This window comes from Pipistrellus kuhlii, unplaced genomic scaffold, assembly GCF_014108245.1.
Source record: "Pipistrellus kuhlii isolate mPipKuh1 unplaced genomic scaffold, mPipKuh1.p scaffold_m20_p_1, whole genome shotgun sequence".
NCBI classification, from domain to species: domain Eukaryota; kingdom Metazoa; phylum Chordata; class Mammalia; order Chiroptera; family Vespertilionidae; genus Pipistrellus; species Pipistrellus kuhlii.
In genome coordinates this window covers 174,657,014-174,801,192 of record NW_023425404.1, presented here as the reverse complement: position 1 = coordinate 174,801,192, position 144,179 = coordinate 174,657,014, and the positions used below count along the sequence as shown (strand labels likewise).

General features: G+C 38.9%; 1 protein-coding gene across 2 annotated transcripts; it reads left to right on the top strand.

Moving 5' to 3' along the window:
• The first annotated feature begins 44,082 nt into the window (after nt 1–44,082).
• On the top strand, nt 44,083–117,726 carry GRXCR1 (glutaredoxin and cysteine rich domain containing 1). Of its 2 annotated transcripts, XM_036424201.2 has the most exons (4): nt 44,083–44,504; nt 77,938–78,180; nt 109,697–109,762; nt 117,429–117,726. In XM_036424201.2, exons 1-4 carry the CDS (start codon nt 44,121–44,123, stop codon nt 117,606–117,608), a joined length of 873 nt encoding a protein of 290 aa, XP_036280094.1. In that variant the 5' UTR covers nt 44,083–44,120; the 3' UTR covers nt 117,609–117,726. The 2 variants fall into 2 exon arrangements, with proteins under 2 accessions (XP_036280094.1, XP_045428954.1); XM_045572998.1 differs by lacking the exon at nt 109,697–109,762.
• Nucleotides 117,727–144,179: the final 26,453 nt, after the last annotated feature.

Here is a 144,179-nt window from a genome sequence, read left to right as displayed (position 1 = left end):
AAGTTCAAGAGTCTTTTATTTTTTGTCTCAACAAAATAAAACCCTTGCAAGCCAACATCTTTGACTTTCAAAATGAGTGCTTCTAATGAGGATTTCGAGAGACTATTTTTGAACTTCAATTCCTACCCTTAAAAACACACATACAAAACAACCCCAAACCTGAATATTGATTGCTTCTTTCTCTTTGCTTCTCACTTACCGTTTTAACTCTCCTCAAAGCAGTAAATATTCCTTTCACTGTCTCTGTAAAGATTCACATGCAAAGTGCTTTCTGAAAAGAAAAGTATAGACATTAACATTTCATGATAGATTATTACAAAGAGAAAGCAATAGAACTGTTTTTGTGTACTTGGACACACCATAGTGATATTGTTCTAAAGATGCCCATTACTGTGATAGGAAAGTGAAGCTAAGGCTCCTTAAAATAGAGATGGAGCCGAAACCTGTTTGGCTCAGTGGATAGAGCGTCGATCTGTGGACTGAAAGGTCCTAGGTTCAATTCCGGTCAAGGGCATGTACCTTGGTTTCAGGAACATCCCCAGTAGGGGGTGTGCAAGAGGCAGCTGATTGATGTTTCTCTCTCATTGATGTTTTTAGTTCTTTATCCCTTTCTCTTCCTCTCTGTAAAAAAACAATAAAATATATTTTTAAAAATAGAGATGGAAAGAGGTCAGATATACCCCTTGAACCCGCACTGTCACAGGTCACTGGAATTTGTGCCACTTGCCCATGCTGAAACTTAGGAACTCATTGAAAACAGCATGGACCCTGAACAAAAGTGGGAAGATTGCTTTAATCCCTCCACCCTCTGGTTGAACTACTCAGACCACATGTTCTTGGTGCCTAGAATTTTTACAGCGCCTCTCCTCCTCCTGCTTCTTGGCCTCAAAGCACATGCAGACTATTTGGGGAGACAGACACTAACTAATAAAGACACAAAAATATAATTAATATGGTCTCAGTGTGATGAATGGAAAGAAGGAATGCTATCAGAGAGAGTCAGTAAACGTGGAGCTTTCACTGTGCAGTGATATTTACATGAGCATGTGAAGGCTGAGTAGGGCTTGGGCAGGCAGAGAGCGGGAGGAAGAAAATGCCAGGCAAAGGCCCCGAGGAGGCAGAGGACCTGGTGTGCTGAGGAAGGAAAGGAGGCATGGTTTGCTTCAGACAGACGCCCTGAGGGGACAGTGATGTGAGAGAAGGAGTTGGGAGGGTGGGCAAGGGCCCATGACTTGATTAGAAGTGGAGCTGTTATCCCAGGGGCAGTGGGGAAACCATGGGAAGGTGTTGTGGTGGTAGGGATTTAATAGGGCTCAGATCCACATTTTACACATTTTACTCTACTGCTTTGTGGAGGAAAAGATGAGCGGGTGGGGCAAGAGGGCATGACAAGTTATTTTTGTAGACAGCTTATAACCTTGAGTACGTATCTAGATAGACACCTGAAACCTTGGATGAACAAACAGTTGGCATGAGGATATGGGAATTATTATCAGTATCAGTGTATCAGCCCCTTTCGATGGCAAGCTTGCAAGGTCGGACAGTTAAGCTTATCTTTTCTATTATTCAAGCTAAAAAACAAAGTTATTTTACAGTCTAAAAATAACAGAGTTGTCCTACAGAATAGGAGACTAAGAATAACAGAGTAGTTCAAACAGCAGTTTCAAACAGCAGTTTTTCCAAAGGAGGGATACTGAGCTTCAGTGTGAATGAGTACTTGTGATTCAAGTATCTAACCCGGTCTGAAGGAGCTCAGCTTTGGAGTACCCTGGACAACATAAATGTAGCCATGGACTTCCAGAGGTGAGGCCTTCCTCTGTTTTGAGCTCCCTGGAGTCCATTCTAGTTTCTGGATCAGAAGGGCAACATGAGAGAAGTATTTGAAACCTCTGGGGTAGGAGGAACATGGGGGAGTTTCTCATGTCCTGCCAAGAGAAGGGCTCCTACTGACAGACAGAACTATACAATTACCCAGCCCTTAAGCTTTGCTGTTACATTTCTAGATTTGTTTTAATTTAGCATTTTAAAATATTTTAATTGAGGCATAATTGACATTACATATTAGTTTGGGATGAACAACATAATGATTATATTTGTACCCATTGCAAAGTGATCACCACAATGAGTCCAGTCAACATCCATCACCATATATGATTACAAAATTTTTTTTCTTGTGGTGAGAACTTTCACAATCCACTCTCTTAGCAACTTCCAAATAAGCAATACAGTATTATTAACTATTGTCACCAGGCTGTACATTCTTGTATCTGTTTCTTCTCAATAGCCTTTAACTCAAAATAATCCTTATCTCAAAGTGGCATATTTGGGGGTGGCAAATTCTGCCACTCTTCATTTAATTTTCCAAAAGGGATGAGTTTTTAAATTAGAGATATCTGAGTTACCTTAAAGGGGCAGGATAAACTGTTGAATTTGTAGAAATGACAGATTGTTTCTATTTTTTATTGACAAATAAAAAACAAACAAACTTACATTTGCCCAGCTGGCATGGCTCAGTGCTTGAGCATTGACCTCAAACCAAGAGTCTTATCAAATCAAACCACAGTTTGATTCCAGAATCAGGGCACATACCAGGTTGGGAGCTTGATCCTCAGTGTGGGGTGTGCAGGAGGCAGCTGATCAATGATTCTCTCTCATAATTGATGTTTCTCTCTCTCCCCCCCCTCTCTTCCTCTCTGAAATCAATAAAAGTATATTTAAAACAACACAAACTTACATTTCCATCTCAACCTAATCTTTATCTTTCCCTCTGTTCTTAAAATTTTTTTTCTTTATTGATTAAAGTATTATATATGTGTCCTTATCACCCCATTTTCTTCCCCCTTCTTCTCACCTCCCTGACCCCCCCATGTCCTCACCCTCCTGGTGTCTGTGTCCATTGGTTAGGCTTATAAACATGCATACAAGTCCTTTGGTTGATCTCTTCCCCTTACCTCCACCCTCCCCTACCTTCCTTCTGAGGTTTGATAGTCTGATTGATGCTTCTCTGTCTCTATATCTGTTTTTCAGAGAGAAGGTACATGATCTAATCAGGCTTTGCTTTCAAAAGCAGTCAATGGACCCAGGCACAATGGCTTGTCCCTCAAGTGGCCTTTTGTGAGAACTGCAGCTAACATTCCACAAAGGCACAGGGCATGATTGCTTCTTGTCTCAGGAGAAAGCATTTTTCTTTTAAATATTATATATAAGATCAATACTAGTTTTTTTTCTGTGTTGGGAATTACACTTAATTTTTATCCTCTTTAATATACCACCATTTTTTAAAGAAAAACTTCTAAGTGATATTTAAAAAAAAACCCTCAGGCTTCTTTTTTGAGTCTACAGACCTGGAGGCCAGATGCTGGGCAGCAGATGGATTTATCAAGGGAATATAGGATCACGTTGCCACCTGGCCCTTTGGGCCATTCATTGTCCCTTTCCTGTTGTCTTCCATTCTCGCTTCAGTTGTAGGTCTAGGGGAGGAGATCTCTCCTGCCCCTCCTCTGTTTGTTCACTAAGCCCCCACAGGGCTTCTTTCTACACAGAGTGTCTTCTTTCCATCTCTGTGGGCAAGACCCAGTCCTCAGAGCTTTCATGTCTTTGCCTCTCTGCTCCTAAAAACGTCCTAAAGACAAACAGAAACCAATTGCCCAACTATTTATTTTGGGTCGGACGGATTGGAACATTAAATAAGTGAACAACAGTATTTTTTTTTTTTTCACCCTTTGTTGATTAAACAGGCATGCGTGTGGAGTTGTTGGAGTTCCTTTTCAGGCTAATGCTCATACTCAAACACAGAGCCTTGATGATTGCTGAGCAAATAACCCCCTCACCTCTTCAGTTTCTGTTTGTACAGCAAACAAATCCTTGATAAGATTCAGGTTGATTGCAAAATGGATTGCCGACAATTTTTTTTTTTCTCCTGGCAGCCTCGTGACATGTTGCAGGCTTATATGCCTTTAAAAATTTGCGTTCTGCCACCTTCCTATAAAACATTGAAAGATGTTTACAAAATGCTGCTAGTAATATTATAAAACACAGGTGGCTGAGTTGGAACTAACAAGTCTCTGCAAAAGATTGAAGAGAAAATATTATACCTTAATTAGTATTTCAGCCAGGAAAGGACAATCCTTCTTGTGATAAATGCTGAAATACTGTCAAATTCAAGCGATGGTGTTATAAGGAGACATTAATTCTCCATGATGTGACCTGAACTCTGCGATACAAAGTGGATGTTTATGAATGACACTGTCCTATATGACCATCTGTCTTTCAAGTTTACTTTGTTTTTATTAAATCCTCAAGCACATGCATTTCTTAAAAGGTAAATCAATGGTTGGCAAACTGCGGCTCTTGAGCCACATGCGGCTCTTTGGCCCCTTGAGTGTAGCTCTTCCATAAAACACCACGACCTGGATGAGTCTATTTTGAAGAAGTGGCATTAGAAGAAGTCTAAGTTTAAAAAATTTGGCTCTCAAAAGAAATTTCAATCATTGCCCTGTTGATATTTGGCTCTGTTGACTAATGAGCTTGCCTACCACTGCACTAATACATTTCCTCCTTTTACTTATTCTTGTAATGCCACTTTTGGTCATTACACTGCTCTTTCCCCCTTTGTGGTTTGTAGGGCAAACCAAACTGCTTCCCAAACTATGTGAGGAAGTGGGCTCTCCTCTATCTCTCCCAGAATTTATGCCTAAATCATTCCCAAGGTGAAATGGTTATCAGAGGGATTTAAAAGTTGGATTTGTCTAAAATGCCTGATTGGCCTGCCTCCCTCAAATGGGATGACCTGATTCTTCATCCCTTCAGTGAAGAAGGGGAATGAATGCCTGCACATCATCTGTCCTACAAGATAGAACTAAGCCCATGTGTGTGGTGGGAAGTCTCAGAGAGTTTAGCTCAAAGGATTATGTAAATCACTTTTAACTTGTAGGTAGAGAAACCAGCTCTTGATTCTATGCACTCATTTTGCAGTATCAAGAATATTGGTAGACCTGTGGAAGAGAAAAGGAAACATTTGCTTATCTGTATTACACCCCAATGAATTTCTAGAATTTAAAAGTTTTGGCGCATTTTCTTTTAAATATTTTGGTGTATATAAATGCACAAACATATCTATGTATGGAACTGAAAATTTACTCTGGGTAATTTTTTTTTTTTTTTTTTTTGCATGTTGTAGAGGGCCACCTGGGGAGGCACATGGACCTTCTTTAAATTGTCAGCTGAGCTCAAGGTTATTGGCAGAGCTGAGTCTCCGCTACACCCCCGCACCCCCAAGAAGGCGGGTGGGGGGTGTTATTCAGTTCTGACTTCTTACCTTTGTTCAGGTGTTGGCAGGGGCGGGTCTAGATATGTAAATCCAGTAATGCACCGGGCCTATGTAAGAATGCAAATACGCTCCTTTGATCCTAAGTTTTGGTGTTACTTCTTGGTATTTTGGGACATAAAAATAAACACACTGTGTGGGGTTAGGCTCGCTGCCTCTCCATCAGAGAGAATGGCATTCCCCCTAGCTCCCAGCTTTTTAAATCTATTTCTGCGTCTTCTTTCTATTTTTCTTTATTTAATTTCTTTATCCCCAGCTCCTCCACTCAGCAACCAGACCCTTTCTTTTTCCGTGCTGGACACAAAAAAGAGAGAAACACCTCTACAGCATGTAACACTACTTTATAAACATCTCCTTACTTTATCAGTAAATACAACTATTTTAAATGGCTGTATAGTACTCCATTGCATAGAATATAACATTTAAAAATGAACTAGTGTGTTTCACTATTTATACATTTTTGGTACTTAAGTGCTCACCTACACTTTTTTCAATGTATACCTGGGTTCCTTATAGTTAGCATTTATATAGCACTGACCATGTGCCAGATACTTCTCTGACCACTTTACATGTATTAGTGATGTAAAAGTTCCCAACAGGCCTTAGAGTTGGGTGCTATCATGATATTCATTTTACAGTTGAGGAAATTGTGGCACAGAGAAGCTGGCTAAGTCTCTAGGACCCCACACCTGCCAGTCGGTAGACCTAAAATGCTATCTAAGCATCTGGTTCCAGGCCCCTCCAGAATCACCAGAGATTTTCATCTCTTAAAATTTTCTCAGGGCTCAATTTCTAGAAGCATAATGTATGAATTAAAGGGTATAACCTTATTGAGGCTTTTAATTAGTTTATAAAGCTGATGTGCCAAGCTGCATTTTCATATCACTTTATGGGGAAGTTTGTTTTGCATGTTTTTATTAATCTTGAGAAATGTCATAAGCAAAAATGTTTGATCTGTCTGATAGATGCAAATTATATTCCATGTTGCTTTATTTGCATTTCCTGTGAGTGCAGTGTTTTTACACTACAGCATGGTCCCTAGTTGACTGTTTGAATCCCGCTGGTACCTATTTTTAGGGTAGTTGTGAGCATTAAGTGAATCAATATTCGCAAGTCTTCTGGAACAGAACTATTCAAGCAAGCACTGGCTACATGGTGGTCATATTATTATTATTTTTTTGGTAGTGACAGGGTTCAGTACACTACCCCAAAATATAGCATCTTGAATAGTTAAGTTGAAGGAATGTGAGAAAATGGCAGGTTCTGGAAGGACTGTCTGGCTCCCTGCTTCTAGCCTGAGCAAGTTTTAAGATCTTGTTATGAGAGGTTCCATCCCTATTCCAGAGAAAGTGAGCATCCTTATCTCCAAGGACAAGGGGCCCTGGGAGGGATCAGAACGTCAGCCTTGCTGAGTTTCCCCCAGTTTATTACCTTAGTTCATACCCCTTTGCCTGTCACATTTCTCCACAACTTCCTTCACCAAACCTAGTATAAAAGCCAGGTTAACCATTTCTTTGGGTCTTTATTTCCTTATAAAGGGTCCCTTGTCACACAAAAAAAGTATCTTAAATACGCGTGTATGCTCTTCTATTAACCTATCTCTGTTGGTCCAATATAGACCCTGGCGGGAGAACCTGGGGGGTGGTAGGAAAAGGATCTTTCCTCCCCGAGGGGAGGAAAGGTGAACATCGTCTCCTGTATCTTTCTTTCTTGCATTTTTCTTTTGTAGATTTTCTCTTCATGTATTTACTTTCAGAAAATTCTTAGACAAGTTTTTCTGCAGTGTTCCTTTAAGAGAGCATTGTAGCATTTTTCTTGATGACAGAAGGAAAAGAGACTGGGCATTGATTGAACCAGATGTAACATTTGAACGAAACTCATAAAATCTATAGAGTGTATTTAAGAAATACAATACTCTGAGAGAATACCTCCCTTTGCTCCAGCAATCAATATGTAGACCAGAACATGCACTGCTTTGTGATTGAAAAGAAGAGATAAGGGCCCTGGCTGGTGTGGCTCATTTGGTTGCACCAAAAGGTCCCTGGCTCAATTCCCAGTCAGGGTACATGCCCAGGTTGCAGGCTGTAGTGAAGGAAACAACCAATGGATCTTTTTCTCTTACAATGATCTCTCTCTCTCTCTCTCTCTCTCTCTCTCTCTCTCTCTCTCTCTCTCTTCCTATCTCTAAATCAATAAAAACATATTTAAAAAATAAAATACATTTGTTCAAAAGAAAGATAATGGAAAAGTCAAGTTTATTGTAATAAGAAATACAACAAATGCATTTAATTACACAGTTCAGAGGACTAAGCAACCATTTCTTTGAATTGCAGAATCACTGGTGACTAACATTTTGTGACAAAGAAAAAAAAATGCTGCAGCTGGTTCCTAGTTTTTTGGGAAATGTACTTAGTGTTTAATTAATAGAGATAAGCCATCACAGAGAACAAAAAATAATATTAAACCAAATAAGCATACACACGAGCTGCTGGGGGAGGTGGAAAAATATGAATCCTTCCATTTGGATGAAAATAGCAATCTCTGATCATTGTCCTGTGAGGCTTTCTACCCACTCTGTCGTGGCACTAAGCATCCTAACGAGGTTAAAGAAACACTAGCTGTGACATTAAAACAATCAACAGATTTAGCATGAGCCTAGAACCACAGCCTTTAAAGCAGTGGTGGGGAAGAGTCAGATTTGTAGATCTGCAGCTAACAGGTTCCCAAACCTCTATTCTAATTGGCTGTTTGCACTGAAACCTAAGGTATGGGAAAGGGTCCCCTAAACCTAAGGTATGGGAAAGGGTCCCCTAACCCAGATTATTAACAAAGCTATCAAGCCTGTGCTGGAGTATGTATACTGTGCATGCACTGTGCGGGGCGCTGTACGGTACTTCATGTAATCACAGCAGCAACAACCCATTAAGGGCACTGTAGTCTTCATAGCAGCCCACAGCTATGGAGAGATGCAGTAACCGTCAAAGGCATGTCTCTTTCCAAAGCCCGTGCTTTTATCCACTTGGAAATGCTGCCTCAGCCTTCTCTAGCCCATCATCCCCACTTTTTAAAAAATATATTTTATTGATTTTTTACAGAGAGAAAAAGAGAGGGACAGAGAGCTAGAAACATCGAAGAGAGAATCATCGATCAGCTGCCTCCTGCACACCCGCCACTGGGGATGTGCCTGCAATCAAGGTACATGCCCTTGACCAGAATCAAACCTGAGTCTCTTCAGTCTGCAAGCCGACACTGTATCCACTAAGCCAAACCAGTTTCGGCATAGCCCCATCACCTTTTGCTGTTGTCCATGTCTGTCCTAATTATTCACTCATGCATGCATGCATTATAACGATATCCAAATATTTACGGAGCTCTTAATGTGTGCTATGCCTTGGTCTAGATTAGGGGTGTCGAACTCAATCAGAGAAGGGGCCAAAATCTAAAATCCAGCCTAAATCGCGGGCCGAATGGTTTACTGAACAGTCATAAACTGTCATTGTGATGGAAACGCAGCGGGAGTGCAGTGATGACAGCGCGGTGCGGGCCATATTGCAAGGCCTGGCGGGACGGATTTGGCCCGCGGGCCTTGTGTTTGACACATGTGGTCTAGATGCTCTTAATACAACTCCTGTTGACTTTGATATGCATGTTTCTAACATACATGGAACAGACAGTTGATCAGAGGAGGCAGAGAATGACAATATCCTGATCATCGTAATCCTCAGACAGCATTTACTATATAGAAGGCACCAAGCCAAATTCTACGCATCTTTGCACAGCTTGTAATTTTTGCAGCAGCACTTTACTATGGTGTGATGTCCTCCATTTGCATATAAGGAAACTAGGGCTTTGATACATTTGGCATTTGTTTTAAATTTCCATCAGCAGAGAAGAGTGTGATCTGGGATTCCAGCATCAGCCTGCAGGATGTTCTGCTGCCTCATTACCAATCTCAGGGCCTCATTACTGTGCTCCTCAATTATTCAATTGATTTCTCATTGCGCATTGAAGTCCCAGTGCCACTATCTTCTGCAGGTTTTTTTTTTTTTTTCCCACTGCAATATTGCTTTTCTCCAGCTAAGTCACTTCCATTTCGAGAATTCCACACAGATGAGATCATTTTTGTACAAAGTAATGTGTTCAACATAACGTGCTAATACTGTTTCTAACAACCCTTATCTTCACCTCTCACCAGAAACACACACACACACACACACACACACACACACTTTGGGCCATAGGGGGATACATTAAGTGAACTAACAGTCAACATGTCAACGAAACAGTTTCTGGAAATGTTAATACTGTAGTTGTCTTTTGCTTTTCAAGGCGCATATATGCAAATTCAAAGCAATTTTCAACTGCAACTGCATTAGCCATCCTGCATTTAAACCAGTCTTCTTTTCGGGGGCCTCATAATCTCTGGTGATGTGACACAGCATAGACACATCTTTCCAAATCGTAGCAACCTCTCCCATAAATGTGTCATAACATATGCCAGCTCTGGCAAAGGGATCCATCTTCCCCTCTCCGGCAAGCTAGCTGCTCACACTTGTGGGACTGTCTGTCTCAGGAACACATGAGCCACAGGAAGCAGCTATTTCTGTATACACAGCAAGTTCTTTGAAGAGAGTTAAAGTATTTCAATGTAGGATATCTTAATTAAACAAGTAATTCAGATACTCAGGGTTCCTGTCTTAGAGTGGAATTAGTGGACAACCTCTCCATGTGTCCATTCAGTTACCCTGATGTTGACATAGGGAAAGTTACTCAATCCCTCTGTTAGTCCGAGTTTATGTCATTTTAGAGTATGGTAATATCTGTCTTGGCTTTAAAACTTGGCCACATTTCTGACATACCTACTATCACATGCTGGGTCTGGGTCTCCTCTCCTTGAAAGAGGGGAGGCCCTCCTCTGCCAGCCATCTTGTGACAACATGGGGGTGGCCATTTTGTGGCAGCCATCTTGTGATGACACGAGAGTGGCCATCTTGTGGCAGCCATTTTGTGACAATGCAGGGGCCTCTGATCTTTATTAGCTACTGAGTGAAATCTTTTTATATGTCACCCTAAGATGTGGTGTCTATGAGGAAAGTCTCCTCACAGACAATAGACTACAATAGGTGACTATGTGACTTTCCAGGCAAGGTTTCAGAGGTCATAAAGCTGTCCTCCTGCTCATAGGAACACTAGCTCCAGAAGCCCTGTGCCTCCATATAAGAAGACCTTGAGTGCACCCAGTTCCGTAGTTGATGGTCTCAGATGAGCTCAGCCTTCATGCCACCTCAACCAACGCACTAGATATGAAAGTGAGGCCACCATGGGCCCTCCTGGCCAGTTTATCTGCCAGCCATGCACCACTGAGTGACCTTCATCTATATCATTTAGAAATTTTACCCAGCCGAGTCCTGCCTGAATTTCTGACCCACAAAACATGAGACAGTAAAAATTGTCGTTGCTTTCAGCCACCATGTTTGGGTAAGTAAAACACTGTCTCATACATCATGGTGGCAACTGTAAGACTCTTAGCTCTGGGCCTGACTCAGTAAATGGTAGCTATTATTTTTACCTATCAAGAGTCTACTTTGGTCAAAAAACTGCGTACAGTGTTAAGTTGGACAATGCCAGGAAAGATGGATACATATGAAAAAATAATGTCCCTGTTGTTAGAGTCATAAGCAGTATAAAAAAGAAAGTTCACATCATTTTTTTTAAAAGCTTACTTCTCATTTAATTACTATTGTTGTATTGTATTTTAGTAAGCTACTGCTGCAAACAAAGCTAAGATTTTAGTGCTGTATTTTCAATTGCTAGAGCAGCCTTGAATTTCAATTAGTTTGTCACAAAATAATTTGAATTTATGATCCAATTTGAAAATTAGAGCCAGTAATTTGGACCTGACTCACTTGAGATATATTTATTTACACCTTCATACTGTCTAGGACATATTGTTCAATTCCTCATTTTAGAAGCTCTCTCAACAGCATTTACCATTGTTTGGGAACTTCTGAATTCAGCTTGTTTCACCAATCTGGGCCTACTTTGCAACATACAAGGTAACTTTATTTTCTATAGATAACATGTAGTGAATAAAAAGCAAACATGATTTAACACTTTTGGTCTGGGGTTAGAAATTACTTCAGAATGTAAGAGTCTTTTTTTTTAATGTCTAATTATAATGATGTCCTAAGATATAAAAGCAATTGTTCTAACAAATTGTAATTTTGGTTGGAAGAGGTAGCATGTAAAAGCAAAACATAAAATTACTATATATATATATATATATATATATATATATATATATATATATATATTCCATAACTCTACAGATTATATTAACATCAGAATTTCTACATAAAAAAATAATAATAGTATTATTTTGGACTTAGGTCTTACCCACTAAGTAACAGGAAGCTCTTACCTAAATTTTTTCAATTTAGACTGGAGGTTATGTAAGTTTTTCTCATGTGCTCTATAAACTCTCTTTCTAGACAGAATAGCATAGGAATGCCCCTTTGAGGGGAAGGGGAAAGGGTAGAATATATTTCTAGAAATGGGAGAACTTAGTAAACATAGTTGACATTACTATTCTCTAGTAAATATGCAGTGTCTTAGTACTACTATTACTATTACTATTACTATTACTATTACTATTATATTACTATTACTATTACTACATATCTTACTTCTCTCTTCATAGTAATCCACGCTTCACTTTTTGACTTTCTTTAAAAGGACATTATCTTACTTTATATTTGGGGTCAGGCAGGAGTGGGTGAAGCTGGTGAAAGGCCGAATTAGGCAGGGACTAGGAGCAGGCATAGAGGGAGCCAGGTTGCAAGAGGCCAGGTATAAACTAGTGGAGAACAGTCAAGGTTAAGGGAAGGCCCAAGGCTTCACACCGGAAATAAGTTATCCTGGATACACAGAGGCAGGGCCTGTCCCAGGTGACACCAAGAACGTAGGAGGAGGGTGTGATGGCCTATCCTTCTGGCCCTTGTCTCCTGCCCTCTGGCACCATCCTTCTGTGGCTCTTCTCAGAGTTCACATTATCTTGCTAAGCTTGGGTTGTTCTGATCCCTTCTTCCCTTAGAGATTGTTCCTGCCCAGAGTCCTAAACCTTGACTCAGTAGATACCAAGGGTTCAGCTATAATGAAATGTCACCCTTTTCACATTCAGTCCATGAAACTTATATGGACTCATCTGGAAGAAAGGGGAATTTCAGGCAGATCATAAAGAGACAGATTGGTCCCTGATGCATGCAAAATCCCATTTCTTAAGTCTTTTTCAAGTGTTTCTCATTCACCGCAGAGGTTTATTTGAGAATCATAGGGTTTCATAACTGAGGAGAGATTCTCTTTGCCATTATTCCCTCACCTCTTAATGGTTCCCAGTACGTGGTGTCCACAAGAGGTGCTCACACAGTGCTTGTTAATAAACAGCATTAACGGAGAAATAGCATTTCTGTCCTATGACACCTGCTGTCATTGTTGGTGACATGCACAAAATACAGTTGATGAAATCTGTAGATGGAATACAAAAGCAACATTTGATCGATGTTGTGGGACTGAATTGCTCTCTGATACTGGCACTTCAGATGGTTGGTTTAATCCTCTTTTGATTGCTGTAGGGGAGACATTTTTAGAGCATCTATGAATGGGAGATGTAGGCTGAGAGTCTAAGGTTGTGGGAAAACCGCTATGCCATCTGGTCCCTAAAGTAACTCCCTTGCTTTCTGTGACCTGAAATTCCACAAACAGATTTTCCTTTTGTTTAATTTCCCATGAGAATAAAATAGATTCACCTGGGGAGATATTAGAAAAATCCTCAGGCTTAGGCCCAACACCCAGAACATCTGTTTTTATTAGTCTGGATATGGCCCAGATTTTAGTATTCTTAAAAAGCCCCCGCGTAATTTTAATGTGCAGCCAGTGTTGATAAACACTGTGTTAATGGGACACCAAGATACAATCATTTGCATCAGAGCTCTCGGAGCGTAGGCATTTTGCTTTTGTTTTCCTTCAAATCAGGTATCTTCTTGAAAAACAGCTAATTACATAAAAGGGAGAAAGACAATAAAGAAAGAGCACTCTGGACTCTAAAGAAAACAGAGTGGTCAAACCATTTCACAAAGATCCAAGGCTGAGCTGGCTAGTATTAAGGACAAACAACAAGGAAATCAAGCAGTAACACGCCTTGCCCCTTTCCCTTCCCTTGGGCCTTTAAGGGGCCATGCACACGTAGGTCAGGGGCCAGCGAAATGTGCACACACTGTTCTGTAGGCAGCGCAGGTTGTTTTAAGATACTGCCAGCTGCTCTGCAAATCCATTAGGGAGATGATCGGTCCCTCCTTTGATGTGAAGTTCCAGATTAACGGGCCTGAAAATTGAAGGAGCTCAGGGACTGCTTAAAGATCCATGGCGAAATGAAAACAAGTCAGAATACAAACAAACCTGTGGCTCCTTGCTGCAGAGGCTTTTCCATTTGTATTGTTTTCAGGCTTAAAGGAAACCTGAAATGTCAGGCCACGTGGGAAAATCAGAGGCAGGGGTATAGCTAAAATGTTAAAAAAAAAATATTTCTAAATAATGTCATACAATGAACAACCATTACATAGGCATTTCTTCCCCCCCCCCCCCCCCCAATTCATAAATCCTTTGCTTTTCTTTTTCCTAAATGCTCTTCATTTTTCAAAGCAACAGGATTGGTCAGAGAAAATAACTAAATTAAAAGGAGGGTAAAAGTAGTCTTTATAAGGAATGAATATATCCCTTTTTTTTTTTCTTCAATTTTTATTGTTTGAAGGATTACAAATAGTAGTCCATATGCCTCCCTTTTTTTTTGGAACATATCCTTTTAAATTGCTTCAGAATCCCAAAATGTTTTCTTCCCTACAGAGAAAAATGGAGGCATCGATTAAATTGGCTCCCTACCATTGCTTTGGGATGAGTCTCTCCCCAACTGGATTTCCTATGATGCTGACCAAGCTGACACCTTGTAACAAGTACAAATGATCTTATGTTTCATAAAATTTGAAAAAAATATGAGATACTTTGACAGCAATCAGTGAAGACCACTTTCACCGCTCCAGATTTTCCTTTGTCATACTTCCTCTTGTGGTGTGTGGTGATGGAGGGACTGCATGCACTTTTGGAGTCTGGCTAAGGGATTTATGAGCTAACTTGTGTATCAATAGCTTGTAGTCTCTTCAGTATATACCTAAGTTATTGCTAGTTATTCTAATGTATATATAGCTTACAGGAACACACCTTTCTTTGCTCACTATATGCTTACCCAGAATCTTCATCCAAAGGTCCAGAATCATGATCTTGTAGGGGAGAAAATTTGCCACCTCAAGACATGTTACTTTGGCATATTGACTATTTTGGATTAAAGTTACTTGAGAAATAGCCTATACGAGAAGGGTACTGTAGCCCTCCTCCCTGTCTCCCTCAAAGCAGGAGATAAATCTCTCATGAGAAAGGAACCCTCCCTGCACAGGAGGTAGAGAGACATCCTTATCACCAGAGATAGAAAATTCAGGGCCCAGAAGGCTGGGTAAACAAACTCGACTTCGCTTCTTCACTAATTAGACCCAAGGCTAAGTTCCTTTGTCTTGTGAGTTCTTCACAAATTTATTGTTTGTTTGTCTAAAAAGTATAAGAGGTCCCATCTCTATGCAACCTCTTTATGTAGATATTAATTTTTTTTCTTTTCCTGTTAATCTGTCTCGTGTCAATTGAATTATTAGACCAGCCAAAAGAACCTAGAAGGTTAGAGAAAAATATTTTTCTCCCCAGCAATATAAACCAGCTCCAGAATGTTGGTAGGAAAAGGGATGAAACAAAGCTTGGAATGTAAGGAGCCAGAAACTTGTGGAAAATTCTCCCAATGGCAGACATGTAAAATTTTAAGTGGAAGATTCAGTTCATATTGATACCTATGGAAACTAGTCAGCAACACTGCATAGAGAATTACATAAAATAGAATTTATCAGAATTCCTGTGTACATAGGCCACAAGTCTAGAGAATTGGTTAAGTTGGTGAAGTACAGAGGATGGCACCTTCGAGTATCTATTATAGTATGCCCTGCCTTGCTGACGTGTGGCAGCTCCAAACCAACTGACAGGTAAAATTGCCTTCAATAAAGTGAAGCAATCAACTATGCTAAAGACTTATTCTGCCAGTGTCTGTATTTGGAAAATATTTCAGAATTATTATTGGAAGAGGTAATAAAAATGTAATGGAAAAGTATTATAGAGATTTTTTATCTAGTTGATCCATATATATTATATAATTTTTCTGGATTTTGTAATGTCTTCATTTTTAGTCCACTTTTTAAAAAGTTATAACTGGTGATTTCTCTCATTCTAAATAAGTAGCACTGTTATATCTAATCTTATGTTTTCAACTTGGTATTATTTTCTTAAAGAGGGAACTTTCAAATTGTGCAAGTGTCAGGCTTCCCCAAACTCGAATCTGCCTCTATGTCTGTGTGGGAGAAATTTTTACATTATGGCAAAAACACAAAAGATTAAGGATGGAGGGGAATTGTGGCCGCTGAACAGACACTTTTCCACCTGGCTAGGTTAGGAAATTGGGTTCTCTTCTGAACTCTGCCATTTATTGGCTGAGTGGTCAGAATAAGATCTCTGAGAGAGAGGGAAAAGATATATAAATGGTATTTGTTTGAGATCTACAATAGTAGTAAAATGCCTGAATCATACCAGCGATTTTTTTTTTAATATACATTATCTCATTTAATCCTCATATCTGATTTTGGAGACTGGAGGAAGAACCTACATCAAGTGACCTTAAGGACTATGACTTTTTCTATGACTTACAAATTTAAGATTCTAAGATTTTTTTCAGCTGTAAAAATGAAGATAATTATGTTTTATTTGTCTGCTTTACAGGATTTTGTCAACCATCAAATGAGGGAGCCTGTGAGAAAGGATTTTAAATCTTCTTCTGTAAATATGAAATAACGTTTATGATGTATAACTCTAGGCAGCCATGTGATTTGGGGGAATTAAATTATTTAACCGTAACAGCTCTGAGATCTTGCCTCACATGGAGCTACTTAAATATATTTCATAGAGAGTGACATTGCAAATTTTTTTTTTTTTTTGGTGTGCGTGTGTGTGTGTGTGTGCTCATGGGGGTGAGTTGTTTCCTGCTTGAACAACTAATCCTTATGTCTCTTCTTGTCCTTGACTCCATTCGGAACAGAGCCCAGGGGTGTGGAAGGATAATCACAATGGTAAAAGGAGACAAAGAGCTTAGAGCTGCATTTGGAGAAAGAAATGACTCTTAATATACAATATATTGGGAAAAGTCAGCATCTGCCAAAGGAAGTTAATATAGATTTGGTCATTTCCATGAACCTTATGCTTTTGTGGAGTCTCAGAATAATATGTTAAAAGTATCGCAGGCTCAAATAACAAGGCTCCTGGCAAAACTTGAAAGAAGATAAATCAAAACTGAACCAAAACAGAGTGTATTCTCTTTGCCAGGTGAGGTAAGGAAGATTCATTTTTTTGTTGAGAATTAACTTTTGGTTAATATCAGAATGAAATTGGAGAATTATCTAGAGAAAGTTATTTATGTTAAAGTTCAAGTTAACTGTATATTAATATGTAATAGATCTTTTATTTCACCTATGTGATTAATAAATCTCAAATCAAGTTTTTTCTTTAAATTACATGAATTTACAAGATGGTTATAGATGTTTTCATAGCTAGGTACTTGAACTAGGTGCATCATACATAATTATTATAGTCAGGATCTGGCTTTTGGGTAAGGTAAAAGTGGGTTACAAGAAGTGCTTTAACAGGGCTTATTACTGAACTAGAGGCCTGGTCATGAAATTCATGCACTGGGGTGGGGGGAGGGGGTCCCTCAGCCTGGCCTGCTTCCTCTTGCAGTCTGGGACCCCTCAGGGGATGTCCGACTGCCGAGAGTGGGCCTAAGCTGGCAGTTGGACAATTGGACATCCTTAGTATTGCCATGGAGGCATGAGAGGATCACATACAACGAGCCCTGCTTTTGCATTGAGTGTCTGTCCCCTGATGGTCAGTGTGCATCATAGCGACCACTCGTTCTGATATTTGGTCGATTTGCATATTATGGTTTTATTATATAGGATGTGTTACATGTAAGGCCAGACTGAGATATAGAACTTGATAGGCAGGTTAAATAACTTGGTGCTTTTTCAGATGGAAATTTTAAAAATAGATTTTAAAACTTCTGTAAAGTGGAGGTGGGAGATACATTTTTCTAAGAAGTTAGAAGTTATAGCAGACAAAATCACATCCATTCATTAATAATATCCTAAATATTTGTCAAATGTTTTCCTGTTTTAGCTAGTTCTCATCTTTCTGTGTTTCTTTTATAACTTTCTAACTTATAGACATTATAGAGGAATCCCAAGACAACTTCTTTGAAGACATAGAAGCAGGTTTAAAATTTAGTTAACGATATTACTCATGCTTCATAAGTTGACCTATTTCTGACTTAATTTAGTTTTAGAACCTCAGCTCACTTTACTGACACTTCACTAAATTTACATATGAATGGGGGAATACTCAAAAGATAAAGTAGTACAGTAAGGGTTTTTTAAATTTTGACTTCATTTTACTTACTTCATTGGGAAAGAGACCAAATTACATTGTGTGACTGTCCCCTAATGATGCTTTATTATTCACTAGAAACCAGTGTCCCAGGCAGCTGCCCATTAATCCAGCTCTAGATAAAAGTAACTTATTTTTTTTTCTTGTCAGAATCTTCTCTCCTGAATTATGTTTTGTTTGGTTCTTAGTTTGTAATCTCTGTTTACATTTTGCTGTTTTATTGCATGTGCTCTGCTGTAAGTCACATTAAATCTTTTGTGGATAGTGATAAGGCATAAAACAAATAATACGTTTTAATCTGTCTTGCCTGGTTCCTTTGCTTTTATCTTTGCCATCTGCCTCCACGTTAGCAGAATTCTGATGAGACGGTGGCCTGACATGTCCCCACTGCCCTGACATCTCCCCACTCTCATCCAACCAGCAGCTGTTTTTCCATAGACATGCTCTGGCTAGAGGGTGTATGTGAGGACTCCGACTCTGCCCCGGGCAGGGGTTTAGGATGACTCTCAGTTCTCGGACTGGCAGTTAATCTGTGCTCAGAATGGAACGTACCTCTGGGATCTGTGCAAACCCAAGAGGGAAAAAGACTTGTCATTTCTTGCAGCTTGTTCCAAGAGCACCTGCTAACTGTGAAGGCTTTGAAGGGTCACTGTGATCCCCTTTGTGGCCCCCCCCCCCCCCCCCCCCCCCCGTTATTTGAACTGCTTTAGCATCCTCTATATATTTTCTCTTTCTTTTTTAAATTAAATCTTTATTGTTGGAAGTATTACATATGTCTCCCCCTGCCCCCCATTGACCTCTTTTAGCCCGCCCCAGGCCTTTGCCACCCTATTGTCTGTGTCCATGGATCTTGTATATATGCATACAAGTTTTTGGTTGATATCCTCCCACCCACCCATCCTCCCCCAGCTTCTCTCTGAGATTTGACAGTCTGTTCCATGCCCTTATGTCTCTGGATGTGATCATCCTTTTATCTAAGAGAACATCCATCAATATTTTTCCTGTTGTTTGCAGAAGGGACTGAAATGTTTCCAGTTTTCACATCTTGTCTGTGAACAGCAGTCCTTCCTGCCACTTGTAGGTTTCTGTCACTTCCAGATATGCTTTTAGTTTGGTATGGGAATAAACTCATGAGTATGCAGAAAGAATAATTACAATCTAAGGGGACCCAATAGTCATCTTGAAATAGAACAAGAAGAGAGTGAGAGAGGGAGGGAGGGGAAAAGAGAATTACAGAGAAAGAGAGGGAGAGGGAAAGAGAGAGAATAGCAAAGCTTCTAGTGTAGTAATACCAGTAAAACTGTTATGGAGACAGATGGCTATTAGAGTAACCATTGAAAAACATTAAAAAAATAATAAAAGAAGTTCTATTACCCTATCTAATAAAAGAGTAATATGGAAATTGACCATCATCCAACACACAAAATGGCTGCCCCCATGTGGTCAAAAATGGTTGCCCCTATCTAGACACAAGATGGCCAGCCAGGGAGGGCATTTGGGAGAGCTCAGGCCTGTAGGGGAGGGCAGTTGGGGGTGACCAGGCCAGTAGAGGAGGGAGGTTAGGGGAGACCAGGTCTGCAGGGAAGGACCAGGCCGGCAGGGGAGGGCAGTTAGGGGCAATCAGGTTGGCAAGGGAGTAGTTAGGCATCAATCAGGATGGCAGGGGAATGGTTAGGGGGTGATCAGGCTGGGAGGCCAAAGTGGTTAGGGGCAATCAGGAAGGCAGGCAGGTAAGCAGTTGGGAGCCAGCAGTCCTGGATTGTGAGAGGGATGCCCAACTTCCCAATTAGGCCCTATCCTACTGGAATCGGGCCTAAAGGGGCAGATAGACATTCCTCCAGGGGTCCTAGATTGAAGAGGGTGCAGGCTGGGCTGAGGGGACCCCCCTTCCCCCCATGCACAAACATTGTGCCCTGGGCCTCTAGTAGATTTATAAATACTTCCTGAAACTTGAAATCTTACACATTATAAATTTAAAAACTGAGTAAATGAATTAAGGAGACGTTAGTAGCCTGGAGGGTCAAGTGGAAGACACATTTCAAAACACAGAGAGAATGAAATCATAAGGAAAAAGAGAAGAAACTTGAAGGGTTAGCAGCAGGTGTTCTAAGAAGTGAAGAATAGGGATATTCCAAAAGGATTAGCTAAAAGGAAACATAATAATAAAAATAACAATAGGGAAAAATAGCATTGGATTAAAATTAAGACTCATGTAATCTGATCAAAAGTACCAAGTAGGATTGATTTCCATATTTGAAGATTGGTACTGGCTTTTCATTCCAAGCCTAGCAATACCCCTTTGGGAAGTTTGTAGTGCCTTTGTGAGTGAAGATAATTCCATATGGTCACACCTTAAACTTCTTATGTGATATCTCAGCCCTTGTTTTACTGGCTTTCATACCAACTATTATTATCTAATGGATGAAACATCTTGCATAAGAGCATCATTCTTGTTACGTGAATTATTTTGAACTGCTCTGCACCCTGGTGGATTTGGATACACAAAATTGGCCTGAGTACTAGGCCCATGGTTGGGAAATGAGGAAAGTGAATTTCTGTGCAATTTAGGGGGAATTTGGTAAGTCAGAAACAATCTTGAAAGTAGGGATAGAATTGCATGTAGCTGGGATTACTGTGGTGTAAAGTATCTGGTGAAAACTCTCAAGAGAAATTCATCTAAAGACAATAATAAAGGCGTCTAAGATCCCATGCTCAGTTTGAAATTGTGTTTCTGTGCCATAAATTCTTCATGGTTCTGTTGTGCTCCTCCCTCGTATTATGTTAAGTCTGCTATGAATAATACTGTACGTATTTGAGGCAGAAAAGAGGTTTAACCACAGGGAGATAGATGTTGAGAAGATAATTGTAGAAGCTGAAGGAAGAGGTCTAGGTTGGATTTCCTGAAACACCTTTAGGAAGAATGCATCACTGCCCCGCTAGATGAGCCATTGTCTCTGAGGCTTTCCTTGGAAGCAAGAAGCTTCCTTTTATCAAGCCCAAGGAACTGAAGATAAATTCTGGAATACTGATGGAGAAAGATATTGTTATAAGCTTTCTTAATAGCAGCCACAGCCAAGAGTGGCAGGAATATAGAATTCACTCTATTAGGCCTTTATGAAATGTATCTGATTAGCAGAACCTAATTTGCATCCAGATGATAGGATCTAAAAAATACTTGTTGTAAAAGTCGAGTGGCAATCCAGTCTAGGGCTGACTTTTCACAGAGCCAATGAAAAGGGGCAGAGAGATAACTAGTATCCATGATACATTAGATAGTGTAGGGGCATGGAGATAATTCTTAAAACAAAGAATCATGGGGAAGCAGGATCTTAGAGACACAGTGTGATCATGTTGCCTCAATTTAGGTTAAAATTGTCTTTGGGTGACTTGGATTGTTTTAAGGTGGCTTAAGATGACCTCAGGCTAGGATGGTGAGTCTTGGAATGACTAAACCACCTCCCAAACTAATGGCAAACATTGAGAATGTACATTGACCTGCTATTCCTTAGGCCTTAGAATCTTCAATAAGCTCTTCAGAAATTCAATTTACCAATTGACCAGAGGTGACATGAAGAGAGAAAAGAAATCTATTTGCTACCCTGCTTATCAATACTTTTGTAACAAACTTACCACAGTACCTCAGAATTATTATTGTTTAAAACTTGACCAAAATCCTGTGGGCTGCATACAGAGGTACAGGCCACAAATGCTATTTTCTATGATTAAGAGGCAGTAGCTATTTATGTATTGTTATAGTTAGAAAACAACAAACATAGGCCAAAACTGGTTTGGCTCAATGGATAGAGCGTTGGCCTGCGGACTGAAAGGTTTCGGGTTCGATTCCGGTCAAAGGCATATACCTTGGTTGCGGGTACATCCCCAGTAGGGGGTGTGCAAGAGGCAGCTGATCGATGTGTCTCTCTCATCAATGTTTCTGACTCTCTATCCCTCTCTCTTCCTCTCTGTAAAAAAATCAATAAAATATATTTTAAACAAAGAAAACAACAACAAACATAACAAAAGGCAATAGGAAGGGAGGGTGTATGTAAACTTCCCATGTTTCATAGTGGTTAGGCAGTCTAGTCCAATAGGCAGATGCTCCATAAAAATGAGTAGAACCATTAGCCCCATTGATGTAACCTAAGCTTAGCAATTCTATCTCATGATTATATTGTTTCATATTATTGATGGTCTTAAGAAACTTATTTTCATCTTAAGAAAAAAAGCATGAAGAAAGCTACTATAAGTCTCCTGACGATTTGCTAAACATTTCCCATATAGTATTATGTATGTGTAAATGTATGGTATGGGTCAAATTGTTTCCCTCCAAAATTCATATCATTTACCTCCAGTAGCTGAGAATGTGACTTTATTTGGAAACAGGGTCATGGAAGATGTAATTACTTAAGATGAGGCATCAGGGTGGTTGTTAACTTAATATGCCTGATGTCCTTATAAAGGGGAAATGTGGACACAGATGTACACACAGGGAAGAACATCATGTAATGATAAAGGCAGAGAGTGGGGTGGTTCTTATACATGTCAATGATGCTCCAAGATCACTAGCAAATCAGCAGAAGCTAGAGGAGAGGCATAGGACAAGCTGTCCTTCACAGCCCCAACCTGCCGACTTCTTGATTTGGACTTCCAGCTTCCCGGACTGTGTGGCAATAAATTTCTGTGGTTTATGCCACCTCATTTGTGGTACTTTGTTAACACAGCCTTAGCAAAGAAATGCAAAGTATAATAATTTTTAAAAAGCATATGAAGAATATGATCAATTAAAAATTAAGAAAAATGATCCTGATATTATGTATATTATTCATACACAATCAGATATCACCTTTCCAGAAGATGAACTTTGGCTACACATTTACATGTAAGTGAAGCAGCTATAAGAGAACTCTACACTATTATATATCCACTAGAGGCCTGTTTTACGATATTCATGCAAGAATAGGCCTTGCTTCCCCTGGCTTCACTCCCAGACTCCTGGGAGCTGGCACGTCTCAGCTCCCTGGCCCCTGGGAGCCAGTACCTTCTCACTCCCAGGCAGCTCGTAGCCGACAAGTCCTTACTTCTGTCTGGAGCACCGCTCTAATAGCTCCCTCCTCTGACCCCCTTCCCCTCATAATAGGCTTCACACCTGCATACGCAAATCAACCTCCATATTTGGTGGGTTAATTTGCATACTCACTCTGATTGGCTGTTGATGTAGTGAAGTGATGTTTAATTTGCATGTTTCTCTCTTATTAGGTAAGATGGAGAACTAAAAAATAGATTTAGCCTCTTAAGAGTTATCTGAAAAATTCTGATTACAAATGGAACCTTTGGAAGCAACCTTTACCAAAAGAATTGGAGGCACTAACTAAAGGAATATGAATCAGAAGTAGGAGGTTAGTGTCATTTTAAAACTTAGGTCATTTCTCGTCTAAAATGTCCCATGTGGTGTTATCATAAAAATGATTGACAACTTTAGTGGAGTGGCTAGAATGAAAATTACCTGGACTTTTGATATATTTTTATGGGAAATCGGGCCTGATGTCAAACGCAGGCTGGTCAATAGATGAGCTGGTGGATGTTATCCCATCCCTTGGTGTCTGCCAGAGATGATAGAAACAGGCCACACCCCTAATTCCTCCCCAGGGGAACACAGAGCAGCCCTGTCTCTTTCCATCCATATCCAAATCTCCCAGGCAGCCCTGACAGCATGTTGTAGCAAATCTCAGGGATTTGATCCCCCAAACAGGGGAAGCATTTCTTATTAATCTAGAAACCTCTAACAGTTTTATTGACAAGTTAATTTTTTTTTTCCTTCTGGACTCCCCACATTTCTGAGTACTTTCTGTGTATCCCTTTTTCTACCAGTGTGAATACATTTTGAGAAACAGCCCATTTCAGAAATGAGAAGCTATTTCAACCTTTCTTATTGCATAGGAAAATCATGATTATATTTTTACCCTCTTGGGAGACTTTACAAAAATGACCATTTCAGTGCAGTCAATAAAGACTTCTAAGTAGGACAGTATTTATATGCAGGACAATCAGGATTATTTTGCTGTAAGTCCAAAAAAGAAATCAAAACTTCTTGTTGTTAACTTGAACTAGGATGTTAAAAAAGATCTTTGGAAAAGTTATTTAAATGTTTGTATAAAAGTAGCTCATGGTAGCTATCACTTATCAAATGTTTACCATGGGCCAACCCTGTATTAATACCTATTCACTTATTATATATACAAGGTTTTTGCAAGGACCACGTCCTATATGTGAAAAACTTTGGGCACTTGAAAGTTACTGAGCTGGATGGAGCGCAGGGTAAAGTCCCTGATACACCGAAACACATACCACAGTCTGTGCTCACATATTTGAATGTTATTAAGAAAGCCCCAAAGGCTTTTATCTATTAAAATTAAGTAATGATAGCAAACAATGACAATTGGAATGTCCTGCTTCTTTGGGATATCCATGAGTTTAATATATGGTTATTACTGACACTGAGGCAGGTGGGGTCCTCAGCTCAGTGATGCCATAATTATGACTTAATCATCCTGCAGCATATTTACTCAGATGTGCTGCTGCAAAATCTCAGGAGCTTTCCTGTGTGAAATCTGAAACCGATCCCAGTACACAGAGGACAATGAGAGGCCAAAGAAAGAGGCAGACAGCTCCAGACTGGGATGTGGCCGTTTCAATAAGCAAGGGAACTTTCGTGTGAGGCTTGTCTTGGGTAGCTGCCAGACAGTAGATCTTTGCACTCACCCTCCAGAATCTTAAAAAGGTTAGATACCTTTACGAGGCTCAGTCATGTTTACCTTCCAGATGCTCTTAAGTCCACATAATTATCTTGAGATTCAGCCAAGTTGTTGTCTGTATCAGTAGTCCATCCCTTTGCTATTGCTGAGTAGTATATCATATGGGTGAACCACAGTCTCTATACCCATAGACCTGCAGATGGGCATTTGATTTGTTTCCAGTTTGGGGCTACTACAAATCATGCTGCTGTAAGCACGCACATATGTGTATTTTTATGTACATATGCTTTTCTTTCTTTGGGGTAAATGCCTAGGATTGGAATGGCCTGGTTAGGTAGTAGGTGTGTGTTTAAGAAACTGTTGGTTTTTCAGAGCAGGGATGCCATTTGTTTCTATCCCTGTGAGCAGCATATGAGAGTTCCAGCTGCTCCATGTCCCCCAAATACTTGGTATGGCCCATCCTTTTAACTTTAGACATTCTAGCAGGTGAGTATTAGTATCACATTATGGTTTAATTTCCCTAATTATGGGTGATGTAGAGCTACTGCCATTAGTAAATCTTTAGCCAGTTGTTGAAATCACTTACCTTTTTTATTGCTTTTTTTTTTCCTTCTTATCATGCACTAATAGTTCTTTATGTATTTGGATAAAAGTCCTTTATCAGATATGAGATTTTCAAATATTTTCTCCCAGCCTGTGGTTTGTCTCTTTAACAGAACTTTTTTTGGAGAGCAGAATTTCTTCATTTCGCTGTAGTTCAATTTTTTATTTATGGATTGTGTATTTGATATATTACTTAAGAAATCTTGGCCTAACACAAGGCACAGAGATTTTCTCATGTTTCATTTTAGAAATTATATAGTTTTAGATTTTACATTTATATCTATGATTCATTTCTGAGTTAATATTTGTAATTTGTATTTGGGAAAAGGTATAGATTGAAGTTCATTATATGTATATTAAAAAGACTATCCACTAAATTGTATTTAAAACTTTGTGGAAAATCAATTGACTATATATATATATATATATAGTAGTTTATTTCTATTCTATTTCATGGATTAATTTTTTAAAATCTTGGAGCTGATACTGTGTTTTAATTATAGTAGTTTTAAGATAAAGTTTGAAGTAAGGTAGAAGAACTTTTTCATTCTTTTATAATGTTATTTTGGCTATCTTAGCTCCTTTGCATTTCCAAATGAATTTTAGAATCGTTTGTCAACTTCTAAAATAAATGCTGCTGGGATTTTTATTGCAAGTGTTTTGAATTTATACATCCCTTTTGGAAAAATTCCACCTTGCTAACTAAATTGTCTTCTAATCCATGAACATTTAGTTAGAGTCTTTAATTTCTCTTTTTAGTATTAGGTCTTGCACATATTTTAATAGGTTTATCTGAAAGTAGTTCATATTTTTATGCTATTATAAATTACATTTTTAACTTTTAAATTCCAATTGTTGCTAATATATAGACATACTGTTGATTTTTAGACATTGATCTTTTATCCTGAAACTTTGAAAACCCACTTATTAATCTTAGTAGCTACATAGATTTTCTGCAAAAATAGATCATCAGGACATCTGTGACTAGATATGTGTATGAGTGGTAGGATACTGAGGGGTCTTTAGGATGGCCATCATGTGTCTGACTTGGATATCATTAATAAAACAAAAATATGTAATAATAATATGTTATACAAGAATAACTATGATAAGTTTAATGTTGGATATGGTGAGTATTAGGTTCCCATGAATATTCAAATGGAAATGTTTAGCAGGCAATCATATCCATGCTTAGGGGAGCTATCAGGAATGAAACTATCAGGAATGAAATACATTTGGGAGTCATCGTTATAGATGGTGCTCTGCTTTATAGAAATATATAATGCGAAAGAAAAAGAAGAATGTCAATGATATAATTATGGGGAGCATCATGGGTAAGTTAGAATGGAAAGACTGGGAAATTTTCATGGGCTGAGGTCAGAGAGAAGAAATTAGTTCTTCTTTTTTCCCTCCCCCCCTCTCTCCTCTCCTCTCCTAAGTTGGTGCTGCTAATTGTTAGAGTCTCCCTGAATTAAGACATTTTTTGGACTTTACCTTTTCCTGGCCTCTATCAGGCTCCACTTTCATTCTTGTTCCAATAAAAGCACGTAAAAAGCTTTGCATTGACATTTGAGAGGGGAGGAAGACAAATGCCGAGGTAAATTTGTGAAGCCAGTTGCTATGGAACCCAACAGGTGTTGAATAGAAGAGAAAATAATGGAGAAGCAGGTGACCAGCATTTATCGGGAGAAACTAATAGGAAAGAGGATCCATAACAATACGTATAGCCTCAGGTGGCTGTATGGTCAACAATGTCCAGAGCTCAGCAGTGAACAATTGAACTTAAAGCTTTACCTAATAGGGTGAATATAATCTTTTAGGCATTATGGAGACTTGGTAGCATGGAACAGAGTAATGGATCAATGTCACCACTGGAAGCCAATCTCTGAGTGATGTCCCTAGCTATCTATCCATGCCTCTAGTGAACTCAGTTTTACTTTTCGGTTTCTTTCTAGTTCTGACATTTCATGAACATCACCCATGGGTCATCCTCACAACTGGGCTTGTATATGATGGGTTTATGCAATCATTGTTTTCAGGATTTTTAGAGTAACACATATTCCAGAAATGGGAGAACAATTCTAGTTGTTGGGAGATGATGGTATATGAAACCAGCTACATCAATGATGAAACATTTGTCACTGTGCAGTATTTATTTCTAATTTCATAAAAATCACTACATTTTGACATCTAGTCAATTGAATTTTCCAGCTCCCCTCTAAGCAATCTATTTTTCCCCACATGATGCTTCCAAAGGGTGTTTGAGAGCTTTTTGGGTAAAAGCTTTTGAATGCACAGAGGTTATGGGGAGCACAGGTCATAGAATTAGGAAGCATTAAGGATAAGGAGCCTTTTGCATTTCTTGGAGATGCAGAAATGTGAGAGAAAGGAACTTCAATGAGCTGGCCTTTCAGTTCAGATACCAGGATGTCTATAATCCAGAATGCAAGATTCAGCCAGATTTGCATTTGCATTCTCACTCTGCATTAATGTTTTTGAGTAATGTATTTAGTGTCCCTGAACCTCAGTTTTCTCATATGTAAAATGGAAAAATATTACATATTTCATAGGCTTATTTTAAGGACAAAAAGAAGTAACATAGGGAGCGTTTTTTTTTGGCACATAGGACAAAATAAGTATTCTTTTTTAATAATTATTACAGGAGATATTGACAGTTCAGTTCCAACCATCACAATAAAGTGAGTATCTCAATAAAGTGAGTCATAATCTCCTAGTTGGCAAAGGGTCTTACCTTTAATTTGTAAAAAATATATGGCATCTGTGAAGTGCAATAAAGTGAGATGTAATAAAACAAGACATGCCTGAATTTACTGTTTAGAAAGCATTCAAAATGGAGACTATTTAGTAGGAAGTATACCAAAAGAGGCTAAAGTGAATTTCTCACCCCAAATTTCACTCTCTAAGTATCTAAGTTCTTATCTAAAATTAGACTTCATAATTTAAAATTACAAATTTTGACTTCTAAAAAATTAAGAAAAATGTAATTTAGAAATATGGTGAAAATGCAAGAATATTCAAAACAGCAGTCTAAATTCTCTAAATAGACTACAAAATTGGAATATGCTTTATATCTTTCCAGTATGAAAGGCAGCCTCTCAGTTTCATCTTGCTCTTATGATAACATTAGAGGCTTGGCCTGCACCCTCTTTCAATCCGGGACCCCTCAGGAAATGTTGAACTGCCAGTTTTGGCCCAATCTCCGCATGCCAGGCAGAGGAACCACACTGGTGCACTAATGTACGCACTGGGCCTCTAGTACACATATAAAATCTTTGGCTAATCTCTTCCTACCCTCCAGCCTCTCCCCTTCCCTCTGAGATTCATCACTCTGTTCCATGTTTCCATGACTATGTGTTGAGTGTCTTCCCCCTGGTGGTCAGTACATGTCATAGATACCAGTCGAATGGTTGAATGGTCAGACAGTCACTTAGGCTTGTGTGTGTGTGTGTGTGTGTGTGTGTGTGTGTGTGTGTGTGTGTATATATACATATATTTGTAAAATAGCAAAAACATTTTTTACAGGATCATTTTTATTTAAAGAATTAGTTATATTTATTGGACAGTAAGTGACCACCACTGGCTTTTTATTTGCCCTCTGTTTTATTTATAAACTAAGTAGACAGTGAGTAGAAGTGGTAAAAATATGCCTTTGGACAAATCATACTTTTGGATATGCATGCTCTGAACTGTAGCTATAAAAATATTTATCCTTTTTATAAAGAAAGTGATGGGAACCAATGCAGCATCTTCAGAATATTAAGAATTCTTGAGAAGAAATACTTGAGTAGATTTTCTAACCTACAGTCTACCTTGGGAAAAAATAATGATAATAGAGACATAATGATATGGTATTTTCAAGTACTTACAGGAGTTCAATAAACCTGTACTTACACTAGTAGGTATTCTGAAACCATGTTTTTGAATGAATGGACTATTGTTTAGTTTTCCTTCCACTGAGGACGAAACTCAGAAAAAAAGTAAGATGTTTTTCTTTACATGTGCTAGCAAAATCTTTATTTCTGCTTGACTTTATAGGATAAAGTATTTTCTTCAACATTCTTAGGAATTATAATAGCAGCAATTGTTATTATTTTTTTCATGGAAGCTCTCTCTCTCTCTCATTTTTATGTCTGAGCCTAAGTAGCACTTCTACTTACCTTCATAACCCTTTATATTCACTTCTATTATGGCTTGTCAAACTATACTGCGAGTATTTGCGGGTGGGAGCTTAATGAGTTTTGAATCCCTGTTGTTTAACATGACATGTGCTCAATCAAATAGGCCTAATGAACAGTTGGAAAATGAATGAAATGTGTCTTGTGGAAGGAATAAAGGTGATATGTATGCCCACAGATGGAATATGGGTAGCAGCCACAAAAATCAGGCCTCCTGTTCAATCAGACTTACTGGGAATGCAGGTATCTGAGAATTTTAGAGTGGCCTCAGTTAGGATTCAGTCCATATTGAGTCCAATTTCCAAATCCCCCTAAGGCTAGTGTGGGCTGGGAAGAAACGGAACAGAAATTAGTTCAGTGGTTCTTAGGATGGGAAGTATGCCCCTAAGAGCATTCTGGAAATTGTGTGTATGTGTGTTTTTTTTTTAATTGTTGTTGTTGTTAAACATCTATTAAAGTTGGACCCAGGGACACTAGATGCCTTGCCATCTGTAAGAGCCTCCTGCACAACAAATGTAGATGTAGTCTGTGTACATTGCATGTTATCTTATCCTAGAGATGAGCTCTGCCTGACATATGAATACAATGTGCTTTTTATAGAGTTTTATTTTATTTTCATTTTTAATTGCATTTATTGTACTGACATTGGTTCACAAAACCATACAGGTTTCAAGTGTGTATCTGATAAGGGGTTAATTTCCAAAATATATAAAGAACTTATACAACTTAACACCAGGAAGATAAACAAACCAATTAAAAAATAGACAAAGGACCCGAGTAGACACTTCTCCAAAGAGGGTATACAGATGGCTAATGGGGGGAAAATACTCAATGTCACTAAACATCAGCTAGATGCAAATTAAAACCACAATGAGATATATAATTTTAATACAGTTTATTTTCCAGGAAATGCTACTGATGTCTAAATAGCAAGGAATCTAGTATTTTATTATTTTTTTTTTGTGTGTGTGTGTGTGGAGTCTAGTATTTTTGTTTGTTTGTTTATAAATCTATCAAAAGTTATTTCAGACAATTATGTCACTATATCGATCACAGTTAACAGCCTTGTCAATTTGCAAGGGTGCCTGTGATACCCATTGATGGATGGTTCTATGTCTTGCTTCAAGTAGCAAACCACTACAGTACTTCTACTCTGTCAAGTTCAAGGTTTATATCATGAAATATCCAGTTTCTCATGAAATATCTAGTTTTTAAATTTTTTTTCTTCATGCCTGGGATAGGCTGTTACACTGAGTGTTTTTATGTGAAGGTATGTTACATAGTTCCACAAGCCCTTTTCTGAATCTCTTAGCTCGAAGTGTTTTCAGTCTTGTTGAGATTTTAAGAAAGCCAATGATATGTAAAATATAACAATCTCAGTGGAATACAGAAGGCCCCCCCCCCCCCCCAGTAACCAGACTTATTGATCTTGCTACAGCAGATACTCATAATAGATGGGATAAATAGAATAAATCACTTCTATCAGTTCAGATTAGGGGATGTTAACATGTGAGGTTTGGTGCCAAACTTAAAAGTTGTCAGATTTCAGTTTATTGGGCTTTATGTTATCTCTGCATAGATGGACTATAGTTTGTATGTTTTCCATTTCAAGGTAATAAGAGGGGGTATTAAAATATTTGGAGATCTGAGGTATGTTACAGTTAGAGACCATTGATATCGTTGAAAAAATTCAGACTTTTACCAGTAAGTAACTATATGCAGTGAAATCATTGACTGAGTTATGACCCAGATTCAAAGTCTGAAATAGTTCCCTGAGGCTAGAGTCCATTCATAAAATATGGAGATGTACAAGCCAGGTTATTTATCGCCATCTGCTTCACAACAAGAGATTGCACTCAGGGCCATAGGTGTTTTGTTGATCTGAGAATGTTATTTAGTCATCCACAAAAATGAAACATATAAGCAACAGTCAAAAAAGCCAGATGAACTCTTCGGGTTGTTAAAAAGAGGTTTTGTCCATTTCCATTTCCCATAAATTCTCAGATGTATCATGTTCTAAAATTGGAACTTATTTATGGGCTCACCAACTATCAAGGCTTAAAAATCAAAAGTGGAGAAAGCTGAAACAAAATATTTTGAAAACAGGAAGCAGGAATAGGGATAGATGTAAATGAAAAGGTAGAATAGCAAGGAAAAATAGCCATATGGAAACACTTTGGTGGGATAAAGTGCACAGAGAATTTTATTAGACAGAGTGAATTGAATGGGGAAGAAATGACCATTAATCCACCTAATTGTTTTAGTTGGATTGGCTGCTACTAGTTCATCCGTTCAAATTCTCTGGCTACATTTTTACATTTAAAAAAAGAGGGGGATAAATGGTAATGGAAAAAAATTAAATTAAAATATTTTTAAAAACCTCACACACAACTAGGACCCAAAAGCCAGTTCATAGGAGAGTTTGGAATAAACTCAGCCTACTAATTCTGAGTGCAGTTTCCTTTTCACACAGAGTACTTGGGCTTCAGTGGAGACCCTGAGAATGAGGACAAAGGACATACCTGAGACATGGTTAGAAGGGAGAACCACAAATACTTGTGGATTTAGTTACCATGGAGAGGGAGACATAGGAAGGGGTTGGAGAGCCAAACTTTTACATCTGTTCAAAAGAAGAGTGCTATTGCCAATGTGGAGATGATTAGGAAGAGGAGAATGAGGACTAATGGGGTCCTATTTCAGATATATGCTTATGCACCAGATCACACCTTGTTGGCAGAGGGATGTGTAGAGCCTATGAAATGCCCTGATCCTGTAGACACTGACCCAGTGCAGGGACACTTGGACCAGAGGGTGAGATCCTATAATCCTGCGAACACTAAGAAGGTACTGCAGGGTTGAAAATTAAAATGGAAATGGGCAAAACAATCAACTCACATGGGGTCCAGATAAGAGGGCCTGAGAGGACATTGCGGTGGTCCAGATGTGAAACAGGTCCTTCCTGCCAGAAGCAGGAAGCTGGCACCATTTCCCAATAGGGTTCCTTAAATCCCAAGTCCCCCAAGAGATGTCTGCAGCCAAAGAGGCTAAAAAACTGCATTCTCCCGAATCAAGACCAGAACCAGAGATAGGAAGGAGCCAGGAACCAAGGAAGATCGCCATGTCTCTCCATTCTGAGGTGCCCCTCCCACCCCAAAACTCTGCTTCTGTTTCCTTTGGGATATCTGTATCTCCTCTGCCCCTCTCTTCACAGTTTCTTAATTTCTCTGTGAATGGAGTGAAACACTATCACTGAGAATGCTCCTGAATGCTAAGCCTTACAAAATCTAATGAGAATCACTACATCTGGTTATCAATTGCCCAAGACAAGCTGATTGATTGATCACGGTTGGGGTAGAGGTCCCATGGACCCAGGGGTGGGTTCTGTGCATGCTCTTTAAGGAGGGGACAGTGTACTTGGCTGTAATTAAATTGAGCAGCCAAAGAAGTTTGTTTTCATGCCCCTCCCCCTCATGTGTTTGTGCTCACTCAGGAATCCCTTCATAGTCTCTCCCAATAGTGAGGTCTGCCTTCACTCCTCTCAAGCTGTCCCCTCCACCAGAGGCTGTGATGTCTTGTTTCCACACTCCTCTGGGCTCCGGTAGGAAATAAATCCAACAAATGGTGGTGTTGGTTCCAGAATAAGACTTGTTCTGATCTTTGGTAACTGTCCTCATTTTTGTCCTGAAAGCCCCCTTCTGGTAAACTGGAACTATTGGTCCCTAAAAATCCAATGAACACCTTGTTTATTTCTCTGGAGTAGTTACAGAGGGTAACGAAACCTATTTCTCTTCTCATTGGGCTAACGCATGTTGTTTATCCCTGCTAATCTATACTAGTTTTTTAAAAAATGTGTACTTCTTTGAGCTGAAGTTCAATAAACATCCAAGTTTGGCAGGTATACATGTATTATACCATGCATACTAGTAGCTATAAGGAATATCCCACATAAATATTTTTAAAATCCTGTCTTACTTGTTTTAACGAGCACTTCCCAAACTTTGATGTTCGCAGGAATCCCTGGGGATCTTGTTAAAAGTCAGATTCTGACTCACTAGTTCTGGGGTCTGAGGGTCTGCATTTCTGACACTCTCCCAAGTGGCACGACACCTAATGGTCTGAGGATTGCATGTTCTCTGGAAAGATTCTAAATCGGGTAGAATACTATTTGGGGGTATGCCTCTCTATAATCGCAGTTTCACAATGCTGTGAGAGCCAGACGGGTTGATATCTTTATATAATTTCTGCAATACAAATAGATCTTTTGGGCCGTCCTCTAGATTACAGAACATCCCTTGGTGATCTTTGCACATCAAATTTTAAACCTGTTCACTTGTTTTAATTTTTAAAGCTTGGATGTGCTTTGCTGTGCAATACATACACAGAACCAGCTATGCTTCACTTAATACATGTCTGAGTTCACAAATAATTCCTGATTGAATATTCAACCTGTTTGGCTGCCGGCATCATCATCTGATGGAATATGAAAATTTCCTCTCACTAAGAAGCTATTTGCATGATCATTTTGCAAAGCCAGCTTCTTCAGATCCCATTTTCATGACTTGATGGGAGAAGCACTGGAAACCAAAGCCCTGAGAAAAAGGCAGAATCCTATCACAACATCATGAGTTGAGTGCCACCTGGACATCTTAGCAAATACATCTCAAGAGTCTAGACTCGATCTCACTCGTTTGTGGATAATAAAGAACATTATAAACTGTTGAACAAAAAGATAGATACAACAGAGACAGTAAAGTATCAGACTGTCAAATTACAGTGGGAAGGTTAGGGAGAGGTAGGGGAGATATTGATAAGAGATCAACCGAAGGACTTATTGCATGCATATAAGCATAACCAATTGATGCAAAATACTGGGGGGGGGGGCGGTCGGGGGGGCGCAGAGGTTGAGGGCATGTATGGGAGTGGGGTGGGGGTGGGCAATGGTAAGATATATACACATATAATACCTTAATAATAATTTTAAAAAAAAAGGCGGAGGGGGGCAGGAAGAGTCTAGTCTCAGCTGCCTTGATGTCCTCTAGATCAGTGTTTCCCAACCTTCTCTCATGATGAGAATCACCTGGTGGAGTTGTTAAAACACAGACTCCTGAATCCCAACTAAGAAGTGCTAAACTAGAATTTTTGGGAACATATAGGTAAAATTGTATACTTAACTAGTGCTCTAAGACAGATTTTATATACAGAGCACTAAGTTAGGTATGCAATTTTACCTATATGTTCTCAAAAATTCTAGTTTAGCACTTCTTAGTTGGGATTCAGGAATCTGTGTTTTAACAACTCCACCAGGTGATTCTCATCATGAGAGAAGGTTGGGAAACACTGCTCTAGATTATAGAACATCCCTTGGTGATCTTTGCACATTTCTATTTGAAATAAGAACCTGAAGAAGAGATACACTTAAAGGTGCTGGCCCATTTTCTGTGTCCCCCTCATTGATACCCCTTTGGCGTGTGTGTACTGTGCTGGCTGAGCCTGCTTAGACTTTGATCTTTTGAACAGATGCCCATGACAAAAGGTTAGATGGGCTTTAGGGCCGACTAATGTCTCTGTGGGCTGCAGACGGTTATTAAGGCTTGATTGCAATCTCCTGACATGATAAAACGGAATGAAAGAGCAGGAACAGCCTGCTTGGCAGGGCCAAGTGCAGTTGGAAAGCTCAGAGAAGGCACAGGCATGAGGAAGAAATAATGTTGACAGAAGCTGGGCAGGCAGACAGGGTTATTTAATTCAGAGGGGAGGTATTAATTAATTGATTTGGGGTGAGGGAGATCTGATTTCTAAGCTAGACTACAAGCTGTTGCCAGCATTGGGGGACAATGCCCTGACAGCTGTAGGAATATCATCCGTCGTCTGGGTGGCTGACCTCATATCATATCCATCTTCCTGGGTCCAGACTCGCCAAGTTGTGCCATTTGGATACCAGCAGCTCATTCTTCTTACCCTTCAGTGAGTCTCTCAATGTACCTGCCTGTCTAGTTGCTTGTCTCTGCTCCTCATTCTCCTCCGACTCCCCTGGAAATCGGACAATTCAGGCAGGTGGAAAAGAGGAAACTGGGAGTGAATTGGAAACGATAGCTCCTTAAATTATTGCTTAATTTTAAATATATTATATGAAGTCTTGGCTTTCTGTGTTTTTAAGATAGGTCAAATGCTATCCACACAAACACATACCAAAAAAAAAATCTAGTCATTAACATTTACTGAAGCAAATGTCAGGCTCACAGTGTCCTGACTTCCTGTCTAGTCTCTGCTTTTTTTTTCACTGCCCAAAATTATTTTCACTCAATTCCATTGTTTCACAGCACAAAGGATATGCCTAATAATGTCCTCCCACATGTAGTTCTGGGGAAGCTTTTATTGTAGTAATTCATGTTTCAAGGCAAACAAATGCCATGATGTATTCTGAAATACAAGGCAAAATGAATGAGCTCTGAGGTAACTTTTAAAAGTACTTTTTAAAAGTATTTTGGTGGAGTGGAAAAAGCATTGGATTTTGGCACAGAGATCTGGTTTAAGGAAGTGACTTCAAAATTTAAGGATTCCTGTACATATTTGTAAAAGCTCATCCATCTATAGCATTAAAACAGTATTTTTTGTGTGTTTAAATTAAACCCACATAAATATAACTAAAAAATGTGAGCAATACTATGCTTTATTTATTAAATATGATAAATATTTATCTAAAACTACATAAAAGCATAGAATAATTAAAAAAACACACCTAGCCATAACATTTCAACTATCAGATAATCACATATCCATTATCTGGTTACAGTGGAATGAATTAGTCATAAGCTGTTGATCTTGGTGCTCTATCACCATTGATCCATGCAAATCACCTCTTTCCCCCATAATCCCCTATTCCCACTCCCATTCCCCTTCTCTGTGTTACATATGAGCTTTATGTAGCTTTTATGTAGAGAATAAGGAAAACTTCTGAAAAAGAGAAATAGCTTTTCATGAAAATGCTCTCTTTTGATATTACTTGCTCTGCACTCTGCTTTGTACCAGAACAATAAAAAATTGAAGTTATTTATGAAGGGCAAATACATTCCTTAATAAGGGAGCTCAAAGCAGACTGTACACTAGGAAATGTCTAATGTTCTTCTTGTGTACTTGCTTGAAACAAAGTGACTTCCCCCCTCCCCACCACAAATACCACTATTTTTAGAGTACTACTATTTTAAAAATGAGAGATTACTTGGGAACTTCTGGAGGTTAAAATGTTCGTGTTCTAATTGTTCTCTCTTGGCTAATGACTGGAAGAGAAAGCAGAGCAGACCACTTTCTATGTGGGTGAGGATTAGCTTTGTGCATCTATGTGTGGGCAGGGCCAAGGGCAATGCTGAGCACCTGAGAAGTACTAAGGAGTACTTGCTGAGTAAATGAATGGGTTGGAAAATTAAGCAATTGGATATTTGAGGAAAAAAGTGAAAGTGTAAAAATGAGTGTTGATTTTCTGACTTTCTGAAAGATTACTGGCATTCAACTTGGATGCAAATGTTTCATTTATATAGTACATTAAATGGGGATAAGCAATGAACTTGGAATAATTTTATCTCATTGTGCCTCACTTTCTTAAATCTTCAGATTGGACAGATTTAAGAAAGTGATTTTGCTTCCTTTTTATTTTTTTTCTATGCCTCCCTTTTTCTAATTGCTTTAAATTTATGTTGCTATATGGTTTGTATTTTTGTAAACTTCTTATACTTCCTATAAGAATTGGGTGGAGTAAACATAAATTGAAATAATGATAGCTGTTTAAATCAAGTTACACCCTCTGTAACCAAGCCTTCAATAAATTTTCCATAAATAAACGTTTGTAAACATATATGAAAAGTCATTATTAACACACACTTTGCTTATTACTATTGTAATTAAATAAAAATATTATTTTCTCCCAATGTTAACTCACAGCTAATGTGCTGGTCTACCTGCTCAATCTGTTGGTCCATTTTAGAGTTCATCTGTGGCTCACCATTTAGTCTCACTTTTTCTACCTGTCAAATGGCTCTTTCATATCCCCTAGTCTCAGGAATGTTCTAAGATTCAATAAGGTAACAGGGAGTGTTCTTTGCTGATTTCTCCCTGCTCATTCCTTCCCATTTTCACCTTGCCAGAAGGTACACCCACTCCCCAACCACCGCGGCAGCATTAACATATTGCATTTTGTGCCACAAGATGCGATCAATACTGATGAGAGAACATGGTTTCAGAGGGGCTCCATTCTGAAAGCCCTGAGCCTGTTCCCACAGTGGGGTGAGAAGAGCCAGATTCAGTGGCTGATACCACATGGAGAAACAAATACTTGGAGTACTGGGAACCTGGGAAGAGAACAGAGAGGAAGAAAAGAAAGAGGGTAGCGGGGAAGATGTACATGGGGAGAGAAAACCTTGGAAGACCTTCTGAGGCTGACTTTATTAGATAGGAAGGTGACTCTGTGGAGATAGCAGATAGGTGAATGGCCTGTCCACTGGATCCAGAGTTTTCCTGACTAGTACAGATGCCTCTTTCCTGGGAATGAAGGCCTTGTCTTGGGATCTTACACAGCTTTAAATAAAGGTTAAAGGTTACATGTATGTGAATATTGTGGCATATGCTCATATTTTAATGAAACTAAGATGCTATCAGCTGGAAGATATATCCTTATTTTATGAACCATTGAGAATGGACGAAGAAGCCCCTCTAATGAAATCATGGCACAACATTTTAATGTCATGAACTTCATATTTAAACATATCAAAAAAGCTCCTTTAGATATATTTACACATAGCATGCTCTTTTACATCACTCTTGAGTGTACATATAAAGGCAAATAAGTATAAAATAAATTGATTAGGGTATTCCTAACTGTGTTCTCAGAGTTTATTCTTGTTATATTGTTTTCCACCAGCCTCTCCGATGTGTGTGCTTTTTCACACAGTGCAGTCGGCCCTTCCTGCAGTCAAGACCACTGATGTAGCATTATTTAAATGTGTGCTTTGCTATCGCTCTGATTTTCCTCCAAGCCAATGACACTGGTCTGCAGGTATTAATAGGCAGGTGAGGACAGTTATGTCATGACTGTCACTGAGTGATCTGCACTCCAATTTCAGAGATGTAAAAAAACATGTCCTAGAATTTATGAAATATGGTAGAAAACACCCAAAAGTGCTAAGTTCCCCGTGTCCCCCTTTAACTACCTGAACAGTTGAGTCTTTCACATTTATCCATTGGCGAATACATATTGCAGGCTTCCGCAGCCCGAAAGATCAACTGATTCCTGAATTACTGTGGCTCTGAATCTTTAACCGATGGCTGGCTGGACTTAGGGTCCCCAATTCTAAAGCCTCCAGAATTATTACTGGGAAAGGGGGTTCTGTGAGACTCACGTGGAAAACGACCCAGCCCTGTGTGGAGTGCTTTCCCCCCTCTGCTTGTGCTTATCAATACCCACTGCCCCTGGTGAAGCCACAATGTCCGCAATAAGGTGTGATCTTCTAATGCTCCCAGTGACTGCTCCCCTCCAGGGAGCCAGAGATGTAGGAGTTTTCATGCAGAAGTGGGTTTGATGATATTCCCCTCAATTCATCATCTCATTTTATCCCCCAGTTCCATAGTAGCAAGGTTCACCCCTTGAGTCAATTGCATCTAACAAAAGACTCCCAGCTCCTACATACAGAGAACACTTTGATGGTTACCAGATTGGGAGGGGGGGGGGGTTGGAAGAATAAGAGAAAAAGGTGTAGAAATTAAGAAGTACAAATTGGTTGTTACAGAATAGTCATGGGAATGTAAAATACAGTATAGGGAATATCTAAAATATTGTAATAAATGGGTGATATACTAATTAGACCAGACATTATTCCAGATGTCTTTCCAGACATCTTTCTGGACAGAGGGAAGCCGCAGCCAGAGGGAAGCCCAGGTCCCAGGTGCCAAACAGAAGCCGGTGCCAGCACCCAGGGGAAGGAAGACCTACTCTTGCACAAATTTTATGCATTGGGCCTCTAGTAGTCAATAATCTTATATAATAAAAGCCTAATATACTGTCAGGTTGACTGGTTGGCTGTTCAACCAATCAAAGCATAATATGCTAATGATTTGCTAAGGCCACTCAACTGCTCACTATGGCAGGCACTGACCACCAGGGGGCAGACACTCCGACCAGTAGGTTAGCTTGCTGCTGGAGTCCTGCCAATAGGGATTGAGAGAGATGGGCTAGACATGCCCTGAGCCCTCCAGCAGTCCATCTTTGGCTGACCAACCTCTTGCGTCTCTCCCCAGTCCCAATTGTGCACTGGTGGGGTCTTTTAGTCTTGGCTGAAAACTCTTTCAATCTGGGACCCCCTGAGGGATGTTGGAGAGCCAGGTTTTGGCTTGATCCCACAGGCCAGACTGAGGGATCCCACTGGTGTATGAATTTATGCACCGGGCCTCTAGTGTTCTAATAATTATGTATGTGTGAGATAAGTATGAGATTTATCAGGATAATCACCTAATAAGTTATATTTCTAATCACTGGGGTGTTCACCTGAAACAAATATTGTATGTCAACTGTAATGAATTTAATTTTTATCATAGTTTGTTTCCCTAAAGATGACAAACTTCTTGAGAGCAACTGTTATCTCAAATATCCTTTGTGCAAGTCTTCTAATGGTGGACAGTTAATATAAGTGATTAAGGAATTTTATTTAGCTTCTAATAATGACTTCTATAGTCATACAGAAAAAAAAAAAAATTCTATTTGCAAACAGAGCTGATCCAAGCCAAATCACTCAAATTACCACAGAGTTCCAAATGCTCTGGAAACTGCATTAACTCACTATGCAAAGAAAGATGCAAACATTATATATCTGCAAAAACCCTCTCTACAATGTATAATTGGACTTTGGGAGAGGTGGCTGAGCTTCTAGGGTGATTTTCTTTTTCAGCCACAGAGCTCATAATTCATATTCTATCATGCCTTCTCTTTAGGGGAAATTTGGCCTCTTCAGGGTATTCCTCAAATGCTCTTAAATAATTTTCTAGTTTATTTGTGGACTCAGGACTACAATCCCACCAGAAATCCAAAAACATCTCCAGATCTCTAAATTAACAGTTGTTTTTTTTTTCGTGTGTTGTCATCTCCCCATTTTTCCTCTCTCTGCTAGCTCTAGCCTTCATCTCAGAAAATTAGAATCAACAGTCCTCTGTAACCTTGGCAACGATGATGATAGGATAATAGAATTAGAATTTCCCAGGGGTCTGTTCTATCATCATGCTCTTAGAAGAAAAAAATACAACACAATTTGAATTATAATTTGTGATACTTTAAAGTGGCAGTGTCCAATCATTTTAAAGTTATGGCATTTATTGATAAAACTTAATGTGTATTAAAATTTCATTGATTTAAAAAAGTTCAACCACAAGAATAAGACAGGAAATCTGTCTCATTTCTTTTCTTGTTTATTTTATATATACTATATATATAAATATATATATATATATATATATATATATATATATATTTCAGCCAGACATATGTTTCTCTTGACATTCAGCTTTTTCATTAATTTAAAATGAATAAGAAAAATTTATTAGCATGGTAATCTCTGAGAGGATTGTCACTTTATTTCAATAGATTTGAAATTCTGAAGGATCTTTCTTACAGTTTCCATCAGAACATTCTCACTATGGAAAAATAAATTGCCCCTCTAGGGATTTACACTCCCAGATTGCCACATGATGCACTGACATTCTATTGTGCTGCTGATTTGAAGATCTGCATTTATGTTCTAATCTAGGCTGATGTTTCTAAGACTGTGGCTTACCATCTCTGTTCTCTTATTTCTGTCCTGATTCTGGAAAAATCTCAAGGATAAACACTGGTCTTTTTTATATTTAGTGGCTATCTTGAGTATCTTTGGGTCTGAGTTTAGTAATTTTGATGGTTTATTCATCAATCTTTATTCTCGAGTGCCATGTTCATTCAGACCTTTTCCCCACCCCACAGCAGTTGAATTGGCTTTGGGTATGGTTCCAAGCAGAAATTCAAGAAGTAAACTCCCCATGTATAGGAGAAGAATAGACATAATGCCATTCATTGATTACCTCATTTTTTAGGAATTAAAATATATCAAATCCATATATCAATATCTTAGAGTAATAATAAAATTAGTTTTAAATTTTTTTTTTCTTTTTTTTTGCCACAAAGATATTTATAAGTATTCTACAGACAGAGACAATCTGAAGAAGGACATAAAAGTGATTTTTGTTTTGTATTATAGTTTGAAGATTCTTAGCCACATGATACAAAAGAAACTCATTATTCAAGAGGAAATAGAAAAATCCTTGTTTCCTGTTTGAGAATGAAGCTTAAGCTCATTAAGTGTGAAGTGGACTGGATGGGTGAGCCAACTGGATTTTGTAAGTTGAAGGCAGCTAAGTTAAGTTTTTAACACCATTTGGCTGGTAAACTTGATTCGTGATTCTTTCATTTCCTCTGGGACTTGGATTGTGTAGGTAGCGGATATTATTTGTTGTCCAGCATTCAATAATTTCTTAGGTAGTATAGATGGTCCTTTTTATGATACCAATAGCATTGACAGATATTTTTGCCTAAAACGTCAATAAACATTATTTCTTACCTTGCATATGTACTGGAAGCAGGACAAAAAAGAGATGGAAGTAATCATTACTTTCTCCCAATTTCACTTTGTTTTGACATTAACATCTAACTTAGCTAATTTTAATCCAGCAAACACTTATCTAGCATTGTTTATACACAAAACTTTTTATAAGATCCATTGGGGAATCAAAGATGAAACTTGAACTGTAAACTTTGTTTTGGGAAGCTGTTGCTCTGTGGACTCTATTTATCCCCCTCGTGTTAGTTTTAGAGAGTTTGGGTATAAGAATAAAACGGAAGTGCTAGGTATGTGTTGGTTCCACAGCTGAGCAGCCCCAGGAGTCTGAGACAGCTATGCTCCCTCAGGATCCACAGTGACAGGACGTAAGCCCGCACCGAGGCCCCCTGCCCCGGCACAGCACTTAGACACACTAACCTCTCAGTCCAGAGATGTGCACATGAACAAGGCTGCTGGAAACCGGAGCCCTTCCACAGGATCTTCCCTGGTGGCAGGCTGGTTTAATCAGGAAGCCCCAGAATCAGACCCGAAACAGAACAGGTTGCCTTTATCCCCTGTCAGTTACTTATGCTTTTCCAGTTCCATCCTTCTCCCTGTCCTCCAAATAGTATGTACCTTTAGCTCCTTTAAGGAACCGAATAAGAACTCATAGCTATCGTTTATTGAGCAGCGTGTTAACCGTTTCATATACGTCACTCTATCTAATCTTTGAGAACACTCTGTGGAATAGAAACTATTAGGCAGATGAGGAAACGACATGATGACCATCTCCTGTGAGATTATTTGAGATTTTCCAGCTTTGTGCTATTATTTCCCGAAGTTTCTAAAATAGGTATACATGTAGGTCACCACCAGTTAACACTACTATAAACATGGAAAAACATGAGGGGCAGCAGGAGGGCCAGCTGCTTGTTTTCTCTCTGGAGATGCAGACCGGCCGGGGCCCTGGCCGCAGTGTGAGTTTCAGTATGGCTCTCTACCGCCAGCGGTTCCTGCCAACGTGACAGAAAACACACTGAGCGCAGCAGGAGGAGGGAGGCCTCTGCTCTATGCATGGGCGATTTGGGTATAATATTTATCAATGCCGATCGCCTGGATTGCTTTGGCTGATCTGGCTGGCTTGGGGGATTTTTCCATTCTTCCTTCATTTGCTCCATACGTTTCCTTTCCAAAACCTCTGCTCCCCTCTGTCCAAGAGAACGTGTTTCCACTAGCAGAAGTGGGGCAAGATCTCTCTCTTCTGTTAAAAAGTTATTCTTTAGAAAAGCCCCTTGTGCGTCCCGATGTAGGTTGCGAATTCACTGTACACAAAGCTGGTGGATCTGATCAATGATTTAAGAGCCAGTAATGAGAGCTCCAGGCAGACACAGAGCACGTCCACTGCTCTTTTTAAAGGCTGCTGGTTGAGAGTGGAATGCAGAGGAAATGAGCGCTGTGAGAAGACTAGGACATCTCTGAAGCTATGTATTTGGTTCCCTATTTTCTCTCTGGCCTGGACTCTGGATAGTGAACTGCATTCATACTTCTGTCACTAAGATCCTTTCCAGCGCTCCCTATTGGCTTTGAAGTTCAAGTCTTTCATTCTCTCGCCCACCCTTATTTTCTGTCCCGTTGCATGCCGCTTTTTTGCACTTGTCCTGCTCAAGAGCCCACCATAGCTGTTGAATATTTAACGGCTGGGATCGTTTTGCAGGTTTTAGTTTAAAGGTAACCATAGCGGGCGCGCGCACACACACACACACACACACTCACACACACTCTCTCTTACACACACACACACACACACACACACACACTCACATTCATTATTCATAGCAGAGATGCGCTGTGAGTTCTTGGGAATCTTCTTTCCTCTCGATGTTCGTCTCCTATGCGTGCTGCTGCCCCAGGAATGCCTTCCCGATGAGGCCACGGGGCAGGGGGCCTCCTGCTGTGACTGACAGGACGATGTGACCCGCCGTGCGGGGTGGCCGTGACCGTGACCATGCTCAAGCGGGAGACGAAGCCGGAGGGCGACCGGCCGCGCAGAGTGCGGTTCCGGATCGCGTCCTCGCACAGCGGGCGGGTGCTGCGGGAGGTGTACGAGGACGGGCAGCCGGCCGGCTCCCTGGACTCCGAGTGCGCCAGCGTCTGCGGCATCGACGGCCTGAGCGAGCCCGACGGGCAGCAGAACGGCCACCTGGGCTCCGAGGGCGACGAGCAGGAGAGCGACCAGGACAGCCTGCTGGCGCTGGCCAGGGCGGCCAGCGAGAAGGGCTTTGGCACCAGGAGGGTCAACATCCTAAGCAAAAACGGGACCGTCCGGGGCGTCAAATACAAAGTGAGTGCTGGCCAGGCTCTGTTTGACAATCTGACCAAAGTGTTGCAGGTAAGTCTTTGTTGCTCTTCGCTGCTCCTCCGCTCCTCCTGACCTTGAACCCGACTCGCCACCTCCACTCCGCGCTGTGCTCCAGTTTTAAAGCGAGCCTGTCTTACCCACGGCTCCTGCATACTTCATGAGCCACTTTCCCATCTGAGGCATCGTCCCCAGCGCCACTGATAAGAAAGCAGGTTATGCTGCTTAGCCAACTAGGTGGACTTTTCAAAGCCGAATTTCTACCAGGGAAGGGGTCTTTTCTTCCAGTGTGCCATGACTACAACAACATGTGTATTTCTTAACCAAGAAAAACAAACAAACCAACCAAACAAACACAAAACACTATAGTGTTCAAAGCATCTGAGCAAAACTTAGAAGTTAATGTCTGGCTTATCCTCCTGAAGACACCGGGTTGGTGTTTATCATTACTTGAGCATGTGTTTAAAGCAGAGAGAGATTGAGTGCTGCAGTCGGTGGGGGTGGACTCAGTTGGCTGTTGTAAAGAGAGAGAGGCTAGCTCTACCTCTCTCACTCATTCCTGAGGTGGCTGCAGGCTCATCTGAATTGCATTTCTCCATTAATTTGCTCTTTGGAACTCTGAGAGTAGTACTTACAAAATTTATTCTTCTATAAACGTACAGACGGAGACCCAGATTTTATAGTAAAAAATATCGCTCTTAAAATGTGATAGATTCTGCTCAGTAATGTAGGAATGTATTATTCAGGGCTTGGGCCCTTGGCGATGAATTAATGTTAAGATAGCTTTTGGAATTGTCTGGAAACATTAGTAAGATGATTTTTTTTGGTTAAAAATAGGGATCAGATTCAGGAATGAAATTCATTGCCACTATCATTAAGGTAGCAAACCAGTATTTTTTCATTGTAATACCATTTTATGTTATTCTCAGTATTTAAATAAAATTATATCTTGTGAATTATTCAATGCCTTGACATTATGTAAAGCTGCTGGAGAAAGGGTTTTTTAAAAGGTACTTGACTATTTTTTTTTATTTTAAAGGAAGTATTTGGAAAGATCATGCTATGAGAACTTCATAAAAGAAAATAAAGTGTAAAGACAGACAGCTAAATTTTAGACAGTAATTAAATTTCAGGTTATTTTCATATATAAAACCTGTGAAGGATTTCATAGTTTAACAGTGGAAGTTGGGAACCAAAAAATCAGAAATGGATGACTACATTTTACTAGGTTGGAAAAAATCTTGTATAGATTTCTAGATATGAGACTATTAAGTTGAAATCATCTTAGTGGCCTTTATGTTTCCCTAAATGCAGATATTATTTTTGCCAAGGTGTAGACCAAGACTATACAACAATTAAATTAAAAAAATTATTGCATTTATTGTAGTTCATTTAGTGTGTCATGATTCTAAAGGCTTTATGTTTTGGAACATTATTTATAAAACTGCTGTACACATTTTAGTACTTTGACTTGAATTTGTTCAAATCTCTCCCTCTCAAAAAAAACACACAAAACTCTCTTTTTTGAATAAGTACCCTAAATCTTTAAAACCTACAAGAATTTTTTTTTCCTCCTATGGCTTTATTCTGATGGTGCTATAAATTTGCAAATAGAAAATGGGGGAAAAATTCCAAGTCAAAATTTTAGTACTAGATTAGCTTATAATATTTACTTGCATATTTTTTCTATGCATAATCCCATTGCTCATTTTGGGAAAGAAATAAAACTGTCATTTTATAATACTTTAACCCCATTCCAATATACTTTAAGAGGAAAATAGTGGTTACTAGCAGAGGTCTCTCAAAGTCTTTGATATTGAATCAGTCCCTCTTTCCTACCCCAAACCTAGTCCTTCTTCCTTTATAATGTGGGTAATCAGCATATTGCAGATATTCACTAATTTTGGCCATCAGCATCAGTTCATCATCACCACCATCATCATCATCTTTCTGATCTGAATGTTTTCTGATCTCTCCAGGACAACACAAAAGTTAAAGGCACTCCTACCTTGAATCAAGGCTGCCAGTTGCACGATTTCAAGGGCTCCATTCACCTAATTGCCTGGGTGAACAGCACTCCCTGCAGTTGTGCAATAGAACCTACACAGCATTAGGTAGAGAGCTGACTTGGATAATTGCTGCTGCTAAGGGATGTGTCGTAAGTGGTGATAAGTGTCTTAGGCATATGTCTTAGAATGATTGAGTTTCCACGTGCATTCCCCAATGCGATAGCAGAGGAGTTCTAGGGGCTAAAAGCAGAAGTTAATTTCAATTCTTTACGTACTAGGTTATGGGGTCACATGTGACTCTTCCTTGGATCTCTTTATGTTTTCCATATCCCATGGAAAGGAAGCAGCAAACTTAGCTACATGCAACTATAACAGCAATTTCTCTTAGCAAAGGAAAAGCGAGGACTTGTGTCTTGGATATTTGATTAAGGTTCCAGTGCACAGACAGTCTTACTGAAGCAAGGAAGTGTGATTGGAGAAATAGTCAGGTCTTTCTTCCTGTTTTCAGTCATAAAATCTTGAAGCACTCAACTTGAAACTTGAGAGGAAACTCTAAATATAACTAAAATCTTTCAAAGACTCCATCAGTTACTTTACTTCCTCTCTATTAGTTTACCATTCTGTTATTCCTATCTCATTAAATACTTGGCATGGGCTGTGTAAAAATTTTAACTGTGCAGAGAATAGTCTTTGAAATCATTTGCTTAACACAATTTTACTTCTTAGCAGCACTTATTTAAAAAGTCGTCTATGAAAGAGCTACTAGAACAAATTTTCACTTGATTTATCAATTACTATTCCTTGTAGAATTCTGAGCAATTGAGGATGTACAATATTAAAAAAGGTTGCTATGGGTAGTGATGAGTCAGAAGGCGTAGAGAGAAAGGATACCTAGATTCTCAGAGAAGTCTTGTAGCAGGTGGATTGTTGGATCCTTGGTGAATTGCTCAAGGACCTCCAGCCAGTCTAGATTGTAGCTCTTCAGATTCAGATGTCTGACTTTTCTAGCTCCCATAGAGATGCCAAAAATTTAATAGTCAGGAGAGACTGGTTTGAAAATCTGAAAACCTAGAATCTAGTAGAGGCCTGGAAATATGCATTTATTGGAAGCTCTCCAGGTTGTTCTTACATACATTAATGCTTGAGAATCACTGACCTAGAGTGTAAAAGGGAAACTCATCCAGTTTCCTAAAGTTAAACATATTCCATAATTTTTTTATGTCTTCAATATTTAATGAGGAGAACAAAGAAGATATAGATTGATCTATGATTTGTTAGATCATAAGGAGGGTTTTTCCTGAGCCAAGGAGAATAAAGATATCCTGACAGCCACATATTATAATTTGGTGGCTCCTTCTAAGAACTCAGTTACATATATATTATACATGAGAGTTCTTTTAAAAATATATATATTTTATTGATTTTTTTATAGAGAAAAAAGGAGAGGGATAGAGAGTTAAAAACAGCAATGAGAGGGAAATATCAATCAGCTGCCTTCTGCACACATCCTACTGAGAATGTGTACACAACCAATGTATAATACATGCCCTTGACTGGAATCAAACCTGGGACCCTTCAGTCTGCAGGCTGACTCTTTATCCACTGAGCCAAACTGATTAGGGCTCCTGTGAGTATTCTAACATATCAATTAGTTAGCTCAGGAGCAGACCCAGATATCTTACCAGTACACTCTGATATAGGTGTAATGTTTTGGTTATTTTTAAGACATTTAGCTGTAAGAACATTTCTACCTAGATAAATGATTTTATCCCTCATTAATGGAATATTTTAGAAATAAATTATTTTTAATTTTTAAAAGAAGTCACTGTGTTACCCTATGCAACACAAATTACAGAGCCACTGTGTAGCTCATAGCTCTCATCACCCAGTTTGCATGATTGGATTTGAGCTATACCTTGTTCTTAGAAGCAACATACTTCCAAAGTCTCTTAGGGTGGGTCAGTGATTCAGGTAATTAAGGTAATTAATTTTTCTAATTTATTCTTTCAGGATTAAATTTCAGATAGTAATTAAATTTCAGACAGTAAGCTTATCTTGACCTTGTCCTCAAGCTTGTATATTCTGTTAGAATCTTCTATTGTAATTTTCATAATATCATTTCTCTATTTTTCTACAAATTTAAAGTTGTTGTATAGAGAAAAATAGATTCAAAGAAGGAAAATAATTACACCACATATTATAATTTGGTGGCTCCTTCTAAGAACTCAACTATATATATATAGTAGTTAGTGTGCTTATATTTATGAGTATTCTAATATTTTAAGACAAAATAAAAGTACTATTGAATTTGCAAAATGAGTTGCATTTTGCAGGTTTCCACATACATAATTTTGCTTCAGTGTACCCAAAATTTTGTGAAATGAGCAAGAAAATTATTATTATAATACAGTTTTTAGATTATTGAGTATCAGAGAAATCAAGCATCCGGCCCAGAGCTAGTAACATAAGAACTATGCTTTTCTCTGTTTTAGCTATGTACATCTTACAAAATATAATGCCATATGCAAAAACTCTCAACTTTACCTTTTGAAGTATTATAATTACTAATATGAAGATTTATAAGGCTAACTAAGTCATGTTGTGGTTTAATCTGATCTTTTGAAAGGTCAACATTTGGTTAGAAGATTTTAAAATCTATTATTTAGTGAATATTTCATCTTCAGCTAGGGAAGGTATTTCTGTAGAGTTAAATCACCTCCATTCATTTTAAAATTGTATTTTTTAAATGTATCCAAACTTATCATGTCTATCACATCATTTGATTAAATTACCATGAAGTTACAAGGGTTACCTTTGGAACAGGATGCCTTAATAATTTCAATAAAGACTGTGCTCAGTGTTGTTCACTGACTTTAAGATGGATATTAACAGACATTTCCAGTCATAGTTATTATCTGTCTCTGGCTCACTGAACCCAGCTTTGTTAATAGAATATTACTCCAGTGAAAACAAGGTGATGTTCTTCATGGCTCCTTGGTCTCAGTATTTTATCTGGACCACTTTGGAAAAGCAACAACAACAAAATTAACATTGATTAAGTGTTTACCGAAGCCAGGCACCATTCTTATTATTTATGAGCACTGACATCTTTATTTTTCAGAATGTTATAACATAATATTATCATTAATCCATTAATAATAAGTTTTCTTCTCTGTGTGTGAAACATTAAATTATAGGATTAAAATATTATTTTTTAAAATTAGAATACAATAAATAAGCACCCACTATCAAAATAAGCACCCACTAATGGGAATATTGCCTTATTAGTTATCAGGGAGTAGACAAGAAACTCTAGAACTTTTAGTATAATTCCAAACAATGCAAGAAACTATTGTACATTAAGCAATTAGGTGACTTATAATTCAAGAAACAGGAAAAAAGAAGCCCTCAAAATGAGTTGGTACTACTGATATATTTTTATGTGCAATTAAAGACTTGCAAGTCAATATTCTTTAAAATCCCGTGACCAGTTGGTCCGAAGGTTGTGGGTTATTGTTAAGCTGATTAAAATCCCGTGACCATCTTCCACATACTCTTAGTCCCAACATTTGACACTGATACTGATTAGCACCTCAATAAATTCTTTGAATTATGAATTAAGTGAAATTCTCTGAGACAGTGGTTATTTTGTTCTTTTCCATTTCTTTTGGGTTTGGAAACTTCCCATCTTGGATAAAAATAGAGTTTGTATCATGAAGCATTAGTAGCTTGTTCCATTCAATCCTTTCTGCTTCAATATTATTTCAGTCATTCATTTAATAGCCATTTATTGCCGATCTATTATGGAGCAAGCACTATGCTACATAATTTGAGGGATGAGAATCAATTCTTGCCTTCATGGAGTATTCAGTAGTGTATTGTGAGTGAGTGTGTAAAGCGATTCAGGGAAGAATTCAGGTATGAAACTCACTTTTGTTTCTTATTGCCATAGGACTCTCCTCTGTTTTCTCTGTGTTGGCTTAACATAACCTCTGCATTTTTCCAATGCTTATATTTTTCTCCTTCTTAGCCTTTCTCTGATTACACTATAGCTTTATTGTATTCCTTTCTTCAGCTTCTCTTGCTTTCTAATCTAGTTCTATCTCCAGGCCCAATAACTGTAATTAATGACTCTTATCTTGATCCTAAAAGTCTCCAGAAGTTTGTAATGATGACTGTCCAGGAGCACTGACTTATCCATGGTCTATGAATCTTACTAAAACTCTCTTTAGTTCATTGAATATCTTGTTGGAATATCTCTTATTCTCCTCTGTTCATGAGAACACTTGTGTCATCGTGACATTTTAATTTGTGGGAGCTTGGTTTTAATTGTTTGACGTTTAATCCCATGAATCTATCTGAATTCTGTCTTTAGAATAACATGCTGAGCAAAACCACAGGTTCCACAAATGACTTGGAACTGCTTAATGAACTCATGCTGGCAACCCGTGGGTACCACATGATTAGGGAATTATCTTTAAAAGCCATATAACTGCAGAACTAAACAGACATCCTTTGGGTAGCCTGGTCATGCTTGCAGAGTTTCTGGTATTTTCTCTAAAATTCAGTATTGTGAATGTTATATAAGAACAATATAAACATTTAATAGTTGATTAATTGACACACTATGTATCTATCAGTCTCTCAACCATTATTGCCTGGGAATAATTTAAAAATTATAAACAGAATAAAATATCAAAGAAAATTTTGGTTATGAAATTATATTTATGATCTCTTTGCTCAATTTCATTTTTCTAACAATTTATTATCTCACCTAATTGCTGGCAAATTATTTGTGTCTTAGAATCTAGGAGGGAAGAAATAGATGTACATTTGTTCATATAACTCTCTCATGCAGTTAATATATTAAATTATGGGAGTAGTCCTTATTTTATTGATTCCTAAACAATAAAATTAGGTCATGAAAGAACTTGCTCCTTTTCTGAATCTTTTATGTAACTAGTGGTATGGAATTAAAGATCTCTCTTTTTCACTATTATTATTTCTTGCTTGTAGCTAGAGAGCAGGCTGACAGCTGGGTGGGGGTGAGGAGGGCAGACATTGGGAATGGAGGTATTGAGCAAAAAAGAAAAAAGAGTGAGCAAAAAAGAAAAAAAGAGAAAGAACTCAGGAAACAGACAAAATCATGGTGATTGCTGGAGGGAGATGGGGCAGGTGGAGATGGAGAAGGGTAGGGGAGGATAAATGGTGATGGATGGTGAGCACACAATACAGTGTACAGATGAAGTGTTATGGAATTGTACACCTGAAACCTGGTGGATCCATTGTCGTTGCTGCCTCTTCAGCCCTCTGATTGCTGCAGGCAGCCCCAGGTGGCCTGTTACATAAGTCCTTTCCCATGATGCCCAACTTCTACTTCTTCTGACTCTTGGAATTACCCAACCTCATTGCTTTATGCCCAGCTCTTTAAAGCAGAGCTATATTGATTACTCCCAGGGGCAAAAGAAGACCCATGTTTCTAGGAACCAAAGCCCACTTTCTATGTGAGAGAAAGAAGAGACCAGTGTCATAATCCTCTAGTAGTCTCTTAAATGATTCTGGTGCTTATTGTCTTTCCACTAATGGGTCAAGGTACTGTTCTCTGGGGGCACATGGCCTGGTTTCAGGAGCAGAGTCTGCCACATCCTAGTTGGGCATTCTGGGAAAATTTACTTCTATAATGCCAGTTTTCTTCATCAGTAAAGTGGGAATAATGATAGTGACTATTTCCTATGAAATATTAATAAATGAGCCATCACGAATGAAGCATTTTGCACAGTGCCTGAAATATTGTAAGGGCTCAGTGAATACTGTTACTATTTTTATTACCCATCCTTCAAACAAATTTTGGATTAATTCTTGCTAACTCTGCTAGGCAATGAGTATGAAAATATGAATAAGGCATCATTCCTGTCCTCAGAGAAACTAAATTCTTTCTTAGGAGAGAAACAAACACATAGTTAATGTAAAATATAAGTATTCAGTATTCAGGAGCTTCCTGGGGCACAGAGGCAGGACTCATGACCCAGTTTGGTAAATCTTATTGAGATTCTACCCCCCCCCCCCCAAATCTTACATCTTTTAAAACCAGGGCTGCGTGAAGTAATTCCTGGCCCACTCCTGAAAAGGCATCCTGGTGCTTCACACTTTTATTGGTGGAGCTCACTCCCCTTTGGGAAATCCTAGCTGCTGCCTCTAAACTTGGCCTACCCCCTGCGTTCCCAAGGCTAATTCCTCTGTCCAAGATCCTGTCTTGGTGGCAGCTCCTATCTGGTTTGCTTTGTCTTGGATTCTGAGTTATAACCTCCCGTGGCTGTTTGGCCATGTTGGTTAGCCTGGGTCTGCTACACTTGGCTCTATACCTGTGAGCTCTGCCAGCTGGGCATCCATGCGCCCTGTATGTGAGTGTTCCTCTGCAATGCCTGTCATCCTGAAAGCCTAGCCAGCTCTTTCTGCATAGACCTGGACTCTTTCTCTTCTTTAGCAATAGTCTGAGTTGATTTATGATGTCTTTCAACACTAATCTGGGTAATTGTTTGTACCTTAAATGGGATGTGCTCTGCTACAAGCCACATTGTGTAAGAAGCTCAGAAGAGGTCTCTGAGGTGGTTTGCTGACTTCAGAATGTTCCTGCTCTACTCTCTCCTCTTTAGCTTATTTGTGATGTTTCCTCACAGATTCCAGATGGCTTCTATAGCGTGAAGCCAGGCCAGAATCAAAAACAGAAAGGGAGAAGTGACAAAAGAGAATATCCTTTGTAGGTGTGCCTTTTCTAGTAGAAAAGAAAATTCCAGGAACTTCCTAGACGCTTTCGTGTATAGTTCATTGGCAGAATAGAGAGTTATGGCCACCCCCTGTTATAGCATAAGGCTGAGCATGTGAAGTTGTTTATGGCCGTGCCTCTATGGCAGAAAAGAGCATAGGGCATGGGGCATGGGATTGGGAACTTACTTATCCATGAGCTCTGTAAATAAGTAAGCAATGGTGCCTGCCCATCATCATCCAAGAACTTTGATGAGACAATTTTAATTTTATGCAATTTAACTCACATTGGGTTATGCGGCTTGAATTACAAAACCATTTTACTAGTGATCTTATTTCACAACCTGTCTACATTTATTTTGCTTGTTCTTATGTTTTGTTTTTCTCTCTTTCCAGATTGTTTTTTTTTTAATGATTTTTAGTATAGATTCCTTTTGATTTCTTCTGACTGTTATCTTTTTTCCTTAGGTCTAGAGCTTTTCATTTTTATTTTTATTTTTTTTTCTTGATGGCTTCAATTATTCTAAGACTTCAGAATCTCAAAGTGACCTTAGGGGTGCTAAACCATTTATTTTCAACTAACAGCAGTTAAAGTCTTAAATATATTAGTTATTTATTTTGTCTGTCATGGGGTGCTAATTGTGCAATTTTAAAGATGTGCATGCCACATTAGACCTAAGCTGAGCAATCCAAAAACAGTAAGGAACTTCCCCAAAATGGTACATATTGCTTTATTTTTCCCCCCTCCCTATTTTTTTTTTTTTTTGCCTCCTTTAAATCAAAACCAAAATACAAAACAAAAACACAATGACTGCAGAGTCACAGCAATCATTCCCACAGTTCCTTCACTCCCTCCTCATGTCCTAAGCCAGGCACCTGGGGGCTCAGAAGTCAGTGGGCTGGAACTCATTTCGCATTGGAGAACAATGATAGAAAAGCCCTCTGCATGCAGAGCAGGGCAGACTCTCTTTCAGAAAGCCTTTCCACCATGCTGCTCCAGCTCTCCTGCTTCTGCTAGTCATAAACAAGCTTTCACAAAATTAAAAAACAAAACACAAAACCCTGAAGAGTATCATGCTAAGCGAAACAAGCCAACCAGCCATAGAAAGACAAGTATTGCATGATTTCACTCAGACGTGGAATCTAATGAATAAAATAAACTGATGAACAAAACAGATCCAGGGACACTGAAGCATGGAACAGAGTGGTGAATTTCAGAGGGAATGTGGGGTTGGGTGGGTGGATGGGGAGAAGTTAACCTGGGGAACTTGTATGCATATATGCACAGCCCATGGACACACACAATAGTGTGGTGAAGGCTTGGGAGAAGCAGGTATCATGTGGAGGGAGTCAGTGGGGGAAAAACAAAGGAAATATCTGTAATACTTTCAATAATAAAGATAAAAATTAAAAATATATATTTAAAATAATACTGTTAGTAATAAGAACAACTCTTTATTGAGTGCCTACATGTGACAAATTATTTTAGGTCTCTTTCTTATAATAGTTTCTTTAATTTTCAGGGAAATTTGCAAAGTTGATATTAACTTGTTTTACTTGCTAAAAGCTGACAACACCCCAATATGATTTAAAGGACCATGAGAAAAATCCCCAAATAGTTTGGCCTTAAGTGTTGATCTGCTATTTGAAATTGTTTCTGCTGTTTTTCCTACTTCCCTACTCTTGAGATATACTTTGTCCGAAGTTGAGTTTCCTAGAAACAGAACCTGAAATTGGCTTCCTGTGGATAGTGATTTATTAAGAGAGTATTCTTTAAAGGAAGGGGGAGAAGGAAGCAGATTAGAATAGGGGAAGAAAGCTAAGCCAGGCAGTGATCTTGGCTAGAAACCAGTTTCAGCCTGGACATTACAATAGTAATTGTTCCATAGATTTGGTCCTCCTTACAGCAAAGAGCTGGCATTTTGCATGCCTGTATCAGTCTGTCATTGGCCATTGGCTTTGCGTATATGAGCATACGTGTGTGTGTGTGTGTGTGTGTGTGTGTGCCTCATAAATTCTGCTGAGACATTTTGAAACATTTATCCAGAGAAGGGGGAATTTTATCTTTTAGCAGCCAGTATTTACAGTAGCTGAGGGATGGATCAACCAGCATTGTGAAAGAAATCTGGAAGCATCCACTATAGCCTGCCTTTTGCACCATTCAGAATTAGTTGCTTCTTCCATTCAGTTTATTCCATCTGTACACAGCCTTGCTACAGTAAATGAAAGAATTAGGGGCATAAATTATAGCCCCAACATTGTTGTTGGTCTTAAAGTAACAACTAATATTTATGTTTCCTCTTTTATTATCCATTTTATACACCCCTCCTCTTACCTAGCACTTCTGCTCATCAAGGCAACTTGCAAAGTTGGGTTAATTCCTGTGAAACCTGAGCCTCTGCTCACTATGTCCTTCCTAGGACATGGTTACTGTCCTTGCCTATTTACATTGAAAACCAAGAGAGGTACCCGAGGACCAGGCATATTTTTACCTGCCCTTAATATGTAGGCAGCAGTTCTTCCTCCTAGAGATAATCAAGCTCTATTACCCCTGCTGGTTATGTAACTCCTTTTTATGCCAGCTGGATTACTGTCATGATGAGTCCAAGGTTACCAGGTGTCAAGTGTAGCATTTAAGTTTAGTGGGCCTCTTCTGCATTGCTTGGTGGAAGTGCTCCCTTCTGGGACCAAGGACAAAGACTAATAATGCCTAAAGTTGCAGGGATGGAAAGCACAGTTGTCCAGGTGGGTGGCTGGGAGTGATGGTGAATGGGATCATTCCTACATCTACCCGCTGGTTCCCAGACCCATGAATTCTAGCTATTTGGCAATATAGCTCCATAATGACCACTGGTTAGTGTTGACTTTAAACTAGGGGTGTCGAACTCAATCAGAGAAGGGGCCAAAATCTAAAATCCAGCCTAAATCGCGGGCCGAATGGTTTACTGAACAGTCATAAACTGTCATTGTGATGGAAACGCAGCGGAGTGAAGTGATGACAGCGCGGTGCGGGCCACATTGCAAGGCCTGGTGGGACGGATTTGGCCCGCGGGCCTTGTGTTTGACACATGTGCTTTAAACAAACAGCCAGATATTTCTTAAAAAAATGGGTTTATTCAGGAACAACAAAGAACTGCAATTTGGGACCTGCAGTGTAATGACACACCACTCTGTGCAAGTACAGAGAACAAAGGAGACAATGTTCTTCTGAAGAGGAAAGGGTTATTATATATTCAGAAAGTTTGCGAGATGTTATGAAACCCTTGGCGGTTTGAAATTGGCCATGGTATGAGTATTCCCAGAAAATACTACAAAGTAGTATTTGTGCTTTTTTCTTCCCCTTGAAAGTAATTTACCAGCATACCACTGCTACTACAATAAAAAGAGGCCAAAAGAACATGAAAAAAGGAAAAGGTGAAGACTCCTTAATAATTTATCCTGTAGCCAGAGCTAGTCCCTGCACATGTTTCTTTTCCTAAAATGCACTCAGAACGTGCCATCTGATTAGTTATTTTCTCATTAAAAAATTGATCTACCTCCTGGGGTGTAGTCAATAAGTCTGTGTTGTTGTAGACATGAAGAAATTCTGATTATTTAATTTTCCAGCCTTTAGGCTTGTCTTTGGCGATCTTTTCCTCCAGCAACTAAAGAGCTAATCATATTGCTCTCCTGCTAAAAAGCAACCGATGGCTCTCTGTAGCATTTACATATAAAACCAGAACTTTTTAGTCTGGTAGATGAGCCTGAGTTCCTCTCAAAGACCGAGTGTGGAATAGCACGTGGGCGGTACAGGTAGTGTATTGGGGAGGTCATCTCAGGGCAGGAGGGAGATGGAGGAATGAAGAGGAAAGGGATAAACCAATGCAAAGGTGCACTGGTTACTGCCTTGGGCAACTGGGGTTCCTTCTATCCTGGATTCTGCCGGGGTCTTCTGAGGACGGTCTAGACTGCCTTTCAGAACCCATAGCACCTGAGTACCACAGGAAGAAGCATTTATGGACCCTTGGTGAGGGTGGTCCCAAGAGGTCTATACCCCCCACCCTACAATCTTCTGAGCGCCTTATACTGAAGAGCTGAGGACCTGGAGAAAATCAGAACAGGAAGCAAAACATTACACAAGCTCACGGTGAGCTTCTACCACTGAAAAGGACTTGAAGCTCAGAGAGCTTTTCTTGAAATGGGACTGTGAAGCAGAACAAGAGGCAGCTGATCCAAGGGCCTATGACGCTCTCCGATGCTTTCCATTTTCTCTTCCAGTCTCTCCCTGACAGCCTACACATACCAATGCAGTTATCCTAACCACACTCTGCCATTTTATATAACCCTTTTTGGGGGGTATATGTTCACCTGCTGATCTCTCTTCTCAAAATGCAGCCACTTGCTTCTCTTAGTTTACTAACCTCAGATGTGACCCTTTCCTGGAAGCTTCCATGTTTCCCCTGTCAGTGTTCAATGTGCAATTGCTCTTCCATCATCCTTATTGTAGCTCTACGAAAGCCCTCATTGCAGCATGCTGTAACTCAAACATCAGCATCTATGTATACTCTACACAGGGCTGTGAGGATCTGAATTCTAAATGCCCATGATCTGAGGGCCTAACAATCCATAAGTACATAGCTACATAATAAATGTTCTAGAAATACCATGGACTGAATGAATGAGTACATTTTGATTTTGCTCTGGATTTATTTTTCAAAAAAATTTAAAAATCCAATCTAAGACTATTCCAAAGCAATTGAAGCATGGATCTATTCTGAAAAAAGTCTACTAGGTGTCCAAGTATGCCACTCATTCATTATAGGTATAAGAAGTAAATAGCACTATATAACTTTATGTATAACTAACAAAGCAATAACAATGAAACTGTAAGGAAATCAAGCAATAAATCAATAACATTGAGTGTGTGACTTCTGCTTAGAAGAATTAGGTGAGTATGACACAAACATATAACAAGACGAGTAATGATAAAAGAGGGGGAAGTAACACTCTGAACTATGAAATAGTATGATGTGATAGGGGGAACAGGGAAATGAGCAGCAGGAAAAATATTTGCTATGGTATCAGAGGACGCTGAGACCCTGTGGGGACAGAGGACAGGGAGGTTTCTAAGTAGCAGATTGGATTTGAAGTAGGCAGCATGTGCAGTGATTAGCAGTAGTGACTCTGGGGAACTCTGAGGTTCGAACTCCTAGGTCAACATATCACCCAAGAGCTGTGTAATCTTGGGCAGATTTCGACTGCCTCATCTGTAAATGGCAGTTTATATTGTAATTCTGCTTAGTTCCTGTGGTTATTGTAAGGATTAACATAATTAATGTATTTAAAGACATTAAAACAATACCTGGTATATAACACACCTATTAAATATGACATACATTACTTACTCTAAAACATGGGGAGGTCAGTCTCTCAGCAGAGACATAGGATATGTTTAGAAGCTAGTAAAGGCACTAGTTTACTTGTAGCAAAGAGTTTATGTGGGAAATGGCAAGGGATAAAACTGGAAAGCTGCTTTGGATTCTTAGTGAGGACCTCAAAAATCAGCTAGAGCCAGTAAGGACAGCCAATAGATGATTTTCATTCATCATTGAAGTTTCTATTTCTCTCTCCCTTTCCCTTCCTCTCTGAAATCAATAAAAATATATTAAAATAATATTTATTTCCTTTAGAATCATAAAAGCTCAGTACTGGAAGGACCTAGAGATAATCTGGTATACTTCATTCTTCATTTTTTATATCAGCACATTGTGATTTGGTGTTTCCTCATGATTAGATTCAGGTTATATATTTTTGGCAGGGACATTATATAACTGACCTATCTTCTCTTTTTGGGGGCATTAGATCTGAAGTCATATTATGTCCATTAGCCCCCTATTAGTGATCTTAATTTGATCACTTTATTATGTATGGCCTAATTTCTTCACTGTATAGTCATTTCCCCCATAAAAATTAATAAATAATGTGATGGGAAATATTTTGAGGCTGTGTGATTATCTTGTTACTCATCAAACTTCTACATCCAAGATTTAAGCACCCATTGATGTTTGCATGGATCAATGTTTAGCATCACGTTTACAAAATGATTATTTTTTTCTATAGTTAGTAGGTAGCATTTTTCTGTAAGGATGATTCTTTGTATGTAGATTTATTTACCTATCTATTTACAATCGGTATGTAGACTCACAGATTAAAAAAAATATGTTTTTACTTATTTCAGAAAGAGGAAGGGAGAGGGAGGGAGAGATAGAAACATGAATGATGAGAGAGAATCATTCATCAGCTGCCTCCTGCATGCCTCAGTTGGGGACTAAACCCACCTTGACTGTTGCACTGTGATCTCCTGGGTCATGGGTCAACACTCAACCACTGAGCCATACTGGGTGGGCTAGACTCACAGATTCTTACTCACTGGGTTCTAATCCATCACTGTGCTTATTTATTTTAATTCTCAAAATGTTCCAGTCTTGGCCAGTGGGAGCCCCTTAAAACTGGCACTGGTGTCTTTTTGTCATTTTTTTAAGCACCTCCATTCTTTTGGCACAAGGTGTTCCAGGCTCATCTTAAACCTTTCCTGCCCATACCAGGAATGAACCACTTCTTCAAAGAGCCTTGCCACCCTTTGGTGCAGAATGACATTAGGAAACAAAAATCTGGGTGGTGAGTTTGGTCCCTCCTGCTGGCATGCTGTTCCCCATTGGTCCTCTTGGTGGACGAAGCTGCTGCTGATGGCGGAGGGGGCTCTGTTGTAATTCGGCATTTATTTCTCTAGTTTATTTGAAGCTTGTGCTATTCTTTCCCTCCTACTGATTCTGAAAGCATGAGACATGCGCAATTTTATTTCTGTTTCTTATTGATCCTGTTTTGGGTGGGGAGGGGGGAGGCATGGAGTGATTTGGCTTCAGGAAGCCAGTGGTGTCTGAGGGCTGACCAGACCTCTGAGATCTGGTCTTTTGGTGTCTTCCTTATCTATGGCACTCTCAGTCCTCAGGATAATCAACATTTAAATGAAGATTTCCGATGAACTCATGTATGTGTTGATAAAAACGTTGAGAATAGAAATGCATGCTCTATTTCCCCACAACCGTTCATTTAACAGTGTGTGGTTGCTTTTGTGTCAAAGCTGGAGAGGAACAAAGCCAAGAATTACTCCCTTCAAAAGGATACTAATAGGAGGGCGGCTTCTGAAATTTGTTTGTACACATTGCTTTCAGAGGCTGCTGTTGTTTACCCAATACACTTGGTATTTTTTTTTTTTTTCTTTCTTTAGATAGGCATCCATATAGCCCAAAGTGCAATCCTTGGCTTTATGAAAATCTAATGTGATTTTATTGCTGAAAGCAGAAATTTATGTAGGAGGAAAAAAGTGTCCCATTTCCTCCAGTATTGACAGCACAAATGAGAGTTTAGTGTTTCATTCCAATGAGACTATGGCTTTCATTAATCTCACACTCAGAGCTGATGAATGAAAATGGCTTTGTCGTGCTAGGCAGACTGCTCCCGCCGAGTAATTAATCCCCAATGAAGGGCTGGAACAACTGCTGCATGTTTGCAGCTCAGCTGAGCCTCACCAGTGAGGGCTTTACTGCACGGACTCATGACTTTACATTTCCTCTCTCTCCAACATGGGAGAGGGACAGATGGAGCCACTGACCCTGAAACAGGTGGCCAGGCAGGGTGAAGGAGGTGCAGAGGGCTCTTTAGGTAAGAGCTTCTGAGGGTGAATGTATTCAATGCAAAGGTGCTGCCCTGGGCAGAAAGGCTCCTTAGTGCATCTGTGTGGAACTGGAATGATTGGGATTGTGAAGCACAAACCTTGAATAGGAAAACAAGATAGGAATCAGACCCAGGGCTGGGAAGGAAGGACATCCATGAAACATTCACTGTAATATATACTCCAATAGCTTTTCAATATTAGGAGGTCCGAAAGGAACCTAACTCGTGAGTATACGTTTTAGGATTCCAGCACAGCCAGCACTTACGTATATCTGAGTATGGAGGGGTTTGAAATCAGTTTTATATGCCCATAATGTTTCTCCAAAACTCATCCTGGTGAGTGGCTCCCTTGCCACACCAGCCTCACCTTCATGAAGGCATAAAACTAGGCTCACAGTTAAAAAGTAAAAGTAAAAGAATTATTAAGTCAAAGACAGGGTATGGCAAGAGGAGTACACGAAACACAGTTTTATTTTTGTATTATTATTTATTAGAGACCTGGTGCACTGGTGGCATTCCTCAGCCTGGCCTGCAGCCTCTCACAATCTGGGACCCCTTGGGGGATGTCAGACTGCTGTTTCAGCCAGATTCCTGCAGGCCAGGCCGAGGGACCCCACCGGTAAAACAAATCTGTGCACCAGGCCTCTAGTACGCTTGTAAGATCTTTGGTTAAACTCTTCCAGCCCTTCCCCCTCCTCCCTTCCCTCAGAGATTCATCAGTCTGTTCTATGTTTTCATGGTAGTCAGTGCATGTCATAGCTACCAAACAGTTGGCTGGTCACTTAGGCTTTTATATACATAGGTTAGTCATTGTACTTTTCCCCCCCATATGAATAGCTGTGGGCCTACTTTTGTCCGATCTTGTATATACTGTGATCTTTGCTTTTTGTGTATAGAAACTTTCTTTCACTTCACAGTTATATAAATAGTATAATTGTAATTTGGCTTAAAAATGTGTTCTGGCAACTTACAAATTTCCAATTTTATCCATTCTCATCTTAGCCTTGCCCATGCTTCTGCATTCCTATCTGTCACCAGGCTAGGAGATGCACATGCACACTATTCCCACAAATGCCAATTACTTTAAAATTTCCAAAGATACTCCAACATTTTCCCCCTTAAGAAACATAAATAACAGATATTGTTTACTAACCAGACACCATTTTGTGGGCAGCAGAGAGGGTGACACACAGCTTCTTATATGGTAACTTCACTCCACTCTTTCTTTCAGAGGAACATTTCAGAATGTAAGTAAGTGAGCATGAAGTTATTTTGGGGATAATAATAATTTATTCTATATTAAAAGTTAGATAAATTACAGTCCAGCTGCTGTGGCTCAGTGGTTGAGCATCAAATTATGAGTCAGGAGGTCATGGTTTGATTCCTGGTCAGGGCAAATGCCTGGGTTGTGGGCTTGATCCCCAGTAGGGGGCATGTAGGAAGCAGCTGATCAATGATTCTCTCTCATTATTGATCTCTCTCTCTCTCTCTCTCTCTCTCTCTCTCTCTCTCTCTCTTTATCCCTCTCTCTGAAATAATATAAAAAAACCTTGTTAAAAAAGTAAATCACTTACAAACAACATTGCTATTACCAGTAATAAATTACCTGACACAAATTGCACAACTGATAATGATACTAAATTTGACAAGTAGTTCCCTAGATTAAGTAGAAAAAGCAATAGAGAATAAGGTGTTTGAACAAAGATAGAGGATCTGATTCCGGAGAGGGGCTCCAATTTTGGAAAGCCTTAGACAAATAGATCAGGTTCTATAATTCATTTTCAAATTCAAAAAGCACTCATTAGCAACTGATATGCTCTTCTTAACAGTTACTGTACTTTTAGAAAAAGATGTACAATAAGCTTATGTGTATGTGTAATGTACCATAATGATTAATGGATTTATTATTTTAGGTATATTATCACATTTCATATTTAAAATCATTCTATGGGAGAGATGAAGTTGATTTCATTCATAGGCAAGGAAACAGAGGCTTAGAGAACTTCCATAATCTGCCCAAACTCATTCATTTAAGATAGAATGAACTAGCACAGTCACTATGGAAAACATTATGGTGATTTCTTAAGAAATTAAAAATAGAACTACCATATCATCCAGCAAACCCATTTTTGGATATTTATCCAGGAAACTGAATCACTATCTAAAAGAGATATCTGTTCTTCCTAGTTCATAGAAGCATTATTCATAATAGCCAAAGCAGGAAACAACCTGTGTCCATTGACAGGTGAATGAATAAAGAAATTGTAGTTTATATAATGCATAATATCACTTTTATGTGGAATTTAAAAAAAAAATAGGCGAACTTCTAGAAAGAGAGAGTAGAAATGTGTCTGCCTGGGGCTGGGGCAGGGGAAATAGAGTGAGGGAGGTAAGTGGGTACAAACTTTCAGTTATAAGATGAGTGAGTTGATATAGTTAATTCTGTAGGGTATTATCAATTTTGCTAAGAGAGTAGAACTTAGATGTTCTCACCAAAAAGAAAAAGAAATCTCAATATGTGAGGTGACAGACTGGGTTAAGTAATTTAATAAGAGGAATCCTTTTACATATATACGTACATCAAATCATCACCTTATACACTTAAAATATCTTACAATTTATCTGTCAATTATACCTCAATATTTCTGGAAACAACAGCAGAAGCAACAACAAAAGAAGTAATGAAACAGGGCCTTCTGACTCTAAAACCAATTTTCCTTACTAGTGTTTCTTTCTCATCCTTTAGTTTTTCCTTTATTTAACAGAAATCTACAGAGTATGTGAAGGGTTTTGCAAACCCATCCATCAGCTCAAGATCTACATTCTTAGCACATTTTAGGTATACTATGTAAAATTAATAGTCACCATGCTATACATTAAAGCTTCAGAACTTATTTATCTTACTAAAGGCCTGGTGCATAAAATTCATGCACTGAAGGGGGGTCCCTCAGCCTGGCTTGTGCCCTTTCATAGTCTGGGAGTCTCATGATCGATTGCCCCACAGAGGGAGGCCCCGCCCACCTGCTGCAGCCTGCTGATCAGTGGCCTGGGCCTCCCTGTGCAGGGTGATCATGGGGCAATGGCAGGGCCTCCTACCAATCACATTGCACCCGCCTTGGCTGGCCTGGTACCAGTGCGTGTCATAGTGTGGTCATCCAGATGGTTGTTCTGCTGTTCAGCCATTTGGTTGATTTGCATATTATGCTTTTATTATTGTAGATAATTGCAAGTTTGTACCCTTTACCAACATCTTCCCATTTCCCTCATCCCCCAGCCCCTAGCAGCCACCAATCTACTCTCTATTTCTATGAATTTGACTTTTTTTAGATTCCACATATAATTGATACTCTACAGTATTTGTCTTTGTCTATTTTACTTAGCAAGATGTACTTCAGTTTCATACATGTTGTCACAAATAACAGTATTTCCTTTTTTTATTTGGTAATGTATCGTTGTGTCTATCTATCTATCTATCCATCTATATATATATATATATATATATAAAGAAAATGTGTGTTTTCTTTACTGACTTATTCATCAATGAACACTTAGATAATTTTCATAACTCAGTTATTATGAATAATGCTGCAATATTCATGGGAGTGTATATATCACTTTCAGATAACATAGCTATATATGTTATGGTGATAGTTTTATACGTTTTGCCAGTGGGAGCTTTCTCACATTTACCATTTGTAAAGGACCTATTATTTATTTGATAATCCTAGATGTTGACAAGGATCTTATTGATATTCATATAAGAGGTCACTGTGTGAAATAATAGATTTCTACTTGATCATTAACATCACATATATTAAATTTAAATTCTGTATTTATCCATTATAATTTCTTAATAAGCAATGAACCAAAATAGAATTATAAATCATCACCAATAGAGCAAACCAGGCTTAAGTAATTGACTAAATATTCAACTTATAAACTTTAATAAAGAGAATTAATGAATGATAAAAGTAATATTTAAAAGTTAGGAAATATTTTATATGGCAACATTAGTTAATGTTCCACTTCGTTACAAGTAATAAATTATCAGTTATTTTTATGTCTCTATATCACTGCAACAGCATTGTGTGCTTAGTGGACTAGTGGTTATCCGAGGCTAGAGAGTAAGAGAGATATACATTTTTATTAACAGTTAATTGTTTAAAATATTGGTAATTTTTAAAATCAAAGAAAAATTATTTTGTTAATGTCATTGAAAGGTAATATAGTCATATAATTGAAATAATACTGGTAAACTAAAAGATATTGAGATTTGAAAGACTAAGCCTTAGGAAATACTAGTAATTAACAGCAGTAAGTTACTCAAAGTATAGGCATGTCATTCATTTTATTTAATCCTTTTAAGAGCTCGGTGACATGGTTGGTACAGGTGGGTTTTACCTATTTTATGAGTGTGGGAATACATTTATTATAGGTTATTTTATTACAGAGTGGCAGAGATTAAATTCATAATTTAGGTTTTATATCTCCAAATTCAGAATTCTTAATGCCAAGAAATCAAGAGGAAGGAGATCAGCCAGGCATGCTGGAGATCATCAGCCACTAATTGTATCAAGCCTAGGTGATATATGAGCATAGGAATGGGTCCCACATATATGAAAACCGAGAAGCTGGTTTCCCTACAAAATAAAAATTATTTATGAAAGAATTCTATTTCTGGAAAGCAAAAATGTAATCAGTAAAGTTCATTGAATCTGCTGGAGTCCTGGGTATTGTAATGGTATCTTTGATTAGTCATGACAGAAACAAGACCAACTCAGACAAACAAAAAGAGAAATTTACTTATTGACTCACATAAATAAACCACAATCATGACAGGATTGAGATGAAAATGAAAGTGGAAATACTGTCAAGACCCTTTCTTTCATGTCTGCTTCTTTCCTGCTTTTCCATAGTTTGGGGAGGTGGGGACGCCATGTCTGACCTCTTCTACCCTTATATTCTCTGAGGCTGGGAGCCAGAGAGAAGATGCTTTCTCTCTCCCAGGGCAGGCTGTGGGGGTGACTGTGGCATGCAGCTTAGAGGGTGGTTGCTTTCTAATGGACTTTACATGTCAAGTCACTAGGCACTACCAGGGAAACAGTGGCTGATGCTAAAAGCCACTAGGCTTCCCTCAGGCCTGGCTCACACCGGCACAAGCATGTCTCCACATCTTGAGGGAGAGCCGCGGGGAATTTGGATGCTCTCCATTATGGTTTGGAGGTGGAGAGTCAGCTTTTATCGCACCTCCCACTTCACAAATGCGTATTTTAGAGCTCCACTTCACAGTCTCAGTCTCCAGTGCTTGTGGAATGATCCTCTGCTTGAAAAAAAGTACATTGTTTCATTTTAATTGTAACACAACTCTTTTCCTTTTCCATATGTTGTGTAAAATGGTGCGCTGAAGACAAGTGATGGTCCTTTAGGAGATTTGAGTGCATCATGTTGGTTGCTGGGCAACACTCAGCTGCACTGTTTGGCCTGGCAAGTAGGTTTCAGTTCAAATCAGAGACAAGCTTTACAAATGATCCCACTCATAATTCTATACACTTACCGGGATGGCTGGGCAACAACAACCTGCAGTCTCACGCTGGGTATTTTGACATAACAACATTAGTCATTGTTGTTATGTCAAAAGTTTGTAGAGGAGGTAGAAAATATATCCAGTGTACATGTTTCCCTAAGTGACAAATTAGTTTGATATATACTTGTGACATTTTGTAATATGCTTATTTTGGATTAAAAACATCACTTTTGAGATTTTTCTTTTTATAAACATTTAATATATATAGTTTTGTTTTTGTTTTTGTTTTTGTTTTGCTTTGTTTTTACAGAGAGGAAAGGAGAGGGATAGAGAGTTAGAAACATTGATGAGAGAGAAACACCGATCAGCTGCCTCCTGCACACTCTTTACTGGGGATGTGCCTGCAAGCAAGGTACATGCCCTTGACCAGAATCGAACCTGGGACCCTTGAGTTTGCAGGATGACGCTCTATCCACTGAGCCAAACCAGTTAGGTGAGATTTTTCTTTTTCCTTGATTTTCTCCTAAACCACACTATATTGTATTTCAAATTATTATGGAGAAAGTACAAAAACCTTAGGTTCTCACAACCTTAAGTCTAAATTTTAGTTTATTTTTTCACTTAGCAAACATCTGCTTAGTGCCTCAGATTATGCTCTAGACATCTGTTAAGTGTGGAGGACAAAAAAATCAAATAACACAAACCCTTCGTTCGATCTCAGGAAGTCCATAGGAGGAGAGGGTGGTGCAGAGTGAGTGTGAAGTGCAGAAGATGGGCAGCACACATCCCACTGAAGAGAGGGCTGGGAGAGACGCCCTGCGAGGTGCTGCTTGACATGCATTGTGTCAGTTGAGAAAGAAGAGGGGACAATGGAGGAAAGTCCTTCCAGGCACAAGGACTACATAAGAGAAAGGCAGAGACAATGAAGGATGTGGTATGATTTGGAAAACATGTTTTGGTGTCCCTGGAGAAGTTGGCACGTAGTTGAAACCTATAAATATTAGTCAAATAATCAGTACATGACAGGAGTGCTGTGGAAAGCAGGTTAGGGAAGGAAGGAAGAACCACATCACAGAGGGCTTTTGGGGTATTTTGACATTTAATCTGAAAGCTATGGAAAAAAAATATTTATCATTATTATCTTATGTCAAGAAAGGACATGATCAGATTCTTACATGCACTCTGGAGAAAGGGTAGAAAGGGCCTGCGTTAGAGGAATGGAGGCCGGTTTAGAAGCTGGTGAGAAATTGTGGGGACCTGAGTTAAAGCTGTAGGAGTGGGGACAGAGAGAAGGAGACAGGTTTAAAACATATAAGAAAAAAATTGGGAGGACTACTTGATGTACAGAACATGGGGAGTGGAGAGGGAAAGCTCTGGAGGAATCTGTTCCCAGATTTGGAGCAACTGGTTGAGTAGGTTTAGTGACAAATATGAGGTTAGCTTAGGGCATTCTGAATTCCAGGTGTGGAGGGTATATCCAAAAGGAGATGCTACATAGAGAGCTGGGCAGCCAACCTGGATTGTTGGAGCGGAATCTGAGCTGAAGATGTATACTTGGGAGTTCACCAATCTTTAATTAGCTTTTGAAATTTTTGATGAGGTCCTCCAGAGAGATGGTGGCCCATGGACCAAACAGAGTTCATAGGAACCAGAATGTTTAGGCAAGAATGACCATAGCTGAACATGAAAAAGGACTAACCAGACATGTAAAAGAAAATATGAGAAAGAAGGATGCTATGTACAACAATAGGAAAATATTATTTTGACCTTGAGCAAGTTTGCAATCTCCTTATGACACATTTATGTTGACAGTGAGAGTGGAAAGACAACAACTATTGCATCCTATTTTGTCAGGATTATAGTGGCAAATAAATGCATTCATTTGACATAATGCCTGTAACATAGAATTCATTAGTGAATATTTTTTCTATTTCCAATGTTGATAGCATTGCTAATACAATCCTTCCTGATAAAAATATTCAACTTAATGGGACTTACTATTTAGTTCAATAATTTAGTTAGGTCTCTTGCCTAATGTCTGAATCTTCAAAATCTAATAATCAGCTCCGGTAAGGAGCTCTGTTATCAAAGCAAGCAGTGTCTGATGAAGAACATTCTCAGAATTAATTTTATTTTTTTTCCTTTTGATAATACTGTGATCAATCTTGTTTAAAAAAGAACAATGCTGGCATCTGTTTCTTATTTGAATATAAATCAATATCAAGTGTTAAACTTCCTTTACAAAATTACATCAATCATCTCGAACAACATAGTATATACTTGAAAAACGTAACTCCTAAGGTTTTGAGCATTATTTCTCACATCTGCTTCTGTTTGGCTTCATTTCTCACAATTTACTTGCTTTCATTAAAAGCAGCCTAATTTGGGGGAATTTCAGAGGAGAAGAGAAGGCAACATTTTTTTGCTTTTGACTTATGATTATTTATTCTCTTAGAGGCTGAAAAATTAGCTAGATTCCTTTGAGGACCTCACAGACAAATTGAACCTCTGAGTTTGTGCAGTCATTTCAAACATTTTCATTTGTGTTTTCCTTTTCATGTGATACAAAGTTCCTCATTCATTTGGTTATGCTTATTGTTTGATTTTTCAGAACAATTTCTAAGGCTTGTTTGATAAGGGGAGGCAAAGCATATTGAAATGTAAGAGACAGAAAAGAGTAGAAAAGAGAAATGGGACACAGTAGATTAATAAAGTGCACGCAAATCTTTTTTCAATGCACTTCTTTTTTATACACCTTTGTTTGTTCAGTACCAACATAGAGAACAGGCCTATTCGCAAGTAATTGTGTCAAAGGCCTTAGAAGAACATTGTGTTTTATACCTAATTTACTAGAATTTAACCTCATTCTATGATTACAAAGCAAGTAGATAAGCACAATGGGGGCGATCTAATCTGATAATCAGAGGTTACATATTCCTCACCTCTCATACATTTGTCCAAATTGGACTAGATGATCTCCAAGTTTCCTTTCTGTTTATAGCTACTCCTATATTAAAGAAGAGAAAATATAGTCCCAGGAAAGTTAACTTATTTTCCCAGTTTATGCAGAAACATGCCAGAGTAATGGCTCAAGATACAACATGTTACTTATCGAAAAAGTTCCAATCAAATAATTAAACTGTAACTCTCAGTTTGTTCCCATATAAAGTGTATGAGCAGACACATTAGACCAGATGTGATATCACAAATACACCTCAATAAGAGTAATATAGGCAATGTTAATGCAAGAAATTGTCCAGACATAAGAGCCTGGTATTAAATGCGGCATCAAGATACATGTGCCATCAACTGCCACCAAGCTTCAATTATTGTTTTTGCGCAGGAATGCAATAACACTAATGTTGTCAGATTTTCTGCTTTTTCAAGAAAAGACAAAGTCTAGCTCTGTAAGAAAAACCTCCCTGCATTTGATTAATGCTAAACTGGCAAAACTGTGATTCCTTTTATAAGGTCTCCATGGTGGGAGAGGGTGGGCATTTTCATTCCCATCAACTGATATATTGTTAAATCAGCATTTTCTTTTTCATGGAGGATTTATTAGGTTCATTTACTTTTCAGTTAATGTCTAGACCAGCTCAGTAATAGATTTGGACACATAGATAATTCCTAAGGAAATAACTGAAATTCATTTATTTTTATGATTTTGAGCATTATGAAAACAGAAAATATTTGCATGTTTGCATGCATTGCTCAGGCATTTCTTGATGCTACCAAAGAAACAAACTTTTCTGAACTTAGAAAAGGAGGGATTTTATGATGTCTGGTGTGTGTACACTACTCTAGCACTTTCACTCAGAATCAATGGTACATGCAAACAAATGTGAAGTGGTGATTTAATTCATTAAAGGGATTTTTTTGGTCACTGTGTAATTATGAAGTTAAACTTGTCATTCAAACTTATGAGATTTTGGATTTGGATTTGGATTTGTTGGTTATAATGGTAATGGTGATAGTTCTGGGGCTGGTGTGTGTCAGTAATATTTTATTATAATGATGATATTAATAATAGATATCATTTTACTGAGTGTTTATTATGCATCAGACTTTACGCCAAAGATTTTTCTATTCATGAAATCATTTAATTCCTACAAATCCCCATGAAGTAAGCATTAGTATTGCTGTATTTCAGCTAAGAAAACTGAAATATAAAGAGATTAAGCAAATGGTCCAAGATTATCCAGTTACTAAGAGGCAGAGTCAAACCAATGTGAGGAAAAGAGGTCAGAAGATATATATTGAGCGTGTACTATATACTAGGTTACTTCCTGGGTTATTAGTTCTGCTTTATTGGGGCTATATTTTATTTGTGGAGATTGACAATAAACCAAAAAACATATACGATATAATGCCCAGCAGTTCTAGGTACTAAGGGACAGAACTGGGTCAGAAGATAGAACGCCTGTTTCCCACGGGATTCTGAGGGCAGGTCTGTCTGAGGGGTGACCTGTAGGCAGAGATATTAGAATGAAGTGATGAGATAAATAGTGTGCATTTCTAGGACTGTCCTGTAACAGTCCCTTCATACAACCCAGGATTCATTTCTAGAATGGCATGTCCCATTGCTTGTTTTTGTTTAAGGTGGATATGTGGTATATCTTATAATAAGAGCAAGGATTTAAGAGGCAGACCCAAGTCAAAATTCTAGTCATGTTCTTTTTTACGCTGAACTATTTGGGCACTTAAATTTTATTCAACTTTAAGGTTCCCATCTATAAAATCCATATATATAAAAGCCTAAGTGACCGAAAGACCAGTCAACTGGTCTCTGTGATGCACACTGACCACCAGGGGGCAGATGCTCAATGCAGGAGCTGCCCTCTGGTGGTCAGTGCACTTCCACAGTGGGAGCACTGCTCAGCTCACTGACAGGTGCCAGATGCCAGGCTCTGCAGCAGTGGCAGGTGCAGCGGTTTCAGGATGAGTGGGAGTAGCCCAGCACCTGGCCCCACTACCACATCCCTGGGGGGATGTCAGACTGCTGGATTTGGTCTGATCCCTGCAGGATGACCTGTGGAGATTGGGCAAAAACTGGCATTTCAACATCCCTGGAGGGATCCCAGATTGTGAGAGGGAGCAGCCAGGTTGAAGGGCCCGATGGGTGCACTAATTCATGCATCAGGCCTCTAGTTTGTATAATAATTCTTCTCTCTTATGATCAGTGAAAATTGCACATGTAATTTTCAAAATGTGCAATTTGAAGTCCCTAGAACTGCACATAAATATGCAGGAGTCATACAATAAATAACAGCTAATATACTTATTTTTATATTCTGTGCCTTACAGAGGGACACAGAGAAGTACCCAGGTTTTTTGTTTTGTTTATTTTTTGTCAAAGTATGGCGAGGGGATATGGCATAGATTTCTTTTCACCTTCAGGGCTGAATAGGTAATAATTGATGGACTGGAAACAAATCCAGGAAATAGGCTAAGAGCGGTACCTGGTGTGGATCAAGTGGGTTTTGAAATCACATTAGTTAAGAGCAAGAATGAGATTTCAAGAAGTGATTTGAGAGCAAGGTGAGCAGGGCTTTACTTATTTTAATTCAGTATTAGAAGCATTCCATAATACCCATATAGCTAGCTACATGGGCTTCACAGACTCGGGGGGAGAGAGGGAGAGAGAGAGAGAGAGAGAGAGAGAGAGAGAGAGAGAGAGAGAGAGAGAGAGAGAGAGAGAGAGAGAGAGAGAGAGATTTGTAAAATTCCCTTCCCCTTTATAGACATGTGGCTGTTATTAAAAATGACAGTTTCTGAAGCCAGGTTGGCCCATTTCCTGATAACCAAGGAATCTGGATCTAGTCCCAATTTGTCTTCTAGCATGCTGATCTTGAGCTAATGCCTTCAGCTAGAGGAGACAAGATCCCTACACTTTGCCCATCTCAAAGAAATTTGTTTAGACAGAAAAAGAATTAGTTTAAAATGCCCCCCCCCCTCCCATGATGCTACTTACTGTTAAATGTGGGGAGCATAAGTTAATGAACAGACAAACCTCCTCAAATGGAGAACAACATGTCCCAGGCAACGAATTAGATCTATAGCTGCCTCTGGTTTGGCAACAACAACTTTATACCCAGGGGAGGGGGCGGTGTAACAGCAGTGGCTCCCTGGTTCAACGTGGCTCCGTGGGAAGCACACAGACTTTGGAAGAATGTACATCTGGGTCCAGCTTATAACTTGGATAAGTTTTAACTCTGTCACCTTGTCTAGGACACTGATCTCCTCTGAGCTTAGGTTTCCAGATCTATAAATAATGACAGTAACACCATGGAAGCTACTGTGAGGATTAAATGGATGTAGAGCATTATGTCTGCCGCTGACATTTTTAAAATGTTACTTTTCTTTGCGAGGAGGGCTTATTTTCATTTTTTAAATCTTTACTGTTGAGAATATTACAGATGTCCCCTTCTCCCCCCAGCCTCCACTTGGTTCCCACCCTGTCTCAGGCCTTCACCACCCTATTGTCTGTGTCCACAGGTAATGCATAGATACAAGTACGATCATTGGTTAATCTCTTTCCACCCTCAACTCCCTTCCCACTGAGATTCATTAGTCTCTTCATGGTAATGAATACATGTCTATCAACAACTGAATCTAAAAACCAAAACAAATGAACACGGAATCTAATGAACAGAACAAACTGATGAATAAAATAGAACCAGAGGCACGGAGACATAGAACAGACTGACAAAAACTGTTACTTTAAATTTTTGCTTAAGACCTGAATTCCTGAAGTTGTCTGGAGACCACTAGCTTCTCAGTGGCTTGGGGGCATCCTGGGTAAGACCAGGAGGCCTTGTCAAACAGGGCCAGGCTGGACAGGCAAGGGTCGAGTTGAAATGACCCACTGGATTGGCTGCAGCTGAGGAGCTGGGTGTTTGCTCCAAGTTCACCCTCTGACAGGAGGGCTGGGGCCTGATCCTTGTCCTGGGTTCCAGTGGCAGCTCCAGTGGGTGTGGGGCTCCAGAATTGTCCCAAGATGACTAGGTGACTGAAGTGCTTACACTTTCACAGTGACTGGTGCTGAACCAAGTGCAGGCTGAGGACATGCGTTGGCTACTTAGGAGCCTCTGGGTCTCATTCACAGCAGTGGGCCCAGCCCTTGCCCACAGGTCTACGTTTGCTGTGGATTGTAGCTAGGCTTGAGGGCACCACTAAGATTCATAATTAGGGAAGGTAGGGGAAGCTGGGGGAAGGTCACTTGGAAAAAAAAAAAAGGAGATATATGTACTACTATTTGTAATACTTTAAACAATGAAAAAGAAAAAAAGATTCATATTTTTAAAATAAATGTTGTATTTAAATTTTTTAAATTACAGTTTGTATTCAAATATTATTTTGTATTCAAATATTATTTTGTACTCATTTCACTTGTGCAGCCATAGTGGTTAACAAATCACACACCTCACAAAGTGATGCCCCTGATATTTCCAGTGCCTAGCAGGCACCAAGATTCATCTTTTTAATCAATGGAAAGGAAGAAATAGCCTGCTTTTATTAGCATCTAGGTCAGCTCTCTGAACAAGCAGGCTACAAATCCTGCTGTCTCAGATGCTTCCTCCTTCGTTACGCTATTCCCATGGTAACCCTCAGCAAGGGAGAAGAGGGACAGTGAACCACTGAGATGCTATTTTTAGAATCAGGCAGATGCTTTACACGTCTGTTGAAGGAATGAAAATGAAACAAATGTAGGAGAGGATTTTTTTTTTATGACCAAAAACAGCATCATTGAAAATTCATATTTTAAAACTGGAAAGGACCTTGAGAAATCATTCAGCCTACCTTTACCTTTAAGAAGATCTCCTTCCAAGTCATCCCAAAAGTTGTGCAATCGGATGGTTTTAGAATATTTTACTTAATAGCCTATTTTAAGGGGTACCCATATCTCTTACCCTAAATGTAACCTCTATTCAATCTGTTCCAAGACAGAGGGAATTGGGAATGAGACTATGCATTGTATTGTGCTCAAGCTGTGGACGATACAACCCTGAAGGCATAACTCATTTAGCCTCTGCTACCAATGACAATCCCGACGTTTGCGCAGCACATGTTCTGTGCAGTTCTCCCCTCTGGCCTTGCTTCACTTCCCTTTTTAAAATGTAAGTCCCTCTCATCCTCCTTAAAAGCCTCAGGGACTTCTAACTGCTCTTAGATGACAGGCCTACATCTTTACAGTGGCTATAAAGTACAACATGATATTGATCCTACGCACTTGTCCAGAATCATTGAGTACTATTATAATTCTCTCTGTTTCAGCAAAAGACCTTACTTCAGAGTTTCAGCATGCTATCTATCTGCCTCCCAGGCGAGATCTTTGCCCTCACATATAATACTTTCCTTCGTGCTCTCTACCTAGGCAATTTCTCTGTCAAATCCTTCTTATACTTTCAATCAGTATCCAAATATCAGGAGACACTTTCTCAACCTTTAAGATAAGAGAAGGCATTCCTTCAATAGGCTCTCCTAACACTGTGTGCATTTTCTTAACAACATTTAACAGTTTGTTGTTTTACATTTGATTATGTAACTTTTGAGTTTCTTTTTTTTTAGTATTTTAGTTCTGTGTTGTTAAGGAATTATATTCTTTGGCCACCATTTGGTATCTAGTGCCCAGCACCATGTTTGGCAAATGAATTGTTCTAAGAACTGAAGGAATGACTAGCAGTTATCTTAAAGGGATATAATCCCTGATTCTCTGCAAAATCCAACTGCTTAGGTCAGTGGTTGGCTAATTGTAGCTCGCGAGCCCAAGTGGCACTTTGGCACTTTGGCCCCTTGAGTGTGGCTCTTCCACAAAATACCACATGTGGGCGCGCAGGTTCAGTGTGATTGATACTTCCTGGCCCATGCACAGAAGTTGGTTTTCATCTCTCAAAAGCAATTTCAATCATTGTACTATTGATATTTGGCTCTGATGACTAATGAGTTTGCTGACCACTGGCCTAGGTGATTGCACTGGAGCTCCTCAGAATGTCATGTGGATCTAAGTTTCCAGAAAACTTGTTAAAATGCAGATTCAGATTCAGATGTGGGTGCTGACTATAATTCTATATTTCAACTGGTTACTAATTAGCTATAGAATGTAGTTTCCCATTAGAACCACCTCAGGAGCTTTAAAAAAATACTCCACTCTGCAGTCCCAAATCCTGGAGATTCTAATTTAATTGGCATGTGCTTGGTGTGGACTTTGGGGATTTGAAAAAGCTCCCAGTTTATTCTAATATCTAATATCACTCTAGTAGATCGAGTCATTCCAGACAGAGCTCATCCTCAACAGCAGATAAAGAGATATTTTTGTTATCCTTTGCATTAGATAGCATCCAATGTGACCACCTGATAGGGGTGTATCTCATTACTAGCTTTTAATGCATGATTCCCAGAGACACACAGGAGGGTGGTACCTATGGTTTAATGTGTGTGTAGAGAGCATCCTATGTGAGTTGGTTAATGTGGCATCAGAGAGGTCCAATTTCAAAATTTCCCACTTCTACACATGGGGAAATGCATTTCTGATCAAATATTTTTAAAAATACATGTAGCTATTGAAAAAAAAAAAGTGTAACATATTGGGAGGGGCTGTACGCAGATTCAAGAAGGAGTCCAAGGACAAAAGATAATTTTGAAAGGCATTGGGGGTCATAGGATCTTCCGCTGAAGGAGTTAAAGACTCCTTCCTCGTCTAAGACCCCGTGCTTTTATTATAACACAATTTGTCCCAAGTAAGGTGGAGGAATATACTTTGAAGGGTAAGGTATCAAAGCATACAGAAGCATTGTCAGTTTGGGGAATAGCCGATAACTGTTCAGTGTTTGGCCAATAGGAGGCAATAAAATGCTCTGAGCACTCTGGCAGTTAACAATTCTATTCAGGTTTGGGGAAAGTGCCATTAGCCATTTCCAACAGGTAAACTACGTATGTAGCTCACCCTTGTTGAGCCACCCAAGCTTCACCAACCTTTCAGTGAAACTCTTGTAATTATTACATGCTGGAATTGGTTCCCTGCATTTCATCTTTAATAAACTTGGTAATCTGGAAAGAGAGATGTCCTCTCTTTTGGTGAGGTGGAGAACATTACATTGCCATTTTCATGACTTTGGATCTTTTTAGAACTATCTATACATATGTATCCAGCAGAATGTTCTGATTTCTTTGAACCCAAAGTGATGAAGCTTAGTATCCTACCTTCTGATTCTGGTGTTTAGCTGGCTGGAGCAGTTTCCATTCAGTGTTTGGACTTCACCCGGGTTTACAAATGGTATGGTTGTGTTTCAACAACTGGGGCCCTGTGAAGACTCCCATGTCCCTTGTCTCATGGTATAGCAATACTCTGTTCAGTCTCCTGCAAGTAGCACTGTGATTAGGAGGAAACAGGTCTTTCCTGATGATGCTAGGATCGACCTGGTATAATCTGAGCTATGCTGGGCAAGGTTTCCAGGAATACAGTCCCTGATTTCTGATGTAGCAGGATCTGTTGAAAAAGCAATTCTCACAGAAGGAGACTTCTCTTTTGTTGTGAGAGTTGCTTGCCTCCATTGCAATTTACTGGTTTGTTTGTTTTTTAAATAATATTTCAGAGAGAGGATGGGAGAGAAACATTGATTGGCTGCCTCCTGAATGACCCCCACTGGGGATCAAGCCCACAATCCAGTCATGTGCCCTGATGAAGAATGGAACCAGCCACCTCCTAGTACATGGGACAAAGCTCAACCAACTGAGCCATCCTGGCTAGGTGCAGTGCACCTGTTTCTTTGTTTCCTTGTCAGGCCTGGCTTCGACCCACTCCCCATTTGGCTATTGATTTCTATGCACTCCCCCTGAGTTACTCAGTCTTTCATTCCTTGTGGCAGAGCCTTCTCACTGCGCACTGGAGAGCTGTTACTCAACAGATCTCATGCCCATGCGTTGTGCTGTTTAAACCTCAGAAAAATCTTATGACGTAGGTCTTGTTATTCCCAGAAAATTTGTGGTGCAAAAGACTATGAAATTTGGTAAATTGATTTGTAAAAGAATTTTCAAATGGTTATATGCTAACCTATTTTGTTCCATATTTTACTTTGGGTTTAACAGGCAGATGTAGTAATTTAACAATGTCTACAAAACATGAGAAAAATAATTCAACCAGTCCTTATTTCACCACATGGTATGCCAAGTAAGACATCATCAGTTTTAAGGTATGCCACTGAGAGCAGCAAAAATACTGTCAATTAAATTATGTCATTTAAATTATGTTGATTGCTATCTGCATCTCAGTTATAGGTGTTTTAACTTAAAAAGTCATGTCAGAGAATTGACAAATACAGCATTTATTCAACTTGTATTGCATGCCCTTAATATATAAGACACTTGCTAAAACGTAATTGTCTTAAAAAATTATTTGTCTTAAAATAAACGCAAGGAAAGTAAATGCAAACATATTTACACTATAATATTTTCCCTTTAGCAACCATCAACGGAGTTGGAATTTGACCGCGTGGTGATTTATACCACTTGCCTTCGGGTGGTGCGGACAACCTTTGAAAGATGTGAACTGGTTAGAAAGATCTTCCAAAACCATCGAGTGAAATTTGAAGAGAAAAACATAGCTCTGAATGGCGACTATGGAAAAGAGTTAGATGAGCGCTGCCGACGGGTTTCAGAAGCTCCCTCCCTCCCTGTCGTGTTCATCGATGGCCATTATCTTGGGGTAAGGAAAATCTTATTTTTATCCGGTATTTTTAGAGATCTGTAAGTCTATGTATGACAAGGTCACTTGCGACATAATCACTAGGATACTTGCTATTTTTCAAGTTCAAATCCAAAGGAATGAAACTATCCTAAACAGTTGTATTATACTAGTACATCTTATACGCCGGAAAATACGGTATGTGTTCAACAGAGTTCATCCCTGCGCACGGTGAGATAAAATCAGCATGAAATGGCCTTTTTTTAATAGGATACATTTTTTAAAAATGTTCAGTTGACTTGGGCTTTGTGTTATGAAGCTCGGCATGAGGTATGAAAAACTTTTTTTTTTTTTGGTAGAGGCAAGAAAAATGGATTATTTGTAAGATATATATTTGTGAATTCTCTTATACCCCATTCATTACCCAGCACTCAGTTTCCTACGTAGTGGACTTAAGATGACAGTCCTGAAATGAAATCAATAAGAAATGGGGTCTGGAGCAAGAATGTATCTGCTTGTTTAAAATTATTCTTGATTTTGGTAATGGAGCAGCATGAGACACACATTCAGGCTTACAACAAGCAGAGAGAACTCCCAGAGCAACAAGAAAGCATGTCTGCCTCACTTCTCTTTGAGTAATACTGTTAGCATAATAACGCCTATTGATCTATGGACATGCTTAATCTGTGAGAAGGCCAGGAGAGGGCTCTAGAGAGCGCACTTTGGAAAACTGGGAGCAAAGAGAGGGTGATTACAGGATCTCTCAGAGAACAAAGGACAGACAAATACTTGGATTTAGCTTTTGTTTTGCATCTGGTCTTAACCTTTAACTTCAGGGGAGTTTAGGGGGAAAAAACACACAACAAAACAGAGCAGAAAATACTTATGTTTTGTTACAGGGAATCTCATATTCTTGTCATACTCTTATAGGGAACCTGTATTCTGATCTGTCTGGAGCCATAATTTTTCGAGGCAGCCTGTCCTCTTATGGAAAGATAAACGCAGGAAGCCATGAATCCATAGCTGTGACATTATGCCACCCGAGTTTCAGAGCTGGGCACAGGCTGCATTCCCAAGCAGAGGAATGTTGACTTGAAGTATTGAACCTCATGTTTGGTATTTCAATATAGACCCTTAGGTCTCTAAAGCTGTGATGATAATCATGATATATCATAACAATAATACTAAGAATAATGCTAAACTGTGCTGTCGATGTTACACGTGCCTTCTGATCCAGTCCTCCCCACCGCCTTGGAAATCTATGCTCTGGCATACTGGTTAAGAGGCCCCAGAATCAGGCAGCCTTGTTTCAAAGTCCTGCTCCGAGGCTTCCATGTCATTGTGGGCAATTTGTAAGTCACTTTGTGCTTCTATTTCCCCATTTATAAAATGATAATGATAATAGAACTACTTCCATTGGCTAATTGTGGAGGTTTATGATATATATACTTAGTTCCTGTGCCTGGAACTAAGTTTCATTGAAATGGAACAAAGTTATATTTTCAGTAAATATTAACAGTTATTATTTTTGTTTTGCAAAAGAGAATATTAAGTCCTTTGTACCAAGTCACATACATAGCTGGTAAATGGCAGGGCCAGACTCAAGGTTAGGTCTGTCCAGCTCCTTAGAACCTTGCTCGTTGGTACATGATCTCAAGGTTAAGGTCATGAACTGGTTGCTGATGCTTTCTTAGCACCAACGACAGGGTTTGGCACAGTCTCAAAAACATGTTGAATGGATGTATCAATGATGCTCTCTCATCTTCTCAAAATCTTTCCTTCTCTCCTGAGGACATTCTTCCATAAGGAGATAATCTGATAAACTTATCTACACCAGGGAGCAACTCACTTATAAGGGATGTGAGCATTTGCCTTTTAACCCAGGAAACTCTTCTGACAATGTAGGATATTTGTCATTGTGGGACTTAAGTTTCTGTGAAACTGCATAATGACACTTAGTGGGCGACTGCCTGCTTACACAGGTACAAGGTCGACCATGCCTGCCGCACTGCTCTGGCCCATGCTTCTCCTCTTCCTGCCTCTGAGACAATCTAACAGGCTGGGGTGCCTTTTCTGCTTTTGTCTTGTAGTTTGGGGAATAGAATAAAAGTGCCACAAAAAGGGGGGGCTCTTTTGCTCAGTCATCATTTTATTTTCACACTTAGAAGCCTAGAGGAGGAAGGATCTCACAGGTGCTACCCTGTTGCTTCTGAAATTTGAAGCTTAATGCTCCAAACTTGGAGAGAGGCCAGAGACAGAGATTTTTTTTTTCTCACAAAAGGAAAATGATTTCTAAATCTATAACTCAAAATGGAGGTAGACACTCCTGAATAACTTATATAACAATTTCCCCTCTTCCCACAAGAGCCTCTTTATTTGAGTCACAGTGCACAATTGTCAATAAAAGACACTGCTGGCATTGTGGAGCCTTTTTGCTGCAGTATTCATGCATTTGAGATGGAAGGATGCCCTCTGCTGGGTTTTAGCATGTGGAGAAACATATTTTTTTTTACGGAGAAAAAGAAGCCAATGTTGGTAATTTCCAACTGTCGGTAATTTATAACTGTGATGTTTTAAGCAGTCACATGAGACCATTTGGTTCGGTTTACATTTAGATGAGTGATAGAAATTTAAGATGTGCGAATCATCTGCATAATACAACTTTCTGTAAGGAGGGAGAGAGACAAATAGAGTGACAGAAGGAGATAAAGAATAAGTTAGACAGAGACAGAGGCACCTGGAGGCGAGCTGTGTGACAATGGGATGGGTTGCGGAGAGAATGAGAACATTTTGCAGCTCCTTTTTTTTCCTGCCATCATAGCCACCCAACCCAGGTAGATGGCGCCAAGGGAATTCAGTTACCTTCATTGAAGAGAAGACAACAGAGTTTAATGGGCAGGAACAGAAGAATTGACAAGGATGCCGAGTTCTTTTCTCCTGAGGACTCTCTTTCCCAGCCAAATAAAAACTAAAGATAAAAACAATGCAACTGTCAAGGGAAAGAAATTACTTTAGAAAAGAAATATATACTGTCCTAGGTGCTCCATTGCTTGGGAGTGGGCTCTGGGGGCAGGAGGGGGCGGGGAAGCGGGGAGTAGGATGTAGTGGGTGGGAACAGGTTCAACTTGAAATTTACTTAGGGCAGTTGTCCTATTCTTTTGGCACCAGAGAATCTTCTTTATACAAGATTATGTTCCTATAGTTTAGAAAGAAATTATCTTAGAAATTGCAGTAAGAAATAGGTTAGTTTTTTTATTCTGGACCAACCATAAAACTCTACCCTGGATATCTACAAAACACAGACTGGAACTGAGCCATAAAACAAATAGAATGAACCTACATAGGGACATGGGGACTTGGGTAGGAGAGAGAAGAATAGAAAGCCTGTTGATTTAAGTAGGCCCCTTAAACTACCTGAAATTGAGGTGTGACTATTTGATAATACTATGTCTAGAATTGTAGTACTGTTTATTCCATTAAGAACGCAGGAATCCTTATTAAGTATAGCTAGTTTACAGACACTTAATATGTGAGACCACTTGCAAACCTTTTCTCAGACCTGTTTACTCAACTCAGGGAGTCCACCAGGCTCTGCTTAGATTTGCCTTTCCTACACAACTTGGTAAAGCTGTCATGATAATACATTTAAGAAACCATAGATCTTACCTCATGTATTTCTTGCCACTCAGATATCATAGTTCATTGCTACCTAAAGTTCAAATTCATGAAAACAATCCTCTAAAAATCATTGTTTATTTAATTGAATTATTAATTAGTCTACCTCTGTGCAGTATCTATAATAATAAAAGTGTAATATGCTAATTAGACCAGATAGCTGACCGATCTTCTGGGTGTCATTTTGGACATCATTCCAGACTAAGCCCAGGTGATGGGGGTTGAGACAGAGGCAGTTAGTTAATGATCAGGCATGCTGGCATGCCTAGTGGTTAGGGATGATTAGGCAGGCACACAAGTAGTTAGGGGTGATCAGGCAGGCAGGCAAGTGGTTAGGGGTGATGAGGCAGGCAGGAAGAGTAGTTAGGGGCAATTAGGCAGGCAGGAAGAGTGGCTAGGGGCAATCAGGCAGGCATTCAGAGTGGTTAGGGGCAATCAGGCAGGCAGGCAGAATGATTAGAGGTGATCAGGCAGGGAGGCCAGCAGTTAGGAGCATCAGGCAGGCAAGTGAGTGGTTGGGGATGATCAGGTAGGCAGGCAGAGTGGTTATGGGTCATCAGGCAAGCAGGCAGAGTCATTAGAGGCATCAGGCAGGCAGGTGAGCAGTTAGGTGCAATCAGTCAGGCAGGGAAGCAGTGTGGAGCCAGCAGTCGTGGATTGTGAGAGGAATATCCGACTGCCAGTTTAGGCTGATTTGGCCTAAACTGGCCGTCAGACATTCCCTGAGGGGATGTCCCTCAAAACCTGTTTATGTACAATTCAACTACCACCCCAACATGCAGAGCCTGTTAAAGAGAGGGAACTTTTGAGGCATGCAGACATTACGTATTTCTAAATTATAGGCCTAAGGAACAACTTCACCCACATCTGCTTTTCTCAATATGTATCCTGACCTTGGCTTCATCCTCTCACAAATATAAATCTGTTGTTCCATTTGCCCAAGGCTTTGGTACTACTAGGTTGTCTGGTGTATTTCTCCGTATGGCAGGATACTTTAAAGTGTCTGGTAAGTCCATTGTTTACTGATTTGCATCCTATGTCAAAAACCAAGTCTTAAACTTGGTGCTTTGGACCTGGGCACTGTAAAGTATAAATCAGCTGTGTCTATTTGTAACTTGGTCACAGTTAAAAGAGGCTATAGAATGTGCCACTTAATAAAGGGCTCCAGGAGTCAATTTGCCTGTATTTCAGGTTAGTGTAAATTGCTAACTATTCTCAATCTGATTGAAAAGCAAATGTACTTGCATGTAATCAGTGTTTTCTTAGTGGGATTTAGAGGCCATAATATAAGCATTTGAGATCTTTTTTTTTTAAACCTAGAAAATGCATAAAAATAAATTGGTTTACAATGCTATAATAGTGAAAGCTAATAGAAATTTTAATAAGCATACCCATTTCTAATAGAACTTAGAGCCGGTATTTCAGTAAAGCAACCAGAAGGTGAGGGTATGAGTAAGGGGGGTAGAAGAGCAATGGGGGGATGAGAACACATATGTAATACCTTAATCAATAAAGAAAAAAAAGAAAACAATGAAGACGCTAAACTTAATTTAAGATGAATATATTTAAAAGAAAAAACTGGGAAATAGTTGCTGACTGCACAGAAGAGGAAATTTCACTACTGATTCTTACAGTCTTTTTTTTTTTTTGTTATGAAAGCAATGATTTTTGCCAAGTTTCATAGTTCAGGCATCAGAACTTTCTACTGTTCTAAAAAATAAAAATAATTAGTCAAAAAAAAAAAAAAAAAAGAAAGAAAGAAAGAAAGAAAGAAAGAAAGAAAGCAAAACTTTGGTTTGTAATTAACTCTATTTCTGTTCTTGTGAGCATACAGGTTTAGTATCCTTTCCACCACCAGAGGGCTCTCACAATATAAGAAAATATATTAAATAAGAGAATAAAGGAAAATGGATGAATTCATTTATGATACACTTTAGTGCTCAATTTAAGTTAAATGTCATAAATAAATAGATTATAAACTAAACTTCCAATATATATTTCCTTTTAGGAAAATAAAAAAGATCAGGGGAATGACTTTAAATGGACTATTCAAGAACCTTAAACAAATATATAAATATTTTATTATGTGGAGACTTGATCCTGAATCAAATGCATATACCATTTACATTTTGACTGGGGGGGGGGGGAAATAGAGGGAAAGTACATATATATTCTCTTAGAGTTTCTGGCCCTTAGGACCTATTTTTCTATAAACATCTAGTTTGTTACCATGATATTAAATATAATTACAACTGCACAAACATCTCACAGAGGGATTTGACAAAGTAAATAGCTCCAGAGCCAAGTGGCAGGCTGCCTTCTGCCAGGTGGAATTATGATACATTGTGTTGTGGTTTTGTTTTGTTTTTAATCACTCCTTGGACTCCCAGTTTGGTTCAACTCATCCCAAGATGCCCGTCTCTCCAAAAACAAAAAATTGAGCTAAAGGCCTGACCATATGTTTTGGTCCTGATGGTGTTTATTCACTGGATTAGATTCAGAGAATGAATAAAATGAATAAAATGAAACAAACCACCTGTCCAGCAACAAGCTCTGAAATGCTGATGGGGCAGGGGTGGGTGGGGGCTGTTAGGGTTCTCCTCTTTTTTGGGTGTAACAGAGGTCAGTCTTGCAGGAAATCAATAACATTCAGTCCCCGGGAGCCAGTGCTCAGGTTTTCTGTGTGAATTTCAGAACCTCTCTAAGACTCATGTGGTTCATTTGAGGGACCGAGGAGGCTGAATCAGAATTAGTGCTTTTCAAATAGTTCTCTATGTCCTCTAGAGATTCCTTCGAACTTTCCTTAGGGGCACCTGATCGGTAGTGTGAACAGGAGGGATGTCAGTCAATCTATTCTCCAAATGCCAACAACACTGCCGACCCACACACTTTCTTGTACTTCACGTATGGTTTCCCTTGAATGACTTGCAATAAGCCGAAAAGTTCAGTTGAAAGACTTGGGAAACACAGAAAGAAATGTCTAAAGTTCTTTTCAGCTATTTCATGTTATTTGAATTTCTTTGGAACTTGGGCCATATTGCTAAAATACGGTGTGCACTGTGATCCACAATCAGATGGCACAGGACTGTATATGTGTCTTTGCACAGCCTCCAGACTTTTGTCAAAAATAGTCACCTTGGAGGGCCCCGGAGGAACAACATTGAACAGTCTCTGTGTTCAAAGCATCGGAAAAATAGTCTAGGAACTCAAAGATTTTAAATCCCTAGAATCCGAATCTAGGCTCAAAATTTAAAAGGTGTGAGGGGTGAGGGAGTGGGGTGAGTATGGATACGAACTATATCACACTGAACTAGTTGTGCTATTTAGTAAGTTGATGGTAAACCAGTTTATTTATTGTAGAAGGAAGAGTCATTTCAATCAGGGCAATGACAGCAGGTCTCACAAAGGAGGCAGCATTTGAGCTCTGCTATGTGAAATGAGATAGACTCCAGTAAGAAGTGGAGGGAGGAAATCACAGTCGTTTTTCTGTTGACCTTTTGAAACATAATCTCTCTTTTTCTCCTCAGACTGCTTGAAGATGTTTTCTATTTTTGCCTTTGGTTTTCAGTAAATTTTCTATCATGAGCATATTGTGTATACTCTTTTGGGAATTGCTGCCAACATATTTGGAAATATGTTGATTAATTTATTTTTAATATTGTAAATCTTCAGTCATTATTTATTCAAACAATGCTTCTGCCTTATTAATTATCATCTTCTTCTGAGATTTAAAATGCAAATATATAAGCCTTTTCACCATTGGCATACTTCTCTACCATGTTTTTTCTGTGTTGTTTTCTTAATCATATATTCTTTCAATGTGTTATTCTGCATTTTTTCCTTACATTTCCTTCAGTCTATTCTTTTCATTTTTTTTTCTTTTTTCTTATTATGGTATCACATAATTGTCCTAATCCCCCTATTTCCATCCCAAAAGCATATAAGCCAGAACACAGTGGATTGACTTATTCAATTTCTAAAGATTACACTTGCAATATTACAATCGAAAATATTTCATTGTATATATTTTTTCTTATTTGTGATGGTATAAATATATTTTTCTAGTTTACCAGCAAACCATTAAAATTTTTACTTTAGGTTCAAATAAAGAGAGGATAAATAAGTTGGAAAATTATTTGTAATTTTTATTTTATAATTTCTAACATGAAGTTATCATTAGAAATGTATTACAATCCACTTGAACTTTTATTTGATATGACAGGATAGACTCTAAAGTACCATCAAATCCTTTGGAGTATAATTTGTCCTTAAGGAGTAAAAGTATACTAGTACATTAAATGTATATACACATCAAGATAAATTGTGAAATACAATACATAAAACCTCAAAAGAAGAAGAAGAAGGAGGAGGAGGAGGAGGAGGAGGGGGGGGGGGGAATGAGGTCTTAATTCCATGCACATGTGTCCCCAGCATGAGATTTCTAGAGAGGAATCTGGTGCTGGCCTAACTTGTGGACATCTCTAAGTCTTTCTCATGAGGTGGGGTTCAGTTCAGTTCTGAGAAAGAGCGAGCTGATGAAATGTAAAGAACTCTACGGAATAACTGAGTTTCTTTCTGAAAGAACAGGTCAACTTAGATCTCTTTAAAATGTTAGTACCAAAGGAGAAAGTTATGAGCCTGCTCCCACTTGCAGCTTAGCTCCTTGCTGATTGTTTCCAGGTCCCTGCTGTCTGTCTTTCATCGTGGCTGCCAAATCAAAGGCCGCAAAGGCCTTTGGGTCCACCGAGGGCCCCAGGACCGGAGAGTTCCTCCTTGTTCTTCCCATCGGGGTCCTCAGATGCCACATTTTTTGGAGTATTCTGTGCTTTGGAGCTTGAAATGACTTGAGCTCGAGCTTGAGTCCTTTGTTTTCCCCTTGAATGAGTCAAGAGAGTCCAAACATGTGGCAGAGAGCATGAGAAGGGGTTTGAAGGAACTGGGTGTTGGAAAGTGCTATCCTAGCTTTGGAAATGCTTACTTAAGAATCCTGGCTCCACTCTGCCTACTGTGTTTTGTCTCTGGAGTAAAAATGGCAAGGTCTACATTTTCAGATTTTTATAAGTCAAAATGAGAAATCAGTCTCAAGCTGTCACTGGCTGAGAGCACTGATTCAGAATGACACCAAATCTCAGTTCTTTCTCAAGCAGAGGATACAATAAAAATAACAATATGATTTTTCCTGAAGACTACTAACTCCAGACCACTCATTCACTTTGGTAGTGCAGAACTCAGGTTAAAGGGAGATTATTCACAATAAATATTCTTTCAAGGTCACTTGTGTCCTACATTCAAAATCATATATTATGAAATGTCTTATAATGCATAGTGTAACAACTTTTAGGAAATTGGAATTGAAAATAAAATTGAATAATCAGCTATGTTTTTATTTCTTAGAAAAAGTAAATTTTCCTGAATGACTCCTCATCATTCACTAGATTAATATTTTTAAAAAGATTTTTAAATATTTATTTTAGAGTGAGGAAGAGAGGAGAGAGGGAGAGAGAGAAAAAGAGAGAGAGAGAGAGTGAGAGAGAGAGGAGAGAGTTAGAGAAATCGATTCAGAGAAAGAAGCATCTATCAGTTGCCTCCTGATTGTGCCATCCCTCTTACCAGAGTCAAACCCACAACTTGGGCACATGCTCTGACCTGAAATCAAACCTGACACGGGCCAATGCTCTAACCACATGTGTCAAACACAAGGCCCGCGGGCCAAATCCGTCCCGCCAGGCCTTGCAATGTGGCCCGCACCACGCTGTCATCACTGCACTCCGCTGCGTTTCCATCACAATGACAGTTTATGACTGTTCAGTAAACCATTCGCCCCGCGAGTTAGGCTGGATTTTAGATTTTGGCCCCTTCTCTGATTGAGTTTGACACCCCTAACCAATTGAGCTAAACCAGCCAGACACTAGTTTAATATTTTTGAAATGACCAATTAATAAATGAATGGGAATCTATTATGCACTGTGTCAGGCCTTTTGGAGGATTTAACAGCAATATAAGCTGTGAGGTTTGCATGCTAGGAGCTTCCAGTAAGATAGAAAAGACAAGAGTATATATGGAGTCCTGTGTGCCATATAGCCCCACAACCACCCAGATTGTTAGTGCTACAGATTATCAGCTGAGAAAAAGATCATTGAAAAATGGAGTTATCCTAAAAGACTTCTTGAACTCATAGAATTTTGTTATTTCATAATCATCTCCACCACCAGAGAGTTCTCATAATATAACAAAATACATTAAATAAGAGAAGGACCACTCGTGAGTTCTAGAATATAATTTCTCACACTGCCCATTGATTAAGACAAATCAGAAGCTGAGATACAAAGTGAGGGGTTAGACCCCACCTCTTGATCAGTGAAGTGACATATGTCTACACTGTCAGGGAGAGGAGGAAGTGATTATGGCCATTATTGGAGATCATCTATCGAATGTATATAGAAACTGGGAAATGAAATTGAAAAGGTTGCTGGAGCCAGTTAATGAGATAATTTGAGGACTGTGCTCGGATATATGGAGCTGATTGGTTTTATTTATAGGATTCTAGAGCCAGACTAAATGGATTTTAGAATGTCCATAATGATAAAATTATTTCTAATGATTTTATACATTTTTTGACATGTACTACACTTTTTTCTTCTTTTCCCTACTCTTGACTGTTTAGGCCCACTGTTTTAGAAAGTACTGCAATAAGCATCTTCATGAATGTAATTTTTTATAATTTCACTCTTTTGGAGACATTATCGACCTTATTGAGGATATGTGCTGGATAGAGAGGTCTTCTAACTACCACTCACCTCTAAATGAGCAAGCGTGGGTCATATATTTGCAAATATTTTCTTCAGGCAGCAGCTCCGTTTATGGTGGAGTTCATGAAACATTCAGTCCTGTCTGCCCTTCTTTTCGCAACAAATCCTTTAAGTACCTGACATGTGGATATTATCCTGTTCAAGTTTTATCATGAAGTCAAATTTTCCACAACTCTTACATTTCTTTTGCCTTTCAGAGGGAATCTAGTTGTGGAGGATAGAAGAGTTAGACTCAAGGGCCTTTGCCACCATTGTACTTAGAAAACCATATGGCTATTTCCTAAGAAAATTCTAGTATGTAACCATGGTCATGGCATTAAAACTGAGAAAATGCCCTTCTTAAGAGAGCTAAATAATCTAACACAATTGATAATTAATAGTCAGGAAAAAAGAAGAGTACTAGGAATCAAGCCTGGAGTAATCCTTTTATTGGAATGTCAATATCTTTGCACACCAAAAGTCTCTCTTAGAACACAGATGACTAACTTATTATGGTTTTGTAGTTTATATATGATAATGTAAGATGTATTATGCTGCCTACTATTTTTTTCATATTGTCTTCCAGGAGACACATATATATTTATATTTATGGTGACATTCACAATAAGTAGACCATTTTTACTCTATATGTTAAGCCTAATATATTAGCAAAAACATTTCTTATTTTTTCTATATATTTAAAATTAAACTTTGAGAATGATTTTGTTATACACCATTGTGATGACACAGTTGAATTGTTAAACATTGCCCTTTTGTTGGAAATCAATATTTCTAGTTTTGTGGTTTGTTTTATGTTAATGTTAGATAGAGATTTTTGTTCATGTTGGAATTATGTTTAGGACAAAATCCTAGAGATGAGAGTATGTAAATTTTAGTTTTCTTGCTTTGGATACTTTACAATATGCTTTTTCTTATAAAGATTTTTTTAAAAAGTTTACTTATACAGTATATTTTGTTTGCACGTGTAGAAATGATGCATTTAAAAATATTTGTGGTAGCAGTAATTTTTTGGAAAGGATGACGCAGTATACATATATTATTTTTCTAATTATTTCTGACTCTCCTGAAAATAGTTGCACAATTATATAACCACCACCAGGAGTCACTACTTTACCACATCTTGGCTGTAAGGAGCTCACACTTGGCAATCCTATGCACAGCAGCTAAATTGGGTGGCGCTGAGGAAAGCTACATATGGTGCAAATCTTACTAAAATGTCAATATATTTGCTGCCTTAAAACAACAACAAATCACAAAGTATATGTATGCCACACTTTAGGTCAGTATAATGAATTTGTAAATTAGAGAATGATGTTTTAATGTTTTCATGATTCTTTCCTTCTAAAGTGATGTAGAGAGTAAGCAGTTTCATCTTTATAGAATTGGAGGCCCACTCAGCCAGCTTAGGACAAAGTCTCCCTGAGTCTGGAGGCTTAGAAGTTATTTAAAGCAAAACGAGGGTTTATTTACTCAGGAATGATGTCAGGCAAAACCAGGGCATGGCCTACTACTGTCTAATCTTACTGGGAAATACCTCAAATACAAATATCCTGAAGCATTCAAATTTCTTCATTATGATACTACTACTATATCATAAGCTGCATTTAATCAATAAAAAGTAGATTGTTTTTAAGAATGCTGTTGTTTCTCTAGAAACATGGAGAGAAATTTATATATTTTTTTCATGGATGTTTTTAAGGATGAAATTTGGGATCAAACTATTCAGTAGAGGCAAATTTATTATGGAAGTGAAGTGGTTTGATTTATAAATCCTGCTTTATATGCAATGTCACAGAAACCAATCTCTGACATAAATAGAGTTACTGTCATCTGTCCTCATGACTTGTGGTTTGCTCTGCTGTGGCTAATACTGTCTGATTAAAAATATACATTATGGCCGGGTAGAAATAGCTTTGGTTACAAAAGGACCGGGAACAAAGAAAAGACATAAATTTACTATACCCAGTGCTATTTTATGATGCTGATAAGTCATCTTTAACTTTGACTTGAAGTGACTTGGAGGCTAAATCATTTTAGTTTTTATAACTTGCACTGATTGATATGTGAGCCCTTTGGTTCACGCAATGAAGAAATCTTGATTAATAATCTATGTATTTGGAAGATGTATTTGTAATTCTAGTAAAATAACAGATTTGCCTATGACTAATTTTATTTTTGTTTTAAAATCATCAAATATTAATTTTGTTGTGAATATATGCAGCAAAAAAAAGTTTGGATTTATTGTGGAGAGCTTTCATCCTCAATTATAGTGTTTTGAAGATAACTCTGTAATTTCCCCCAAAAAATTACAATTATAAAAGATGGTAAAATAACATGCTGACTTATAAAAATATAAATTCTAGTATAAGTTAATAAGTTATAAGTTAATAATTTTATAAGTTAATATTCTATATTAATAAAGTAGATATAATAAAATATGAATATCTTATAATATGCATGTATACTCACTCTATTTATATTTATATTTTTTATCACAGTGATCACTTTTTGTTACAATCTCTTGGCCACCAAGTATTCTGGGTTCTATTTTCTGAATATTGTTTACTTCTGTTTTTGTTTTTTTTTTTAATTTTCACTGCATTAGCTCCCTATCTTATCATGTGTAGTCTTTAGTTATTTTGATAATTTGTTGATCAACTGAATGGCATGTCAACTTTTTATTTTGTTTATAGATATTTTCATTGATAAATACATAAAATATTCTATATGATTAGGAGATTATTACTCACAGGTATGGTACATTTGGGTAGTTGATGTCTTAAAGCAGATCACTGAAAGTTGCAATTTGGATTGCCTATAGGCTATATTTTTTCCTTGCCATCTGTGGAAAAATTAAAATATTTGGTACTCATCATTTTAAAATTGTTTTAAAATTATATTTGACACATAACATTGTGTAAATTGAAACTGTACAACTTGTTGTCTTGATATGTTTATGGTGAAGCTTATTAATCACAGAATTATTGGCAAATTGCAATATTTGTGAGCAGGAACAGTGTATGCTGGTTTACATAGGCAGCTTTCTGGCTAATGTGCAAACTCCAGATAAAATTTATGGCAGGAGAGAATCATAAAATATCTCTTATTTTCCATATTTTCAGATGCTGTGACATCTGGGGCCTTGCTGACCTTGGAGGGCCTCCCTTCCCAGAGTTAGCTAATTCCTAGAGACAACTACAATAGCTGTGAAGTGTGCCTTTGACATGCAGACCAGCCAACCCAGAGCCCGATCCTTAACCACTCTCTACCACTCAGGGCCAGTACCCCTGTCCCAGGCTCTGTTACTGAGCCACTAGCGATAATCTCTATCCCCTCAGGCCCACTGACATTATTCAAGCCAGCCACAGCTAGTCTGTTGAGCCTGTCTTTCCTTGTCCTTCATGTGGAACCACAATGTGGCTCTTGCCCATATTCCCTCTTTGCCATCCCTGCCTCCTGACCAAAGTGGTCCCTCCATGGCCTTTCATCCTCATCTTGGGGACAAAGAGCTAAATTTCCTATCACAATTGTCTTCTGGTCTGTTGGCTTCACCATATCTGATCAATAATTAAACCTACATTTTAAAATAAAAGATAATGTAAAACATTTTCAAAAGCTTGCATGTATTGAGTAATCTGTGACCAGCACAATGGTAAATGCTTTACAAGTGGGGTCTCACTAAACCCTCTCAGCTTTATGAAGTAGATGCTATTACCATTTGACAAACAAAAGGACGACTGAGGCTGTGAGAGATTAAGAATTCTACCCATAAACAAAATAAACTGTTGAACAAAAACAGATCCAGAGACAGAGAAATATAGATCAGACCATCAAGCCTCAGAGGGAATGCAGGGGAGGGTGAGGGTAAGGGGGAGAGATCAAACAAAGGACTTGTATACATGCATATAAACCTAACCAATGGCACAGACAACAGAGGGGTGAGGGCATGAGTGGAGGTGGGGTGGGAGGGTAATGGGGGGATAAGGACACCTATATAATACCTTAATCAATAAAGAAATTAAAAAAACATTTTAATTAAAAGAAAAGAAATATACCTAAAGTTTCACAGCCAGGAAATGGTGGAGGAAAGTCTGGAACTGGGATTTCTGATGCTAGAATCTATGCTCTCAGCTCAGACACACTTTCTATCACTTGGTGCACTATGTTTGGTATCACCTGATAAAAAATTAGCAAGTTCATTTCCATTTCTCCAATTCTCCGATTAGCTGATTCCTTTCTTTTCTTAACATAGAAATGACCTTGAAAATACTGAAAATTCTATTCCAAATAGTTCTATATTTTTATGTATATTTCAGTATGCCCCATGTGCATGTAATTAAACAGAGCACAGGCTACTTCAACATATCTCAAATTATGTAGCACATGGACATCACAATTTCTGAAGATAATATCACAGAAATACAAGTTAATAATATGTTTTAAAAATGTAAATAAGTGAATGAAAGGTAACCTAAGTGGTCCGGTTTTATAAGAAAAAAAAAAGTCTATTCATGGCCTTTCTAAAGCAAACAAACAAACAAACAAAGGGGGGAAAAAGAGAAAATACAGCAGGCTTCACATTGGGACATATGAATTTCACATTTTTAGCATGTCCCAACAGGAAATCATCCATTATAAACATTTCACGTGTGTCCTGACTTCATAAGGAAGAAGGTCTTGTTTCAAGGAATAATCACTTCTGACAAGCAGACTTTAAGCAAGAGAAATGTTTCATACTTTTTTGATCATTCTTCTTGCCTATAGTCATTGGTTCAACTTTTTCACAGGTGTATTTTGAGAACTGGCTTAAGAAATAATTAGCAAATTAGTAGATTTGACTTTTCTGACATTGAAATACAACTGGTGTTTTTAGCTTGATATCTGATACCTACGTTAGATCTTACTGGGCTATCAAAAAGTATTTTAAAATCAACAGGCAGCCTACGAACAAAACTACATTTTCGGTGCATGTCCAAAATCCTCACCAGGATTTTCATGAATTCTTGAGGGTGAAGGGGATAGGAGGGGAGTGAAGCTTCAATCTAGGATTGTTTCTGCCTCTGGTATATTTCTTCTTTGTGCAGTTTCTCTCCTGCACCACATTAAGCCTTCGTGTAAAATTCAGACCTTTTGTGTGTGTGCCTACAGGGTACTTGCTAAGCATGCAGAGTGCAGAATTTACTCAGGACACAGGGATGAGCCAGGAGAGGTAGCAGAGGGACCTGCTAGGCACTAAACAAACTCGCTTTGTCAGAGAAAGCTTCTAATGAAGCAGGAGTTTCTTCAGTCCTTAGGTTGCATGACTCCCTCAGGCATCTTCACCACACAGCCTTAGATTGCCCAGATGATCACCTCACAGCCTCTCCCTTTGCCCCTCCATCACCTTTAATCTGCCCTCTCCCTTTTCTTTGAAAGTGAAAACCAAGAATCCTTGTCTTCTACAGAGCAGCCAGGCCATTCTCCCATGCTGCCTTTGGACTCCAGTTCCTCTCATCCTCAGGCCTACTTTCTCTCTCTTCAGATTCTCTTAAATTAGGGCATTTGCCCCAAACTGCCTTTCCCCTTAAAGGTATCTTGACTGGGTAATCATTAGGACTTTCCAAAAATTCACATAAAGTTCATCATACACTGAATTAAGAGAATAACTTTAGTTCACCAACAACTCCCTAAAAGTATCCAAACCATTCAACCAACCCAAAGCATATAGCTGGCTCAAAAGTTTGTAAGCACCAGTAAGTGAACTCCAAGCCCATTAAAGTCTTAAGATGGTTTGATATTAGATGGTTGATGGTTGCCGGAGTTTAATTTCTGCTTAATGTACCATTTGTTACCTGTGGTGGTATCTGAGCCTACGGTGATTGTGTTATTACCAAAACATAGGGTGTAGGTGGTGAAGACTGTTACCAATTCATGTACTGCTCCAAGTATTTCCCTCCTTCTTTAATTCCCTCTTTCTCAGGGATTATTGGATACCATAGTACTGATCAAACTTTTCTTCCTTAGTCACAATGTACCGTTTGCAGAGAGTCTCTGCTTTGTTTCTTTTGCTTGTCCTAAATATAGTTGTCTTAGTTAGTTAATTAATTAGTTTGGGATCCATCTTGAGCTAGCGGTGAGGTCCAATGGAGGATGGCTTGGCATGGGGCTTAATGCTGCTAGACTTTGCAAAGGGTCAAGCTCACTCTCTTAACTGAGATTTTAACTCTTGGAAAGTATCCATTTTTAAACACTGAACTCAGGAATCCATGGCAGGTATTTGTTCTGCACTGTGAGGTAAAGCATCTGGATTTATGTGGAATTTTCTGGAGGAAAATCTGTATAAGTCCTCTTCAAAATGTAAGTCCTCAGCAGTGTGTATACGTCACTGAAAGCTTCTGAATGGCTTGCTTGTGATTGTTTGCACATTGTGTGACGGCCTTCTTATATTTTAGTTTATTTGTTCCCTAATGCCAGCTTAAATCAACCATTGCTGCATTTCTCCTGCTTCTTATCCTCTTTTGCTCTGCTTGAAAATCCCAGGGGCAAGAGAGGATGGTTTATTTTGGTCTCCTAGAAAAATGAGCTGCTGATACTTAAGGGCTGATGTAGACAAAACCTATATGAACTAGGGTTTAGTTTCTGAGGTGTTTACTCACATTTTTCACTTAAGAATACCTGTATGCTGCAGTTGTCTTTGAGAGACTGGTTGAATGCATTTTATTATTTGTAGCACACCCTTTAGTTTTAATTCTTTTTTTTTTTTGTATAATGATGTGTATTTATTAAGCTGAACTATAACAAATTTCCAATATTGCATCCGTTTTGACAATGATGGTAATGGCACATTATTCGACCTTATATTATTCAAGAACAAAGAGCCACCACAAAGGAGACTGTGACCAGGTTGCAAACGATAGGCATTGAGGAGCCAAGCCACAGAACTCCATCTTGCTGTACTGAGTTACCCTAACACTAACATCTAAGGTAGACAATACACCTGATGGAGTGAGATGCCAGACATGTGATGGGCTTGGAAACCAAGCATCCTGCTTCCTGTTCCTTGGTTTTGAATCTTAAGGATTCTTGTCCACTAGGAAAGCCAAGGCTTTGGAAAGATGCCATTACTATGGGCTTTCATTCAGCAAATATTTATTAGAATTATGAGCCTGACTCCATGCTCAGTGATAGTTTTTAATTAAACAATATTGAATTAAATAGCTGTTGTCTCTGCTGTCATGGAGCCTACAATCTGTGAGCAGGTGGGGAGTGAGCAGGTAAATAAATATTACCGATTGAAAACTGCTATGAAGTTAACAGGATCTAGGATTGAGAGTAATTAGGCTAAGAGGTTAATTAACTTGGATGATGGGAGAAAGCCTGCTTAAGAATCTCAGACTTGAGCTAAGACATGGAACAATTCAATAAGGCTACCAGAAAGAGATCTTGGAGGTTGGGGATTTTTAATGTAGAGATTTTGTACATTCAAACATGAGCTGATGTTCTAAGGCAGGAGGAACTGGCATGTTCTAGAAGCTAAAAGAAAACGGAAAGAAAGCTCCAGAGAAGTCCATAAGCTCAGACAGAGGTGAGGCTGTGAGGTGGGTTAGAGTGTTAGGAGGGCCATGCTTCACAGAATCCTATAAATCACGATAAGAGGTCTGGATCCTGTTATAAATGGAAGGCAAAGATGTTCAATGTTTTCCAAAGGGAAATGGCAAGCGACGTGACCACTGTTACTATGTAAAAGATCATTCTGGTCTCTGCATGGAGATGCTATTGGTGGCAAGCAAGAATAAACCGAGGGAAATGGTAGGCCCTAGGCATAGGAAATTAGTAGCAGAGGTAATGTGAAGTGGATAGATTCAAAATAAACATTGCAAGTGAATCAATAGGACTTTGTGATGGATTTGGGTGTGGGGTGATGAAGAGTGAGGAGTCAAGTTCAGTTGCTGGAATGTTGATTTGAGTAATTGCCATTAATAGTTTAAGAATTTGGGTAGTTCCATATAAGGGTTTATGCCTCATTTATACATTCTAATAAAATTCTTTGACTTTTATTCTCATATATCATAAAAACTTAACTGCTTAATTATATATTTTTAATGTATATTTTTTAACTTTTTTATTTTTAAAATGTTTCTAGGGTTCTCTTTATCTCAATTTTTTTATTCTGCTATAGCTTTTGGTTATACTATTTTATTTCACTGGTATCTTTTTTCCTGGTTTTTATTTGCCTAATCAAGTTTTCATTAATTATAATAAACTTCTTTTTATTTTCAGGATATACTTTTTTAGTTACTTTTTACTGCTTCTAGCATGTTTTCCTTTCCCATAGTTCATTTCATCTTTTAAATTATTTATTATATTATCTTTTATCTATGACCATGCTTTGCCACATTAAATGGTTGGTAAAATAAATAGTCATTTCATGGCTAACTTTTGTATTAGCCCATCCTCTGAACAAACAGAATATGTATTTACTCTTTGGATGCCCTGAAACAGATGTGCCTCTGTCCTTAACAAATGACCTATATTTCTATCCATTTGTCTCTTTACTTCACAGGAAGGAACGTAGGAGACACACAGATCATAAGCTTGCCTATATTGATGGCATAAATGAAATGTTGAAATGTTCTATGAGTGATAAGAAATGACAAGATCTAAAATCTATGTTCTTGTCATCTACCATCACTGAACATTAAATGGAACAAAATTCCCTATACTGATGGCATAAATGAAATGTTGAAATAGTCTATGAATGATAACAAATGATAAAATCTAAAATCTATCTTTTTTGTCATCTACTATCACTGAACATTTGCCAGAATCCTATATAATAAAAGCCAGTGACCAAACTGTGGAATAACCAGAACAACTGGTCAGCCAGTCGCTATGATGTGCTCTGACCACCAGGGGGCAGATGCTCAATGCAGGAGCTGCCCCCTGGAGGTCAGTGCACTACCACAGTGGGAGGGCTGCTAGGCTGACTGAGATGAGTGGCTGCTCCCACTGTGAACCCTGGCTGACAGGCAGGAACTGGGCTGCCATCATCGCCTCCTCACCCTAGGCTCATCCTCCTTACTCCCTGCTACCTTCTCCAGACACCCACAGGCCATGTAGCACCACAGGGCTCGCAGAGTTGACCCCAGAGGCTAGGAGGCTGATCTCCGCAAGCCATGAGCCCTCCAGTGCATGAATCCCATGCACCAGACCTCTAATTTACAATATATTACTACCATTGTGTTTGAGTATAATAGGGGTGTCGAACTCAATCAGAGAAGGGGCCAAAATCTAAAATCCAGCCTAAATCGCGGGCCCAATGGTTTACTGAACAGTCATAAACTGTCATTGTGATGGAAATGCAGCGGAGTGCAGTGATGACAGCGCGGTGCGGGCCACATTGCAAGGCCTGGCGGGACGGATTTGGCCCGCGGCCTTGTGTTTGACACGTGGAGTATAATAATAAAAGTAATTTTAATAGTAGTAACATGTCATTTATTGCTATGTTCTATAGTAAACCATAGCTTAACATGTTTCATCCTTCTAATATCACTTAGAGGTAAATGTTGATTCAAATTATTTATTTATTTATTTTTAAATGGGAAAAGTGAAGTTTGGTGAAGAAAAACATAGAATTTGGAGATAGGTAGATCTCGATTTGGACCATGAGCTGTGTGATGATTTTGAACAAACACTCTTATAACACTTGGGCTTTCACAATCTCTTTGAGTCTCAGTTTCCATAGTTTAAAACTGATGGTTTTAAAAGACAGCTTGCAGGGATGCCATGAAGATTAAATGAGTGATGCTTATAGAGTACATGGTTAATGGTAGTTGCTCATTTAACTTCTTCTAATTTGCTACTTTCTCATTGCACAAACTCTCTCCTCCCATACTCCTTAAAAACTGTCCTCTTTACATCAGAAATTGTATAGCATTCTATTTTCAACTTGAACTTGTATATTATCCCTTCCCCTCTCCAAAGAATTATCCCCTAATTTTATGTAAGCTTGCATCTGAAAATCTTTTGTTGATCACTCTAGCATACTTTTCTGAAACAATGAAAAATGTGTACATATAATTTTAAAAAATAGGACATCCCCCCGAGCACTGTCCTTCCCACTGAAATAGCCAATATCCCACGGAAGCTTGTAACTTTGAGAAAATCCCAAGCTCGCTTTCTTTGGAGGCTGAAAAGGCCAGGACAAAGGGAAATGACACATGAGTACCAGGCTTTATTCTCCATTTTTAGAGACTCAAGCTTATTCATCCTCCCTGAACTTTCCTACACAATTTTCCTTAATTTCCTTCTTCAAATTGCAGACAATTCTAATAGGGGGAGTCCTTGGAAGAATGTAGGGAAAGAGTCTTGAAAATTCTACAAGAAATCTCTCTGGACAAGGTTTTGTTGCCACCTTGTTTTATTTCTTTTCCTAAATATGTACCAAAAAAATATCAAAAATCAACCAAAAAAACAAAAGAACCTTCCATTTGGGCAATACGTAAGAGTTTGCTCTGGCCTCCAATCCATTCTAGCTAGTGTCATCCTCATCCTATTGCGCTCGCGCTCTCTCTCTCTCTCTCTCTCTCTCTCTCTCTCTCTCTCTCTCTCTCTCTCTCTCTTTCTCTCTCTCCCCCTTTCTCTCTCCATCTCTATCTCTGCCTCTATCATCTTTATCCATCTCTATTTTCCTCTCCATCTCTATCTCTATCTCTATATCTACATACATTTATCTATTGAATTTTCCACCCATACATACATATACACATGTCTATGTATCTATATCTGTCTCTGTATCTATCTATATCTATATAAATCATAGGCTACTGGTCCAGATAAGGTAGGTATCTGTCTCTTAAATAAGTTGGCATGGTGCAGAGGTGTAGATGTTCTCTGTTTCATGAGTGATTCTTTCATCTTATTGTGCCTCTATTCCATGGTGAATCCTCACCTCATGGTTAAAAATGGCTCAACTCCATCATATTTTTTCTAGCTCGTTAAAAGGTAAAAAGAATAAATATGAAGTGATCAGTTTGCTTTTAAGAGGGTGGCCTGGAAGCTATATGCATTACTCTGTTCATATTTCACTGACAAGGACTTAGTCATGTGGCTATATAATATATCTAACCATACAGAGGCTAGGAAAACAATCTTTCATTATATGCTTTGCCCAAATCAACTGCAGCGGATCTTCTAGCTAAAATGGAGACTGGAAAATGGGTAGTGACAATGGAGCAGGGGTAATTAGGATTCTTTATACACTATTAACAGTTGTAGGATAGTCCTAATAAGAGGTCACTGTAGCTAATTAAAAAAAGAACAACACATTTGACAATGAATTCTTCAAAAAGTATCTTTGAAATTAGGGTCAATGTAAAGTCCATTACTTCCACTAGTCTGCTGAAAATAGAAAGAATAAAAAAATATTATTCTTGTTACTAAAGCTCTATGTGTGCCTGGCACAATGTATTATCTCATTTAATTCTTACAACATTACATGCAAGAGTTATTTTCCTTACATTTGATAGCTGAGAAAACAGGCCTTGAGATGTTCAGGAACTTGCTCAAGTTCATACTGAACAAGCAGCAGAGACAGGATTTAATGCATGGCCGAGTCCACTGATTTTAATCCCAGTGCTACAGCCTTCTCAACATATCTTGTTACCCACACAATTCACTTTCCTTCATCCTAGGATTATGGGAAGACCCTCATTCTTTTTCTCTTGTTCTGGAGACACATAATAAATAGACTCACACAGGGATCTACCCCGACAGAATGAAAGCAGTCCTCTGATTCATTGCTATCTTTGCAGGTTTCTTTCTGTTTTCCTTCCAGATCCACCCTCTCCCTGGCTCTGGCCTGTCCTGAGCCTCAAGAAGGCAAACTTACAATTGAAGCACTAGTGGTTACCAGTTCCTTCCCCTGACTTCCAGTCACAGGGCAGCTAGTGAGGGAAATCTGAGTAAGGCAGGACGGAAAGGCGAAAGTAATCATTTTCTCTGCCCCCATCATCTAGAGGTGCCATTTTGGCAGGCCCCATGTTCCTCTCAGCCCCATTCAATTGGCTACATTTAAAAAATTTTGTTAAGGTCTGGAACACAACACTTTCCCTATGAACATGAGACCTTAGGGAGTAACAGCTTCCTATTGTTTCAAAACACTGTTAGACAGTCATGACTCTTTAGCATTATAATACTTTATAAAAATGGGATCTCTGCTTCATTTTATGGCCATGAACTTCAGGACACTGCAGAGTAGTTTTTCTAGACGGCAATGGGGGTGGCATCTTCAATCTTTTGATAATTCTATGAAGATGACCATATGAAAGATAAAGTAATTGTTATTGAATCTATAACCTGCAGTGGTGAATCCTTAATAAAATATCCAGGTCTACACATCCTTGGACATCATCGGGGATGAAGGCCCATTCAAGTTGTAACTCCCTCCTAGAAATGAAATTTTAATTAACATTTTGATCAACTAATTATATTTCTCAATAACTCTTGCCATTTGATTCTTATTCAAATATTTTTCCTGCTCTGTTATCAAATATCCATATTGTCCCAGAAAAACAAATATACTTGATTTTCTTCAGTGATATTGGTTACTAACTATTCTCAGTTTTTTTTCACTATTCAAAGAGCCCTAGATGAGGGCAAGTTAAACCGTCTATAATAAAAAAATACTTTATCTACTCTACAACCTAGCTGAGAAGTTTTATGGTCTACAAAGTCCTCACATTTTACACCAATTATTCTTTTTAAAAAATCACAAAATTGAGTCTTTCATTCCAATATATTGCATTAGCGTCCCCTCTTTTTCACTTTATGGTGATATTATCCAACAACAATGTAAATTCTTGTAGACAACCTTTTATTTTTATAAATTATTGACTCTACATAGAAAATGTTTGTGGACTAAATTGTGTGTGCTCAACATTGATTCTAAGTTATATATGCTCTCAGGGAGTTTGAAAATAGTAATAATACAATGACTATTTATTGAATTCCTATTATGTGTATTGCCATGTTCCAGACTCATATATCACCTCATGTAATATTTGAAACACTATAAACATTATTATACCAAATTTACAAATGAGGGAACTAGTTTGTCAAAGAGTTTACATTGTTTGTCCAAGATAAATTAATTTGTAAGTAGAGGCGTTAGAATTTAATCCAAAGTCTTACTTAAAAAGCCTTTGCTAAGCTTAGTTACTGCATTCCAAAAATCGGTTAATGCTAAGAGAATTTTATCACATAGGAGTCAGCAATCTTAAATCAAAGATTTATAGATTTAAATAGAATAGTCTTCTGGCTTCTTCTAGCTCAATCCCCAATACTATATTATTTTTCTAACCTGATGACTTAATGTCAATTTTGTATGATTTTTATATTAACTTTAAAGAAACAAACGAGATGGCCTTCTGCCATAGAGAAGGGGATACTACATCCCCATGATGTATTATTCAATTTTGATGATACAGTATTTATTTTTAATTTTATTATTAAAAACATCAATTTTAGCCTCTATTGGAAATTGTTTACTGCTATACTGAAAAATGTGGCTCAGCACTAACTGTATACAACTAAAATCGCTGTCTTCAGCAGGCATTTTCCAACTCCCAAAGGTCCGTGTTACATAATCACACAAAACAAGTCAACTAGTTTAGTTAAGTTTGCAGTTAATTCTTCTTGCCAGGGAAGCAAGAAAGCTATACTCTTTAGAATGGGATTAACCACAAAGCTTGAACTGTGCTTTTTAAGACGCTGGTGGGATACTGCTACACCTGCTTTGAGCATCTTCCAGACTCGTGTTTGATGTAGAACTCCAGAGTCTTTGTGGGGTTTGTTTACACCCTGGAAAAGACCCAGAGCTGATTCCTGAAGCAAATTCTGACTTTGTCAACAGGGCTCAGGTGGCCTGTCTCCAGGGTTGATGTAACCTCACTCTCTGGTCGGCATGGCAGTTAGAGTAACCCACGTTTACTGAGCACATCCTTTGGCAGGCGCCATGCTGAGTGCTGGGTGAGCTCCTTGAATGCCAGCCCTGCCATCTGCTCTCCTGATGACACAGCAGAAGGCTTCCCTCGCAGCCAGCACTAGACAGTCCTTGCCGCCTGGTTGCACCAGAGCGTGCAGCCTCCAGTGGTTTGCTCTTCACTCCCTGTCAACAGCCCAGCTGAGAGGAGGGGTGGTGAGGGGAAATCCACTAACACGGTGTTTATCCCTTTCACTCCTCTAGTGTGGGGCATTCTATCACCAAATCACATCAGCTTGGACCTTTTGCAAATTTCCCTCCACCAAGGTGCATTTGATTCATGCCTTGCTTGTCTTTCCTTATTAAATCACCAGTTGTTATAAGCAATGGCTCTTTGGAATGTAATCCATTTATTACAAAATGGGTAAAGACATAAATATAGCAAATACATATTGAGTGTCTATGGCGCACCACAGGAAAGTGCTGGATCCTTGAAAGGGTAGTAGCCCCTGTCATCACCACTGTGCTCACTGTGGCAGAGGGGCAAAGTGTGATGGGAAGGAACAACTGATTTTTGTCCTGGGAAAATCAAAGAAGCTCCATTGAGAAGGTAACATTTCCATGGGGTTTGGAAGCATGTATAGGAGTTTTCCAGGAGAAGGTGGTAGAAAAGGGAGAGGAAATTTTGGCCAAAGGAGGAAGCATGTATGCTGAGTGGCCAGATTATTATGATCTCTGAATGCATAATAATCTGGACACTCAATATGTATCCTATATAATAAAAGGCTAATATATAAATTTTCCCCTCAACCAAAAGTTTGACCAGCAGGCAGGCCGGCCAACTGCCCATGTCCCCTCCCCCTGGCCAAGCTGGCCGGACCCCACCAATGCACGAATTCATGCAGTGGGCCTATATATATATATATATATATATATATATATATATATATATATATATATATATGGCTCATTACCATGCATATTATCTCATGGAAGAACCAGGAGATGGGGAGAGGAATGCAGAGAGTCAGGAGCTTATGGAATTAAAGGACAGGGCTAGAAAAAATTGATGTAACCAGAAAGTGGAGGCCTTTATAAAACATGCTAAGGACTTTGGGTTTCATCGCAGTTACTGGAAGACATTTCAATGAGCAGTGTAGGGCATACAATAAAATAGGGAGAAATAAGCGGCAGGGAGGTAATTAAATGAGAGAAAACCAGCCTTGTTTAACCCAGCAGGAGGGCTAAAAACTTACTGTTTGATTCAAGAGCCAGTTCTGTGATGGCATTTATCTGGAGACTATGTTTTTATGCTTAATTAAAAAGCAAGACTGTTATTTATTGTACCAGCCAGCTCCTCCAAAGCCTTATGTAAGGCATTGCTTTGTTGGACTACTGTGCTAGGGAGAAGTTTGCTTTAACTGAGGAGCTGGCTCAGAATTAAATGTAAGCCTCAATTAGCTACCATTTTGAGATTTATTTAGGACATTTCCTATGTCCTGAATTCCTATTTAAAATTTATTTTTTTAATATCCTTGTATAGATCTTTTGTTGCAAGCTGCTTTCTTAGTAACATGAGGTGTGTATGAATAGATGCAAGTAAAAAATAAAATAAAATATATAGTCTATATATGCACACAATTGTGTTTGGTTTTGATTAGTGAGGACATTTTTCTGGTTCTTCTGGACCACTCAGAAATGTCAGTTGAATAGCTTTCAAATATTGGTGTTCCATGTAGAAGCCAGAGCCTCAGTGTCAGCATGAAGATGCATCAGGGTGGAGAGGTATCAGCATGGAGATAGCTAATATCTGTGTTTGTGATTTTAAACAGTGTTTGAAAAAATACACTTAAGTGTCTGATTGTTTATTTTTTATTTTTGAAATGTGCTTTTTTACAGTTGATATTAGAGAAAGGGAGAGGGAGAGGAGAGAGAGAGAGAGAGAGAGAGAGAGAGAGAGAGAGAGAGAGAGAGAGAGAGAGAGAAAGAAGAAGAAGAAGAAGAAGAAGAAGAAGAAGAAGAAGAAGAAGAAGAAGAAGAAGAAAAGAGAGAAGAGAAGAGAAGAGAAGAGAAGAGAAGAGAAGAGAAGAGAAGAGAAGAGAAGAGAAGAGAAGAGAAGAGAAGAGAGAAAGGAACATTGATGTGAGAGAGAAACATTGATTGGCTGCCTCCCGCATGCATGCACCCTGACTGGGAATCAAGACAACAACCTGGACTTGTGCCCTGACTGGGAATCGAACCAGCAACCATTCGGTGCTTGGGACAATGCTCAGCCAGCTGAGTCACACAGGCCAGGGCTATTACATTTTTTGATAATGGTGTTTGGAAACTCTTGAATTAGTAATTCTTCCCAGAAATCTAGAAGAATGCTTGATATAAGCTGGTTTATACCAGTCTGTTATTTTCTTCAGCTTATTGTTAAGTAGATTGCGTACACTGAGGCCTGTTGTCTTACCTCTGTTTCTTCCAGGCCATGATACAAAATAGTAAGCAGAATATCACAGGAAGTTTCATGAAACAGAGATGTTCTCATTTTGAATGAAAGGATATGGTGACTACAAAGGGTGATGCACATATAGTGTTTGGTAATCCTATTGCCCTAATTAACCTGTTAACCGGGGAGTTCCCTTTTTAATTACGCAACGTATAACAGGCGCATACTCTTTCACTAGGATGTGTCAGTACATCACGCCCGGTGGACGTAATTTCATATTATTATTTTTTTATTTATGCTTAATTAAAATAAATGAAATATATATTTTTTCGTTTATTTATATATAAAGCACAAAGGAAAATACAAAATTATAAACAAATAGAAAAGAATACCAACAAAAAAATGGAAACATCGAATTAAAAAATTGTAAATTTTACAAACAATTATAAAGATTACAAAAAATATATACTGTCTGTTTCAGGGCGCAACATATATTTCAAGGACGTATTCATATGTTCTCCTTGTTCCAGATATTGTTTACGTTTGATGTATTTATAAGTCCCGCTCGGTTAACAGGTTAATTTCTTTCCCTTGTTCTTTATGCTCAGTGAACTATTGTTCTTCCTAAAGATATGTAACCATTACATTGTTTTTAATATATATATATGTTTTATTTCAGAGAGGAAAAGTGATAGAAACATCAATGATGAGAGAGAATCATTGATCAGCTGCCTCCTGCATGCCCCCCCATTGGGGTTAAGCTCACAATCCGGGCATGTGCCCTGGACCCGAATCGAAGCTGGGACCCTTCAGTCCAAGGCTGTCGTTCTATCCACTGAGCCAAACTTGCTAGGCCACCATTACATTTTGGAGAAAACTTTTACTAAGCTTTTTAATTAGTTAAATTCACCTTGTTATATGCATTTCTAGCATCTCGCACCATGACTCTTTTGTAGCATTGATGATATTGGTAAGTTTATACTTATTTATGTGATCTTTTGTTTAACATCTGTCTCCTCCAAAAGATTACATTTCCTCAGCAACGGGGAGCCATTTGTTTTCTTATTGTGGCATCTCTTACACTTAGCACAGAGCCTAATCCATCCCAGGGGCTCAAAGTAGTCTTGACTGTGGAAATGAGTGAACAGACATATGTATAATTGAGTACACTTGGCCCATTCATGCATCAGAAATGGTAGGCGTTTCTCTTGGCAGTCCTGGTCAGTAGGGGGTCTGATTTCTTCTCTCAGCCTTTTCTTATTCCTTGAAGGCATGGGTCTCTTTGTGGGGGTCCACAGGCAAGGAAAAGTAATGTAAAGTGTCTTATCTTCATCTGAGACATTTGTTACCTGTAAAATAAAATGGCTCATTCACAAGTCATAGCTCACTACTCAGGATTCTAAGGTGGGAACTAATTGACAAAAAGCTAATTTCGTGTATGGAAGGGTAATAAAACAGATCTTCTCCTGGCATATGCAATGTATTAAAAATAATTAAAAATGCATGGTAATGAGGTATGAAAGGTCAAGTGCTAGGATGTTCTGTGGCGTCTCTGGCACATTCGCTCTGTTTAGAGTCATTGTGAAAGTTTTTGTTCACTTCACATCCTTGGGCTCTTGCCCAGCAGTGATTCAAACTCAGACTGAAATGTCCCCTGTGATCGGTACCACTTTTTTTGGGGCTCTAATGCAATCACATCAGCGAACAGTTAGCATGCATGGCACAATGGAAAGAGTGTTGGTTATGGAGTCAGCAAGACCTGGATTTGAGATATGACCAGGCCTTGTATTGATTAACTAAACTCCTTGGGCATTTCCTTTAATCTCTTTAAGTTTCAGTTCCTTCATTTAAAAAATTAAGACAATAATGCTTACTTTGTACTGATGAAAAAAAGAGCCAACATCTATAATGCACTGAATACATTGCTTTTATCCCTATTTTCAGGATTGAACGAATTTTTAGGAAAAAATATTCTGTATTAATTAAAAGTACACTAGAAATATTTACGTAGGTCTGTTGGAAGTCATGATAAACTATGCCAAGTAGTAGAATGATTAATTGAATGTGGAGTTATATTTAAAAACTATGAAACTCACCGGTGACATTCTTAGCCAAATACCATCCAGGAAAAGATTATTTCCTAAGAATATCAGTCTGAAAACAAATACACTCTTTTGTGGACACAAGGGTCTCTCTTTTAAAGCTAAGTAATAATCGAGATACTTGTGATAGATAGCTGTGGGGAAGGAGACCTTGGAATATATAGATGCCATGTGGAGCAGGAGAGCCTGAGAGCCACCCTAGTGTAAGTCCTGAGGGTGAGGACGGCAGGGGTCTAAACTTGCCCTGGAACTTGCCAACGAGGCTGAGATCCCCTCCTGCTGCTACTCAGAAGTAGAGAGGGCAGCATCTGACCTTCTTGTCTGCCTGTGGGATCCTGTACTTCATTCTGCAAGGACGTGGGACCCCATGGGGATACAAGGGGGTTTGGGCTATTATTCCTGCTCAGAGTGTACACAAGGACCAGAAGGCTCCTTCTAAGGAAACCATTTGAGGCCTGGCCAGATAGAGTTGTAGGTGGAGGCCATATTGAGTAGCAACATTTGAAAGAGAGAGAGAGACCATCAGGTCTCTGTTACAGGGCAAAGTTTTTCCTACCTTAGGCTCTTGGTGTATCACCTGTGCACTAGACACCAGCGTGTCTTGAAGAGCAAGGATGAGCTCTTCAAGTGGGCAAAGCCTTCATCTCATCTGAAACATGGAATCTACTTCCATAATAGTGATGGTGCTGGGATTATTTGACAGAGGCTGAGTATGTTCCATGCATTTAATGGTAAGGAGATGGCCCTTTCCTGGTCTATGAATGGTTTGCTGAACAACTGACTGAAGCACACTGACCCCTGAGCTCAGCGCTGGGAGCAGGTGTGTGATAGCTTCTCTGGTCCATTCATTCTGCTTGGAGTGATGGCGATGCATTTTCTTTCATCGCCAGGAAATGACTCATATATTGTTTCCTTACTGCTTTGGTCCAGTGGGCCAAATTCCCCAGAGGCATTTCCTCTCATAGCTTAGCTAACTCTTAGAGGAAATAGAATGTAGCAACAGTAAAATATTACCAGATATTACTACGTTTTAGACTTTCATGTTTTATTTTGGTACTTTTGTTATGTTGGTTCTCACCTTAGGGGGTGTCACATCTATATTCCTGGCAGAGCTACCCACAAATAAAAGAATATAACCTGCCCGTTCAGCTACATATATTCTCTGTAGCCCTGTGCATTTGTTTTTCTCGAAGTGCTTTTTAATATGTCAAGCTGACATCTCTGATGATGATTAAGGTGTCACAAATTATGTGAGATAAACTGTAGTGAGGTGAAACCTGGAACCAAAGGCTCCTCTGCATCCCTATGAGAATGGCTGAGGCTGCGATGGAAACCTCGCCTACAACCTTCAGGGGCCACATCACTTGTCACCAACTTCAGAAATCCTTCTGGACCCTCACTAAGCAGATTCTTAGTCCCCTCTGCTGAGACTTCCTAGCTTGCCCCCTGTCTGCACCATTCATTTAGCCCTAACTTTCCATTCTACCCTGTGCATTCCTTTGCTAGTGTTTACATACATAAGTGTATTGCAACCTCCTTCAGAACTAGGACCTTTCTTTTTTGAAGTGAGCCTGTGGTTTCTACCCTGCCCTGCAAAAACGGAATTAAAAAAAGTATGTATTGTGTGCTAATATTTTCCCCCTGTCTCGTTGATAAATAGACAGTGAATCCAACATTCTGTGCTGGGAATATGATGTGAACAAGGCAGATGGGGACTCTGCCTTTGATTAGAAATAATTACCCCAAGGTTTTCTTCTCCCCGCTCCATGTGCGTATGTTGGGAAAGAGAGGAGAGAATGTAAGAAGAGACTGGAAAGGAAAAGAACGTGGATAGTTAGAGGAAACACAAGAGTTTTTGGAAAGTGCAGACATTGCCCCAATTCTCATGTTCACCGTACATTTTAGAAGTTGAAAACATGGGTTCTGGAGTCAATCCTCTGCTCCTGTTCAAATCCCCACTCTGCTTCCTTTTTGGGTGACCTTGGATTTATTTAATCTCACGAAGGCTCGGTTTCTGTTATGAAAAGAGTCAAACACATCGAGTTAGATGATGTTGGGTGCCTCCCTCACAGTATGTGCTCAGTGGCAGTGGTTACTAACTCTTTTATTATTTTAGCTACTGTTATTTTTACACGCACGACTCTAAGGAACAGCATGTCCAGGACGCCTGGAATAGAGCAGAGACAGCCCTGGATGGGAATGTGCTCAGAGGTGTCCTCTCCCAGATGGTAGCAGGGGCTCCAGGCTCCCTAACCACCTCTGAAGGGAGCGCTGGAGCCTTTCACATCTGGGCTTATTCTGACAGCTGTGGGCTTTCTAGCGCTCCCCTCCTGCTGGCCGTCCCCCTCTTGCCCACAGTAAGCCTTCCTAGATGGGAGCATGTGAAAGGAAAGATACATTTCTTCTCTTCTTGGCCTCCTGGTTGTAAATGTACTTAGATCTCATAGGAAGATTCATGTTCGGTATTTTGTAGCTTAAACTTTCCTGGCTAGAACTTGATTTTCTCCGATACTAACACAATGGATTTTCTTTCCCCCCTACCCTCTCTCGTTAATAGGGTGCTGAGAAAATTTTGTCAATGAACGAATCAGGAGAGCTGCAAGACCTCTTAACCAAAATTGAGGTAATTGTATTTTTAGCAACTTACTTTTAATAAACTATCCTTCTGAGTAGTTTTAGTAACTATTGTACTTTTAGTAACCAAAACGTTAAACACCTTCTGATTGTAATTGAGTTTTCCTACTTGAATTTTCCCATGTTCTTACAAATATGTAACAGGATACACGTGGCAGTTTCAATTTGATGTCACCTGTCATTACATGTGCTCTTGCTAGAGTAGCTTTAGTGTTAGTTTCTAACATCCTCATAGTCTTAGGTGAAAATTCTAGTCTGCTTTATTAGAGCCCAATTCTCCAACAGAGGTGATGCTAATAAGGTGTTTCAAAACAAATACTTGTCTTAAAGCACATTTAACATTTTCATGTAAATTATTTTATTTTTCTCTTGGATCATTTTTAAAATATTGCAACAATTTATTTCCTATAAAGTGCACATTTAAATTTTGTTCCTATACCGATTATTATAGCATCGGAGAAATATTTATTCAAATATACAATGAATCAAATCAACCAGAAAGCCCCTAATACTTCTCTGCTAAGCTTATTTTTCTCTATATGTAGACCATATATTTTGTCATGGAAATATATGGGATACTTTGAGAGTGCAAAAGAGGATTTATAATTATTCTGGCATCCCAAACATGAGCCTAGATATTCCCACATGAACGAGGCAGTCGGCTTCCCTGGAATCTAGTGTGCATGCCCCTACCAGCTCATCCGGGTCTAGTCTCCTTTGTTGACCTTGTTTTTGATTGTCTACCATTCCTCCCACTTCAGTTAAACAAAGAACTCCTTGTGCTTTATTACTGCCATTCCTTTGTGAAAGCTGCTCTGTCTGCCTGGAATGCTGTTGTTCCAATTCTTCCTTTCCCTCCACCATCCCCTAGGCCCACCTGCAACATGATTCCTTCCAAAAATCATTCCCCATCTCTCCCACCTCTAAATTCCTGTGACCCTCTTTTTGTTGTGTGCTTATCAAAAGTATTTTGATTTTTATATGATTTTTCTTTGGGTATTTGATTCATGTCCCGAATTAACTCTGTACTCCTTGGTTTTATTCATATCATGTTTCATACTGTGATCTCCTCAGAAGGACAAACAATGTGGGTATGCACTTGATAGTTTAAAACTCCTTTTAAAAATCTCCATGGGAGGAGCTAATTTCTTTCCATTTTTACCTATATCCTACTCCAACTACATGGAACCATTCATTTGAGTGAATATATATATTTTTAAAATTTATGTGAATTAAGTTGGTTAATGTGTATTATTTTCTGTGCACTTTTTAAATTTATGTAAATTTAATAAAATATACAAGTATGTTATGAAATATATGCCATTCTGTTCCATATTAGTTTCTCTAGGCACTATGTTTCTCAGTACCATCTATATGGCTGTGTGAACATTTAGGCATGTTTATATCTGTACCATCTAAAATAGCGGCCATCGCTGCATGTGGTTTTGTTCTCCACCTCGAATGCCTAGAATAGAGATTGCAAATAATGGGCACCCAGTAAATATTTTTGAGTTGAATCCCTTTTCATCCAAGGTGGGGTTTGTTTTGAGAAGGCAAGGAAGCCTACTGATGAAAAAGAGAAGAACATAGTTATTTTAATGTAGGAGAATGCTTGGGCAAAAATATGAATAAAAACACATTTTCAGGTAAACTTGACTTATTATTATATTTATGCATTTATTTATATTAATAAACAGGCTACAGATTAGAAGCAAAGAGGTAAAATTTTCCCTGACCCTGCTGGTGTCCACACAGAGAAAGCAAGAGAGCCTGAGGTGTCTTGGCAAACACCTTGTAATTAATGGCAGATACGGGGTGAAAGTTCTCAGTTGGTTGAGAAGATCTAAGTAAGTTTTTGCCTTGCTCTTCTTTTTAAAGACGTGAGCAAGCATTGTGTTGTTATTTCTATGGGATCGCCAACATGCTGTCCATTTTCTGCCTGATTGTTCCCTGAAGGCTGGGAACTACTAATTCGTTGTTCACATAAAACAGAGGGAAGATGCCCAGCAGCACCCTGAGGATGCTAGAAAGGCCCAGGCTTTCTGTACAAGGCATCGGAGCTGTCAAAGCCTGTCCTCACCCTCTCAGGAGAAGCCCGTTCTACATGATGTCCCCTCCTAGTGGGGAGATGTCCACAGCCTGTTCAGAGACTCTGGTCTCAGAGCAGCACCCGCTCACTGGGGGAACCGGGCCATGTGTTCAGTCTGCTGCTCTCTGAAATCTGAACATCTTTTTAAGCAGGTTTATGGCAGTATATCCCATTGGGTTCAAGGATCAGGCTCACACATTCTGGCTTATTCATTTCGTATCGTAAGCTACAAATTTCCCGTGTCTGCATTTTGTTCCGTGGCTTCTTTCGCAATGCTGCTAATGGATGGTGCTACCATCTCTGTTCTGCTAACTGTTCATTAGCAGCGTGGCCAGACAGAGAGAGGTGCTTATTAGCTACTTAATAAGCATTTGCTGAATTGAAATGTTGAGTGTAGTTTAAAGCAAAATACAGGGACAAAGCTGAATCATGCAGAGATGATTACATGTCAAGTGTGCACTCTTTGACAATTTGTTGCATGGATTAAGTCCGCTTCATAGGCAATCTGGATGATGAAGTTTGTAGTCACAGAGACTCAGATAAGTTGCTTCCTCGTTGGTAGAATGCTTAAGGGACTTTCAAGCTCTTCTGGAATAGAATTAGTTGCTCTGAGGTTAAGAAGTGCCCTTAATTTCCTGATCTTGAAGAAGACGTTGAAGATTACTGATCTTAGCACCCTCTATATTAGATAGCAGCAAAGCCTTTGTATTTACGAAAGTTGAGTTTTTGCTACCAAAAACACCCATTTGGTTATCACTTATGAACTCCACACTCATATCTTTGTTCCTTGGTCCTTTATGAGAGATTTGGAAGTTCCTGTTGCTTCAACTCAGATGACTGCAGTATGCAGTGGACCTCTTTGAAGACCTCAGGGTAGGGCTAAGAGCCATTTTTTATAGAACAGGGAAGTGTCTGTTTTACGACTGTATCCCTAATATATTGCACAGTGCCTGGCAGTAGACACTCAACATATTTGTGGAATGAATGACTAAGTATTTTTTTTAAAGTCCTTCAGCAAGAATATGTGAAAAGAAAGAAATGAAAGGAAATACTTTTCTACTTAAAAAAAAATTTGAATTGCACTTCAAAGGGGCATGCTTCTACCCAAACCACTATTCAGAGGAGTGACATTCTGTAAATTTTGTGCTCTGAGTGCTATTCTCAACTAAGTCTGCTTGGATTCTCACTCTGCTGGGCACCAGGACACTGAAAAGTTACCCTAGATTCCTTAGTTGATTGAAGTCAAAGACCTGAAGTAGATCTCTTCATTGAAATGAAAGTTTGTATTGTTGCTAATAAGGAATAACGCTAACTTCAGATATTTCTTCTTCCTCCAAGCTAGAATATTGTCTAAGTTTTGGGAAATTTATTAGTTCATTTTACATTTTCCCCTGAGGGCAAAACTGTCTATGGAGGTGCTGGACTTAGGACACAGGGGCATCCTATATACTAAAAGCCTAATATGCTAAGTGTCTGGTCATCCAGTTGTTCATTCAACCAATCAAAGTGTAATATGCTAATGATATGCTAAGGCTGCTTGGCCACTCAACTGCTTGCAATGATGTGCACTGACCACCAAGGGGCAGACACTCCAGTTGGTAGGTTAATTTGCTGCTGGGGGCCTGCTGATCAGGACTAAGAAAGACAATTTGGACATGCCCTGGAGCCCTCCCATGGTCCCTTCCCAGCTGGCCAACCTTCCTCATCCCTACCCAGCTCCAATCTTGCACCAGCGGGTCCCTCAGCCTGTACTGCACCATCTTATAATCCAGGACCCCTTAGGGGATCTCAGAGAGCCTGTTTTGACCTGATCCCACAGGCCAGGCTGAGGGACCCCACTGGTGCATGAATGCATGCACTGGGACTCTATTCTAAAATAAGCCAACTTATTTTATTTCTAAGGAACTCTTTGAGATGGAACCAAAGTTCCAGTGTAACAAAAATGCTCTTTGAAGGAGATGACTAAGCATGACTGGATTGTTGATCTTTATGAGAAGAACAAATGGAGGAGAATATATAGGAATGGGATTCCTGGAGGTTAATGGAGTACTGGGAAAGCGTAGTGAGTAATCTCAAGACCCACTTCCACCCCCCACCCTATTCTGCTTTAGTCATAGCATTTATCCTTTTAACTGTTTTACATTTAGGAATGTTATTTGGGAAAAATGGATGTAAATAAGGTTGAAACTACTGTTAAATAGAACAATAGCTTTTGTTTTTAAAGAGAGTTCTTCAGTTTCCAGTTTTCTGATCCCCTGTATCCTGAATATATTTTTACTCATTCAGAGGCTTTATTTCCTCATATGTAAAATGAGGTTGGTTTGAACATTGGGTATAAACTCTTCAGGCTATGTAAATCATCCTTTCTGAGTTTATGGCTGAAACAGCTAATTTTTCTTAGAAATGGAAGTGGCCTTATAATCTTTCCAACACTGTGCTCCAAGACATCAGAATTCACACATGTATAGAAATACATTTATTTTCCCTTAAGACCTGAAACCAAAAGGCTAATTATAGAAGAATTTAAATAAAGTGAGTTTAAAAACGATACACAATAGTTACATCATATGACTACAAACAATTTAGATCGAGGCAGCAGTTAATACAAATCCCTTCAAATAAGCATTTATTAATGAAATAACAATGACTAACTTTATTGAGTGGGTACTATGTGCCAGACAATATTCTATTCATTTTTCATGAATTAACTCATTGAATCCTCTCAACAACCCTTTGAGTAAAAGACAGATTTCAGAATAGCACAACATGGATTCTGATGACATTATTTTAGTGTTGTCCTCATCCATTTGTGATTCCCTTTAAAATGACAATTTAGCTTTTAGCATTTATATATGAATTTTATTTTAGGAAATTTATTTGATCTGATTTGTGGAAGAGCTTTGAATCTCTACAAACTTGACAGTTTCTTGTTTGTGTCATTTGGGTTGACAGCCATTACTTTCCATTAAAGTTATCCTGTGCCACTGAAAATGAGCTATTACATGGATTTTCCATCTTGATATAATAGCTAAGTCCAACAGTAATTGCACATGAATCTTGCAGAAAATGCATATCTGAAAGTGGTATTGGAATATATAAATTTGAAGGCAATCATGTTCTTAATGGTTGTTCCCCAAAGTACACTTCACAAGGTAGTACATATGAGCAAATTAAAGTTGTTTCTTGGGGAAAGGGTTCATATAGTAGTTTGTTCAGGGAAAATGGTGGGTTAAACACACTTAGTCAGGCGTATTTTCTCAGTCATCTTTTTTGGAGACTTTTATTGTGCAATTGTGATGCTCCAGAGAAAAGCTGTATGTATGTGTAAGTATGTACAGTATGTTTGCCTGAGTGTGTGTGTGTGTGTGTGTGTGTGTATGTGTGTGTGTGTGTGTGTGTGTGAGAGAGAGAGAGAGAGAGAGAGAGAGAGAGAGAGAGAGAGAGAGAGAGAGAATCCACATTTCTCAGCATTAGCCATTATTCCATTATTCTTGTTTCAAAGCTGTACTTTCAAACATTGCTGCAGATTCCTATTTTGCAAGTCAGAAGCTTGGCTTTCACACATTTTTTTCTTTGTGATCTTTTTATAACCTGCCCCCAGCTGACGGGTGCCACTAGTGAACTCCAGCAAAGGTTACACATGCAAAAGAGCAAATAAAAATGTGTATGGGTCATTTTAAAATATTATCCTCCACACACTGGCTAGTTATTTTCATCCTACCACCAGGGTTCTTTATCTTTCCTTGAGGTAGAAAGGCTGATAGCAACCATGAGAAATTATATAGACTTGGGTAAACATCCTAAAATTTTTGTGACTATTTCTTCAAATATAAAATGAAGAAAAAGTTGCTTGAATTATCTGCTTTATGGAGGTGTCTATATTTGTGAAGGGAGAGGCCATGGAAGCTTCTATATAATAAAGCACTGAAAGTGCTTTTTAAAAAACATATTCAAATGGGCAATATAACATGGGCCCTCCAGGTGGTAGTGGCTCCTCTGCATGTCAGCCTTCAGTTTTTGAAATTTCCAGACTCAACTGTTTTTGATAGTAGTCTAAACATAACCACAAAACTGTTCAGAGATACCAGAGAGGAAGTTGCCATATTTCCCTTTAATGCAAATCACCATCTTCTGCATTGTTTGGTTTGTAAATATGTGGTTTTATATAATGGGTTTCTCTAAATGTGTGCCCTTTGACCAAAAATGCACCAAATTTTATAAATTAAGCTCCTGCTATTGGTGGCCATCAGTGGAGCAATGAAGGAAACTTTAGCTAGTTGATATATATATATTAACTAGAGGTTCAGTGCACAAAATTTATGCATGTGTGGGGGGTTGTCCCTCAGCCCAGCCTGCACCCTCTTCAATCTGGGACCCCTCAAGGAATGTATGACTGCCCGTTTAGTCCCGGTCCTGGTAGGATCGGGACTAAACGGGCAGTCATACATTCATCTTACAATCAGGACTGCTGGCTCCCAACTGCTTGCCGACCTGCCTTCCTGATTGCCCCTAATCGCTTCTGCCTGCCAGCCTGATCACCTCCTAACCACTCCCATGCCAGCCTGATTGATGTCTAACTGCTCCCCTGCCAGCCTGTTTGCTCCCAACTTCTCTCCTCTGCTGGCCTGGTCACCCCTAACTGTCCTCCCCTGCAGGCTTGATCAACCCCAACTGCCCTTCCTTGCAGGCCTGGTCCCTCCCAACTGCTGTCCCCTGCTGGGCTGACCTCCCACAACTTCCCTCCCTTGCTGGCCTGATCTCTCTCAAGTGCCCTCCCCTTCTAGCCATCCTGTGATGGCCATCTTGTGTCCATATGGGGGCAGCCATCTTGTGTGTTGGAGTGATGGTCAACTTGCATATTACTCTTTTATTAGATAGGATATGCAGATATTAATATATATACCAAGTGGCCAGATTATTATGATCTCTGAAAGCATAATAATCTGGCCACCCAGTGTGTGTGTGTGTGTGTGTGTGTGTGTGTGTGTGTATTGGTGGGCCAGTGCATGAATTCATGCATGGGTGGGGTCCAGCCATCCTGGCCAGGGGGAGGGGACATGGGCAGGTGGCCAGCCTGGCTGCTGGTCCAACTCCTGGTCAAGGGGACAATTTGCATATTAGCCTTTTATTATATAGGATATACACTGAGTGGCCAGATTATTATGTGTTCAGAAATTATGATAATCTGGCCACTCGGTGTATATGTAATGGACTCCAATTCATAGCTATATTATGTCAATACTATTTTTAAAAAATATATTTTATTGATTTTCCACAGAGAGAAAGGAAGAGGGATAGAGAGCTAGAAACATCGATGAGAGAGAAACATCAACCAGCTGCCTCCTGCCGGGGATGTGCCCACAACCAATGTAGATGCCCTTGACCGGAATTGAACCTGGGACCTTTCAGTCTGCAGACTGATGCTCTATCCACTGAGCCAAACTCGTTTCGGCATGTCAGTACTATTTTTATGAGCATCAGCAGTACAGAAAGACAGGGAGGCTGACTGAATTGTCCGTGCTAACACATTTCCTGTTCTCTGTTGTCCTCCTGCCACCCTACCCAGAGAGTGCAGCATCCGCACGAGTGTCCTTCCTGTGGAGGCTTCGGCTTTCATCCGTGCTCCGTGTGCCATGGGAGCAAGATGTCAGTGTTTCGAAACTGCTTCACAGACTCTTTCAAAGCCCTGAAGTGCACGGCGTGCAACGAGAACGGTCTTCAGCGCTGTAAGAGCTGTGCTGGTTAGGCAGAGTCTCCGCCAGGGAAAGCCTCATTTTATTCACTGAGGCAATCATTTGCTTTCTACTTCTTTTTAAAAAAATGGTCATGTTTATGCATTAATCAATAAACTTGGTTTATTATAAGTGCCTTTGTTTTGAATTTTTACTGTGACCATTTGATTTGATATCAAATGAATGTTGATTTAACAACATGCCAAGCCTTGTGCTAGATCCTGGTTTCTATTTGGAAATACCTAGCACCGTTCCAACATATCCAAAGTTTGACTCCTTAAATGGGTTTGGTTTTCTGAAGACAAAGTTTATCGATCTGATGATGCCTATTGCAATGTCACCCTATGTATGGATTAATTCAACTTTCTAGGTATATAGAACATATTTCCATGTGTCCCAGCTACATGGAAGAAGAGAGCTCTGGGATGGTGGGAAAGAATATGATCATATTTATCCTTAGACAGCAATATTTTTACTACATGTTGGAGAAGATGATGATTAATGATAAATTGTTATCAGATGGATTTCTGGATGATGATAAAAAAAAAAAAAGCTACCAGAAGACTTATTCAGACTTGTTATTTTTTTTCCAAGCATCTGCTTTGTGTGTCATGGAAAGCCTCCAAAGGCTGTCATTATAGTCCTCTTGAGCTGGACACAGAGAACTACATGGTTTGAACATATAGTTGGCAATGATAGAAGAGTGGACAGAAGAAATTTTGCTGCAATTATTGGCCAATGCCTAACTGTGCACACACCTGTACTCTGCTGATGAAATCCTTTATCAATGTTTTTAATAAATCACTCTCACAATATTTGCAATAAAGTCATCAAAATGTTTTATACTTTGGTTTTAGACAAAGTTATGTTTACCAAATGCTTCCTAATCATCTAGGGACAGTATTCAGTATAATTTCTACATTCATGGAACTTACTCTCTAAGAAGGAGAGGGGTATTGACTAACAATAAGCAGGGTAAGTCTTATAAATACTAAATGAAACAGTCTGCTATGGGAATGTATAGTGGAAGGAGCAACCTGGATGAGTTAGGAAATGGTAAGAAGAGACTATTGAGCCACTGATAGTGAAACAGACATGAAGGGCAATTGGAAACTAGTTAGTCAAAGAGCATGGGAGATAGTGCTTCAGGGCAAGGAGAATATATGTGGAGACTCTGAGATCAGAGAAAGGTGTTTCTCTGTTGAGGAGCTGTTAGAAATCCAATATGGGAAGTTTCAGTCTGGTAATAGTGGAACAGTTATGGCAGACGAATAATATGCTAAGAAATGTTTACATGATCAAGAGAGGAAAACATAAACTGTTCAAGCCGTTGGAAAGCAACTCAAATGGAAAGAAACAGGAAGGGATTCAATCACTAGACAAAGGGAAACAAAATGAGTCCCACATTTTTTTGCTTACCCTCCGAGAGCACTTCCCAGTTTGCACCGAATATAGCTCATAAAGAAAGAGCACTGAAACTAGAGACAACTTTAAAATGTTGTCATCCAATCCATAAACATGGTAGATTTCTTCATATATTTGGATTTTCTATAATTTCTCAACAAAATCTGCACTGCAGTCTGAAATGTGAAAGTCCTCCAAATCTTTTATAAAATGTATTACATGTACTTGATGTTTTCTGATAGTTTTATATATTATATTATTTTAATTTTATATTCTAAGTGTCCATTATTTGTATTGCATTCTAATTTTTGTCTAATGACCTTGAATTCAGTTTTGTTAAGTTCACTTTGAGGTTCAACAGTTTGTGGATTTCTTTGGATATCCTACATATCAACTGTATTTTTTATAATACAAGTGATGAGCTTCAATTTTTTTCAGTCTTTGTGACTTTTTTTTTTGTGCCTTATTTAGGACCTTAATCACAATGTGAAATAGAAGTGATGAAAGTAAATATTCATCCACTCTTCCTGAAAAAAATAAATGTTGGAATTTGGGGCTGTAGCATGCCTTGAATTGAATGGATAATTCTAAGAAATGAGAAGACCAAAGACAAGTTCCCAAATCTGCTCATTAATTCCACTCAAACCCTTGGCTGATTCCTGACTTATGTATACAGACTAATATTCTGGAGCCAAGCAATTCTCGGACACCACCTAGGTATCCTTCAATTCAACTCAGCTCTGACACTGTATACCTGAAGATAAAGAGCTCAGACCTATTAAACTGCCCTCCCTCCCCTGACATTTGTTACCTGTGCTGTAAACCAAGTGGCTGTAGATCACAACTCCCTGCTTAGTTTCCATTAATTTGCCAGAGGAGCTCACAGAACTCAGAGAAACTTTTTACTTGCTAAGTTGCAGGTTTATTGATAAAGGATTGGATTCAGGAACAGCCAGATGGAAGAGATGAATGGGGCAAGGTATTGGGGAAAGGGCACAGAGCTTCCATCCTCTCCCCTGTCCAGAAATCCCATGTGTTCACCAAATCAGGAGCTCAAACCCTGTCCCTTTGGGGCTGTGTGGAGGCCTCCTTACATTTATGTTATTTATTGAATCATTGTCCATTGGCAGTTGATTCAACCTCCAGATCAGAGTGGGACTGGAAGTCCCAACCCCCTAATCACATGGTTGCTTCTCCTGGCTCAGGGCCCCAATCCTTAGGTGAGGTCCAAAAGCCACATCATTGACATAACAAAAGTCAATGTTATGCTTTTATAACTTAGGAAACTCTAAGCATTTGGAGGAGTTTTATGCTAGAAAAGGGGATGAAAACCAAATATATATTTATTTTGGTAAATCTCTATGTAGAGGAAAGCAGTAGCTAAGAGGCCAAAGAGTTGAGCAGAGAGTTCAGGAGCTGTCTGTGTTGCAAAGTCAGTTTGGACTTCACACAGAAATGCATGAAAGTTCCCTTGAAATCTCAGAAGGGGCCCATCTTCAAAGTAAGGGCTGAAATTAAGGGCTGTGTTGTAAAGCTAAAGAACAAAATGAAACACAAAATATGCTTGCCCTTATAAGGCATAAAACCAAACTTCCCTAATATCATGGTTATCTTTTAGTATGTGACTATGTGTTAGAACAAAACTCAATACTCAAACAAGCAAAAAAAAGACACTTAGTGAATAAGAAAATCTACAGCTACCATAATTCTTAATGTATATACATACAATGTTAAATGCTTCCCCCTAAAATCATGAAGAGTGCATGAATGTTCACTTTCATGACTATTATTTAATCTTGTGATGGAGGGTCTAACTAGTGAAATAAGGCAAGAAAAAATGTCATAAAGATTGAAAAAAATAAATCTCATTATTTGTAACTAAAATAATTGAAATATTGAAAACTCAAAGGAATCTACAAACTGTTGAACCTCAAAGTGATCTTAGCAAAATTTTTGGATTCAAGGTCATTATACAAAAATTAGAAATACAATATGTAAGTAACAATCACTCAGAACATAAAACTAAAATGAGGCAATTTATAAAACTATCAGAAAACATAAATTATATGTGATACATTTTACAAAAGATGTGTCAGACTTCCACATTTAAAACTATAGTACAGATTTGCCAAGAAATTATAGAAAGTCTAAATGCATGGAACAATCTACCATGTTTATGGACTTGGTGACAAAATTATAAAGATGCCTATAGTTTCAATGCAATCCTAAAATCCCATCAGATGTTTTGAATAAATGACCAATAATTCTAAATTCATATGAAAATGTAAAGAATTTAGAGTACCCAAGAAAATTTTGAACGAATAAAATAAGTATAGACAAGCAGGTTAATGGAACCTAACAGAATGTACAGAAGTAGATGCACACAATAAAGTCAAATGTTTTTCAATAAAGATGTCAATTCAAAACAATGGGCAGTGGAAAGTCTTTGTGACACATAGTGCTGGAGACCACCAGATTTCCATATGGAGAAAAATGACTTTGAAAATGACTAGTACTGTACTACCATCCCTACTACCGCTACTGACACCTAATGGCTAGAGGCTAGCAATACTGATAAACATCCTACAAAACATAGGAGACTGCTCCCCTCCACAAAGTATTATCCAGTCCAAACTGTTAATAGTGTCAAAATTGAGAAAATCTGATGTAAATGTCAAAAGCTAAACAAGGAGAATAACTTCACCATATTGTGGTAGGCAAAGATGTTTGAACAAGTGACAGGATGACTATAACTAGGCATCCTGTGACTTGTTCAGATAGAAAATAATAAATTGGACTTAATTAAAGTTAATATCTCCTCATTAAAAAAATTATTTATAAAAATCAAGAAGGAAACCAGCACTGGGATGATATATCCACAATACAAATATCTGCCAAAGGACTTACATCTTGGTAATTTATAGAACACTGAAAAAAATCAATAATGAAGACAATATAATAAAAAAAAGAAGTAGGCAACAGTCACCTCACAAAAAAAAGACACTTGGATGGCTAAAAACATGGAGGGAAAAATACACATCACTAGTCATCGCGGAATGCAAATTAAAATCACAATGTGATATTATTATACTACATCAGGTTTAGAATGGCTACAATCCAAAAGACTTAAAATGTAAAGTGTTGGTGTGGATGGGGAGCAACTGGAACTTTCACACATTTCTAATGAGACTGTTAAATGGTACAACCACTTAGAAAAACCATTTGATGGTTTCAATGAAGGTAAACATACACAAGTTGTATACTCAACAATTTTGCTGCTAGTTGTTTGGTCAAGAGAGATAAAAACATATGTCCACATGCTACAAAAGTTTCACGGAAGCTATATCATTAATAGCCAAAATGTGGAAAGATCTCAAATGCTCACTGACAGGAGAACTGATAAGCAAATTGTGAGGGCACACCACCTCGCCATAAAAAGGAACAAGCTATAGCTACTTGAGAGAAGATTGCTCCTCTGTCAAGAAAATGGGGGAGTTTCTTGTATTAATAGTTTCTTATCCAGCTGCAACATGGTTTTAAGATTTTATGAATTAGTAGGGCCTATCCAGAAATTTTCTGACTATGCAGACCCTGCCTATGTTTCTTAAAATCTAGCTATAGACCCAATGTTTTTTTTTTGTTTGTTTGTTTGTTTTTGTTTTTTTTCTGGAGCAGAATCAGAATGGAGAATTAAAACAGCACAAGGGATTCTAATTTTCAGGCCCCATCTTGAAACATAAGCTCAGAGGACAAAAGGTCTCTGGCTTGTGTTTGTGTTCACAAGGAATTTGTTTCTGTTCCTATATTTTATTATTATTTTTTTTTATCCATTAGCAAAGAATTAAAGTGTTAATGTTTTCTGCTGATTATTTGTGAGCTTCTAAAGAAGAACATCATTGGAAGAGTAATGAAATAAAAAAAAATCTCAGAGATCTTCATGGAATTGCAGAAGTTAATGAGAGTAATAAGCTCAGAAAATAAGCTTACAATAGGCTTATTTAAGCATAAATTTAAGTTAACTTTCTAAAAGAACAAGGTTTAGATACTTCACCTCTGTTTCAGTTCTATAAAATATAAATGAGAGATAATTATCCCTACTATATTTATCCCATATTGTTGTATGGGATTAATTAGAATCTATAGGGAAGCACTTTAAAAATGCAGAGCAATCTACAGAGGCAGAGGGTAATTTCATAATTACCATGAAAATCATGCATCAGCAATATATCTTTTTACTGACCACATAAAGGAAATGAACTAACATTTACTGGACACCTTCTATATGCTTGTTTTTTAGAAGGTACCCTATTTATTCTTTATAACATCGTGAAGAAACTGTGGTGTTTCTTTATGGCATTATCAATTATTAATTGTCCTCATCTTGAAATTTGTTAGTTTGTTGTATCTTAAGTGTCTGCTAGAGCTGCCTTCATTTCTGGTATAAAGTGGGAAGTCAGTCAAGCAAACAACACACCTTTTCAGAGATGCACACCTACATAAGCCATCTATCAATAGTTGGAATGAATAGAAAGGCCTGTCCAGTGCTTTTACAACTTCATAGAGTCCTCTTGGAAACTCTTTATTTATTTCAAAAGCCAAGCCATACTGGTACTAGCCAAGGGTATGTAGTAATATATCAGGCTAGGTGTGGCCTATGAATAAACTTTTTTTTTTTTTTAATAAATCTTTATTGTTCAGATTATTACAAATGTGATCCTCTTCCCCCCCTCAATTGCTCCCCTCCACCAGGTTCCCACCCCACCCTCTGTCCTTTCCCCATCCCCTATTGTCCTCATCCATAGATGCACAGTTTTTGTTCAGTCTCTTCCCACACCCCCGCTCCCCTTTTCCCTGAGAGTCATCAGTCCACTCCCCTTCCATACCTCTGATTCTATTATATTCACCAGTTAATATTGTTCATCAGATTTTTTAATTCCCTTGGATTTTAGATTCACTTGTTGATAGTTACGTATTTGTTGATCATAATTTTTATCTTTATCTTTTTCCCCTTCCTAAATAACCCCCTTCAGCAATTCATATAATTCTGGTTTGGTGGTGATGAACTCTTTTAGCTTTTTTTTATTTGTGAAGCTCTTTATCTGTCCTTTGATTCTGAGTGATAGCTTTGCTGGGTAGATTATTTTTGGCTGTAGGTTCTTGTTATTCATCACCTTGAATATTTCTTGCCATTCCCGTCTGGCCTGCATGGTTTCTGTTGAGAAATCAGCTGACAATCGTATGGGTGCTCCTTTATAGGTAACTACCTGCTTTTCTCTTGCTGCTTCTAATATTCTCTCTTTGTCTTTTGCTCTTGGCATTTTAATTATGATGTGTCTTGGTCTGGTCCTCCTTGGATTCCTTTTGTTTGGGTTCTGCGGGCTTCCTGGACTTGTAAGTCTATTTCTTTCCCCAGGTGGGGAAGTTTTCTGTCACTATTTCTTCCAGTATTCTTTCGGTATCTTGCTCTCTCTCTTCTTCTGGAATCCCCATAATTCTAATGTTGGTTCGCTTGAAATTGTCCCAGAGGTTTCTTACACTATCTTCAACTTTCTGGATTCTCTTATCTTCTCCCTTCTGCAGAGGAGTGTCCTCTGGCTCTTTGTGTTCTAAATCTTTGTCTTGATTCTTGTGATCTTCCAGTCTGTTTTTAGGACTTTGTATAATATTTTTTTTTATTATTTCAGACAATGTTTTATTCATTTCTAGTTGATCCCTTATTATTTCTAGTTGCTCCCTTTTTATATCCTCATAGGTCTCATTTATTTTATCGGCCTTTTTTAGGATATTGTTGAATAACCTTATACCTGTAGTTTTGAACTCAATGTCCAATCTTTTCTTTTCCTCCATCTCCTTCCTTTGTGTCCTTCCTCTTGTCTGCATTTTAGTTGTTTCCCTGTTTTGATGGAATAGTTTTGTGTGCTAGGTGTTCTGGTAAAGCCCAGTAGCACAGCCTTCCCAGTTACCTGCAGTGGACAGTCTTGGTGTAGCCCTTTGTGGGCTGTGTGTGCAGTCTTGTTGTTAAGCCTTGCTTATTGTTGGTGTCACTGGGAAGTGTTGATCTCCAAGCCAATTGGCTGTGAGGATCAGCAGTGTCTCAGCTAGGAAGGCTTCTGTACTCTGCTTGGATAGGGCGGGGTCTCGGGGTGGCGCAGACAATCTTTGGTTCCCTGTCAGTCTCACCTTAGAAAAGTCCTGTTCGTGGAGAGTTTCGGACGATTGGTTGCAGGAGCGCGCACCTCTTTGGTAAAGGCACAGACAAGCTTTGGATTCCGGCCAGTCCCTCCTTAGAGAAAGCCAGCCTCTGGGAGAGCTTCTGTGCTCAGCCACAGATGGGGCAAAGTCTCGGGTTGGTGCAGACAAACTTTGTTTTCCCTTTGGCTCCTCCCTAAGTCTTGCAGTAATGGCCTCTGGCTTCACACACCTCCGAGAGATCTCTGCCCATTGCCTGACAGTCTGGCCTCTCCCTGTCTGGGGCCGTCTATCAGAGCAATAGGGTGATTCTGTTTTCCTCTCAAACAAGAAAGCCAGCCACGCGAGTAAGCCAGTGCCTTTTCGCACACACAGTTCTCTGTACCTTCACAGTTCCTAAGGTTCAGCGTGCCTTCTCTCTCCTTCCCAGATGGCAGAGCCTCCTCTCAGCTAGCTGTCCAGTGCTTCAGGGCAATGCCTCCCCTGTTTTTCAGTTCTAAATTCAAATTTGTTGTGGTAGGCTGCATTCGGGTGTCTACCCTATGCCGCCATCTTGGTTTTTCAATAAACATTTTAAAAGATTAAAGGGGGGATTTTAAAAAATAGCACAGCCTAAACCAGTTTGGCTTAGTGGATAGAGTGCCAGCCTGTGGACTGAAAGGTCCCAGGTTCGATTCTGGTCAAGGCAAGTACCTTGGTTGCAAACACATTCCCAAATGGGGGTGTGCAGGAGGCAGCTGATCGATGTTTCTCTCTCATCGATGTTTCTAACTCTCTATCCCTCTCACTTCCTCTCTGTAAAAAATCAATAAAATATATTAAATAAATAAATAAATAAATAAAGGGCACACACCTCATAAATACAAATGCATATTTATTTTTTAAATCTTTTTGTCATTTGAAGGTCTTTTTTTAAAAAGATGAATTGTAAGTACACTGATTAGAATTTTGACTGGTCTTTCAGGTACAAATCTCACAGGAGCCATTCTGGAATTCTTTGAAGTGGCATGAAAATTTAAAGACTATTTTGGCAAGCAATATGAATGCAATATCCCTTTTAATTTGGGGGATTGTTTCTCCTGATTTTCTGTAGTTTCCTCACCCACAAAAACTTGACAGTAATTTTTTTTTCTTAAGATTGACTTTATGAAGTTATTTCTAAAGCCTTAAACTTGCTGTCAATAGAATCAACATTTACCTATCTGTGCTCATATTTAACACGCCTATATAATATTTAGTTATAAAAATTATTTCACTTAATTAAAATTAATATGCCCTTTTGGTACACACACACACATACACACATTTATAAACACAATTATTAGGCTGATTTGTGAAGAAACAAAACTGACTTTATATTTGTCTGCTGGTAGCAGAAGTATGCAAGCAGATAAGACTTTTTTCAAGTTGCAAGCATACAGCAGGCACAGGGCACCAGAAGGCAGGTGTTACTGACGGAATGAGGAGGGGGTGAAGGTGTATGTGGAAGTTGGCTAAGAAAGCTTTAGCTAACTGACATGACCATTTCAGTAGCCAGGGGCATTGTTGATAATACATTCAAGATTATTCATCATCACCTCCCTCACCGCCCATTGGGTTATCAGCAGCTGGTGTTGCTGAGAGGGCTGCTAGACCTGTGGTGAGTGACTGAGGACCAGGAGCAGACAGTCTTAGAAGGAGACAGTCTCTGTTTGGGTCACTTCACTTAGCCTAATGTCCCCTGCATGGTCTCCCTTGTCTGTGGAGTCTATGAAAGTTGGATACATTGAAGCAGGGAGTAGAATGGTGGTGACCAGGTGGGGCGGTAGGAAAAATAGATGTTAATCAAAGTGTAGAAAGCTGCCGTTATATAGGATGACTTTAGTCTCAGAGATCAAATGTACAGCATGGTGACAATAGTGGATAATAATAGTGTATGGAACACTGGACATTTGCTCAGAGGCTAGATTGTAGGAGCTCTTACCACATATGAAAAAATTTGGCTATGCAGGTGTGTGTGTGTGTGTGTGTGTGTGTGTGTGTGTGTGTGTGTGTGTGTGATATGTTAATGAGCTTGGCTGTAGTATTTCGCTGTGTATATGTGTACACAGTCACAGGTTGTACACCTTAAATATATATACTCATGAAATAATTTACATTTTAAAAAAGAACGAGAGCTGAAACCAGTTTGGCTCAGTGGATAGAGCTTTGGCCTGCAGACTGAAAGGTCCCAAGTTCAATTCCAGTCAAGGGCATGTACCTTGGTTGTGGGCACATCCCCAGTAGGGGGTGTGCAAGAGGCAGCTGATCGATGATGATGATTCTCTCTCATCGATGTTTCTAACTCTCTATCCCTCTCACTTCCTCTCTGTAAAAATTAATAAAATAAAAAGATCAAGAGTCTCAATGAACACACAGCTGCTGCAGACTCTCTTTTCTGGACCTGATCGCGGTGGATTTCTATCAAGAAGCACCCTTCTCCAGAGAAACACCTCTTCCTTGGGAATTCTTTGAAGAGAGAGCAGTTTTGTCCCACTATGGAGAAGTACTCATGCCTCACACAATTCCTCTAGGCCAGTGTTTCCCAAACTTTTGACATATGTGCACCCTTTCTATAATTTTCGTAACGCTGAGTACCACTCGTACTCATGAGAACGTAGAATTAGGTGCAGCTAAGCACGGTGCAGTGCATATCCCCACCAAACTCACCAAACTCTTCCCGTACCCCTGGGGGTACGCGTTCCACACTTTGAGAAACACTGGTCTAGGGAAAGGAAGTGCACCCATTCTGATGAAAATGTTTTGTCCCATCTCTAGTCTGAACTTCAGGAACTCCTTTATAAAATCTAGCCTAGCAGAGAACACATTGGAGAACTCAAAATGCATGAGTTGGTAGCAAGGTGACTCTGAACAGCAGTTTGCTGGTATTAAGTACCAGTAATACAGCTTTTATAGAAGAAATTAAGATGCCCTAAAAATCATTGCTTATATGTTACAAAACCGAATCCTACTCTTAATATTAATCAATACCTAGAAAATCCATATTCATTTTCTCTGAACTGCACCTGCCTCCGTAAGCAATCTATGCTCTTACGTTGTTCCTTTTGTTTTCTACATGTTTCTGTGATCATAACCCCTTTCTCCTTGCCACCTTGTTAGGGGAATAGCTATAAAAATACCCCAAAATCAAGGTACACAGATCAGTTAAAAAGCAAAATGTTTGCACATTCTGGGAAATGATGTTCGGTGTGTGCTCGTTTATAACAATAAAAGGACTAGATTAAGACTGATGGGAAATTGTGATCTTTCCGATATTTTCCTTACAAATCTCCGGCTGTTTTGTGTTTGGTACTGTTCTGTGCTTGGGGGATGGAGACATTGTGAGGCTGAAAAGCCCCCAGGAGAAGCCGTGGTACAAAATCTAAGCTGCTTTTTCCTGGAAGACCAGTTGCCACGTCATTGCTCTGAAGTTTCCATATTTGCTTTGACCTTTCGAGGTCTGTTTTGAGTGCTTTTCTGTCTGCTGTAGATTTCACCTGGAGACAAAATTGTCAATATACTTTCCATCACATTTTGGTTCCTGGCTGGGAAATGTTATAGCATGCTTGATTCTTAGGAAAGAGATATATATCTACTTTCCAGAACATTGTTCCCTAAGGTAACCGTGTCTGTACTCTTTGTACTTTTTCAGCAGTTGCTATAATCCTTTGCTGAACAGCTGTCAGGAGCCGTTACCTCTACCTAATGGGTTCTCTTTCCATTTTCTTCTCCTTAGATGTTTGTAGAAACAGGGATAGTGGAAGAGTTTTGAGCTTATTTATGTAGTAGGAGCACTTTAATCTCTGAATAAAATATTTAAATCTGTCAGTGATGTTATTTGTGATAAGTAAGTATAGAAAATTCCTTGAGTTTATGGGATCAAAACTGGCCACGAGGCACTCAGTCAAGAAAGGCACCAGGCATTGTGAGGGATACAAAGATGACTGTCGGGTGACTTCGTCTGTCTCTACTGTGATTGGGAGGTAAGATATGTTCTAGTTAGATAGTTAGAGCACAGACTCTACCCTGCAGATGATTGGTTGACAGAGGATAAAAATACTTAATGTTAGCATGCTCCAAGGAGTGGGAAATTTGAACACAGGAGACTCCTGGGGGGACATAGCTTGAAGCAGTGCCTGTGAGACTAGCCAGAACATCTATAGGCAAAACTATGAGTGGAAAGTCATGCCTGGCCATGGAATCAAGCAGGTGGAAAGCACAGTGCTTAGCACAGTGCCTGGCAGGTGGCAAACATTCATTACACATTCCAGAAAATCCCAAACATGACAATGCGCTACCTAGGTCTGGAGCACGGGCTGTGCATTCTGATGATTCAGTTCTGAATCCCAGTTCTGCCATTACCAGCTGTGTGACTTCAGGCAAGTTTGTTACATTTTCTGTGGCTCAATAATATTATTTGTAATTGGAAGTAATACTAATGCTTAAATTATAGGGTTCTGGAGGGATTAAATTAATACCCATAAAGCATTTAAGTACCAGTCATGTAGGATTATAGTTAGTGTGGGTATTGATTGAAAAATGCTTTGAAAGCACAGAATCTTTGCATTCATTCTGTAAATGAATACTTTTTCAGTCAGGTTATTTGTTGCAAGAAACATTGGTTTGGAAAAAGAAAGTAATCCTATCTAATAAAAAGTAATATGCAAATTGACTGTCACTCCAACATACAAATGGCTGCCCCCATGTGGCCCAAAGATGTCCACCAGAAGATGGCCAGCAGGGGAGGGCAGTTGTGAGTGATCAGGCCAGCAAGGGAGGGCAGTTGGGAGGGACCAGGCCTGCAATGGAGGGCAGTTGGGGGCGAACAACCCTGCAGGGGAGGGCAGTGAGGGGTGATCAGGCTGGTGGAGGAGGGAAGTTGGGGGTGACTGGAACTGCAGGGAAGGGCAGTTGGGGGAGACCCAGGCCTGCAGGGGAGAGTAGTTAGGAGGGACCAGGCCTTCAGGAGAGGGCAGTTAGGGGAGACCAGGCTGGCAAGGGAGGCAGTTAAGGGTGACCAGGCCTGCAGTGGAGGGTAGTTAGGGACAAATAGGCTGGCAAGGGAGCAGTTAGGCATCTATCAGACTGGCAGCAGAGTGGTTAGGGTGTGATCAGGCTGGCAGGCAGAAGCAGTTAGGGGCAATCAGAAAGGCAGGCAGGTGAGCAGTTGGGAGCCAGTAGTCCTAGATTGTGAGAGGGATATCCAACTGCCTCTTTAGGCCTGATCCTGGTATAGGTCCCAGATTGGAGAGAGTGCAAGCTGGGCAGAGGGACACACACTCCTGTGCCAAATTTTATGCATCAGGCCTCTATAAAAGCCTAAGCAACCATTACTATCAAATAACCAGATTGACCAGTTGACCAGTCACTATGGCACGCATTGACCACCAGGGGGCAGATGCTCAACACAGGAGCTTCTTCCTGGTGGTCAGTGCGCCCTCACAGCCAAGCTCCCATGGAACCTCCCCTCCCTCCCCCACCTTGCAGGCTCCATCGAGCAGCTGGCAGGCCTCCAGGCCCCAGCTGGCCCAGCCCTGATTAGGACTGGGCAAGATGGCCCCGATAGGCCCTAATCACTGTCGAGATCTAGGGACCCCATTCATGAATGAATTTCATGCACTGGCCCTCTAGTTATAGAATAGAAGAAGTGAGGAATTTGATAAATAATAACTTATGAGTTTAGGGTGCAATATATATTCTTAAGACAGTGCATAATAATGGTGTTTTGTTTTGTTTTTTTGCATTATCAGAATATTTTGGCTCAAAATATTTTTTTTGTGTTCTTCCTATTCCCATGATATTGGATTACTAGCATCTTACTATTTGAAGGAGCATTGCTTCCATCAGAAGCCAAAACAGTGGACTGTTGATGTGGAAGCTGAGATTTCCATAAGGCCATTTTTAAGCTTTTCATGACACCAGACCCACAGAGAAAAGATTACTGCTTAGCAAGTGATTGATCCTGTTTATCATTGGAAAATAGTATGATTGCTACACAATGTGTACAGGAAGAAGTATAATAATAATTATACTTCTGGACCCATTACCAAGTGAGAGCAAAGTATTAGAGGAATCTTTGACCACCCAAGCCATACTCATGGAATCACTGGACACAAGTAAGAGCCTGAACCAAGTAATTCTACTCTCCACAAAGCCTTTGGCTAAATTCCATTTTCTTTTTGCTCTACAATAGAGAAGATGAAATCCTTGCCAATGTTTGGTATATATTATCTTCCTTGAAGCTTTACAAATATTTTGTAGACTAGTGAGCAATTACAATAACATGAATTAAAAAATGTGTATGTGGAAGTGGTGATTTGTTCTTAAATTTTCCATCACAGTTGGCAAAAATTATTACTCCTCTCCATAAAGGTAGTGTTGCCCTAACCAGTTTGTCTCAGTGTATATAGCACTAGCAGACTGAAGGATCCCGGATTCAATTCCAGTCAAGGGCACTTGCCTGGGTTTCAGGCTTGATCCCCAATAGGCGGCATGTAGGAGGCAGCCAATCAATAATTTTCTCTCATCATTGATGTTTCAACTTTTCCCTCTCTGAAGTCAATACCAATATATTTAAAGATAAATAAATAAGTAAACAAAGATAGTACTAATGGATAGGAGACGGGCTCATCTCCCATGGTTGCTGCTAGGAGTAGGATTTTTGTGATATCCCAAGAAGAGGAATTTTCTGAGACTCCTACGGGAGAATAAATTATTTTTATATGCATGAAATTCAATCCCTGAGGCTTCAAAGTTCCTTTTGCCTTAGTCCAGGAATAGAAAAACTGTCCCTGGGGTTTCAGTAGAGCTAAAATCAGAGCCAGTGTTCAGGGTTTCCTTTCTATGTTGCAGCTGGGTCCAGTCCAGCACCTGGCTAGCTTAGCTTGTTTCCCCACTTTGCAGTCCATCAGTCCATTGTGTGTGTGGGTGTGCAGGGCTGTATGGCTATGAAGGAAACACAGGTAAATGCAAGGAAACCAGGAGCACAGGAGCAACCACAGCACCAAGACAGATCATTCCTTTGTGGGGAGATTATGTAATCCCAAATTTTGGCACGCTTGCAGTGGCTATGCCTGTTCTGGCCAACTACCTCTGTCTTCAGGTGTGATTTACAGACAAGTACCTTCCCCATCACCCGCAGCTCTACTGGGAATACGCCTATCTTCCCTTTATTGGGTTCCTTTCCCCAGCGTTTTGAAGGTTTCCCTGGGGGAGAGGGGGGGAATTGTGTTTCCTTGTGAAGCTTCCCAAATGATTTGCCTGTAATATCTGGCCTTCTAGCATTTTGCTCCTTTCCTATCATATATAATAAAAGCATAGTATGCAAATTGTCCCCTAGATTGGGACTTCCTCTGGGAGTTTGACGAGGGGGTGGGGCCAGCCAAGGGAAGGGTGGGAGGCCCCAGCAAGCAGCCACCAACCACTAGGGACCATACCAATGCACGACTTTCATGCACTGGGCCTCTAGTTATTAATAAATAGCCAATCACAACAGCATCAGTAGGACAATCACAATTCAGATTATAAATGAAAGTTTTCTGACATTACTTAGAATTTCCATACATGGACATCAGTCTACATCTAAACATTTTTTTTTTTTTTGTACTCCGAGAGAACTATTTCTCCATCTGGTTTGCCAAATTGTCCTTGATGTCTCATATAGTAAAAAAGGCAATATGCATTCTAAACGTCACAAAGATGCTTAAAAAAGGAGAAAATGGATGAAATTCATTCCAATATGTCTCTTGGAAGATTATTGAAAAAGTTTGTGCAGAATTTAGAGATGCTTAGATTACAAAATGAAAGAAATAAACTAGCTCCCAAACTTTTGCATATGTTTTAAGAAGCATAAGAAGTACAATTGTGACATGTATTTTGCAGTTTCTGAAGCTCTGTTACTGTCTTCATACTAAAGCATAATCACCAATATCCCAGCAGCTCCTCCATTTTTCTCCCCAGGTGCTGGAAATTTCAGCACTGCTCAGCGAGGTCATACCTTCTGGCATGCTCAGAACTGGCATGCTGTAACCTATAATGAATGTAAAGTTGTATCAGGATATCTGACTTATCCTTGGAGTTTATTGTTGCATCAGTGTGTGAACATTTTTCTCATTGGTTGAAAGTACATTTTGCTGCTTGTATTATATCAATCATCATTTAATCTGAAGTGCAGAGAGACGCTGTGAAAGATATTCATCATTATTCAATTAAAATAGGCAACTCAAAAATAAAGAACTAGAATGCCATTACATTGTGCTTCTAATACCTAGTTGTGCTTGTTAAAGCAAAGTAACATGGCCTGTAGCAATTATTTGGTAGATTGTACAGTTGTAATTACATAGTTATTAATACCTAGAGGGTCAGTGCATGAAATTTGGGGGTGTGTTTCCCTCAGCCCAGCCTGCACCCTTTCCAATCTGGGACCCTTTGAGGGATGTCCAACTGCCAGTTTAGGCCCTATCCAAGTAGGATCAAGCCTAAATGGGCAGTCGGACATCCCTCTCACAATCCAGGACTGCTGGCTCCTAACTGCTCACCTACCTGTCTTCTTGATTGCCCCTAACTGCTTCTGCCTGCCATCCTGATCACCCACTAACCACTCCCCTTCCAGCCTGATTAATGCCTAACTGCTCCCCTGCCAGCCTGATTGCCCCTAACTGCCCTCCCCTGCAGGCCTGGTCACCACCAAATGCCCTTCCCTGTAGACCCGGTCGCCCCCAACTTTCCTCCTTTGTTGACCTGGTCACTCATAACTGCCCTCCCTTGCAGACCTGGTCCCTCCCAACTGCCCTCCCCTGCTGGCCATCTTATGATGGCCATCTTGTGTCCACATGGGAGCATTCATCTTTGACCACATGAGGGCAGCCATCTTGTATGTTGGAGTGACAGTCAATTTGCATATTACTCTTTTATCAGATAGGATAGAGACCTGGTGCATGGGTGGGGGCTGGCTGGTTTTCCCTGAAGGGTGTCCCAAATCAGGGGGTTCCCTTGGGGCCTGGGGTGGCCTGGGCAAAAGGCCTTTGGTGATTTGCAGGCTGGCCATGCCCCCCTGCAACCCAAGCTTAGACCCTGTTATATGGGATATTTATCTTCTATAATTGAAACTTTATAGTCTTGAGCAGAGCCAAGCCTCCTGCTTGCTCTGGGGTTGCTGCCATTTTTGTTGGGATTTATTTATCTTCTACAATATAATTGAAACTCGGTAACATTAAGCAGAGGTCAAGACAGACCAGGGCAGGCAGAAAACTAGGTTTCCTCCATCACTGGGGAAAACCAAGCCTCCTGCTGTCTCTATGGCTGCAGCCATCTTGGTTGGGTTAATTTGCATACTAACTCCTGATTGGCTGGTGGGTGTGGCTTGTGGGTGTAGCCAAGTGATGGTTAATTTGCATATTACTCTTTTATCAGGTAGGATAGGAAAGAAACAAAAGGAAGGCCAGGCATTATAGGCATGTCATCGGGCAGCTTTACCAGGAAGCTGCAGTTTTACACTCCTCAGGAGACTACTCACCCATTCCCTGCAAAACCCTGGAGGATGTCAGGGGTCTAATAAGGGAGAGATAGATGCATGTTCAGTACAGTTGGGATGGCACAGGGAAGGTGCCTGACAGTCAAACCTGGGAACAGAGATCACTTTAACTCTGATGAGGAATATAAAAATAGAGTGTTGGTTAATTTGCATATCACTCTTTTATTAGATAGCATTTATTTTTGCCCAGGTCTCCTAAAACTTTGAATTCCAGATTTGTAAGGTCTCATTGACAACTATTTTTGTTTTGGTAATTAAATCCCACAAGGTATTATTTTAAACCATCAATATTTATTTAGTTTTATCTACCTTTTACTTTGGCACTCTTTATTCTTACTTTGTTTACTCCCTTCACCTGGGATAGTTTTCCCTCTGCCTGATGAACTTTTAATGTTTATTTTTATGGTGGTGAAGCTGGTGAGAAATCCTGATACCTCTTTGTGATCCAAAAAAACATCCTTATTGTGTGTTCCCTTCTGAAGGGTCTTTCAGCCTAGTGCTTCTTGCTCCTCTTAACATAATTGTGTCTTTTCTGCTGGCCACTTTAAAATTTTTCTCTTTAAGTCCATTTCCCCCCAGCTTGACAGTGAGCACTCCAGGGTTCTTAAAGGTCCTTGAGTCTGTCGCTTGATGTCTTTTGGAAATATTCAGTCGTCATTTCTTCAAGTATCGCTTCTGCTTTATTCTCTCTTTTCCTCCTAAGACCAGAATCTCACATATGTTACATTTTTACACAGTGCCTCACATTTCTCTAATGTTCTTTCTCTGTGTTTTCCATCCCATGTCCTTTCCATGCTCCAATCTGTGTATTCCCTACAAAGCTAAATTCTACCTCATGAATCCTCTTTTCTGCTCGCACAAGTACCCTCTTATTTCTAGGGGAGCGCCTGGAAGGATATTCTTGCAGTTTGTGGAAGAAAGAGCAGAGGAATTCCGATCCTAGAGAGGCTGCATACCAGTCCTGGCCAAGGCAATCAATTTACATTGACCTCTTCCACACTGTTTCAAATAGCAATTCAGGGAAGTAGAGGAAATTGTGTTCAGATATAAAAAACCTGAAAAATACTGACATTGGAGGGAAGAAAATGAAACACTTAATTTACAAAGTACCTTAGATAAGCAAAGTATAGTTCTGGGTGCCTAACTTCTTAGTGTTTGGAAAGTTAAGTCTACCAGTTATTAAAGAATATGACCTAAAATGACAATTTGCTCTAAAATGGTTTAGCTGTAGCTTTCTGTGGTGGGCATGTATTGACTAACTGTCCAGCTCCTGAACCAATAAATTCTCCTGTTGCTATGGAAACTTATGACAACCCTAGTCCCCAAAGCCACATAATGAAATCCTTGTTCAGTTGATTTGGCAGTAAGAAGGCATTTGGCTCAAGTGTGACTAATAAGGTTCTTCCTCCAGGCAATCATAGGTGAATCTGAGCTTTTTTTGAGCATATTAGTAGTTGATTTAACCTTATGATCTCTGGGTTAGCCAAGTTTTGGCTGCCATGTGGACTGGGGAGCCATCTATGGAGAAAGGGAGATAAAGAGAAAGTCCAGAGAGAAGCAGACTACGGGGTATAGTGAGAGTCTGAAGCTTTCTAATTCCTGTGAAACATCCATGTGTCCATATAATAAACCCTATCCCCTCAGCCTGTCTCAGCTATTTTTTTTTCTTTTTCCTTAAGGTATCTTGAGTTGGCTTCTTGTTGCTTGCCAACTATAAGCCACTAAGAAAGGATAATCTTTACATTTAAAATATTGTTCAATTCAGAGCATATCTCAATTTAATTTAAGAGAATATATAATGAACAAAATAGTGCCATTATTGCTTATTCCCTTTCTGATTCATTTAGTCTCTTTCACATTCTTATGTTCCCTTCCATTCTGTGAGTTTGGCATTTTGACTGACCTTCTTCCTCCTATCTATCACCTTCCTGAATAGTAAGAAGATCAGAAGAGAAATAAAATCTGAAACTCAAACCAAGTAGCTTTGGACTAGCTAAACACAGAAATCCATGAGAGACAATTCCATTTCATGACATAAATGAAGTTCTAGTGAGGCTTCAAGGCAGTCTGTTCCGCAGCCTGGTGGGTGGGAGGGAGATATGTCTTAATAGGACAATCAAAGCTATGCTACAGAGAGAATGCCAGGCTTCCATGTCAAATGACCAACGTCTCTTCCACAAAGTAATTGGTCACACTGGTAAGTGTATTATTGTTAATATAAACTACAGTAATAGGCAATCATGTAATAGGATAGCAAAAAGCTAGGAAAATTCCAGGACAAGTGGAATATGAAAACTAAGACAAATAGTTAAACAGCAGTTTACAGCCACCTAGTAAATCCTATCTTATCTAAATTAAGAACACTTTAAGAGTAAATGGGCCCTAGCTGGTTTGGCTCAGTGGATAGAGGAACGGTCTGTGGACCAAGGGGTCTTAGGTTCGATTCTGGTCAAGGGCACATGCCTGGGTTGCAAGCTCGGTCCAACATGCAGGAGGTAGCCAATCAATGATTACCTTTCATCATTGATGTTTCTAACTCTCTCTTTCTCTCCCTTACTTTCGGAAATAAATAAAAATATATTTTAAAAAAAAGAGTAAAGGGTTTGCATTTCTTCTCCCCAACCAGAGGATAAATAGCTTAAATCACCCTACTCAGGGAGACAGATAACTGAAATCTAATTAAGTGGCCTTGTCCAACCACACCCAAGGACAGACAACCTAAGGGAGTAAATCTCATTTTTATACACCTACGTAAAGCTGATGAACATCTTACTGATCTGTCCGTAAACTCCCAGCCTTTAAAACCTCCTTGAAAATGAAGGTCCCAACATGCTTTCCCTCCAGGGCACACTCTTGTGCCATTCCCTTCCCCCAGCCTCTCTCTCCCACATGTATCCCCTAACCTCTAGGAGTACCCCATGAAGCTTACAACCAGGAGAGCAATGGGCAGTGGCAGGTTGTCCAGGGCTAACCTCCAATCCTGCCTCGTAGACCCCTTTTTCTCTGACTTTCCAGTGAGCTAAGGCAGCCCAGCCTAGGCTCTCTTGTTGCTTCCGCTATGCCCATCCTTGTTTCCCTGCACTAAGTGTGTTTTTGCTGCTGTCAGTAACTTCTGGCTTGTTTTTCTATACTTTGTCTCTTGATTGAAATCTTTCCCTCAGGAAGACAAGAACTGAGGTCTCATTGTCTCCTGGAAACAACCAGAAACCTGAAATAGCAATTGCAGATTTAGAAGTCAGTTAAAAAAATTGGCCCAGGAATATTGAAATTGACTTTCATATAAGCAGAGAGGAGAGATAAGAGCAATTTCTTGTTGACACAAAGTTTATTAAAAAAAGATAAGTAATGTATATTATTGTCAATATCTATTTCATCATTTTCATAAGAAAAAACAATTATAATCACTTCATGTATTATTTCTAACCATTCCTTTTGTATTATTGCATTAAAGCTACTTTTATTCACTTATGCCAAGACACAAATTTTGACCACAAAAGCTTTCAACAGGAAACGTTTATACCCTAAATAATTCAGACAGCAGTAGAATTTAGATTACTTAGTTTTCTTTAAATAATTCAGAGGTGGTATTTAAAGGCACCAAATAATCCACCCATGAATTGAGGAGCAAAATTTTGGTACATGATTTTTATATTTATTTATTATTTATTTTTTTATTGATTAAGGTATTACATATGTATCTTTATTCCCCCATTGGTCCCCTCCCACCTCCTCGCTCATGTCCTCAAACCCTGGTGTCTGTGTCCTTTGGTTATGCTTATATGCATGCATAATTTTTGATATTTAAATTTTATATGTCTTTCCTCTTTTATTCCAGCACTAGGCAACTGTTGCAGGAAGATTCCTGAAAGTAGCTTGGAGCCTTCACCAGCCCCACTTGCCCCACCCTGCCCTCTGGCAGGTGCCTTGCTTTCCACTTTTCCTCCCTCTTCCTTCTATGCTGTCTTCAGTCTTCACCCCTCCCTTCCTCAGTGTATGCAAATTATCCACCATCTTTGTTGGGTTAATTTGCATACTCACTCTGATTGGCTGTGGGTGTAGGGAAGGTATGGTCAATCAGCATTTTTCTCTTTTATTAGTGTAGATAATGAATCTGAAAATAATTCGAAAAGAAATAGGTTATGAGTAGACTCTTAAAATATTAGCTCTTATCTGAGTTCTCTGCAAGGAAGTAAACAATTATAGGCCCATGTAAGGCCCAGCAAACCTAATTCTTGTTATACCTTTCCTGAAAGACTCACTTCACATAAATCATTTTCCATTTTTTGACACCATGTATTTCTTTCTTTCTTTTAAAATATATTTTATTTATTTTTTACAGAGAGGAAGAGAGAGGGATAGAGTTAGAAACATCAATGAGAGAGAATCATTAATCAGCTGCCTCTTGCACACCTCCTACTGAGGACATGCCTGCAACCAAGATACATGCCCTTGACCGGAATCAAACCTGGGACCTTTCAGTCTGCACACGAACATTCTATCCACTGAGCCAAACCAGTTTTGGCTGACACCATGTATTTCTTTTATAAAAAAGAAACACTGTATCCTAGAATGTTTGGTAAATTGCTCATAAAAGAAATCAGTGCTGTCACAATTAAAAATGCTTTTGGTTTTAGGATAATAAAATAAAATTGTTCAATACACTAGGGTCATGATAAAGCTTTTGGCTCAAGCATTTTAAATACTATACAGTACTTAATTGGAGATGTGGATAATGAAGTCACAGAGTTCCTCCCCTTGACCAAGCCAATCAAGGCATTTGCTTGAATCTTTATGCAAATTGAATTGTTTGGCATTAAAAGAATAACTTTGGTTTAACAGAGCATAATTAAAATAAAGTTCAGCTATTAAGATAAGAAATATTTTAAATTAACAAATTTACACAATAAAGTGGTTGGTTTAGAAACTGATATTGTAATATAATTTTATGAAATACATAGCATTAAAATGAAAAGAGATAAGTAAGTTAAATGCTTATAAGCTTATTACATTTACTAGCTGATTAAGTTTCAATAATAAACAGGTAATTTACCATTTCATAACTTTATTAAAAATAGTTCCAAAGGGAACAGCTGCAACTGGCTTTTTAAAATTTATTATTTTTATTGATATTTTACTTGCTGTTATATTTTCTCCCTTATTATTGCCTTTTTATTACCAGCAATTTTTTTATTTTAAATAAAACTTTAATGAGGTATAATTGCATCCAGTAAAGTTCTGAATCATGCCTATTGACAACAGTATTCACCTGCCTAACTATCCCACTAATGAACATAGCACATTTCCCTCCTTCCAGAAAGTTCTCTGGTGCCAGTGCTCCCGGATTCCCCACCCTCCAGAGCCCGCAAATACAGGTCTTATTTCTATTATTTTAGATTTGTTTTGCTTGTTCTAGAGTTTTTTATACATAAAATCACACAGCAATTTCTGTGTATGTGTGTCTGCCTTACTTTATTTAGCATAATGCCTGTGAGATCCATCCAAGTTATGGCATGTATCAGTAGCTTGTTCCATTAATTTGCCTAGTTGTATTATGTGGTCTGAATACACTATGGTTTGTTTATCCAGTCTCTTTTTCATGGACATTTTGGTGTCTCTAGCTTTTGGCTTTTGTGATATTTGATTTAGTTTAATTATTTACTAAAATAATTTAAATTCTGAAATAATTTCGAATTTAGATAAAAATTACAAGAACAGCACAAATAATCTAGTTTTCCTTTTATCATTTAAGATTTAGTTGATGCCATGAGGTTTCATTACCCAATTGACTTGCTGCATGTTTCCTATAAATAAGGACATTCTCCTACACAATCACACAACAACCAATAAAATGAACATTATTGCATTATCACTTTGGAATTTACAGATCCTCTGTAAACCTCAGAGTTTTCCTAAGAGTTTAAACCAAGATTGTATATTGCAATCTATTTAATGCCCTTCAATCATAAATAGTTCCTGTCTTTCCTTGCCTTTTCTGATCTCAATGTTTTTTGAAGATTAGAGCCAGCTATTTTTTAGAATTTCCTCAATTGGGATTGTGCCTGATGTTTTTGCATGATTAGATGCAAATTGTGCATTTTTTGGCAAAAGTTTCAGCGAGATAATGCTGTGTTCTTTTCATTGTACTCTACAAGGTGGTAAACAGTTTTAGTTTGTCCAGTTATTGATGTTAACTCTGATTATTTGATTAAGGTGGCATCTGCTAAGTTTCTCTGTGTAAACTACTAATGTGCCCTTTTGTGATTAATAAGTATTTGGTAGAGAGGTACTTTGAGGCTATATAAATTCCCACTGCTCATCAAACTTTAATCTATTTATTTTAGCATCCACTGATAGGTCTTGAGTAAATTAATATTGCTATGCCAAATTGTGATTTTCTAATTCTATCATTCCCTCTACACTTATTAGTTGAAATTATGCCAAAAGTAAATGCTTTCTGTTATCAGTACCCATTTATTCACTTATTGATATTGATATGAATTCCTATTGTTAAAATGTCTTTTAATCTGTTTACAACAGTAGTTATATATTTTGACATTCAAATTGTCATGAATTTGGACAGATAGATTTTTAAACTAGGCTTTACATTCTTTTAAAATGTCTCCATCATTCTTCATGCAATTTCTTCTTTCTGATACAATGTTTCCAGGCTCACTTTTTGAAAAAAAAAATGTTTTATTGATTTTTTAGAGAGAGAAAAAGAGATGGATAGAGAGTTAGAAACATTGATGAGAGAGAAATATCGATCATCTGCCTTCTGCACACCCCCTACAGGGGATGGGCCTGAAACCAAGATACATGCCCTTGACCGGAATCGAACCTGAGACCCTTCAGTCCTCTATCCACTGAGTCAGGGCTCCAGACTCACTTTTTACTTTCTCTGTCCTGGCCTTAAAATTAGCCATTTTGCCAAGGAGCCCTAGAGACTTTTAGAGAAAAGATGTATTTAGAAACCAAGATCTGGACACTAGGGTGTTTACTGCTATTGGGGTATCACTGCTCTAGACCTTCTCAGTAGGTAGTTAGGATATATATCTATGCATATACATATGCACATTTAAATATCTATCTATCTATCTATCTATCTATCTCTCTATCTATCTATCTATCCATCTATCTATCTACAATAATATGGAATTTTTGAACTGGAACCCAGATTTTTTGTCCTCAGAGTGGAAGAATGAATCCATGGACAGAGGGAAGTATAGCAAAGGTGGAGATTTATTGAAGAACAAGTACAACAAGTACAGGTTCCCACATGGGGAATGGGAAGAGTCTCACAGAATGGACTCCCATGAGGGGAGGGGGAAAGGAATCCACCAACATCCTGTTTCCATAGTTTAAAGGCTATAGTTTCCATGTCCTGATATCTCCTCTGATTGGTCAATATCCTCTTTTCAATTGGTTACTATTAGTGACACCTGAACTCAAAGGTCAAACACCAGATGGGACCTGTGATGCCCTCCTTCTTCGTTGTTCTTTTCTTTTGGGCTTTCTTCTTCTTTGTTTTGTAAATATAGACCCTTTTGGCTACTTCCAGCACCCTTGTCTTATGGAAATGCAACTGTTGCTGCTCCCTGCACCTGACTTCCTTGTGTTGTGAGATGTACCTTCTCCCAATCTGCAGCCCTATGTTTTTTTCCCCATGGACTCCAATTCTAAAAATTTCCTAAACCTGCCAATATCCCCCTAAAATTTCTGTTTCATATCTATCTATCATCTAACCATGTTTATTTTAATACCTTCAATTCCAGTTCAGCAACAAGTACTAGTATTCATTCTAATTTCCCCCTCTCTGCATTTGTAACTCTCTTGTCTGGAAAAATATATTTCTTAGTGAATTTATTCTTCCAGTATGTTCCCAATCTCCTCTTGCCACTATTACCACTCCCTACTCCTTATGTGGGTGCTTTTCCCTCACCTGCTTAAGCTGTTAGCTACCTAGTGGTGCTGGTGAGCAAATGCTCTTCATCTTGCTCTGGCTCCAACATCTTATGCCAAATCATTGCCTTTGTCCCCAAGCCCTGACTAACCCCTAACTTGCTTGCCCCTTCCTACTGGCTAAATTATTCAGGAAGAAAAGTGTGAAAACAGGCAGCAGTTTAAGAGTTTATAATCTCAAAGAGGAGTTTTAAAAAGTTATTAACTCAAATCAATACTTCAGAGTAACTAGCCATATAGAGATAATGAACTGTGGCATTTTCCCTTTAGGTAAAAAACATGTTGATTAACATATTGTAAACATGTTATATTACCTTTAAGAACTACAGAATCAGAGTTTCAGAGCTCAAAGAGGAATTGAATCCATCATCCAAACAAGTCATTTTAGAGCTAAGGTGGGATGAGAGAGATGGAACGATGCTCTCAAAGTCATGTCATTGGCAGGCGTAAGAACACTTGATTTTAGTTAATGAAACAAGAAAAGACATTTCAAAGCTTTGAGTTTCCACCACAATTTGTATTTAGTTTTTCATTATTATCAATAAGGACCTCTCAGAATGACTCAACATTTCTGCTGAGGAGGCACAAACAATAGCCACCTGTTTTCTTGAGTGCCTACTATGTGGCATACACTGTATTCGAGGCTTTCTATAGATTTGTTTCATTGAGCATTTGGACTTTATGGTTTGTATATGATACAAAAACTGAACCCAGAGAGGTTAATTGGCTTACCCATAATAATACGTTTGGTAGTGATAAAATTAAGATTTATAGATAGATGTGCATAATTCTAAATCTCTTCTGCTATGCTGGAGAACCTCTCAAAACTTATACCATGATCTTAGAGCATTAGGGGAGGGTATAGTGTCTGCAATATCCATTAGCACTTGATTTATCATTTGTTTGAATTCATTACGAATATGCCCAGAGCGAATCTTTCAGCTTACCATTAAAATAAAAAACCTAGATTCCAAGACACAAAAGGATTCAAAATATTATGTTCTGCTAGTTAATTAAAAAGAACAGAAATCTTTTGTGTGTCTGTGTGTGGGAGGGGGGTTGCTTAAGCTGCACATTTTGAAATACAATCACTTGTTACTTTAAAATCAGAAATGTCAATCCTTCACCAATTGCTATTAATAAACAAGAAATCATTTGCTTCCACTACTGATTGCACCAGAATATTTTCTTCTTGGAGGGCATACAAACCAATTTTCACCCCTGGTCATATCTCTCAATGAAATAGGGAAGTTATGTGATTTCAGGCTTAAGGTAATTTCTATTTACATCCTTATTGTTTTCCCTCACTTTAATCTGGCTGTAGTTTTGTGACTTTGGTTGTTTCATGTCACAACATATCTCTCTAGTCTGTACAATGTGCTTCATCACTTCCTGACTGTGACTACACTGTCACAGTTTATAACCCTTCACATTGCCCAGTTAGGTCCTTGAAGTTGGGGAGCTGATAGATTTGCTTGTGAGA

Coding starts and splice junctions, on each gene's coding strand:
- GRXCR1 (XM_036424201.2), top strand. CDS start 44,121: ATGCTCAAGCGGGAGACGAAGCCGGAGGGCGACCGGCCGCGCAGAGTG. Junction 78,181..109,696: donor TCGATGGCCATTATCTTGGG/GTAAGGAAAATC, acceptor TCTCGTTAATAG/GGTGCTGAGAAAATTTTGTC. Junction 109,763..117,428: donor ACCTCTTAACCAAAATTGAG/GTAATTGTATTT, acceptor CACCCTACCCAG/AGAGTGCAGCATCCGCACGA.